This window comes from Neolamprologus brichardi, chromosome 23, assembly GCF_056152115.1.
Source record: "Neolamprologus brichardi isolate AB-2024 chromosome 23, ASM5615211v1, whole genome shotgun sequence".
Lineage (NCBI taxonomy): Eukaryota > Metazoa > Chordata > Actinopteri > Cichliformes > Cichlidae > Neolamprologus > Neolamprologus brichardi.
The window spans coordinates 14098497-14242675 of NC_142125.1; the positions used below are offsets into that span (position 1 = coordinate 14098497).

Consider the following 144179-nt stretch of genomic DNA (forward strand, 5'->3'; position numbering starts at 1 on the left):
TACTGCATCAGTGGAAAAGCAGGTTACAACGATTCAAACAGATTTAAAGATTATGATTCAGAAGATAAGATCAAGATGAAATTTTAATGATCCCCACAGGGAACAAGCATAAAAATTAAATAATGACAGCTAAATCCAAAAGTTCCAGCTCGCGGTGCCAAGACAACAAGGCAGGTAGCTGATACTGTTTCTGATAATATATCTCAGTAATGTGCAGTAAAATCACAGTTTAGGCCAGAGGAAGCGAATGAAGCAGGTTGAAGGAAGTGGACTACCTGGGATGATTATGCACACCAATCCGCCGCGCTTCTTGTTAGCACACTTGTTTTATTTTCAATAATTAAGTGCGTACAAGCCTGATGCTCAATGACGCCGATCGATACGACGCACTTTCTGTTCAGCAGCCTGACACACAAACAAAGATGCAGAGAGCAGCCGAGGAGGCTCTCCAGAGGCTGCACCCTCTCGCACATGCTTGTTACAGCCTATTGGCGGAAGTGCGGCGTGAAGCGTAAACCTTCATTCTACTGCACCGACTGAAGATGCTCCGGCCTTTGTGCTTGAGCGTGTTCTCTCAAATGTCTTTAAAATTGAGATAATTGTGTTTACTGGGCACAGAGTGGCTTTCAGTCAGCGCAGACCACAAACTACGAGGGGGTGGGGGGGAAGCAGCTCTTTTGATTCTGTCACTTTTTCAATAATTAATGCTCTCCTCTGGCAATTTTGATCCGATATGTAAATAGTTTCTCATCCCATTATGCAGAACATTGATGAATGTGACAAAAATTCCAAAAGATGACAGTCCAGCTCACACACTTGCGGGCAAACATTACAATAAACTAATGACCCGACCCTTTAATGTCATCCCATCAGAGACATTAGAGAATCTGAAATTAAAGGTACAGTTGGCTCACACGACAAAGTGGCCATCTCATCTAAGTGGAATACCCACATCAGTCAGGATGCAGCCGTGATGCGCCCGAGCTGAGCTTAAAGCTAGTTATAGCTCACATCAAAGGAACGTCATCGTGCCCAACAGCTACCCTTGCCATTTGGATCCCACTGAATCCGATCCTTTAGTTACATTTTTCAAGCTCTCTCTCCTCCAGCTTCCACGCTTAAACACCATTAAAATGGAAAATACAGTGTTTTCTGCATCAGCCCCGGCCTTCGTTATTTCACAGACTTGTCCTTGTTATCTTGATCGCAGTAAACAAGCCGCATATACTCCTCTGAATTCTCAGCTCTAGTGCGGAGTTGTCTGACAAAGTGGTCAAGAATGTAGACACAATTAGCGCTACAAAGAGATGTCTGGATATCAACGAGGTGGTGCAATGACCTTTAAAACAAAGGATTCTAAACACCGGCATCACAGAAGTGCGCTGGCTGCCGCCATAAGGCTCCAACTCATTTATTTCAGGTGGTTTTCATGTGTTCTGCTTTGAAGAATAATAAATCTAGATGCTCTAATCACGCTGCTCCAGGCTGTGACTCTTCCCTTAGATATTAATAACGCAGAAAAGTATACACAAGCATCAGATTCAGCTGAATCCATACGCAGCTTTTAGACAAAGATGAAGCATCTGATGCTGATTGTTTATTTGATGTTCGGAGAGCTACTTTCCTAATTATCCTGCCGCGGACTACATTATGAAGGAGTTTCCCCCCCCCCCTCCTTTCTCTCTCTCTTTTTTGATGCCGATTCTCTTTAAACTAGTTCAACAGAGCATGACTGTGATTAACTTTAAAAGGTCATTTAAAATAGCTTTCAGGGAGCATGTGATGAAACCTGGTTGAACGTTTGGAAATGATGTACTCTGAGATGAAGACCAGTCTCGCCCAGCGACCCCCAAAAGAATACACTTTATGCTTTAATAACCCCCTGACAGCATACAGAAGTCATCTCGAGACCTCCTGGCACATGTACCTGCAGAAAAAACAAGCCGTGTCCGCGCAATAATACATCAAGAATCCTTTAAATGAGTCTTAACATGTCTCGGGCTGCACCTCTCGTGACCTACCTCAGACACGAAAGGTTAATCCATGACAGGGTTAAAAACTTATCTGGCCTTTCTGGTCACATAACATCCCAATTACTTTAACAATCTCACAGTGAATGGAGGAAGAGGTGGTGGTGGTGGGGGGGGTTGAGGAGGGGGGGGGGGGGCCTTGGCCAAAGAGATGGGAGGGAAGAAAAATACAATAGATAAAAGTCTGTCTCAGAGTAAAAGATAAGTTCTTATCTTAATCTAATGACTCCACAGCCTTAATTTGTCAGACCTGGCTTGCCTGGAAGGGGGGGAAAAAAAGGCAAGTTTCTCGTGCGGCGCTGTGTTAATAAGAGACATCTCTCAAGTCTCGGTGAAAGAGGAGAAAGGATCAGCGGCAGAACATTCAGTGGCAACAGCAAGATGTGCTTCGCTCTGTGGATGTAGTGTTTTTTTTTTTTTCTTACTTGTGCTAACAGTTGCTAATTAGCACCTTATCACCCTCCAAGTAGCTCCATACTGCGGAGACGCCGAGCACACGAGTATTTATAACCCAGTGACTGAGGAGATAAACAGCTCTGCGTGGCCGATGGCCAGATCAAACATTCTGCTGGTGTTAAAGAATTATTTAGCTGCATTGTTCTAGACAAAGGAGACGTCGCCTTTCAGATCACTTTCACCTGAACTGTCTGCTCCAGAGGCCGCTCTGTTTGGCAAGTTTAGGCGCCATCATAATACATCTCTGAGATGACTTGGGGGGTTGTGGGAGGGGGTGTGTGTATATTACATATATATATATATATATATATATATATATATATATATTTTTTTTTTTTTTTTTTTTTTTTTTTTTTTTTTTCCAGCCAAACTGCTCCTGTGTTAGCGCCTTGCTAATGCCACGAGTGTGTTCATTTACTGCATGGATGCATCCTTTGGAATCAAACCCTTAAACCTGGCAGCGTCGTTGACATGCTTTGCTAACAGAGCTACACACAACCAGACTGACGCAAGTGAAAGGGAAAAAAAACCCATGTCTCTCGAGCTGCAGTTTCTTTGATGAGACAAAGAAAATAGAATGTGAGCTTTGTGTGAGAGCAAATCTCAATAGATTAATTTGAAGTGTTCACTGAATTGTGATTCCTTTTAATTAATGATAGAATTAACTGCTTTGTTAATGCGTTCCTGGAGGAAATGAGCTGCTGGCAAATTCTGCGGCGAACAAAAGGGGGGCACATCTCTCTTGACATTTATACAACTTTGCCAGTGTCAGGGTGCAACAGCTCATGCTGGGTAAAATTTGTCTTGAAGGAATGTTTTCCTGCACTGTTTGGAGACTGATTCAAAACTACGACTGGCTCCGACATCAGTAAAAGGCGGCTAACTGAACTCCTGGTTTCCTGGTAGATAAAAGGAGACGTGCTGAGGTTTTACACTCGAGTGTTTTATTTTGAATACTGCTAATCAGCTAACCCCGACACGACCTCTCTCATTTTTTCCCCAGTGTCGGGTGGGTCAGGTGCCCTCAATGCCACTTCAGTGAGCGGCGACGGCGTTGGGCTTATTCCTTCCTGGGCAGACGTGTTCTCCGCGACCTCTGGGAGGTTGAATCAGTTCACATGAGCTGGTTCTCTACCTGCTGTCCCTCCAGCGCAAACTGCTGGAGGGCAAAACAAGAACTACCATCACCACATGCAATCCAAGATGGTGGAATCAGAGGCTCACTGGAGAGGCAGCTTAATGATATTGAGGACAACAACAGCAACCTGCCAGCCCTGCAGGTGGAAACACCTGAGGGTCTGTTACTTCAATTAATAAAAGCACAACACATGACTATGATGACCTGGAACTTTCTTAAAACAGGATAACAAACAACAAACTGCGAGCTGCGAATGACTCGGTCCAAACTATTTGTTCTCCCAGGCGAGGCGTGTCAGTGGAGTCAGTCATGTTGTAAATATGCACATCATTAAAGCCTGATATCTTCTTACTAAGGAATTCAAAATGACTGACCACTCGTGACATCATAAAAATTTCCGCATAAAAAACTGATTTGAGAGAATTTTTGAACCTTTCTGAGTAGAAGCCCGTGGGTAGAGTTTATTACATGCTAGCACAGTGGGCCCCTTTAGAGGAAGTAAGCTTTAGAGAAGCTTACTTCTGCAATTCCAAGCAGTGTCTCTTGTAGCTTGGCTTTGACTTGACCTTTACCTCGAAACTATTTACTGCTGATTTTCAAGAAAGTAAAACTAAAACTGACAGATTTCGCAATGCCAGTAAAAGTTCAACGGTGTCTTTTACAACTAGGCTGTGTGGGTTGTGCTTGAGTTAATGAATTGCATAAAAGTTCATATATGTTATAACTTGATTTTGTGAATTTAACAACAGCCAAAGTCACGCCCCAGATTCCAGATCCTTTACTGTAATCTCGTCCCTATTTTCATCTAACAGACAAACCCTGTTTAAAATAACTTTAACGCTTCTGCCCATCCATCTACTCATCCAAGTTCACAAACCCGTGTGTACTGTACTGTAGCAGTGTAAGAAGGGCTGATCTCCCACTCAAAGTCTGTTGAGTTCCTCTGCTTGAAGCCCGGCCTTTGCTGCTCTCCTGTCTGGCGATCTGCTTCTGACATCTGACAATATCCACTTAATTACTTCCAATAAAAAAGAAAAACTCGAAACAACGCTACCTTCCACTGGATAGACCATTATGGACTACATAAGACAATTATGAATGGCTGCTACACCCAGCAGTGCGCGTATGGGAGCCAGTGACCCGGCGAGGCTAGTGAAAGAAACAATCTGCTGTATTAAAGCACCTGACAACATCCACGATGCTTATTACAGCATTTTCTTTCACCCCCTTCGCTAAAGTTTTTCCACAGCGTAGCAGCATCAATGCACCGTGTGCTTTCTGACAACAACGCCGATGCGTGCGTGGAGAAGATTTCATGTTTCAGAATATTTTCCGTTCGACGGTGTGCTTTGTGATGATTCTGTGTTCGGGCAGAGACAGAAAATCATTGAGATTTCAGGAACAGGGATATTGGAAGTGGATTTGAGTGAGTGTTACGGCTACATCTCGGCAGCAGCTCCTAACACATACTAAATTACAGCGCGTCCACGCCCATACTCGATATAAATCCATCAAAGGGAATTGTGGTGGTGGTGTGGCAGTTACATGGTTTCATTCAGCCACTGAGGGCATTTAATGAACAATTTGGGCCGTGTCTCTCCAGTGATTTCACACATGAATCCTTTAGGAAAAGCAGATTTTAAATGGATGTTTACTCAGTAAAAGCGGCGTGTTCTTCACTCCTGTACCGCCGGCTGTCAAATGACAGCACACTGTGCTCTTGAAAAGGGCAGGCGACCCGTGTAGCTCAAAATTTAATGACTTTTAACTCGTCCTGATGGATTGATAGGTACATACAAGTGTTGACATAAGATTTTAAAGAGGAGCTTCACCTATTGAGCAGAGAGTTGCACTCAAGGAGCATACATTCATGCAAATGTCACCTTGTGTGAGTAGTACTTCCCCCACCGACCCCCAACAACAGCTGCATATTCTATTCAAGAGCAGGGCAACGGGGCATCCATATGAGCATAATATCACCGAGCAGGCGATTCCCTGCATGGACCTGTCGAGCATGATGTACGTAGCAGACCGGTATCTTCCCCAGCAGAGCTCAGATTGTTTTGATATTTTTATTAACATGTCCTCAATCATAAATCACTCTGAGGGGAAGTGAGGCCGATCCCTCCTCTCCACGCGGCATCAGATTACAGGTAGAAGACAAAGCTATCGGACACCTCGCCACGTGTCCTGCGTTTAACACTCCTTCCAGCCGCTGAACACTTAAATTCAGTTTACTTTCAAACATTAGGACGCAGCGGAATACAATATACATAATATTATGTAAATCGACTCTCCAATATAGCGGCTGGGACTCAAAAGCAGCGTTCTATCCTTCATCAGTTTTTATCAAAGCTGGAGACAAAACCAGCCGGACGGGCAGTAAGCACTTCTCGCAGTGTCAGGATGTGATGTCATATCGCTTTAAATAACCTCGCAGGACATCATTTTGTGTTACTGTGCGTCTTCTGATGTTATCGTCACAAATAGGGGACAGATTAATGCATTGTTTAAGCACAATACGGTGTCCATTTGCATCACAATAAGATTCCATTTTTTTTTTTTGACTTCTCAGCGAGCGCTCCGTGCCCCTGACTCAGGCCACGTGGCAGCCGTGCTGTTCTGCAGCCACACACATTTTCATGTCATACTAACTTGCCAGTGTGCGCAAAACTGTCACACTCCCTTAGAGGCTCTGGATGCTATGCGTAATTCCTTTAACACAAGGCCGTGCAGATATCCTTATCATTGTTGTAATGGCGTGCTCATGCCACCCTGCATCCTGCGAACTTGCACGAGGCAGCTGGTAATTCATTTAATTTATTCAAGTCGACCCGCGGTGGATCAGACCGCGCTGGGCTCCTGTTGTGTTGATGGCTGGAGTACACGGACGGACACTCAGCAGCCTTCGTCCTTCAGAGGTGATCTCAGGGCCACAGAAACATCATTCAGGACTTTCTATCTGCAGCCACTTGCTCAAATGTGAAACTCTGGAGGCTCGTGGAAAGGTATAGAAGCAGTGCGTCACAACAACAAATCAAAATGTTCTACTTTAAAATGATGAAAGCACTCTCCTGTCATCATCAGAGCAGAGCCTGCCTTTGTTTGCTTAATATGTAAACACCATCTGTATTTTGTTTAATCCTCCTCAACAGGTAGCCAGCTCTAAAGCGGATCCCCTGTCACTTGCAACCTAGGACATTTGGCGCTCTGACACGCTCATTCGAATCCGTGTGTTGGCGCTTCAAAGCAAATATCTTGTTCACATGTGGTCTGAAGCGCTGCGGGTGTGTTTGACTGGATCTCAGTCAGCGAAGAGCGGGAGCTTTATCTCTCCTGATGGATCTGGCCACTCATAATGAGGTGGACTCTTCTAATGAGCTCTGATTTCACAAAGCCCTGGGCTTGAGTTCAATCTAATGAGTGAGGGGCATTAATAAGTTTGGGTTGAGTTTTGCGAATGTGCTCCGTGGAAAATTTTTATTAGGAGACTGAACGATTCGGGTTCCCCGATACGTGACAATATACACATCTTGGGTATATTATGGTCTAATTAGACATTTGTAGGTAGCGCTTTTTAACTGCAACACATATTGTATCAGTGTCATAAGGTGATTATAGAGGTGATGCACTTGTTAACAAATCAAATGCCAGTATCAAAGGCAAATCCTCCTTATATTAGTACAAATTTATTGGAGTGAAGAGTCTGTCCTTCCCACGCTGTAATTCGATTGCCTACCTATGCACAAAGGAGTCACAAGGAATGAAATGGCAGGTAATCGAGTCACTTTCTTTCCTCGCTACTGCAGTCAGTGAAAATGCAATATATAGAGTATGCAACATATGTCACACAGAGTAAGTATAACAATATATTTAAAAAAATGTATCACATGTAAAAAATCATGTAAAAAAACCCTCCAAAATACTGCAATACAACTTCTGATTAGTCAGTCTAAACCCTGAAGATGTTTGATTTGCAATACTGAAAAGCAGCAACACCAACTGTGCGTAATGTGAAAGACATCCCTTGTAATCATGAACCCACAAATACACTGCACTGCTATTCCTCTCAGTGTTGTGGAGCATTTTAGTGTCATTTGGTTTACAAGCTCAGATAAATCCAATTACACAGCAGCAAATGACACAAAGAAAATAGCAAGTGCACATAGTTGAGCATCCACAAACTAGACCTAGACACATTTTCATCCAATGGTGGAGACCAAAACTGAGCTCAGTGTAAAATGAATATTGGACACATTAGCTGTTAGCATGCTTTACAATATTTGCATTATCCCTTTGCTACTATGGTAATTCAGCAGATTTATGCAATAAATAATGGTTACATTTGTTGACTAAAATTTGGAATTGTGCAATTTACTATATTCCATAAAATCTCTCGCTGTGTGTGTGTGTGTGTGTGTGTGTGTGTGCGCGCTCTACACAAAATATATTGAGTCATTAACCATTTTAGCCTCTATGCATTGTGTCATGCTTATTTCACCACAATAACTTGTAATAATTTGTATCCACGAAGCTTCAGTTACTCATGATACATTATAACGCCAATTAGGTTGCCTGGCAACCACCTAGCAACAGGATAGAATGACCTATTTTTAAAAGATCGACGTCTACCACCTCATCTTTTTTTTAAACTTTTCTCAGGGTGATTAAGAATATGAACTCACCAACAGCTCAATAACACAATACTGTAGCATGACCACGTACAACTCATTTAATTCGATTTTAATTTTTATTAATCTACCAAATTACTGAGTTGTTATTTCAGCAGTGGATTTTCCTAATGCTACACAGCATATTGCTCACTTGCTGTTATCACATGATTTTACTATTTCCACCACTGATAAATACTGAACAATGTGATAATGTGCTGATGGTGGTGGTATGCTCCTACAGTACTATGGGCAGCTGTAGCTCAGGTGGTAGAGTAGGCAGGCCATTAATCATACGAGTGGCAGTCCATTCCCTCTCTCTTTTTGTCCATATGACAAAGTGTCCTTGAGCAAGACACTTTAACCCAAATTATTCCCACTGTGTGGATGTGGTGAAATATGTTTTGGACAAAAGCGTCAAACAGAAACAAACTAAGAAAAAAAAAAAATACACACAACCTGAAGTCACCTGGAAGCAGCAGAATGCTGATGACACACAGGAAGTTAAGGACAGAAGAGGACACCGGCCAGGATTCGGAAAGGCATTTGTCTTGCAGGATGGTCTCGTAACCTTTCAGTCTGCCATTTGCGGAGATGTCTTGTCGGTGTGTATAGATGTAAGAGAGCCCACTGGAGGTGTGCCCTCCCCATGTGCCCACCTGCCTCTCTTACTGCAGTCTGCTGTGCCATGTGGAGCCCCAGATGTAGCCTACAGAATAATCCACACTCGTACACTCATGAAGGTGTCCATCTGGTCCCACGCGCTCAAATTAAGTCCCAGAACCCGTACAGGCATGGGGACACTGTTGTTGTGGCATTTAACAGATTCGAGAGCCTGAGATACTGCTGTACTTCTTCTATTCTGTCTGTAGGAAGGCCCGAGCTGAGGCGCTGCACAGCTGAGAGTCACTTGGCTGTGACTGGGAGGTGAAACGGAAAGGGACTGAGCAGGATAAGCCTGCAGAGCTCACTGCTAGCAGAGCAGAGCGAGGAGGATCTTTTTACATTAGCTGAGCCTCAGGCACATGCAGATAACAGCAAAGCTCCTGCCTGGCAGGAGAGGCACCAACACTGCAGCCCTGCATCACAGCTGGCAATGTTTATCCAATCAAAATAAAAGAGCGCTTTTTATACTTCAAGGTTTTGTCTTCACATCTGAATAATATCTCACGTGTTTGCTTTTGACTAAATATAGACTGACCTGAAAACAACTGAATACAAACATCAGATAGAGGCCCGCCTCAGTTTATAATAACTCTCATTTACTTTATAACCCCCCCACAGTGATTTAACAAAGGACAACACTCAGTTATTTGACTGTTTAATATACAAGACAGTTTCCTATGAAACACATTTATACAGGAACACCAATTTACAGCACATTTGAGCGAATACTGAAGGAGAACTCCACTCAAAACCTGGATGATGTCATCAACGTGTCATCACTCGGGTGACAGCTTGGAGGTTAAGAGTCCTTCTGAGTGCAGGTCTAATACCCTCCTTGGAGCTTCAGTTTCTCCCCCCGTTAAAAACATGTAAATGAATCCCGGACAATCTCCCAAAATTGCACTATATTTACTTCCAGGAATAACCTTTATATAACCTTTAATTACCACCCCCCCCCCCCAAAAAAAAAAACAAAAACAAAATAGTTTCCTATTGCAGGAACTTGCCATAACACTGATGTTAATATTTTTTGTTATCAGTATGCTGATTATAAGTTATTTGATGCTATAATAAGATTATTTGTCCTCATTACAGATCGCTGTGACTGACAGCTGCTTTGAATAAAGAAGAAGCACCTGCTGATGTCTGAGTGGGTTGTTCTGATGTAAACTATTCAAAGTGAACTATTCAAAGGTTTTGTGGGAAGCTGCTATGGGAAACTTTATTTGAAAGTAATGCAAACTTACACCAAGCAAGGTAATTGTGCAATCAACATGTTAGGTCTCTCCTCCAGAAAAGCAGTTTATTCACCAGGACCCGCTGGCTGCAACCGTGGCAGATGGGAATCGGTACTATTTAATATTTTACATGATTCATCTAGCAGTTGCAAAGCTGATTGGTGACAGTCATCAGGAACAGCAGGCTAAAAAGATGCACTTGATAGATTAATGTCTGTCTTACACCATTTTCAACTGCCCACAACGTCAGTTTTGGAAGAGACCAAAGACACAACATATCGGGGGTCGGGGGTGAGCTTCAGAGCTCACCTGGTATGCAGATTTCATCAAAGCCAGGCTCTATGTTCCCAGACTTTGTGCTAAGCTAACCTAACCAGCAATAATTTTATATTTAATAAACAGATGTGTGTTTGATTATCATTCCTCTCATCCATCTCTTTTGCTGCAAATGGCCCAAAATGTTAATTCCAAGCAGTTATAGGTGAAAATAATGTGCAGACAGTGTGATGGTAATATAACATGAGAGCGACTTGTTAGCACGTTTTCTGTCTGTATAATAATGGTTTATGTTTAAAGAACTAGTGTCTCTCTGGGAAGCTTTAGTCTCATTTCTGAAGCAGCAGCGGGACAGACGTTGCTCTCGCCCCCGTCCTCGTCACCACTTCACAGGCTATTCAATTAGCAGAAGAAGCATGGGAGATGGAGCCATAATGGAGCTGATGAGATGCACAAGGACAGGTGACACTAATCAGAGCGGCGCCCCATTGTCTCTGTGTGGGCATCATTAAGGAAAGGGAGTAATTTCAGGCTTTTTTTCCCCTCTCTAAGCCTGAATACACTCATGCTGCCTGCGTGCATTCTCTTCCTTGTTATCAATTTGCAACATGTGTGAATATATCCACTGAAACGAGTGAGAGTGTAAGGAAAACAAGAATATTTGACACCTCAAAAATAGGTTTTCAAGTGTAACTTCTTATAAATGCCACACTGATATACTGATGCGATAGCTTCAATGGCTCTCAGACACATCTAATTCCCCAAGGATTTACTCTCACCCTGTAATCTGTAAACTCCTTCTGTTGTTGGTTCAGAAAAGGCTGAGGCATCCACTCTTCAACACATCCACTTTCCTCTCCTCCATGTGAGTGGGTGAGGCCGCTGATGATGCCGAGGCGGCCTCAGGCCGATCCCAGAGGCTGGGGTTGCTTCTGTCTTCCGTCGAGCCTCTGGGCTGGACTACGAAGGAGTTCTGCGCCGCCTGCCGGTACCGAGAGCTGAAGTAACTCCATAGACACCTGAGAAAATCCAGCCAAAGCACAAAGATTAGGAAAAGACTCAAGGTTTGACTGCTTCATCCCACATAATTTTGCCGAAAAAGTCCAATTAGCTACATTCGCACTTTGGCAAATCCCAAATAACTTTGTTAGTGTAATAACATAATCCTAATCTCATTACTAAGTCCCTCTCCTCCCATTAACTTAGTCGTTAGAGAGCGTGGAAGCCTGCAGCTGAATTCAGAGGGCCTCCCATACAGCCCAGTCTTAAAATATTCACGAGCTTCACCGTCTCATGCTGACATTAAAATTCTTTTGATGCATCTGTAAACACCGATGAGCCAAACTTTTACGACCACTAACCCAAATATGCTGTGGTCCTCTGCTTGCCGCTAAGCATCTGAAACCAAGCTGAGGCACGATCCCTACACGACTCATCGTTAGCAGCAGATTCCTTAAGAGCTTGAGGGGCCGCAGATCATACTTTTTTCATTATATTTCTCAACAGCTTGTGGCTGTTTGTCCCTCCTCACCCTGCGGTTGACCCACAAATTTTCCCACTTTAGAAACAATCAATCTTAGTCATCAGTCGTTATGTCTGGATTACAGGGATTAACACCTGGTTGTGTCTCCCAAATCCAACATACTGATTACACAAACCAACTGTTCACGTACCCTTTGAACATGCCATGAGCCAATCATCATTACTCACTTCCTCTGCGAGTTCTTGTAATCATTTGGCTAATTTGTGTAAATCAGAACCTGCTACACTGGAGTGAAATTACACATTTTTCTATCCAGCACCATCTCCTGCAAAAACATCTATACAAGACGTCTTTGCTTGGTCAAAAACATGTTGGAAGAAACTGCTCAGATCGTCTAAGCCAGGATGTTTAATACTCCTGCACTGCAGAGAAAAGGTATGAAAGAGGTCAGTGTGGGCAGTTAAGATTCCAAAGAACAGGACTCCACAGAGAGGTCAACAAAGCTGCAAGAGTGTAAACGATTAAATACGGTTTCTGTGAAAGTCCACAAGGAGTGTCCGGATGCTGCTCAATATTTACTGTTGTGAACGTCTTGTAAACAGGCACATGAAGATGGAAATAAGTATTAACAGAACCAAGTCTGTGTGTTTTAGAGTACATCAGGGCCATTAACTCCTTAACATTCACCCTCTTTATTAAACAGGGATAAAAACTTGGAAGCACTTTGTTTGTTGGACTCTTGCATGCAAAAAGCACATGTCACCTAATATACAGCCAAAACCTTTTTGCCCTTATATTACAAAAAACTGTTGCTGCTGAACTGAGACCAACTGAACTGTGAGGATGTTTTAAAAAAAAAAAAAAACTATGTTCTTCTTTGTGCACAGTAGCTCAAAATGTATCTGAAAAGATCTCACCAACCAATGCGCTCACCTCTTAGTTGCTATGCACAAACAATTGTTACGAGAGCATTGTTGTATTGTTGTGCGAGCATCTGGTGCCTGTGTTGTCCTGCGGGCGGATTTTGCTTACATGGTTTGAGTTTGCTTATGAACAAAATGAGACACAAGTTGAATTTTGTTAAAATAAAGGTCAGCACAATAAATACTACTCTCTTTCCTGAAGGGAGAGATCGCTTCCAGGTTGACGATCCCCTCCGCCCACAGCACAAAACTAGGATATAAAAGATGGACAGAGCTTGCGGGTCTTAAAGGTGAATCCGGTGAGGAAGTGCTTAAACTTTCATTCTTTTTAATGACCAGTGGGGACCGGGTCCTTCGCTAAAAAAGACTTCCGGTTGCATAAAAGTCTCTGGGATTTCAGCCCTCGGCGCCCCCGTTCTCTGACTTCAGTAAATATAAATTATCCTCATTATTAAAGCTAAAAAGGAGGCATGCTAACTAAGTAATAACTCAATGGCAACTCTTTAGTCAATACTCCTGCACTGCAGATTTTTGAAGAATTCCTTTGAACAACAATTAAATCCAACCCACCAAGATACTAATGAAAAATACACTCATAAGAGGTCTTCACTAATATCTCAGTGGCTATGTTCATCTTCTATAATGTCTGTGGACACAATGGGTCACCGAGTGGCTTGATGAGTATAAAAAAATGATAAAGCTTTTAGATTAACCCACTCTCAACCCAGAGATAACAGGCCAGTGCATTGGACCGTGTTCACCATCAAAACACCAAATTAAGAAATATGCTTTGGTAGAGTGGCATTTATAACTCGAATTGAATTCCAGAAACTCAACGGAGAATCAATGCCAAAGAAGCCATCAGTGGTCTTTTCTTTAATTTTTAATTAATCTGAATATAAAATGTTAATGGGTAAACCTTTGAGGAGTTGGTGATGGGAGCCAGACTAGCTCTTTCCACCTTACCTCCCACCTATACATTAAGCATACAAAGCATCAGCGACTCAGAGAATGTTTGACAAGTGAAAAACAGAGTGTCCCATGTCTGTCTTGGAGTGGATGTGGCAGGACAACAAATACATACATTCATACATACAACATACAGAAAGAAAGAAAGAGAAAAAATGCTGAAAATGTAAAATTCTACTGTGACACTGGAAAAAAGCACGTTTCAGTCTTGGGAGACCTTCCATGAGTGTGTTCTTGTAGACACAGTGCATACCAACTATCTCAGTAATCAGTTACTGATCATTGGGTTCATGTGACTGATGTAGAAGCTAATCATGATAGCTTGACTCTGACGTGGCCAGGCGGCAACACACTGTATCATTTCCTACAATCAGCAGCCACTTAATATGAAGACATTCACCTTTCAGCGCTGCCTTCAACCTGATCGAAAACCACGCGAAGACTGCTTATTTCCACCTGGATTTTTTCACCATTAAAAAAAAAACAGTTTTAATTTAGCATTTTACAAAATAATAATAGGTGGACAAAAAAATCCTTTTCCCAGTACACTGAATGCATAACCTCGGTTCACCACAGTAATTGGCTGCTGAGGCAAATCAATGCCTCAGATCAGAATTGAAGCCTTCGGCTTGTTTACAACATCTATCATTTGTTCTTATCAAGAGTGATCAGAGCAATTTTCCCTCCCTTAATATAGGTTTGATGGGACAAAGAAAAGCTCAATTCTCAGAGAATTGGAAAACACATTTCTTGTGCTTTGTGGTAACTAAACTGTCAACAGATAAGAGAGTCCATGGTATCAACTCGTGGGTAATTCATCTTACAATTGTGCTGTTGTGTTTTCCTTTGGAACGGCTTGCAAATTTGGTTTGAGGCCTTTTGCTCAAATGTCAGCGCGAATGCTTTGTCCAAACGTTCGCAAAAAAACGAGAATGTAAAGCAGAATGTACGCTCAGAGCACTCGTCTCCAAATCTGCTCAACTTACGTGCAGTGGCCACTTAAAAGCAGCACATTTGTAGCCTTGTGTGCACTTCTAAATCTGTAAAAGGGCGATGAGCTATTCGTCCTCAAGCAGCTCTGCAAACTGCTGTAGACAGTAGCGTGAGGTGAGAGAGCAGTGTAGGCCACTTTGTATCATGTCAGTGCTAGCGGTTAGACGCCATCTCCACAGTGTCCCTTGTCACCAATCACATCCTTTTAAACCACCCAGGGAGCTCGACACCCCCCCTCACACACACACATACACACTCCCTTATCTGTCAATGCTGCTTAAATAATGTAATTAATGACTTAATTAACATTTCCATAATCTATTTTAATAAATCTAACACGGCATAATGAGAGTTTCTAACCTCCAGGCAATGGCATATAAAAATTCACAGCGCAGAGCTGCATGGTCAGGGCACTGTCGCAGCGCCGCAAACTCTCACCATGACAGTAAAGGAAGGAGAGAGCGCATACTGTGTGACAGCCTTCTGAAAGGCAGTTCAAGTCTGACAAATATCATGTGACTTCGTGAATGTGTCCAATAACAGACCTGCAGCACGAGGAGGAGGCAAGAAGATTATTTTGGAGGGTCAAAACGCCGGAAGGAGGCCAGAGCATCGCTAAAAGAAGGATTGTTCGAGTTTTTATGAGATGAACAAAAGTGCGTTCTTGAACTCAACTGTGAAATAAAAATTATTATTGTCAAGTTGAGCTTACATGTGGAGCTGGACCTGCTGCGTGGTTTCGTCTAAATAAATCTTACATAACAAAAGATGCTGTAGCTGACACACAACAACGACACAGATCTGGGTGATTAATCAGATTTTAATCTCAGTTCCATTTTGCTTCCCAGTGATTATCCTGTTTTCCTTCTCTCACCCCAACCGGTCGCAGCAGATGGCCCCGCCCCTCCCTGAGCCTGGTTCTGCCGGAGGTTTCTTCCTGCTAAAAGGAAGTTTTTCCTTCCCACTGTCGCCAAAGTGCTTGCTGATAGGGGGTCATATGATTGTTGGGTTTTTCTCTGTATCTATTATTGTGCGATCTACTCTACAATATAAAGCGCCTTGAGGCAACTTTTGTTGTGATTTGGTGCTATATAAATACAATTGAATTGAATTGATTCTAAAAACTAAATAACTGGGATAAAAAGATTATTCTTTGGAATTAAGTTTTGTTATGTTATACATGAAGCGTGCCTCTTGTTCACTGTTGCTCACAGAGTCTTCGGACAGTAAATCCATTCTATGGGCAGTAAAACTTTTTGTCGATCAACATCTGGCGAGTCCGTCCGCAGCTGCCTTTGTCTCTGGATCGCCCGGGGTCTGTCACTTTTGGTAGCAGGCAACAAATGGCTTCTGCCTTTTGTTGTTCACCCTGTAGCTACTGAGTAGGACCCTCAAGATGTGCAAGTCCACTGTCCCTTGAGTCTCTCATTGGTGTCAAAATCTACCAGGGACTGACTGGTGGATTTTCTTGCAAGACGAGGTTTTATGGTCAAATACACCCCCTAATTAGCACGTAACTCCATAGAAGATGAACCTGTGTCCTGCACTTATTTTCCCCCATTAGTTTTTTGTTTAAATTAAGCAAATGAGTTCACAACAAGGATCCAACATGATGCAGACAATAAAAGGTCATTCTGAGCTGTTTGCTTGTTTATCTTCATCTTATCCCTGTCTGTCAGACTAACGGGCAGAGTCGTGGGTGGGGGTGAGTTGGGGTCGTTCCTTACTAGAGCTCCCACCCTTGGGGCTGAAGTGTGACTGAGATGCACACTGACAAGGGGCAGCAGGACACTGGCACATCCCAGGCAGCACAAGCACAATGAGACACAAGGTCTGTGTAGACCACCAATCCTAATGAGGGCTCCCATTAACCTTCTTACTGTACCAGTAATAATGTACAGTTAGGTCATTAACTATTTAGACAATAACAACTTTTGCAGTTTTACCTCTGTACACCACCACGGTGGATTTTAACTTTCACTTTTAATTCATTCAAAGGGTTTTTAAAAAGTATTTTATTAGCTTTCTTTTTTATACACAGTGCCCCATTTTCAGAGGCTCAACTGAAAACTCGATAACTGAAAAGTTGATCCATTGGGTTGAGATCCTATGACTGACTTGTCCATTGAAGAATTTTTAAATTCTTTGCTTTGAGAAGCTCTTGGGTTGTTTTTGAGGTTTGCTTTGGATTATTATCTATTTGCACTATGAGTGCCGTCCCACCAGTTTTACAGCACTGGGGTGAACGTGAGCAGAGTGCTGCCCTGTACCCCTCACAATTCATCCTGCTCCTTTTATTAGCAGTGACATCATCAATAAAAACATTACTGACCCAGTTCCACTTGCAGCCATACATGCCCATGCCATTAAATTACACCATGTTTTACAGATGATGTAGTATGCTTCAGGTCCAAAACTTTTCCTTTTCTTCTCCATGTTTTTCTCTTCCCATCATTCTGGTACATCTTTCAGTGCCAGTTTCATCTTGGCTTCTGTCCAAAGGCTGTTTTCCAGAACTGTGCAGGCACTTTTAGATGTTTTTTGTCTAATCTGACATTCTTTTTCCTGGGTGTAACAAGTTGTTTGCACATTCTTGGTTGAAGGCTTTCAATCAAAGCAGAAAAATATAACTAGTAGTTCAACTTTAATCGAACTGAGTTTTTTCACACCTGTTGGTGTTACTGAGCCGGTCAGCACAGTCCTCTTTTTAAGAAGGAACCAGATTGTCGATTTGGACACTCATGACGTTTTTACTAAATCTATGATAGTTCAAATGCCTTCCTCACTAGCACTGATATTTCTTTAGGCCTCAATTTCAACACTTAAAATCAAATACAGATTGTTTATCTGCATACTTTGTCATGAAAATACAAGGCAAGCAGACTCACTTGGATATCAAACTGCTTGTCCATCAACAGTTTAATTTGTTTTAAACCTTGGAAAATGGTTTGGCTGTGTGTAAAAATGACTATGATTGTTAAACCACTTGAGTTAAAGTTGAAAGTCTGAACTTCAGTCTTATTTTTGATTGATTTTTAATTTAACATCCACTGTAGTAGGGCTGGGCGATATGGCCTGAAATCCATATCGTGATATAATTTGAAGCATGTGCGGTAACGATATATATCGCAATATATTCTTTTCTTCTGTATAACGATTTTCCACACTATAAGGCACACTTAAAATCCTTTAATTTTCTCAAAAATCGAGTGTGCCTTATGTATGAATTCTGGTTGTGCTTACTGACCTCGAACCGATTTTGGCGTGCAGAAATCTGTTAAAAAATGTTTTGATGGATTGTCAGAGCATTACGGCTGCCGTAGTGAGGAGCTTTGCGGAGTAATCTGGGTCCAAAACTCCATCCGCTTCAGGTCCCAAAGTCAAACGAACACTGAGAGTTAAAAACAGTCTAAATTCTTTCATCTTTAATAAAATCATCAGCGTTGTTGCTTTACCAGGTGTAACAATTAAGTTTAACAACCAGGCATCCTTGAAAACAGAAGTTATTAAATTTAACGGAGTTAGAAGTTAACAGGAAGTTAGCTCGCTAGTTTCCACCTAAACATGACACACGATGTTCTGACTGAGAGATTTTTGAAACGAATTCAAACGTACAGCTCTGCTATCACTTCCAACATAAACAAAGACAGAAAACTAAACAGCAGTGGCATTTGCAGGGTTACTGAAGTTGGACTACCTGGTATATAATGTTGTGCTACATGATTGCTAGCAACACAGCTATGTTAGCATAACATTAGCACAGTAAAGCTGGAGGATGAACGCCAACTTATTTTCCACTCGATAAAAGTTAACGTGAGGGATTCGGGCCAAACTTCAGTCAGGAGAACAACTGAGATTATTCATCCACAATACAAGGTAGTTATTAATGTACTGCAACAACATGGGAATAGAACAGCTACGAGAGAATTCAACATTAATGAATCAATGTTATGGAAGTGAAGCAGAGTTTTTGGCTTTCCCCATATTTCAAAAGTGCTTCATCTCTTTGCTATGACTGTCAGCATAATTTGCAGATGATAATGGTTGTAGCCGCTGTGACGCTTTTGGCCAAAACAGGCGCAGCTTGATGACATCATCAACATGCGCTATCGCGATAGAGCGGTATAGTCAAAATCTCTATCGTTGGCCAAATTTATATCGTTTCTATCGTATATCGTTTATATCGCCCACCCCTACACTGTAGCTCTGTACAGGGGCGAGAATTACAAAAAAAGACAATGCATCACTGTCCAAATACTTATGGACACATTATGGACCTAAACAGATCATCTGTTTAACTTGTTATGTAGACACATGGAAACATGAATAGCACAAAGGAGATGCTCCAATGTGCTACTCACTGAAAACCACATGTCAGCATGAATGATTCCTGTAAGAGTGTGAGAATTTGAACTAAAACATATTTGAACCTCTTTTGACTTAATTATCAAGCAAATACCTGCAGCTGAGATCTGCTGAGAACGCAGCCCATCTGACGCTGCCAAACATGCTGTAAACAAACCAACTTCCTGTCATAAAATTACAGCTCATTACTAGTGTGGATAAGGGCTTCAACAACATAATGATGCAGAAGCACATTACCACCACTATATTTATTAATTACCAGTTGAGTAGCCACATTCCTTGCAAGGGCGGTTAATGGAGGGAGAGGAAGGGGAAAAAAAACATTAGAAGCCTTGTTGAGTTAATTACAAACAGCCTGCCTTTTTTTCTCCAAGTTAAAACAAATACTAGAGGAAGGACACATGTAGAACACAAAGTTTTAATTTTGCTACTGGCACAGAAAGCTGTTTAGGGTGATTGGAGGGTCACTTCCACTGCCACCATCATATTTTAGAAAGTTATTAAGCAGGGGAGCTTGTCTGAATCCCAGCATCCAGTTTAATTAAGCAAAGTCGGCAAAGCCACATTAAAAACATAGCTTGATTTTCAAAAATATTATTAGGAAATATAATTCTACGTAACCCATTATATATTTATCACTAATTTAGGCAATTACAGGTTACATAACCTGTATCTGTAATCTGATTACAGGACCTGCCATATGCTGCTTTCTAATCAGAGAGTAGATATTGTTTATGCCAGAAATCTAATGCATTATTTACAAGTAAGATGTTAATAAAAACAGACTGTTCATTTACTAATGGTTTACAGTACCGCAGGCATCGTTCCAATTAGCAATATAGAGATGGAAAAGGAGACTAAGTGAAAACAAGAGAGGTGGGAGGGTGCTGTGGGTCAGACAACAACATGTTTTCAGAGATGATTATTTGGATGACACAGGCACTCGCTGCTTCTTGTTTTTAAACTCACATAAAAATGAAATGTTACTTGATAATATTGTTTTATGTATTTAGCAGAACAGAATGTGGAAAGAGTGCCGAAAGAATGTTATCACCGTTTTAATCATCAATCATTCTGACCGTGTTAGACTGAGTTCAGCCCAAGGGCACTCCATGGTGGGGAAAAAACAGTACACATATGAGTTAGTTAATAAATGCAGAGTAAAACAGAACACACTCACTTGATGAGCAGGGTCTCTGTCAGTATACCGAAGAAAATTGCTGCCACTTTAAAGGTGCTGGGAGGAGGAGGGCTGGTGAAGGCCGTCATCATGCAGTAAACAGCGTAGGGCACCAGACTCATCAAAACGGTCGCCGTGATCAGCACGAGCCACGTCTGCCACTGGAAGCTCACCGACCGCCACGGGGAACTCCTCTGCAGCTGGTACTGGACGACACAAAGAAGGAAGCCTCGTGACAACGTTCATTCTACATGTAGAAACGCAATGTTTTTGATTCTGACCTCCATGATCACGTTTGGATGAACCCACTTTAAATGCTCAAAGCAGTAAAAAAAAAGCTCAAGTTGCGTAAACTTCATATTTAATGCTACAATAACGTTCATGCGACACTTTCATTTTTTAATTTAGCACCCTGATTATTTCGGAATAACTTCAACTACAGTGTGGATGAAAAGCACCACTTAAAAGTACAATTACCCTGTGCTCATTTCGACTGAATGTGAGCTTGTGTGTGTGTGTGTGTGTGTGACATCAACATATTCATGCTACTGGTGAGAGATAAAACGAAAGAATTAAAATGAGTCCTGTCAAGCTGAGAGTATTATGCAAGAAAGACAGGAGAACATGAAGTAAAAGCAAAGACCAGCCGTCAACCTGTCTGTCAGCGTCACTCTGTTTATTAATAATGTCCAGACTGGCCGCCTGGAAAGCGAAGGGTGTGCATATTATGCATGCGTTATGTCCTTCTAAGTGGTTTGGTAAATTATATTTTGTAGTCAGTAACTCAGGTTGTTTTGTTTACCTGAATATGAGCTCAGCAAATCTGTGACACGAAGAGTTAAGTGAGCTGAGCCGATGACTATCGCCACGTTAGCGCAGACAGGTAAGTGCAGAGCGCTCTGGCTCAGTGTGAAATCCTCCAAAGTCAAATTCAAGCTGTCTCTCTGAAGTTTGCAAGATTACATAAATAGAGACTCACAATTTTGAAACACAATAACATGATCTGCATTCTTATCTTATTGTTTGTAATTTAAATTTTTGTAATTTAATAATGTATACTTTATTGATCCCCGTGGGGAAATTACTTTCTCTGAGTTTACATGAAATTTTTGACTTGAGTCCATAAACTCTGGAGTGCACCTAAACAACACTGTACTTTCTTTATTCTCCAAAAGAGGAAATAAAATACCCACATTTAGCATACTTTAGACATCAATCATCATTCAAGCTAATTTCATCTACTGGTTAATTTCAAGAGCCAATAAAGGCAAAACAAACATTGCAACATGTCTTAATAAGGTGTTATAACAGCAGGAGCGCTGTGAAAGGACATGATATTAAAAAGAATATTATTAGCATAAAAAATGGCATAAAAAACAGGTTCAGGCACTCCACAGATTTGGATTAGTTTGTTTTTAATTTCTCTAGCTGACTAAAATAATGGCCTGTTACTGCTTGTCCAAACCTAACTTAAGTGCCTGGAGTGTGCTGACTGATTCACTGGAGAACATACTTCATGTTAAAACTACCAGCTGTGGTCTGTGCTCTGTATGTTAACGCATTAATATTAAAACACAAACAGAAACAGTGAAATCCCAACAAAACTAAGTGACGGACCTTTAATTGTCTGAAGATAGATATCCTTTCATTATTTCTTCTGTTTAACATGGAAAAACTGGCAGATTTTTGGCATTTCAATCTCCTCCCATTTTGTTAAACTTCATGGATTATAACAACCCAACCTTTCCTGTGCAAATTCACATTAAAAGCTCTCAGAGAAAACACTTGTATTGTGAAAAGTTTGCAGTAACTTGTGTAAAAACAAATTTAAGAAAAACTGCGCATAACATTGTTGACATCTAGCGACTGATTTATGTGTCATTTGACCACAACAGAGAATAAGTGAGAGAGCAATACCATCCCACAGGGAAAGAATGAAGGATAAATCATCATTAGACGATAGGGAATGGTCTCAAGATAGCACTGTGCGCCACTTCTGCAGCCCACATGGAAATACCTAAATGCAGCCAATGCTTACTCAGCTGTGATTGGTCAATACAACTTGGACTACAAATGGAAGTACAAAAATGTTGACCCGATCGCCACAGATCTGGTATATCCATACAAAGATCTCAGTTTATAGAGATTAATAGCTGTCCACCTCGTAGAAATTAGAGGCACTCTAGCTTGTAAATGTGTCCCCATCTTAAAGCAGTTAGCATACACTGAGCAGCAGAACAAAGTTTCTTCATATCCAAATCCTAGTACAGTAACTGCACTTTGACCCTGTAATAGAGACTAAACAAAACCTCCTAATATTGGAAGAAACTCAAACTAATGCTTTAACCTCACACCTGCTCTACACATTCAGTGCTTCATTACTTCAGGCTTGGCATGGTTGTACATAACACCTGAAAGCAGGATAAAACACACACACACACATAACAGACACATATAAGCACTAAAAAATGCATGCAGTCATTAAGTGTGCATGCAAACAGTGCCTTAAGTCCTGTCCAAATATCGCCTCGCTCTGGAGACAAACCAAACCACTTAAACAGCGTTTGATTAGTGTCTGGAATTCATCTGCAAATGCACACTTGCCTTGTCCTCTTTCATGGCTGCTATTCATTAATTAGATTCTTTGTGCAACTGAGCTATCCTCAATGTTTAAGGTTACATCAGGCCCCAGTAAGTGGCTGGCTGATAACAGAATGCATCCATCTTCATTACTCAGCCCTTTCTGTCGAGGCTTGCTCCTCCACAAGTGAGCAATGTCAGTAGGTTCTAAGAAGCTGATACATTTCATTGCATTCAAATCCTGAACTTTTGCCTCCTTTGATTTCGGTTGATCTGATTAAATTACTGGGTTATGGTTTCCACTCGTGTTCTCTCGTGGTTCTTTTGTGGTGGTTTTTTTTCCTTGTCAAGGTCGAGCAGTGTCACAGCCAAATGAAAACCAATAACCTTTTGGGGGGTTTAGACTGCAAACCTTTTTTGTCCATGTATATATCTTATTGTATATATATATATATATATATATATATATATATATATATATATTATATATATATACACACATATATATATATATAATAATGTGACATTACAATGAGATATATACATATATATATATATATATATGTATATATATAATATATTATATATATATGTAGGCGAGTGGCTCCAGCAGATCCCGGGAATAACATCGGAGATCTCTGTCCAGAAGAGCGCAGTCCTGGGAACAGCTAAGATACTGCGCAGGACCCTCAAGCTCCCAGGCCTTGAAGGATAAACCGCCCGCAGGGGCGTGCTGGGTGTTTGTTTTTTTTTTTTTTATATATATATATCCACTAGTGGATCTGAGGGCAGACCATAGCGACCTCCCTGAACAGGGTCCAGTAACCATCACAGTGGCAGATATCCATGAAAGGGTCTCCAGTATGAAGAGTTGGACAGCACCAGGGCCCGACATGGTTCACGCCTACTGGCTAAAGAAGCTGACTGCACTCCACGAGCGTCTGGCAGCACAAATGAACCAGCTGCTAGTTAACGAGGGACACCCGGAATGGCTAACCGAAGGTCGGACGGTCCTGATCCCCAAGGACCCCAAGAAGGGACCAGTCCCCTCCAACTACCGACCAATAACCTGCCTCAGTATTACTTGGAAGCTCCTGTCAGGCATCATATCGGCTAAGATGAACAGGCACATGGGTCAATACATGAGCGGGACACAGAAAGGAATTGGCAAGAATACCAGAGGTGCAAAACACCAGCTACTGGTAGACAGAACAGTCAGCCGAGACTGCAAGACCAGACTGACCAACCTGTGCACTGCCTGGATTGATTACAAGAAGGCCTATGACTCAGTGCCCCACAGCTGGATACTGGAATGCCTAGAATTGTACAAGATCAACAGGACCCTAAGAGCCTTCATCAGGAACTCAATGGGGATGTGGCGTACAACACTAGAGGCCAACTCCAAGCCCATAGCACAAGTCACCATCAAGTGCAGGATCTACCAAGGAGATGCTCTCTCCCCACTGCTGTTCTGCATAGGCCTGAACCCCCTCAGTGAGATCATTAACAAGACTGGCTACGGATACCGACTACGGAACGGAGCAGTTTCAGCCACCTCCTGTACATGGATGACATCAAGCTGTATGCCAAGAGTGAACGAGACATCGATTCACTGATCCACACCACGAGGATATACAGCAATGACATTGGAATGTCGTTCGGGCTGGAGAAGTGTAGTCGGATGGTAACAAAGAGAGGGAAGGTAGTCAGAACTGAGGGGATTGAACTACCAGAAGGCAACATTGCAGACATAGAGGACAGTTACAAGTACCTGGGGATCCCGCAGGCGAATGGGAACCATGAAGAGGCCGCTAGGAAAGCTGCAACCACCAAGTACCTGCAGAGGGTCAGGCAAGTCCTGAGGAGTCAGTTGAACGGTAAGAACAAGATCCGGGCCATCAACACGTACGCCCTGCCCGTGATCAGGTACCCTGCTGGGGTAATAGGCTGGCCAAAGGAGGAGATAGAAGCCACTGACATAAAGACAAGAAAGCTCCTTACCATGCATGGAGGGTTTCACCCCAAGTCCAGCACCCTGAGGCTGTACGCTAAGCGGAAGGAAGGGGGGCGGGGACTGGTGAGTGTCAGCACCACAGTCCAGGATGAGACAACGAACATCCAAGAATACATCACGAAGATGGCCCCAACTGACAGCGTGCTCAGTGAATACCTCAGGCAGCAGAAACCCAAGAAAGAGGAGGGAGACGAGGAACCATCATGGAAGGACAGGCCCCTGCACGGTATGTACCACCGGCAGATAGAGGAGGTGGCTGATATCCAGAAATCCTACCAGTGGCTGGACAAAGCTGGACTGAAAGATAGCACAGAGGCACTAATCATGGCTGCACAGGAACAAGCTCTGAGTACAAGATCCATAGAGGCTGGGGTCTATCACACCAGGCAAGACCCCAGGTGCAGGCTGTGTAAAGATGCCCCAGAGACAATCCAGCACATAACAGCAGGGTGCAAGATGCTAGCAGGCAAGGCATACATGGAACGCCATAACCAAGTGGCCGGCATAGTGTACAGGAACATCTGTGCCGAGTATAACCTGGAAGTCCCGAGGTCAAAATGGGAGATGCCCCCAAGGGTGGTGGAGAATGACCGAGCTAAGATCCTGTGGGACTTCCAGATACAGACGGACAAAATGGTGGTGGCTAACCAACTGGACATAGTGTGGTAGACAAACAGAAGAAGACGGCCGTAGTGATCGATGTAGCGGTTCCGAATGACAGCAATATCAGGAAGAAGGAACACGAGAAGCTGGAGAAATACCAAGGGCTCAGAGAAGAGCTCAAGAGGATGTGGAGGGTGAAGGTAACGGTGGTCCCCGTGGTAATCGGAGCACTAGGTGCGGTGACTCCCAAGCTAGGCGAATGGCTCCAGCAGATCCCGGGAATAACATCGGAGATCTCTGTCCAGAAGAGCGCAGTCCTGGGAACAGCTAAGATACTGCGCAGGACCCTCAAGCTCCCAGGCCTCTGGTAGAGGACCCGAGCTTGAAGGATAAACCGCCCGCAGGGGCGTGCTGGGTGTTTTTTTTTTATATGTATATACATATATATATATACGTATATATATATATATATATATATATACACATATATATATATATGTATATATATGTGTATATATATATATATATATATATACAGTGGGGCAAAAAAGTATTTAGTCAGCCACCGATTGTGCAAGTTCCCCCACTTAAAATGATGACAGAGGTCAGTAATTTGCACCAGAGGTACACTTCAACTGTGAGAGACAGAATTTGAAAAAAAAATCCATGAATTCACATGGTAGGATTTGTAAAGAATTTATTCGTAAATCAGGGTGGAAAATAAGTATTTGGTCAGTAACAAAAATACAACTCAATACTTTGTAACATAACCTTTGTTGGCAATAACAGAGGTCAAACGTTTACTATAGGTCTTTACCAGGTTTGCACACACAGTAGCTGGTATTTTGGCCCATTCCTCCATGCAGATCTTCTCAAGAGCAGTGATGTTTTGGGGCTGTCGCAGAGCAACACGGACTTTCAACTCAGGCGGTTAGCTCGTTAACGTGTTGGCCGTCCAGCCCCACGCACGGGGCGATCCGCGGTAGCTCGTTAACGGAGATTTGCCGTGTTGTGGCGTTAATGTCATTTCAACGAGATTAACGCTGACAGCACTAGTGGGAACACAACGAATATGACTGCACATTTACTCCGACATCATCCTAGTGCAAAGACAAGTGGAAGCAGACAAAAACAACAAGTCAGTGAATTTAGTTATTTTTAAAACAATCCAGCCAATTTAAGGACGAAAAAACTTCCAGGGTCACAATCCGGTTGCTGTATTTTAATTAATTTGCAATGTCGCAATTAGTAATTCAGAAATGACTTCTTCTGAAATTGAATTTTCTTAAATATCTGTTGGTGAAAATGTTTTTATTAATACAAATAAAAAAAGAAAATACTGCGAGCCATGGTTCTTGCCAAAGAAACTCCAGACATTGAGATAAATGTCTGCATAAACCGAGACATGACTGTACTCCCAAGGCTATCTTCTTTTATTTTGGGAACCTTATAAGGAAAGCTATTAAAAAAAAACCCCAGTTGTGGTGGTCAGTCCTTAATGTTTGCGAGACTGAAAGCATTTGAACACAATCCTAAAAAGGCAGACTGAAATGAAGCTGTTAGCGTCATATCCATCAACCGGGCTGCAGCTTTTAGTCACATCAAGGCCAAACCAGTCTTAGTGTGTTTTATTGTAAGCTCTCCGTCAAATTAATTATCTGTGAAGACGCTGAGTAAGGCGACAATAAGGAGACAGCCAGTCACATCTGTCTCGCCTCCACGTAACTCTGCTTAGAATGAAAGCAGGTTTTGAGTATTTTGGGGAGGAGAGAGAAAGGAGACGCAGCGGTGCATCGTCTTCGTGAAGGGAACTGATTACAAACACAGTACATAAAGGATATCTACCCCCAGGTCTGCCCCTTTATGGAGAGGAACGCCGTCTTGCCAGAAATTACATTTGCTCTGCAGCCAATCCCAAATTCAAATAACACGTGGTAATCCAAACACTACACTGAGAAGCAATAATTTAAAAACCCAACAAGCAATACATTAAAAAAAATCAGTCTGTTATTTACTCCTGATGTTTTATGACTATGACCTTTAAACACTATACTAATCAATCAATACATGAGGGAAGAAGCCTATTGGGAATATTTAGATTCTACAGATTGTGAAAGTAGGGCACTATTTATCCAAACACAATCATTATTAATAGCCCGACTGTCAACCCAAATACATTTTCTACATATTTTCCACATTAGCCCCTCTCCCTCCAGAAGTACTCATACACAATGTCCAGCAAAGGAGATAATTAATGAACCACAGCTGTCACGTCAGTGCTATACAAAAATATGTTAGAATCCTCATAAAGTCATGGTCAGAATGTTTGACCCATCATTTAAAGGACTGTCATGGCGACATTACATCACAGAACTCCAATAATAACATCAAAGTTTTAATATAACGTGTTGGAGATGAACAAACCGCTACAGGTGATGTAATATGGCAGAAGATAATCTGATTCAGGTCTGGTATGTTTTTCTGTTTCATCGAGGTTTTTACGCAGCGTTTACATTCAGAAAGAGGACAAGAAGCGAAATGAAGTCTTTGATTTCACTTACAAGTAGAAAAACAAACAAACTTACAGTCTTAGAGCTGCTCTAGCAATATTGAAATTTTTTTTATGTTTTCAGTAAAATCACATAAAGATTAAAAAATGTAAAGTGCACTTCTAGTTGTTAAATACTGCAGAAAATCTCATGATGTGTTGGTTAGCTGAATGCTGAAAGTACAGGAATGATATCCATAAAATAAATATCCATAAAATGCTAAATACATTATAAAGTGACAAAATGGACCAATAGTAAGTCAAGCGGAAGTATGTTTTTTATTTTATTTTATACTGTTTAAACTGTTTGTGAGGAACCAAATTTTTTCAAGTTTCTAATGCGTTTCTAAGGAATCAGAGATTTTTTGGGCAAAAATATTAGGAAACTGACTGTCGAACATGCAACTAGTTTTTTACTGGCGTCTGGAACGATACAACGAGCTACTACTGCCAGAAGGTGGTTAAAACTACAAGATGTTTGCTGACAGCCATTAGACAACAAAAATCAAACGACATGCTTTCACCTACCAGACACGGGGCTGTTAAATATGTTACACAGAGAGATGGGATGGTATTATACAGTCAGGAGTGATATGTTACAGTTATTTTGCTTGGAAAGGCCTGTGTCTAATTAACATTAAGATCCACTACTCTTGCCACAGTAGATATCTAGATTGGGTTCCCCAAGCTGCGTCAGTATTTAGTAACCTTTAACTGGCCTTTATAGGTGTATCGACAAACTCTAGTTAGATCTCCTAATTTCAGGTGTGACACAAATTAACTCTGTAACATGGAAATGCCAAGCAGCTCCTGAGACCGTCTCCCGTGTAAATGCTGCTTGTTTGCAAGCAAGAAGGATGAAGTTCTACTTAGCATGACCAAACTCGAAAGTCTATTAACTTATTGAGATTAAAAGCCTGATGCCTTCCCTCCCCACTCACCCACCCCTCCGTGGCCCCATCCCCCGGCCGGCATCACACATCCAAAGGAGAAAGGTGATTGATGAGAGCCATCAGGCTGCTTGGAATCTCTTCTCTCATTAGACTCCTTATGCATCTGAGCTGTTTCAACACACACTGGGAGAGCAGGGAAGGGGGATGGGAGCAAAGGGGGTGTAGATCCTCTGACTTTTTAGAAGATAACTACTTATACTAAAATATTTACCTTGTACATTAATCTCTGGGAAATTAATTTGCCATTATACTTTCTCTCTGGGAAAAAAAGAGACTTTTAATTGAGAAGTTTGAATCCCGACTCCCTAATCTTCATGCTTAGTGAACGCTGTCTCTTTTGACTCACTCATTGGACTGGCTGGAAATTAATGTCCCCGAGGGAGCAGTGTTTGGACAGTCGGGGTGGATCCTATCATCGACCACTGAGGTTCTCCTGAGGAGGGTTAGCTAAAGAGCCGAAAAGGGAAGCAAAGACTGTTATGTATGCATATCCCCAACAGACACAATCAATCACATTAATGCAAGTGCAGCACATTATTATGTACTTAATTTCCAATGGATAGTAACATTACTATAATGTGCTGGTGATTGCACTGCAGTAAACCAACTGGGGTCCATTCTGTCCAGACAAATAATCTCATTACATCAAAGACAATAACCAAGATAAACAATGAGAATTAGAGCCTTCAATTTAAACTGCAGCTGACTCTTTTTAACTTTTATGTTGCAGATATTTTAGGTTTATGAAGCAGCACTTGTAATGAATTAAAAAGGAGTGTAATTCTTTAAATAACATGAAAAAGTACGAATTTTACTCATTAATTTTTATTCATTTTATTTTCTGATTTTTAATCAAGTTTAGTTTTTGGTTGCTTTTTTCAATAGTTTCAGTTCTATATTAATAACAATATGTGTATTTGTGAACACAGTTTACTCACAGTCATCCCAGTACCAACAAATATATACACCAAAGCCTTCTTAGGCAGGCAGATAGATTTTTCTTAAATTTCCTAACAAAGTGGTTTTTTATTTCTACACTACAGGGTTTTAACTGGCTCAAGATTACCCTTTAGGAGGTGCACGGAAGCAGGACTGATGCACGCATAGTTTAGCCGCTGAGTCTGTGCAGACATACTTCTTTCTAGTAATTAGATAAACGAAATGCATTTTATTCCCAAGTAAATGAAACCCTACAATGTTAAAGATAATTATTATCACAGTCCTGGTGATTTTTCTTTAGCGTGAGGTCACCACCTCTTCAGTGTTAAATTAAAAGTACGGCAGTTGACAATAATGATAGAATCACTACACTTGTAGGATATTCACTCAGCTCTTTTATCTTGTAGGAAACAATTAGATCAAAGAAAACTGTTTTTGTTTTATTGATGAACACCCTGGCTTAATCTAACATTCCTGAATCAATTTAAATTATTGTAATTCAGAAATCTTTTCTAGATCACATGAAGGGAAAAAAATCGAATCTATATACCTGAACGTATAGATGATAATCTCAGAGACCTTAACATGATTTTGCACCAGACTGAAAGAGCTGTCGCTTGAAACAATGGGAAGGGTTACACAACTCCTTCAAGAAGGAAATCCAACACAAAGTGTGGCAAAAAACTTAAACTTAAAGCGACATGCCTATAAAAAACAAGCACATTTACCCGCTCATTTATGATATGGGTTGGATGTCAAGTGAAAAACCAGGAGAGATGGCAATCATTCGCTCACTCCGTTGCTATGCCAGCAATAGAAGTTGGTCTCAAGCAAAGAGTGTTAAAGCTGATAGTGATGTCTTTCTTGATGATTCCATAATTTTTCCTCTACTTAATCTGTAAAACCAATCATACCATTAATTGAAATATTATAATTGAATTTGTCTTTTGAAGTCCCAAATAGCTTTGTGTAATTTCCTATGAAGCAAAAAAAGTTGAATGAACATCCTCCAAATTCTTTGCCACGGGTTGTAGTACGATCACTGTGTGAGAGCCAGAACTGTAATGCAACCTGGTCTTTTTACCTCCTCCTGTACTTGTTACCTGAGATTCGAACCAGACTGTCTGGTTCTTTAAGCCTTTTCTCTTGTATTGTGTAAACCCGACACGTACTGTATGAGAATGTGAGCAACAATGCATAAATCTAACCATGCGGTTTGTACAGATCAGCCAAACGGCATCACGTTACAATGATCTGACATTTCTTTCCCATATTATAATAGCAGGGTTAATTAGTCCCAGCTTTCAACAAACCCACTAATGTATTTCCCTTTCTTTTACCTCAGCAGCACAGTATCGTGCATATTTAACACCCTTTCACAGACTTGGTGTGTTAAAATGAGAGAGAGACATTGTTTTCAAACAACTCATCGAACGAGCTTTAGCTTAATTATGGTATTGGCTCAGGTTGATGAAGCCTGTCTGTGATATTGGTCATATAAGTCTCCAAAAAAAAAATGATGTTGCCTGACTCTGTCTGTTTCTCATATTCATTTCAAATGCCCTTGCTAGTCTCAAACTACTGATGAGTAACTTGGCGACTGGTTGATTGTGGCTGAATGTGCGTCCTTGTGGGGAAGTGTAAGGCACCGCATGTGAGTGGGAAAACAGAGGATGCATTGTGTGGAACAGATTGTGTGTCAGAGAGACAGAAAGAGGGAGAGTTTGTCTATGAAGGGTGGGGTTTTGGTCATCTGCCATCGGATAAGATATCCTGACAAGGCAATCAGAGAGAAACAAATTCTGCAGCCACACGGGTTCAACTCTCTCGTTCTTCACCCTGATGAGCTTTTGAAAAATGGAGCTCAGTTGAAATTGGTTTTGTATGAGAGGCTTCAGATCTGTCGCTTGTCAGGATTATTGCCACCTGTCTTCATTGGCTGCAAAGGTCTGTTAATTAATCTGCCTCTCCTTCTTAGTGGCCAGAGAGGACGGGGTGAGCACTGTGCTGTCTTCCCTTCTCAGCACTGATGTGTCAGATGTGGTATTGCAAACAAGCCTGATTTAGCATAAGACTGCTGCGATGTTAAGCAGCAATCCTAATCAGTATCATTAAAGTACTGCATCATGTCGCCTTCCTCCCAATTTTATCAGTGAGGCTCGTTAATTGCATATTTAATTTAATTTGGTTAATGAAAGTCATGAGAAAATTTATTTGATCGACAGTAATATCTCTTGTGATCAATGAAGCTGCAAACAGAGCTCTTCATACATTCTCTCCTGACTGATCATGTTAAACCAAAATGAAGTGCAAAAACATCTATTTGGTGCCAAAGAAATTAACGCAATGTGCTCTGTTCTATTAAAAGTAACATCCTGATATCAGTAAATGTAAGTGGAAGCCTGCAGCTAAGAGCATCAACATGTAATCCAGCATTGATTAATTGGACATGGACAGATTAATATGCCAGTGGATACTCATGCCAAGCTTATCAGAGTAAAAGTGTTATTACACAACCATCAGCTGTGTGGCTGTAAATGAGCAGAAGAGTGGAGATGGATTCAACCAGCCAGGTTGCTGCACAAATACAGGGAAGGGTTGGGGGGGCATCAGTGGACTTGTTTCCTTTGTTACATGGGCCCCAATCACACTCCCACAGGAACTTGCCACTGGCCCCGGCCCTGCAAAGTGTCAAACTGATCAAGTGTTGGCTGTGATTGTCTGCTGCTGAGTGTCTGCACCTGTGCATTCCTCTAAGTGTTGAGATCCCAGTGATTTCTTTGAGTGAAGTTTGAACTTGGCCTGCCGTTTGCAGTCCGGGCGTACCCAGACTTGCCTGGCTGCGAGCGGTTTGTATTGTACACACACTTCTGTCACTGTCCGCCGTTCCTTTGGAATGCAAACCGCCAGTGTCACAGCAGAGCCATATATTGGGGCTGCGTGTTTTTGTTGCGGTGCAGGTGCAGTTTGGGATGCAGGGCCGAAAGGCTTTGCCAAATCACGGCGTGCAACTGATTGGAAAGAGCAACAGTTGGAGTTAACCACGTACACAATGACGTTTCTGTTTCAATAACAAGTCTGAACAAAGAAAAAAATCATTAAGTAATGTTCATTATACATTTCCCCTCTGAATACATGCCACTGTATCCATAATCAACAGTACTTTTACATATGTTTGATTAAACTAAAAATGAGCTGCTGTTTCTCCAAGGACATATTTTCACGTGAAGAATACTTTTTCATTTAGCAGATGCTTATATGCAGAACAGCGTTGTTGCCGCCCACAGGTATAATCAACCAGAAAATTAATAATCCTACTGCAGGACTACAATAAATCATTATGCTTTGGACAATTAATAACGGAGGCGAAGCTTGGGGTGTCTGATTACAATAGTTACGATGCATATCATCAAGATTTAAATTTAACATTTCACAATGGAATTTCAGACACCAGTGCACATTACTGATGTTTAAATTTGGCATTAGGGCGGGTCATGGGGGCTGAGGGATGGTGTGTGTCTTCATCCATTACTAACCAAAGTGCTGCAAAATTACAGTGCAGCACTTTTTATAGCTATAAATTTACACTTAGTGCGCAGTGATTAAAAGGAAAAGTAGGAAAAAAGTGCTCTGCATAATTGGGAATAAACAAGTTGAACACCAAATCTTTAATTTAATTCAAAGATTTAAATTTAATTTAATTCATTCATATTCCAGCAGAGTTTCAATTAATGTAATCAGTAGTTAATTGGTCAGACCTCTCTTTCTTTATTGAACTTGAGAAACTAATTATATGGAACACGACATTTAATTTGTTTGCTTTTCTGAGTGGTGTATGGTGTTCCACAGGGAAGTTGTCTGGGGCCACAGTTTTTCTCATTTTTCTTTTAGGATGAAATCCCTCTTGATGCAACATCACCTTAAAAAAACCAAAAGGATGAAAACAAAATGAGGTTACTGAGTTTTAATTCTGTAAACTTTTTTGTTTCAAGTGTTTGGACATACTAGAGCAGGGGTGGGCAATTCCAGGCCTCGAGGGCCGGTGTCCTGCAGGTTTTAGATCTCACTTTGGGTCAACACACCTGAATTAGTTCCTTTCCAGGCCTCTGGAGAACTTCAGGACATGTTGAGGAGCTAATTTAGCCATTTAAATCAGCTGTGTTGGTTCAAGGACACATCTAAAACCTGCAGGGACACTGGCCCTTGAGGCCTGGAGTTGCCCACCCCTGTAGAGCATTATTTTCTATGACCCTCCAGAGTTTCTCATGGCTCCAAATGGGCCTTTGATAGGTTACTATGCACATAAGAATATTAAGATTGGTCCATATATGGTTAAGGGGAGTGAGTCTTTGCTACCTCACATAAGAGAAGTTTGTGCATTTTACCGTTAATCCTGTTTTGTTGAACAAGAATTGATTTTATGCTCAAACAAAATGCTTTAGTCTTTATTTCAATTTAAATTCCCTTAGGGTAAAAGCTATTGTTTACAGGAAAAAGATATCTTTCTATTTTATGAAATCAAAATCTACTTTTAAAAGTACTTATTTCAAAAGAACTAGGTTTTTTAAAAACTCTGATTAAATAATTCATCAAAAAGAGGACAATTTCATATTTTCTAACCCTAACTGGCATCTGTAAATGATCCTCATCTACCAGTCCACTATTTTTTTTTCCAGTGACCTCATAATCCAGGTGTGTAGACATCTGACACTCTGGAGGCAAAGGAACACGGGCTCCTCTCAGCTTTGACATCGAGCTTTCAAGAGTCGAAGAAGAAACAGAGAGGGGAAAAAAAACACCAGGGTCCAATACCTGAGCAGGGTAGTCAGCTCATTGAGTGGACATAAACTTCCTCCACCTGACATGTGGTGGGAAGAGGATTAGTTACACACGCTCAGCCTCGGCTGACTCACAGTTTGTGGAATCACAAAGTAATCTTGAGGCACATTCACTTAAGAGGCAGCTTGATGATCCCAGGCCAGTGATTTATACATCTTAGGAACGTTGCGAGGCTGTAAGAATTTGTCAAGTTAGAATCCTAATTAAAACTGTTAATCACAGATTCCTGTTTGTTCAGCACTCGGGTGAGATGAAAAATGTGATCAAATTATTCATTGCTCCCTTTCAGACAGGTAAGCCAGCATAGCCTTGAGCTCCAGAAGTTTTTTTTTCCTTCTTTTTTTTTGCTTCTCCTGACTTTTTTCAATTAATTTGATTTACATCAAAATTAAAGGTTTACATTACCAACTTTCCCATTCGGACTTACCCGTTCATGAATATTGGCATACATTGAGAAACTCCGAAAATTCACTCAGGGCAGGTTTTCCGTTGACTGGATCAGAGGGCATATTTAAAACTCACAGCAGTATATTGCTCCTCTTAAGAGTGAAGCTTGATGCTACACTGCACTAAGTCAATGTGTTTGAGTGAATTATGTTTAATTTTCTTAGCCCTAAGATTTCATACTAATCACTATGCATTTTCATTCTATTGCAATTAAATTACAATTCGAATTTAACAATTACCTGTTGACCCACAAAATACTTAATATAAGACCCTACCATAAGGATGCTTTTAAGGGCCACTTCACCGATTTTCCTCTTGTTTCATATCAAGAAGGGACAGCTATGCATGCAAATGATAAATATACTATACCTGCACTGTAAACTGGGAATTATCTATACTGGCTGCAAATTTAAAAAAAAAGAAGCTTTTTATTATTAACAAAAACAAGTATTGTATGTGTTGTGATCAAGTAATTTAAAAAAATCAACAAAAAGTTCAAAATAAAGCCCATTTCTGACTGGCCACAGCTATAACATTTCATCCAGAAATTGTTTTGCACTTCCTGTCACTGTTATGTACTGAGAGCTGAAATCGTGGAATGGTTTATCATCACAAATTACCAAAAAATACAAACACATACCAACGCATGCTGCAGACTCTTCTATTTTTGTCTCTTCAAGTCTCAAAACCAACCACAGGTACTTTTGGTTATAGTTTTGTTACATTGTTTCCATTCATCCATCCATTCTCTTCCGTTTATCCAATTCAGGGTCACGGGTGGGCTGAAGCCAATCCCAGCTACATAAGGGTAAGAGGTAGGTACAGATATGGGTGCACCCTGGACAGGTTGTCAATCTGACCCAGTGCTAACACAGAGACAAAGGCAACCATTCCCACACACATTCACACCTATAGGTAAGAATCAAAAACTAACCCACCCCACTGATTGCATCTCTTTGAACAGTGGGACAAAGTCAAAGTGCGTGGGGATAACACGCAAACCCCACACAGAAAGGCCACGGCTAAATGGTGGCGTTGAACTCAAGACCTTCATGCTAAGATGCAGCAGGGCTAACCACCGTGCCATCATGCTGCCCATTTCAATGCTTCCTTATTGTATATTTCTGCTTTGGACTTTATCAAAACCCACATAACTATTTACTATTAACTATACAGTTTGTTTTGCTTTGATGTAACAGACATGAACAAGACTCCTGATCAAATGGACTAACGCAGCCCTCTAGTAGGAAAACCACTGTATTCTTTCAGTTTTAGTTACAGACACAGAACACAGGAAGCATCAGGGAGTCGAGGAGAAGGGCCGAGAAATACAAACGGTAGTATTGCTGCCCGCTGCGAAGAGCCTATTAAAAACAATGTGGACACCAGCAGGCAGTCAATCTAAAGACCAGTAGTGGCCCCCTTTGATGTACTCTAGCCGCTTGATAACAGCATCAGAAATGTATGAAATATTACATCAAATAGTTTGACCACAAGATACTCCTTGGTATGTGGACAGAGTGAAGATGATCTGAGACCACAGTGCTGTTTTACTGTATTCCAATTTTAAAACGGCGAGTTTCAGTTTGAAAACATATTTAATTCTCAAAGAAATGCTATACCAAGAACTGTCAATCATTATGATTTATTGTCCTGTAACAGCACAAATGGGAGCCACAGGGCAGCGAGGGCTGTACAGGGGCAGCTCTGCTTTGACTCTTAGTGAAACCTTAGAAAATGATCAAGAAATAAATCTTATCACTGTTATGAGAAGTTACAACCCGTTAACCTGGATTCCCATTCCCATTTTCTTCACATATAAAGGAATGATATGTTATGTTAACCTTGATAGTAGACTAGGAAAGACGTGACACCCTGGGTGAGTTGGGTAGTTGGTATGATGACCATATATCTATACACAGAAATATGTTGCTCTTATAAAAAAAAAGTTTCATGCACAGGCCGACGCATCTTTTCAATTTCTAATCTAAAAGAGCTAAAGGAGGTGTATCAGAGTGAGGCTTTCTACTTAACCATGTCCATTTATTCCAATCAATGAAATGGACTTAAAAGCCTGCCTCTCATACAAACCTGGTTCAAATAAAGGTCAGCTGCTTTCTGAAGTTGAGGTGAATAAAGGCCAAACTTCATGAAAAATTATCCACATAGGTCACCATTTCATAAAACATGGTACAAATACATTTAAAGTTTGCTGCATGTGTAAAGCACAGCCTAGGTGATGTTAAAGCATAATGTGTTCATAATGGGACGTATTCAGTGTAAATTACAGGTGAGACAAAAAGTGATGTCCGATGGCAAGTTCCACGTCTAAGCATCTAAAATTCATACACGACGGATGTCTAATATTTAGATGTTTATTTTATATGTTTAAATTTGGCTGGTATCATATAAACGTAAACATATATTTTTCAAACAGTGCACAGATATCGGTTTCAAGTAGCAGTGAGAAAGCAAACAAATGTTTACGCTGAGTATAATTTCAAATAGATTAAATGTACAGCCCTGGGCAAATGTAATTACTGAGATTATATCCCGAATTAGCTGGATTTTTGTTTGTGGCTGGGCTTACAATGTTTATTACGATGTAAAATAAGACCAATCTGTTACATGATACGCATATAGTGAGGATATATATATATATTCGGACCCTGAAACTGTTTGGTTGAGGGTTTGGACAGGAGACAGCACTAGAACTCATACATGCCTCAAACCAGCGCATCAGGATCCTCCCCCCAAGCAAACAGCCACTACAAACTCTCCAGGGATTCCACTTTGAGAAACTCCTGGTTAGTGGGTAACAGTGAAAAATGTGGTGGTGGGTTCTGGAGATTAATTGGCCTACTTCCTCTAGTGTGACACCCCACATCTCATACTTCCACCAATGAAACAAGGAAACTGTAAAACTGTACATGATAAGGCTTGTTGGAGGTAACACTGCCTCATCACCACAATCTGTAATGAAGCCAAACACACACAGTACAGGACACAAGGGGCCTCATGCTGTACACTAAGTGCCTACGATAAGACAGAAAACATGACATCATGCCGTGGTATATCTCTGTGCACTATCACTATGCAGGTTAATGCCTCTAAGCTAACAGCAGTTTTTGATCTCTCCCTGGATGAGCTAAAAGCCATTCCAGTGAAACGCTAAACTACAGAAAAGGATAGATTGACATAACTAGGTAAACCTATCTAGGCCATAGCATCCAGACCTATAGAGCATGGAAATATGAAACTAAATACAATGACATCAGGCCTATTGATGCTACTTGTGTCTAAAAAGCTTCTTAGATCTACTGCAGAAACAATAAAGTGCTAAAGTTATCCTGTGAATACCACTGTATATAGCAAAAAGGCATTGTTTGTTGAATTCATATGAAATACAGAAAATACATTGCTTCTAAGAACTAATGATAATGACTTGTAGTCATTCTGAATGACAACAATAGATGTTGATATACCAGCAATGACAAAGAGTGTTCAAAATGTGGATAACGCTGCACATTATCGATGGGAACGATCTGGGACACTGCTTCAGTTCACTTGCATACTAATTCTGATTCATTCACCAACGTGTTCAGTGTGTATACCACACAAGTAGAGGATAAGGTTTTTCTTTTCCCTGTCTACACGTTCTGACTTGTCTCCATTCCCAGTCTTATTCCCATATTCCTATGTTTATTCCAAGGCATAGATAGTTTAAAAGATGGGCATAGCTTCTGGGTCTGAAAGTGAAACCAAATCAGACATGCTTAAACTTGAAATTATTTAATGGTCAGTAGGGGGAGACTCTTGTGGTTGCAAAAAGACTTCAAGAGAACTCAAGGGAAAACAGCCCAAAGGGTGTCTTCCTCCATAAGCATTTTACTGATCACTTTATGGTCTCAATTATGGGCTATGCTCATCAGCCAATGGGCATGCTTTTAAAAACTCGTCAGTTCCCCCCTGCACATCATGTCTGGTTTCAAAACACATGACGACGACAGCAAAAATGCTCACGGGGTAGCAGGGAGAAGCAAAAAAGGCCAAAATCCAAATCTTTAATCATAAAATAGGTCAAGGCTATCAGGCAGTAGGGCAAACAAATCCAGTGAAAGAAAAGGGAGAAGGCAAAATCAACAAGAAGTCCGAAAAGTCAATAACAGAGAGATCAATAATATCACGAAGGAAAAACGAAAGTCTTGTACATGAACACTGCCACACATTTCAGGCAGCTTTCTGAGGCGATGATAATAATGTAGCACACAAGTGCCACAAATAGTAGAGCAACAAATGTAAAAAGTAAGAAGTGGGGGAAAAAAGGAAGTACAGCTCATTGCTAACCACAGTTCATGCCAATGCCAATTCCCATTCCCCAAAACTACAGATCATTTTTTGATACAGACAAACTAGCATGGCTTACAATGTCTCCTTTTTTATTTTTGTGGTGGTTCTACAAACACTTACAAGGTCCTGCTGCTCACCTACAAGGCTTTAAACAGTTTGGCACCTCTCTGATCTTTTGCACCCTTATGTTCCCTCCCGTGCTCTCCGATCCCAGGATTCTGGCCTTTTAAAGGTTCCTAGAGCCAGAAAAAAAAAAAAAACTATCGGGAATGTGCTTTTTCTTTTCGTACCTCCCTCAAGATATTAGGCAGGCATGCTCTGTGGAGGTTTTTAAAGCTAAGCTGAAGATCCACTTGTTCACCCTATCATACATGTCTTAATTCTTTGCCTTTTAGTTTTTTTTAATCGTTTTTATCGTTTTTGTATTGCTATGCATCACTTTTATTTATTTATCTCTTTATTTTCAAATAGCTGTACAGCACTTTGTCTGAAAGCGCTTTATAAATACATGTATTATCATTATTATTATTATTATTATTACAATGAATACGGCCCTGCATCAATGTGAATTACATATACATACAGTCTCTCTTCATGAAAACTTAGCCACGAAGAAAGAATGCAGTGAAATACAGTACAGGAGTATCTGGAGGAAATGAGTTATTGCTGGAAGTCTGGTTATTTTTCTAAACCCAGAGAAACACCAGACATTTTTAACTGCATGCACTATAGAGAGAATCAAAACCACAGTCGAAAATGGCTGCTGATTACTGCAAAAGACTGCCAGTCTTCCTTTTCATGCATGTGACTTTATGAGTCAAAACACTATGCCATCTTGGAATGATGTGGTGTTGGTCCATTATGTTCTGCTAAAACAGCTGCCAGCAGCTGAGGCATGGGCTCTACGAGACCTTTGACCTTGTGGTATCTGGCAACAAAACATCAACAGCACATCTTTTAAATTCTAATTTGTGACTTTGAGTTTAAGCCATTGTAGAACAAACCTGTTCCAGCACATGTTCAACCATACTGCCACAGGTTCATGGTTTGTCAGACTGCTGCTCACAAAATCAAGCCCACAAGCCTTGATTTTTAGTAGATTCCCAAACCTGGAGATACACATTTGGGCATTGCCAAAGTTGCTCAAGTTTAACCCCCTTCCCCCCCCACATCTGATACTCTGATGGAGAGAACTGACTGTTCATTTAATGTCCAATAATGTAGATATTCCAGGTCTTGATATGAACCACTGTTATGAGACAATCTTAATATTTTGGCTCTGGACATCTGGAAAAAGGTTTCCTTGGAGTTCAAGTATACATAAATGTCACATCTTGCTACAGGAAAGGGACATCAGATTTTAAGATGAACTCTTGTATTGTTGTTCCTTTAAATTCTGCTTATCATATTTTGATGCGACACACTTTTGCAGTGTCATTGCCGAAAAAAATAACAGTGACCCTATTGCTTACCATTTTCACTCTTTCCTGGGCCCCCTTATCAGATGATTGGATAACATACATTCTGTTCATCAATAGCAAAAAGCAATCAACAAACAAATCTGTGATTACCAGAAATGATCAGGTAAATTGCTTCTATTGCTTCCTTAGCTTTATTTATTGCATTGGTTCTGTGTTAATGTGATGTTAGTGATGCATTTCAACCTAATGAGCTGAGACAACGGTAAATTAGCAGCTAGTAAATTGATACATTGCTGTTGTTTTCAGTGAATTTCCCTGTGGGAAGCTTCTGCTAGGCCCTGGTGGGCATTTGTGTCACTTCAGTACAAAACAAATGGAGGCAGTTATTTTCTGTGGAAACTTATATGCTCTTAAAATAACTTAACAGTTTAATTAGTGTTTAGGACATTTTTTCTTATTATTTCAAGTATGCAAGTGGTTCTTGTAGTTCGTAACAGGGGTTTCGAACATATGCCCAGGGGGCCATAATGTCCCTGCCAAAGGGTCCAATCAGGCTGTTTTCCAAAGCACATGCTATTACATCATGATAGTATAAAACCTGTCTGTTTCATAATCATCTGCTTCATCATCACACTTACATGCTTCTTACTATCAAAGACGGTGCTCATGGCCTCACATGCCACACAAAAATAAGGACCAGTAGCATTTCTTCGTAATCCGAGAATGTGTGGAGCAAACCTCAGACACACTGTTCAAATTTCTCTTGTTCTTAAGACATCTCACTGTGTTCATCTGCCTCTAAATGGATGCTTCGTTAAATATGAACATTTTTACAATGTGCTGTTTACACGATTGTGTGGTGTTTAGCACGATCGCTTCACAGCAAAAAGGTCCTGGGTTTGAATCCACCAGCCTGTTTAGGCTTTTCTATGAAGAGTTTGCAAGTTCTCATCATGCCTGTGTGGGTTCTCTCCAGATACTCTGGCTTCCTCCCTCACCCCAAAGACAAGCATGTTAGCTTAATTAGTGAACCTAACTACAACTTGGCCAGAAGTGTGAACATGAGCGTGAATCACCGTGACCCTGAACTGAATAAGTGAAAGACAATGGATTGCCTAGATGTGACTTGTGAACGAATATGAGTTTGACACCCCTGGTTTACGACATTGTAAGATAAACATTGTATAATATGTGTTAATTACTGATTCTCAGTTATAGCCAGTTATAATAAAAACACATTTTTTGTTAACTAGACTATTATTTCCTGGAAAAAAATCTATCCTACTTCCTGTAATCAACTGGCTCGCCCTTTGACACTATGCTGAATAAGATGATCCATCAAACTTTATGCTGCACTTACATTTACACTAAATACTGACCAGTGGAAACTGTTTGAATGACGTATATATATTTCTTATCTCTGAAAATAGGAATTTAAAGGCAAGTAAATGAAACTGAACGGTTTGTAAAATTATTAAATATTTTTTAGATGCCAGTGAGGGTGAAAAAAACACGATTCACCAGTTGCAAAAACGCTCATGAGACAAACATCTCTCTGAACTTCACCATCCTATTAACCATACTGGGACCCCAAATATTAATCTTGGACCCCCGGAGGGGATCCCAACCCGCATGTTGGACAGCGCAGTGTAATAACTATGTCCTCTTATATGTTTAATGAGGCTGAAAAATCAGTGACATTTTAAAATAAGTATGGTAATGTTAGTCAGGTATTGTAATAAAGTTCAAGCCATATTGAAATTCTGAACAAAGTGTCTAATGGTTGGAATAATTTTTAAATGGAAGGTGTGGTTCAACATGGGGTGCGCTTATGAATTAGGCACAGCAGCTGTCACTCAAGTCCTCATCTGTTGCAAATACCCTCGTCCTCCAAGCCATCTCAAGGTGTTCATTCTACCATGTGACAGCCCCCTTTGTGAGTGGGCCCCACTCTAAAAGCCCATCCAGACATAGATGCGCAGCACTGGTGACCTTTAATTTCATTCAGACTGTGTACAAATGACTGCAGCATAGCCCACTTAGGAAAAAAAAAGCCTGTGAAAGAAAGTCTTTGCGAGATTGTAGCTACTCTGGGTTTCGGCTCACTGGCATTATCTACTCCCTTGCTTTAATGACTTCCCGCCGAGAGGAGCCACGGTGAGAGCCTTGGCAGTCAGACTAAGAATAGCATTAGACACAAGGTTATCTGGGCATTACACTCACTGTAACATGCAATTAACTCTACTCGTCCATTTTCATTATACAATTATTCATTAATGTCAATTTAATTTTATGCATTGTTCTACATGACCAAGGCCTGATTACGGGGCCCTTGCACTCCAATATCCCAAGTTAACTGGTGCCAGCCTCACTTGCAGGCCGACTAATTGCAATTTAGCCCTAGACAGCACCTCCCTCTTTAGGCCCTCCATAATGGAGCAACTGATTCACAGACAGGTAACGATTGGAAAGACAAAGTGCTTCTCTCGCTGAATGGGAAAACAAATGCACTGCTGCTAAGCTGTTTTCTTTGTGATAGCACTGAGGTCTGCCCTTTGTATTCAGAGAGGGACAAGAGGTAATATGTTTCCTTAAATCCTATTTGTCTTCCAATTCTATCTCCATATAGAAATAAGACCCTATTAAATCACACAGGAATGTCTATACTGCGACTGCAACAGAATTAAATTTCTAGACAGATAATTTGCAATCCCCATGTCAAGACTAAGAGGCCCATATGTAGGTTTTTCATTCGAAACCAGTCAAAATAGTGATGCAGAAAAGAAAGTATTTCTGAAACATTTATTGGTTCTTTGGGCTGTTTGCAACATACTGCATGCCAGAAGAACAGCCAGAGAAAACTACTGTCACCGTGTCAAAGCCCGAATCAAAGAAGCAGAAACGTACAGTAGATAGACCAAAGCAGGTAAATCTGAGGGTGAGTTTACTTCCTGTTGCTTAAAACTTGTGGCACAAAGTTAGATAAAACAGGATCAAATGCTCTGAAGATCACAGAGAGCAATGAGGGCTAATACTTTGTTGTTTGTTGTGCTACAGAACTAGAGTGCCTTCACTGCAAGAGTTTCTGTCATTATTCCAACTGTAGCTAAGTTCAGCCCAATTGTTCTTTGACAAACTGAAATCGCAGCAATTATATTTTGGGATTTCGAATTGTTTCTTCCTACGTTGAAGGAGTTGGTGTGTCAGATATTTTTGGTACAGTGTTGTTGATAACTGATTAGGGAGGCTGATTGGGGAGGTTAACCAGACCAGCGCATGCTGATTTGTTTACTTGTGTGAGCTGCAGATTTGGATTTTATACCCTGGTTACCCTAGGACTCAATTCTTATGGAGGTGGGGAAATAGTGTAAGTAGTGGGCCTGAGTTGCCAACAGTTTGGATGACTTCCCGGAAAAACTTTCTGCACTTAGCTCATTAGGTAGCTTAATAGCGTTGCTGATTCGGGATGTGCACAACAAGCTGAAAATATCTCAGAAAAGCAAGACCCCTGCAGGAGCCTGGGGTTCCCTTCCTAGGAAAAGTTGTTGAGTTCTTGTTTTGGCCAATCGCTTTACTCGATATATGACCAACAATGATTTATGTGTTGCATGGCAGTGAAACCCCAGACCCAAACACAAGTGGCTCCAATGCACATTTAGTGAGCTGTATGTGAAGCTGGACATCAAGGGAGAAGATAACACAGGTATGTCCAGATGACATGGAGAGTTATGGATATGTCCAGTTGAAAAGGCAGTGAACTTTTTACCTAGACTGTTTAACATAGTCTTAGAGAGTGAGAGGATGCCTGGAGAATGGAGAAAAAGTGTACCGGTACGGAGCTATAATGTAGTAAGTGGGATAAAGCTGTAGAGACATAGCATGAAGATATGGGAGAGAGTTGTTAAACTTGGTTAGGTAAAGAGGTGACAATCAGTGAGCAACAATATGGCTATTCATGCTGATAAAAAGCATGAAGCCATATTACTTTGAGAGTGTTAACAGAGATGTATAGAGAAGGTCAATTCAGCATGATGCACCTTTAAAGTACACTGTAAAGCAGCATTTTTATTTTTCACATGGGTGGGAGAAGGTGAAGAGTTTCAAGGACACTATAAAAAAATGGCCCTTTTGAGGCCAGAAAAGGTTTGTCAAACTTTAGCCTCAGCCGCACTCTGATTCGTTTAGCTGTGCTTTCTTTGGAAGTGCGTCAATGTTGCTGCCGTTGCTAATATTGAGCATAAATGGCCACATCTGAGTTTTGAATGTGTGTAGCATTTACCTCCTTTCTTTGCCTGGAAGATATCACCTTGCTGCTATATGTGTGTTTTTCTTCAGGTCGAGCGTTTTATTAAAAATGATCAGCACATCACTAAACAACAGTATTATCAAACTCAAAATACAAATGAGATGATGCACACTTCAACCTGCTGGAAGCTTAAGAAGAAACATCAGGAAGAAAAGAAATTAGAATTTATTCTCTGTGGACTGTGAATGCCTAAACAAATATCACAGAAATCTATCCACATTGTTGAGAGACTTTGTTGTGGACTAAAAAACTGGACTGAGAGACGGACAGACCAACATTGAAGTCCCTAGAGCTGCCTCGGTTGTGTAGCTAAAAAAGGCTATGACTGACCTTTCAGTTCCATCCATCTGATGGTAATTAGGTGCAGCGATCCCAGTGTTTATGAAGGTATTAACACAACAACTGTTTGGGCTTTTCCTCCCATCTTGTCTCTGTCCTCTTTAATGTCTTTCACAGCACGCAGAGCTTTGTGCAATAGCTAAAACCATATTTAAGGCCAGCAAATGCTTTCGCACTCGTCTGACAGGAAATTTGCCTCATGCAATAATGGTAAAAAGGAAAAATCATAAACCACGAGGGGCTTTTTTTTCTTTCCTTTTTTTCATACACCTGACATAGAACACATGATTAAAGAGTGCAAATTTGAGGGTGACCCCAGGCCAATTGGACCTGTCTTTCATGCACTGATTCACATCAAAGACTCTCAGGCAAGACTCCTCAAGGCATACAGTATGTGATCAAAGCGCTCTCCTCTTTGTAAATTCTATTTTATGCTTGTTGTTCATATTACGTTTCAGAGTGACCATACAAATCTCACGTGTAATTGAGAGGGTAAAAGACATTTTAATTCTAACAGAGCCATGTTTCAGGCACAAAACAAGAAACTGTAATGCAAGATAATGATTAATGTACTTCTTTGCTGATTGACCACTGAAAAGACTACTCTTTTATTCTTCTGTTCGGCAGACTTTGTAAGCAGTAGGGCAGCAATTATTGTTCATTTTCAGACGGGGAATAATCAAGGCCTTCAAAAGAAAATTAGATAATAAGCATATAAAATATGAAAGGAAAGAAACAGCCAACTCGAGTCTTCAGTCGGAATAAAAGAAGATGTGATTAGCGTCGCCAAAGGTTTACAACATTTTGTTTGAATATAGCTGATATAATTACTTTCATGTTGAACTGAATTCACTTCATAACAATATATCAGAATGAGGTGAAATATGTCTGGATTAAAAGAGAGATAGTTTTTTTCCCCTTCTGTCTGGATGAGGATAATGTTGCAGTCTATTCTTTTAATTTATGCAGCTATAGACGAGTCATTACAATTAGAAATTAGAAAAGACAATTTTGTGCACTTCAATTAAGTCAGTTCAATTCGATTCAATTCAGGCAATTCGGGTTTATTAATAAATATATACACATTATGTGGGCTCTGCAAAATGATTCAATATCTGTGATGCATGTAAAGACTTTCACTGACTTAACAAAAGCTGAGCACTACTGTTAAGTAGTGCTCAGCTTTTCAGCACTTTTTTGTGGCTGCAGCAAGGCAGGGAGTGTAAGCACAAGCATGCATACACACAAAAGGACCAGATCCCATGTAAAGACAGCACAGAGGCACTAATCATGGCTGCACAGGAACAAACTCTGAACACAAGATTCATAAGCCACGTCCAGGTCTACCACACCAGGCAAGACCCCAGGTGCAGGCTGTGTAAAGATGCCCCTGAGACAATCCAGAATGGTTGAGAATGATCGAGCTAAGATCCTGTGAAACTTCCAGATACAGACAGACAAAGTGGTGATGGCTAACCAACCGGACATAGTAGTGGTGGACACGCAGAAAAAGATGACCTTAACGATAGATGTAGATATACAGAGTGATGGCAACATCAGGAAAAAGGAACACGAGAAGCTTGAGAAGTACCAAGAGCTCCAAGAACTTGAAAAGATGTGGAGGGTGAAGGTAACAGTGGGCGTGAGGCTCCAGCAGATCCCAGGAACAACATTCAAGGTCTTTGTCGAGAAGACTGGAGTCCTAGGAACAGCAAAGGCACTGCGCAGGACCCTCAAGATCCCAGGCCTCTGGTAGAGATCCCGCAGGGCGAGACTGGATTTCTTAATATTCACTCGAGCACAAAGCACTATGTGACTGACACACAATTTGATAAAATCACTTTTTAAAGTAAGAACAAATTTTACACTTTAAAATATATTCATTCAGAGCCCTCTCTTTCCATAAGAATGGAATTCAGCAGCATTTCATTGGCTCTAAATCTAGTTTCAAATCTGTTTATTGAATCAGAATCGTTTGGAATCCCTCCTCCCATCTATGAGCAAAGTAACAAAGAAAAAGATTCTATATGGGATGCGGGAATGAATAAATCTGTGAATTTTACCAACTTGGAACTGAATCCAGAATGAAACCAGTAATCAGAATCCATTCCACAGTACAAGCTTACGGTAAAACAAGAATCCCAGTGGGAATTACTGCTCCACTGTCCATAATCAAGTCGATGCCAGTGATTTCCAGATGCCGGTCTTCATCACAAAATATATACAAACTCTATTTTTGATGGATGTTGCTTCAAGCTGCGAAGAGGAGTTGAAGAAGTCAAAATAAGAGTCCATGGAGACACAGTACTGTTCTTCTGAAATGATTATGGTAAAAACAACTACAGCACCAACATGGTATTCCTGCATTTATTGAACGCATCTTTTAGGAGTTCATTTTCTTTAACGTTAAATTAAAGAAAGTGAAATGAAAAACAAATACCACACAGATTTAGGAGTGGAGATCTAGGAGTGTTTCTGATTATAAACCTAATTTCTTAAGGTCCCTGCTGGCCTGTTTCCTCTGCTGATGTCTGTGGCTGCAGATGGGGTGAAGGGAGGCCCAGGTGGCGGTGGACTCCTGTGTAGAAACAGAGAGCTGAAGCCGACAGCCGACTGTCGTGCGTTGCTGAAAGCAGTCAAGTTAAGGAACATAAGATGATGTGGAGCCAAAGGAAGATGTGGCCATTTCAGCTATGCGTTTTACTTCTACATCGATCGTGTTGACCAAAGGCTCTCTTTTACTCGTCTTGGCTCGAGTGAGTTTGAGCTTCTAAGGGAATAAAAACATTTCAATCTAAAGGAAAAGCTATCACTGGAAGAAAAATGAGAGCTTTCTAGGGAAAATGAATACAAAAGAGTTTCTATTTTTCTGAGCAATCGCCCAGCAGCAACCACCAACACTCTTTTTTCTCAAATGGTGCTGGGTGAAATAGCTAGCTAAGTGAACAACCGCCCATCCAGCAGATCACACAAACCCCCTGGTGTACGAAACGTAGCTTGTTGCGCTTAGTGATTTAAAATATCAAATCCAATTTCAAACAGATGATTGTAGATCAAATATTTAACAGTTTCCTATGTTTAAAAGGCCGTTTGAATTTCAAATGAAAAGTGACAGCCCTAGTGTCCATATTAATGTCAATAAAGAAACATGTCACTCAGTGCAATGGTGTGGTTCACTGGTGTGTTTGTAATAGTTTTGGGACCACAATAGAGCTCCGCAGCACAGAGGAACAATCTCAAATACAGCAGGCTTTAGTTTTTAGAAGCAATTCAAGTGTAGTTCAAGTCCTTCACACGATTTCTTCTAAAAACAACTACAGACTATAACTGGTGCTCTCTCTTCAACTTGATGCAACTTTTAACATTTTACAAGAGCCATGTCTGTGACAGGAACATCTGTAATATAATGGGTGCAGTATATTTAGAGAAAATGCCTAATTTAGGAAAATAAAAGCTTTAATAACAGAATGCATGCAAGTAAAAAAAAAAAAACAGTTATCAATCATGATTGTGGCTGATTGGTGGGGACTGATTAGCAGCTTTTTGCACCCCCTACTTCCGTTTCTTTTTTTGTCTTTTAATTAATCCTTGTTCACTTCACCTCTGGGTGTACTGTGCATCAGTATAACAAAATCCGAATGAAGCGCAGCCCTAGGGGGGTAAGAGCAATCCTCATAAGATTATAATTGTCAAGATGAAACTATCCAAAATAAGCCGGAGAAAAACAAATGTTCAAACATGAATTAGATAGTGAGTTCCCTTGTACAGTGAATACATGCATAATATTTTTGTTATTGTTGCATTATTAATCCACGCTTTTAAATCATAAATGCCACAGTAAGTGTCTTTGGAGAATGAGACATTTTTCAGTTTTTTTCTCTCCTTCTTTCATAATTTACAGTGTTTGGCAGAAAGGAGGTCCGCCACAAAAAAAAAATCTTGCGCTAAAAATCATCTCAGATTGGTTGCTTTTTAAAACTGTGACATTTTTGAGATGGAAAGCTCTCGTAAAACCGAGCTGAGTGATTTTCTGGGTAATCATGACAATAGGATAATTACAGCTAGAAGAAAACATGCTGCATTTAATGTGCGGCATATCAGCATGTCTCAGCATACAATTAAAGGACATATGGGAATACATTAGGGTGGTAACGAGAGACCGAAGCCTCTCTGTCCTCAGCTCTCTGGTCGGGAGTGTTGAGATGGGCCCTCTGATTGTCCACTGAGAGTTGTTTACATTTCCTCAAAGGCTCCATTTAGTTTCCCCTGACAAGGTGGAATAAGTGACTTGGCCATGATGGATGGAGGCACCTGTCCTAATGGTGGCTCAAACTGTGCCCACTAGTGCACGATACATTGATAAATTGACAACAGTTGGGACATGCTCTGCTAGCAGGGAGAATGAGGCTACTAGGACATCCGACTGCTCACCATGCTTCCACGTCAGTGCAAGCGACCCTCACAATGTGGAGGTCCCCAAACAACTGCAACACAGGAATGAGTATTCAGAGTAGGGGGCTGACGATTAATGCTTGATCTTTGCCAAAAAAACATAAAAGCATTAAAAATAGTCTTGGTTACATTTTTAACTATTGCTGAATTGTTTTGTTTGAAGAACAAAAGTATTTTTGATTAAAAGTTAGAGTAGATCAGTCTTGCTTAGAGCCAATTTCACTTTTTTTTATTTGTCTTGAACCTGCTACGACCCGAACTTTTTCATAACATGCATTTTTAAATTCTCTTTGCTATTTGGGCTGTTTGGGACCTGATGAACATAAAAACAAAGAATTATTATTATTATTATTATTATTATTATTATTATTTTACCTCATTTTTGTTTCTGAGAAAAATGAGATCCACATATGACGACATTCGTTGTAAATTTTGATAGAGCAGTGGCAGTATAATGTCCTCGTAAGTGGATATCGGGCCCTTTTAGAGCAAAATTTTGTATTTTGGTCTAGACACCCCAAAATGTAATGTCCACATATGTGGACGCCAGGTCCTAGGAGGTTAAAGTGCTACTAGTATTCCTTTAACTTGAGCTTGAGCATGGATTTCTTCACAAATAAAAGTGGAGAAAAAAATATTAACAGCTGTATTACAGACATAAAATTAAGTACAGTAACCTTAATAACTCCTGATATTTACTTACACTTTCTGTCATATCAATCTTTCCAAACTACAATAATTTCTCCTTCGTCTCTTCCATCATAAACATATCAGCGTGTCTTTTCGATCCCACTGCTGCAAGTCTGTTTAAGGAACTCTCACCATTAATAAAGACAACAATTCAAAATATGATCAGTTACGTCTACCAAAAGGATATGTACCACAGGCTTTTGAGGTGGCTGTCTTTGTCTTAGCTAATTATAGACCAATCTCCAACCTTCCTCTTATTTTAAAAACACTTGAAAATAGTTGTCAAACAGCTAACTGATCATTTGAAAAGAAATGGTTTATATGAAGAGTTTCAGTCAGGATATAGTGTTCATCAGAGCACTGAAGTATCACGAGTGCAGGTTACTAATGATCTTCTTTTGACCTCTGACACTGGTCTCATCTCTGTGCCTGTCCTGTTAGACTTCAGTGCAGCATTTGATACACTGATCATAACATTTTAATAGAGACACTAGAACGCACTGGTGGTATTGAAGGACTTGCACTGCAGTTGCACTGGTTTTAATCAGATCCATCTGATGAACTCCAATTTGTGCATGCAAATGGGGACAAAAAAGTTAGTCTCACTGTTCCACAAGGTTCTGTGACAGGATCAATAATTTTTGCATTATACATGCTTTCCTTAGGTAATAGTATTAAAAAAACACTGCATGCATTCTCACTGATATATCCTGCTGTATTTATAATGGAGCCAGATGATGCAAACCAATTAGTTCAACTGCTGACATGCCTTAAAGACTTGAATTAACTCTAATTTTCTATTTCTTGGAGCAAACTAAAATGATAATACACGGCACTAAAAATCTGAGAAAATCTCAGAAACATGGTGTCTTTGTGTGGCATTACCTTGGCCGACAGCAGCACTTTTGATCAGCACATTTTTGATGCGCTTTTGATGTATCCTTCAACGTGCACAAATGACTGCTTTCTTTTATCCATGCAATATCTCTAAAATTAGAAATCTCCTGTCTCGATGTGATGCTGAAAGACTACTTCTTGCTTTTATTACTTGTAGTTTGGACCATTGCAATTAATTTTTATCAAGTTGCTCTAAAAGTCCCCTAAAAAACACAGTTAATCCAAATCACTGCAGCCAGACTACTAACAGGGATGAGAAAGAGAGATCATACTTGCTCCCATTCTGGCTTCTCTTCACTTCTACTTGTTAAATCCAGGATTCAATTAAAAATTTTCTCCTCATGCACGCAGTCTTGAATAATCAGGTTTCATCATATTTTAAATACCTCATAGTATACAATATTATCCCAACAAAGCACTTCTCTCTTTGCAGGCTATAGTTTTAAAGAGTAGAATGGGAGGCAGCGCCTTTAGCTATCAGACCCCTCTCCCATGGAACCAGCTCCCACCTAGATTCAGGAGACAGACACAGTCTCTACTTTTAAAGTTACACTCAAAACTTTCCTTTCTGATAAAGCTCATTCTTTGAGCTGGATCAGGTGACCCTGAATCCTCCCTTTATTTATGCTGCTATAGGCTCAGGCTGCTCCCGATGTTCCTCTGTTACAATGAACACTTTTCCTCCTTCTTTCTTCTACCTATGTGTTTATACACCACTGCAGCATTTCAGATTTGTATCTTCTCTACCATAGTCTTTGCTTTGCCTTATCTCCCTTTGCACTGTTTTCTTTCTTTTCCATAACTCCCTCTGGTCATGGCAGAAGGCTGTCCTTCCCTAAACCTTGTTATGAAGAAGATTTCTTCCTGTCAAAAGGGAGTTTTTCCTTCACACTGTCACACTGCTTGCTGTAAAGGATCGATTGTCAGGTTTCTTTCCAGAACAATGTAGGGTCTCTCCCTTACAGTATGAAGCGGCTTGAGGTGACTTGTGTTGTGATTTGACGCCACATAAATAAAGCTGAATTGAATTAAACTGAATTACCAAACCTAACTTTGCAGTTCATCTCAGCTTTGTACCAATTCTATAGACTCTTAAGTCAGCTAAATACATCTCTGTTGAGTTATGTTTGCTCCCCTTCTGCTTTTTATGCAACACATTACATTTTGTCTTTGAGTTCTTTTTACTGCTCTGCAGTTTTCTACATTTAATTAAAACACTGAATTGCTTTAGATCATTTCTGTGAAGCACTTTGTGACCCCTTCCTGTGAAAAGCTCTATACAAATAAATACTGCTTGTTATATGAAAGACTTTTTTTCCCCCTCTTTTAAACAGTCTCTAACTTTGCATGAGACCAATTTGCATGGTTACACAATAACATGGAAACATATTCAGTCAAAACAACCTCTACTTACATGAAAATAAGCTTATAAAGCTTTAAGGTCTGCTAGGGGAATTAGTTCCCTGAAGTATTTAGGACAAAGCAGGTAATATTAGTAATAAGTTGGTAACATAGCAGAGCACTGTCAACCATTTGTGGAATACACACTTTTGTGTAAAAATGACCAGTGTTTTTTTTTTTTTTAACTGACTGTTTTCTAGGGCTGATTGAATGGGACTTTAGCAATCTATTTCACAGCAGCTCCTAGCAACCTCCAGCAAACCAGTCAGGGAACAACAAGTGCTTGCCAGATGTTCGCCAAGGTCACCAGGTCTCTAGGCCTGTGTCACTGGGGCCTTACTTTAGTTCCACCATTTTTTACAATTTTCACTGATTTTATGCACTATTATTGTTCTCATTAACCTTTTTTACATATCAAAAGCAGCATGGAGGGAAAATTCTGTGTGGCTGACAAAGTTACAAACCATCTGCTGAAAATAATAGTGCATTTAGCAGTTAGCAAGAGATAGTGGGGGAGCAGGTCACATTGAGCATTTTAGATCCGTCCTGCAATTATTCATATGTAAATACTGTTAAATGTCTTTATGGGAAGACTGTCAAGTTTTATGCCACATTTTAAACTATATATATATACTCAGAATACTGTAAAGAATTTTAATCTGGGGACGTTCTGTCTGATCTTAAGTAGGTAGTAAGTCGCTGCTAGCATACATGGCTTAAATTACTTTGCATATGATGACTCTCTCCTGACTCACAGGAACCTCTCTGTGTTCCAGTGGCAGGAGACTTTTACCCTCCTGCTCAACAGAAAATGCACTTTGGCAGTGTGGAAAGACACTGCATGTCTCTGCATTTTGCAAGAGATTTTTTGAGGCTCATATACACAGAGGGACAGCAGGAAATGGCTGAAGATTGCGGCTCAGATTTATTTGATTATTTTTAAGTTGTATTGCAAAAACTCAAAATGTAAAGGTTTCTTACATAGCAAAATAGGTACGGCCCGGAGCTGGCCCACACAATGTCCTTACACATTGCCCACATCCCGCAAAGAATGACGGCCCTTTGGTGGCCCAGACAGAGGTGGCCCACACACGGGCCAGCAGCAGACACACTGGTGGCCCTGTGCTGGCCCAGAACAGTTTCAGCTCTGGCCCCAGATGTCAGCCTAATGTGTACCTTAATCAATCCATGTAATAACAACATATGCTGGAACATAATAGTGCAAAAGTAACTTGAGGAAACTCTGTTCAGACAGTGAATGGATTGATTCTTGTATAGCGCTTTTCTACTCTCCCAGAGTACTCAAAGTACAACATTTACCCATTCACACACTTTCTCTAAACTGAGTGCGTCCTAACTAAATTCATATACATTCACACTCTTGACATGCAGACTGGAGGAGCCAGGGATCGAACCACTAACCTTCCGATCAGTAGGTGACCTGCTCTACCTCCTGAACTACAGCCACCCAGTGGTAAACATGAGTAAACCCTCAATAGGTTTTGGATAAAGTGTACACTCACAAACCTGTCAAACCTACATGGCATTTGGGTCTTCTAACTAAAGTAGGAAAATAGGAACATAAATAGTGCCATCATTGCCAGACCTGGCCCACATCTGGTTGACATACACCCTGCCATGACACTAGTCAGTCAGAAGTGGCAACTTAATGCCGGATCCGGGCCACACCTGTTTTCTATGAGGCTGGATCACATAAACCAGACCACAATCGAGGCAGATGTGGCATGCCATCACATAAACAGTGCCACCTATGCCAGGCCTGGCCCATATCTGGATGACATACCAGTTACCATGCCAGAAGTCAGCCAGCAGTGCTGGCTGAACACTAGAACCGGGCCAGACCTGTATGCTATGTGGGTTAGTGTTATGTCTATGAAAGAAACAACAACTTTTTAAACCCACTACTGTTTAAAAGCAGTTTTATATTACATATATTAGATAAAACTTGCTTTCTTGACTTCCAACTTCTGAATGGTAGTGTGCAATTGTAATGAGCAGATGAGCTTGGGGGAGTTTAATTAATACGAGGAAAGAAAGAAGAGCAAAGTGTTTTCAACTGTGTTTCTTAACCTTCCTCTTCCTGGTTTAATTCAGAGAACAAGGAGCTGTGCCCATTGCTATTTAGTTGGCAACAAGCAGAAACGTCAGCCCAAATGATTGTTCCTACGGGATGTGTAAACAGCCAAGTGTACCTTCATGAGGTGGTATTATTTCACATTTGTGTTTACAGCTTGTTCCACTGTGCCAAAAAAGAAATGTACTGCTGCTTTAACCAGGTCAACAAACAAACCATGCTGATTTTTCCTGGAAAAGTCTTTTGATTCTGCATTCAGGGCTGCTCGCGGTTTGAGACATCACTGCGCACAAGTGTTTCCTTAGAGATATTCAATTCCACTAATACCAACTTACAAAGTGAAAATGGTTGTTTTAAAAGCTCCAGATAGTTATGTAATCTGTATGGCTCACAGAACTCATACAGTTTATAATGAGCGTCAGTTCAGCTTACCTCAAATGAGACTCATAAAGCTTCCCTTGGCATCCTCCCTGCTGTCTGTTTCGCCTTAGTGTGATATGGGGTCCATAACAATCAGCACCACCCTAATTATTTTTGGCACTCCAAACTTGTTCTGAAGGAGAAAAGACCAATTTGAGGCCTTTAAAATGCCTTAACCTTATTTTAAAGAGCCAATTAGCCAGCATATCTACCCATGAAGCCTGCCATTACACTATTTCTGTCACTTTGTTGGAGAGAAACCCATTTTACACAATTAATGAGGATTCCTTGCAGCTTGCACTTCAAAGTCCAGGCTCTATTGTTTGTGTTGTCTGAGCGAGTTTGTCTTTCAAAATCCTCTGCATGTGTGTCAGCACACATTCTCCAGCTAACAACAAAGACCCAGTTTTAAAGTGTGTTAAATTAAATTAGAACATCAACACAGAACTTTGAACATACCTTTGTGCTCTGTAACAGCACATATCCCTGCACCCCCAGCAGGTCAAGTTGCACTGAGGGGAAGGAGGGGAACGAGATGGGTCAACTGCCTATCACCGCTCGTGCTGACAGAATGACTTATGAAAATCTAAATGCAGTTATTTCGAGAGCCTGCATCTGCAATTATCTCACATCTGCAATAGTTTACTCGGGTTACTCAGGTGATTAGTCAGAGTCCTCGGGCCTTATATAGATTAAGTCCAGATGTCTGTTTGTTTGCAGCTATGTGAATTTAAACAACCCATCTATATCTTGAACTCTGCAAAAAATAAAGCAGGGAAAACATTATCTACTCATACTGATTTCTATGCTGCCTAACAGCCTAGCAGCCATGGTTTTTATAGAGTAGCACACTCACATTTCGAGGCTAAAGCTGGTGTCCAACACATGTGACTCATAAATGTTAGTCATTCATCTCGCAGACATAAATGTCTTCAGTGGTCCAAATAAAGCTGCTGTCTATTGATTATGCGCAGGAACTGAATTTCACTGAACTCAACCGCATCACACACGCGTCACTTCAGCCTGCTAAATCTTGGAGAACTTTTCAAACTTCCTACACGATAAAATAAGAGCAATCCGAAGGTGCGTATCTCCACCAAGGCTGAAGGTTTCCCCAATAGCATGCATTTATTGAGTGATCTATACAAGATTTAAGATATTTCCTTAAGAACATCATTCTTAATACCCCATTTTTTCTTCTTGCAGTTTGATGTAAAATTTGCAAAGCGGTGATGTAAAATGTACATTTCAAAATTTCCTGGACCAAGATGTGGGTTAACTTTAAAAGCTGAATACTACTAAGTTGGGCCTAAAATCACTTCTGGTAAAGTTTTCCCCACAAAATTTGACACACCAAACTGACCACATAGTGTCCTTAATTAACTGTGTGACAGAGCAAAACTGTGATAAGCGTCCCATTTCTAAGACTTTTTTGTGTTCCAACACTTTTAGTCATTTTGTCAACAGTGTATATTTAGATGACAAAGTCAGTAAAGTAAAAGATTTGCACAAAGAAACCAGGCAGAGTAGGGTGAATATGATTTGAATATAATTTAGAATAATTTTCAAAGTGGTAGATTTCAAGCTTTGATTTATTTGTCAAGCGCATTGTTCACTACTCTCTATGTTGGCAGTCCTAGAAGGTACTGGATCTACGGCTAATTGTAAGCCCGCTACTTGCTTCTACAGATCTGTGAGGGAGGTTTATTAAAAGCACTATATGCTCTGTGGACTTTCAAATGTGAGCGTTCACAGTGACCTTAGTAAATGTTATTGTGACTTTTATTATAGAACTTCATGTGCATTTATATATCAAAATGCAGGTTAAACGAGAAGCTCCTTTATATTCTATAAATTGTGACCACGTTTAACCAAAAACGTATCTTTCTCTTAAGATATATAACAAAATCAGTCAAACACTAAAGGTACTAATGTCTGTTATGGCCATTGTTTCTTGTCACTGTGCACAAGTTTCCCTAAAATGTGATGAATACTTAACAAGGACTAGTGATTCTTGTGATTTGTGGATGAACGGGTGGACACCTTGCCATGGAATGAACTCATTGGTCTTTCAGCTGAATGAGCTAATAACTGTGCTGAACAAAAATGATATTTTAACTTTAGTTAGTTTAGTGCTCATAGAATGGGTGTAAAATTGATTTGGGTGCAGTTTAAGTACATTTTTCCAGCCCAGAGAAGCTCAGATGAATATCTAAGAAATGACTGAGCTCAGGAATGACAGAAAAAAAGTCAATTTAAAAGCACCACATTTTACCTAGCTCTATGTTTTTCAAGAACTTGCAACTGAAAAGGGAAAAAAAATCATTACATGAAGGTAAAACATGGCCTTGGCTTCATGAAATATGCTACAGTGATTCTATAAAAACAGAAATCAGCTGATTCTGAGGGCACAGGTGGGATTTGATTGTTTTTATATGGAATGACTGCAATGACCCAAGTTGGCATGAATTCAAACATGAAAATTCATAGTGTAGCAGGGCTTTTTTTTCTAGAATTAAGAACAACTCTGGCTAGCATGATGTAGTGTAGTGATGTATATTCTAACCTTACTGTAATGTTACCTACACTATATCTTAGAGCAAGTCTTTAGCTTTGTGTGAATTCCAGCAAATTGTGGTGTCAGTTATGCCTAATAAGATGCAGAGAGTCATCCAAGAATAATCTGGGACTATGTTTCGCACATTGGAGCTTTTTAAGGGGAATGTGTATTCGCACTGTGACTGACATGTATCAGGACCGCCTCCCCCTCTCCCTCTGAGCCTAAAATCATTTATAGGCCTGTAAGCAGGTTGCCTTGACTTTTGTCATTTGTGTGATGTTGTCATCAGCTTAGCCTAGATGCCGGGAATTATTGGAAATTTTGAAACCGTGCGGCAAGCTTTAAAGCAGCACTAATTCATCCTACGAGCTTATCACACCTTTCACTTTTGTAAAGCAACATAACCTAGCCGATTTATTCAGCATGTCAAACTGTTTAAGCTTCGGCAATCAAACAGCAAATGCAGTGGGTATTTTACTTTACGCTGAAAAATGGGAAACAGTATGTGCGTAAGCGAGGAGTCTCGGCTTTTTAAACTAGCACTGAATCAATCAAAGAGTACAGGCAATCGGCTATTTCGCCAATAGCTGGAGGGCAAAACTTTTGCAGCACCGGGCCACACTAAAACAACACCTAAAGGCTGATCTATTTTCTTGTTTGGAAGTAATATGAGTTCCAACAAACCTTCTTGGGATTTAAATCAAGGTCATTAACTGTGATGTGCTGGAGGATGCAGAAATTGGGACATTAATCCTGAGGAAATAGTTATCTGCCTGAAGAGGTGTGATCTGAATGCAATAGGACTGGATATCAGTGGATGAAAAATGTGACAACAAGTCCATGTCACCAGACATTATCTTCCACAACTTTTGCACATAACTCCTGAACTACTCAAGATGTCACCAGGGAGGGAAATCTAGGGCCGGAGCCGTTGTTCCCATGAGCCTCATCGCCTCCACTATTTATTGTGCATTGCTCAGGGCCTACTTTTCAAGACTAAAGACATTAATAACCGGCTTTACTTACATTTTAGATAAAAGTAATGACAGCATCCCAGGCGTAAGCCTCGCAACAGTCTGGTATAACAGAGGCCATTATTTCTAATTTCCTCTGTTTTATCTCATATATTAGTAAGACAGTTCCCATGTTTCTAAGATATGGTCATATTCTGATGTGCTGTTGATGTTGGCAAACTAGACACTTTCCCTGTTATCTTGATAAATTCAATGTATTATACACTTCCATAGGCATAATTAAAATGAAATCATGTCATACTAAAAACCTCAGCAGCTCTGTTTCTCTTCTCTTCAGTTTTTCTTTCGTTTTTTAAGTGAGGTTAAGTTACCATCAAAGAATGTTTCACATTAAAAGCATTCAAACGGCTCTGAGGATAAAAATCTATGTTTGAAGGGCTTTTAATTTCAAACACCTGCACTGACGAGTTGAGTTGAAGTAATCAATTAGTGATTTAAAAATATTGTTTTATTTGAGACGGGCATTCAAACTACTATGGCGAAGACATTTTGTGGCCAAGTCAACTAATTTCATGGGAGAGTTGCACTTGGTGGGGTCACTTTTTAGGACAAAGTAAATATGTGCAGTTGGAGAAGTCAAAACACAGGATGTCGTCATGGCTCATTAAACTAGACTACACTTCGTCCACCTCTATGTTTTTACTCTTGGAGTTCTTCTACAATAATTGTCTTGCATCATTGACAATTCAAACTAATCAGTAATTCTCTTATACAGAGCCTTGCAGACGTCGAAACAATTGCCTGAAATGAGTGAGATGGAGAGTTTGGAGGAGTCTGAAGTCCAGAATTTAGTGAGTTTTAACTATAAATTAAGTTTTTTTTATTGGCTTGTACTACACAGAAACAAGGCGTTATCAGCATCGTGTATGCTATATATGGAAATTCCAGATTTCATATTAAACAGAGTGAGATGAAAGAAAAACCAGCAGTTGTCATCATCCTCTTTTTTCTTTTCTTTTCTCTTCTCTTTCCACTCTCCTCCAACCAGTCACAACAGATGGCCTACCCTCCCATAGCCTGGCCCTTTTGGAGGTTTCTTCCTATTAAAAAGGAGTTTTTCCATCCCACCATCACAATGTTTGCCGATAGACGATCATCTGACTGCTGGATCTTTCTCCCAAATACCATTAGGCCTTCACCTTATAGTATAAAGTACCTTGAGGTGACTGTTGCTGGGATTTGTTGCTAAATAACAAATAAATAAACCTAAATTGAACTGAACTGAATCATGACAGGAAGAATTTAGGCTGTTCATATTTAGCATTTGTTGCTGCAACATAGATAGAATATGAAAATTTATGATACAAAAACGACAACAGAAACTGTGCCAAGATAATGGATTTACTCTGCAAGTGGTGATGATGAAGACAGTGGCAAAGACGCATAAATATTAAAGGAGTGAGTGCTTCATCGTGCTCCTAAATGAACTAACTGAAAACTCAATATTTTTCTTATTTTCCAGTGTTGCACGGTTGACCTTTTCCAGGGCTTATCTAGTGGCACAATGCAAAATTTCATTTGAGTAGTCAAAAAAAAAACCCAGAAAGTCATCATTTACAACTGTACAACAAAACAAAAATGTAAATGTGAGCATTTTACTTTTGAATTTTTCGCCTATTCCAACTGGGATTGGGCAGCACGCAGGGTACACCATGGACAGGTTGCTATAGTCTATCACAGGGCTAACACAGAGAGACAGATAACTATCCGGTCGTTAAGTGATGACGTGACGAATTCTAAAGTAGTCTGCGTTTAATATGGTTTTTGTGTTGTTAACATGTTTAATGTTTTGTATTTTCTTCTATTTAATCTCAAAAAGCTCCTAAAACAATCAGTGATTACTGTTGACCTCCCTCGGCTTTTATTACCGCTAATCATTTATTTAAGCTCAGTTTTTAAAACCTTAGGATGTAACTACAGCCCAGCCCATGCAGCAGTATATGAATGACTAACCTCGTATTGTGGATGGATTATCTCAGTTGTTCTCCTGGCTGAAGTTTGGTCCTTTTACAGCATCCTGCCATGCGATTACATTTGATCCTGACCACCGAGAACACTCACGTTAACTTTTATCGAGTGGAAAAAAAGCTAGCTTGTTTATATTATGCTAACATAGCTGTGTCACTAGCGGTCACGTAGCACATCATTAGCTACAGCTAGCCAAACTTCAGTAACCCTACAAACGTCACTGCTGTTTAGTTTTCTGTCTTCATTTATGTTGGAAGTGATAACAGAGCTGTACATTTTAATTTGTTTCCAAAACCCCGCAGTCAGGACATGCTATATTGTATTTAGATGGAAGCTAGCGAGCTAACTTCCTGCTAACTTCTAACTCTGTTAAATGTCATAAATTCCATTTTTATGGATGCCTGGATGTTAAACTCAATTGTTACACCTGGTAGAGCAGAACGCTGATCATTTTATTAAAGACGAAAGACTTTAGACAGTTTTTCAACTCTCAGTAATGCCATAGTGATCGTTTGATATATGGTCCTGCAGCGGAGTTTAGGCCCAGACACGGCTAGTGACGTCAGACTTAACGACTGGATTCACACCTACAGTCAAATTAGAATCATCATGTCTTTGGACTGTGGGAGGAGGCCCAGAGCAAACCCCCGCAAGCACAGGGAAAGCATGCAAACTCCTAAAGTATTCTTCAATTCAACGACTGGAACAAGAAAGGAAAAGGATGGAGGAGGCAGCGGGAACAAGATGAGACTTTCACTACTGAAAGTTACTGTGTGACTGAAGTAAATTAGAGAACAATAAAACATTCATATCATCAGCTTCTTTCCAGTTCATTTTTATTGCATTATCAAAGCCAAGTATGAAACAGTATGAAAGCAAAGTACGCTGCGTAAGACATCATGTACAAAGCTGGACTATTCATCATGCACCTAATAAATACCAGAATTTGATGCTCATAGCTGGAATTATGTTTGTTTTATGTACACAGTGCCAGTGAACAATACAGTTAAGAGGTTTTAGTAGTACATATACATTTTGCAGTCTTGTACGGTCTAGGAAATTTGACTGTTTTACATATTAGGGCAAACATGTTAATGCAAATATGATATTGACAGATTGTGTGTTGACTGACAAATATTTTGTGTGGTCTGAATTAGAGATGGACCGATCCAATATTACGTATCGGTATCGGTCCGATACTGATGTAAATTACTGGATTGGATATCGGAGAGAAATAAAAAAATGTAATCCGATCCATTAAATATCACTTACACCCAAAGTTTTAATTTGATGTAAAATGTATAGAAGTCCATTACTGTATATAGTAACTGTTAAGTCTAATATACCCTAGTAAGCTATAGTACATTTTCCTTTGGGAAGGTACCATCTGTGCAGTCTGCAATTCTGTTGAAGAAAGATGTTGAATCTATTTAATTATTCTTGAAAAATAATTTATTTCCGTGCATTTTTTTCACACTGCATCAAATTAAAGTTGATTACGTTGATTAAGCATCATGAAGTGGGGGGTGGGGGGTGGTTCCCTATTTTTTTTTTGCTGGGAGTTTGCAACCCTATTAGTTAGGTTGCTTAATATTTATGCTAAGTACTCTTTAAAATACCAGAATAGGAAGGATTGAGTAGGTTTAAGTTTATTCGATTGATCAGTATGAACTATGAAATATATGAAATTAATCAAGTGCATGGATTTCAAAAACTTCTATTCTAATGATAGTATGAAAGTAACCTCTAGGCAAAAGCACAGTTCATCTAATGGCTACTTGAAGCAGGCTCCAATCCCCAAAGACTCCCATGTTAAAACACCCAACTTTGCAGGAGTAATAACAATGTTTACAGCCTGTTTCAAAAACATTCATGTCTACAGCCATTTTCATCCACTCAGGATGAATGAACTAGCATGACTTTTAAACAACTCACCTTTTTAAATAGTACTTCAAGCCTTCAATTATGCAGGTGTGTACTAAAGGACACTCTGAAGAGTCTTTTTCTGTAAGTACTTTTTGTTTTATGCCTCTTTTTCAACATGTAAAAATTTCTATCCCATTTAAAATTACAGTAAAAAGATCTAAGCTAGCTAGTGAATCCTAACATTAGTGGAATACTCCGGTTTGAAAGCACGGTCACACTCTCACAATGGGAAGTTATGAGGGCAGGGGAAATGGGAAAAAAGCTGCTTCACATATCACAACACCACTGTGCCCCCTTAGCCTCTGTGAAGCAGTCATGGAATAAAAAAATAAGGGGAAAATGAAGGCCGTAGACCACATGAATACACATACCTATAGTGATTTCACACTGATGACACATTTGTGGTATTTTTTGGTCCAGAAGTGACCATATTTGGATGACAGAGTGAGACACCAAGTTATCAGCTAAAGCTAGTTTGGTTAGAACTTTCATTTGTAAACTGTATGGGTGCAACTGCTTAATTGATGCTAAATAACGTCCAAAAAAACATTCTAATTTTCAGACATCGACACTGATGCACTGACTTCTTGTCTGGTAATTGCTCATCAAGTCATATTGGGAGTCAGGTATTTTGATTAAAATATTCCAAAAGTCCAGATAGCAAAAAAGGCTACAAGCTACATCTGAGAAACCATGCCCTTAACTTTAAGGTTAATCAGTAACCTTTAAAAAAATTCATAGCAAAATTAGGATGATTAAGACTGACTCACTTTTGGAATTCAGCATCAAGTGGTCAGTAGAGGAAGTGGAGTTTCTGGAACATTTCCGTCGCTGCCTGATAAAGGCATGCTTTAGGAATCTCTTCTTCAAGTAAGAGCACGCTACTTGACAACAAACACTATAATCTGACGGCCCTGATGCAGATTCCTTTCGCTCAGTGACTCAAAAGTACCGCTGAGCTCAAACCATTTAAATTCAGAGTACACCGAGGGGTACATGAGGCCTCCCGATAAGCAATTTTCAGACACAAGTGGTTAATCAAATTAAATCTGCTTTTATTTCTTCTTTTTTATCTACCTACTGCTTTCCAAAATCTCTTGATCTTATGTGTTGGATCACATGCACGTCTTCTTTTGTTGCTCTGTTAAAGGGAGATTTCAGTATTCTGATCATGATTAATTAGGCTGGTGCATTTGTAGCAGGTGGCAAAGGTAAATCCCTTTGTTTGGAAGTGGCAGGTGGGTAAAATGTCTGAGAGCTCCTGCCCATGCGCTAACATCTTACTGTACACATTTTATTTTATGGTCTTTCCATTTCCTGCCAGTGGATTCTATACTGTAGGTTGGAGAGTGAGATTAGATCAGTGTGTATAAAATAAGATTTATTTCAACATTAGAGCTAAATTGTGACCAAAGAAGATTAGTTAAGCTAAACCCAATCTAATTTCAGCTTTGCTCTCGACAGTAATTTGCATATTCTGTGGCTATAAGATAGGATGATTCATCTTTTACACGTTCACAGATGGGATCATCGGGGATCAACTGATGCATCAGTGTATTTTGATTTTCCTTTTTTCCGGCATTAAGTAGCTTTTGATAAAGTCTTAATTTCCTTACTACATCATTATTAGCTTTTGATACCAACGTGCCATCTGGCAAATGTTAAAGCACCAGCAGATAAGAATTCATAATGAATATGGTTGACTCTATGACAGATTGTAATAAAAGAGCGGGGCTGTGACAATTATCGCAGAGACGGAGCATGAGGGCATTTGACAATGTGGCAGGCCTGCACTTGCTAATTGCAAAGCTGCTTGTACATTTCCACTCTCCCACCGACCATCAGAATTCAGTTATGTGCAATCACATCATCGTTTTTTGTTGTGTTTCCACCTCTGAAATCCCACTCTCCTACGTAAGTCAGATTGTGTATTTAAATGGATTTTATTTGGCAGTTAAATTGAATGCAGCGATATATAACAGAAGACCTATAACACTTTCCCACCTACACATGGTGAGAATGAATCCAAATCGTTCTATTTCGCAGCCGTGTCAACTCCTCCCCAGCACCACCTGTCATCAGGATATTTTGCAGCAATATCAGAGGAAACACTTTGGAGTTTGTGTGAGCTGTGTGCTTTCATCAGTGTCCCTTAATTAAATCTACCTTTCCCCAGGCTCTTCCATGATCTCTGCAAATAAAATACAGAGTAAACACACCTAATTAAAGAAGTTAAAACAGCCCAACCTGGTTCTGCCTCAATGTCAGCAGCTGGCATATCTGCAGAGGCTCTGCACTGCACTGTAATTCCTCCCCGGCTTGCAGTCAGCGCAGGGCTAAAATCATGTGTCATTAGTAAATTACACAGGTGCCAGAATGAGTTTATCATCTTGAGTATGAAAAGCTTCATAATAACCTAAGGAGGTGCTTCTAAAACGGTCCTATCTTCTAAGCTAAATGAACACGCCACACTGATATGAGATTATCCAGCTTTAGAGCAGACACTGTTGCCCTGAGGCCTGCAGCCAGTTTATGATGCACTATTTTCCCCTAATCTTTTTTTTTTCCAAACCATTCTCAACAAGCACAAGTGCAAGAAGAGAAGAGAGAAGCATGTGCAATATAGGTGATTTTTTTATTTTATTTTTTAAAGTGCTCCTATTTTTGTTTCCCAGAAGAAAAAATTCAAATCTTGGAGACTAGTTGAGCGCAGTGAGGCAGCGGGGCTGTGCACCCCTCAGTCAGACGCCTTTAGAGGCTTCTGGGTTTAGGGTCCAAGTTACAAAGTTAATGTCCCCACCACAAATAAACTGATTTTAATGGTAGAAGCAAATAAAAACACAAAGGAAGTTGTATTCACTGAAATAATAAAGGATTATTATCCCAATGACAGCAAACTCCACTAAATAACTAATAATTATACATAATAATTAATATTGATTCTCTTTACTTTCCCCCTGGTCATCCAAGCCTGTCCCCTGTATAGGTACGGCTCCTCTGAACAGACAAACTGCTGCCCGTGAGACACACGAGAGAGGAACAGCAGGGGGTTTATTAACCACCTCCCTCACTAACAGGAAGCAAGACTATTATAGAGAGCTAAAATTAAACCTAAAAATAAGGCAAAGTGTGAAAACATGCTAGTTAACTAAAATGAAAAAGAAAAAGTAGAGTTAAAAAAAAAAAGAAAAGTAACAGAAACTAATAAACACTAAACTGAAACAAGCAAAGCTACTGTGGAAACTAACTGATACTAAACAGAAAAGGATAATAACCCTGAGAGGAGGTATAGTGCAGGGGTGGAAGAAAACTAACAGTTGATATCACCGGCACAGTTTTTAGGGGGGTTTTGATCTTGAATTCTGAATTAATCTATTTAAGTTTAGGTCATATTGTTATTCTTGCTTCTAAAGTTTGCTTTTCATGTTTGTTGGGCTTTGGATTTCTGTCTTGTCGCCTTCATCAGTCTTGTAAATGCTGAGCTTTTGTTTGGCTCCTCTTTTATGGCTTTACTGTTCCAGTGTTCATTTTGAAAACTTCCCATTTTAAGTTTTTTATTTCTCATTTATTTAGTTCCCTCAGTGTTTCTGATCCCCGTCTCCTCTTTCTACATTCATGTTTTTTCCCCTCAGTTCTTCTTTGCCGCTAGTTCTTCTTTTCTTTTCTTGTCCGTGTTAGTTTTACTTCCTTTTCCCATCTTTTCCTGATTGTTTTTCACTTGTGATCTGCTTTCTTTGTTGATTAATCTATCCTCAGTTTATCTATCTATCTATCTATATATATATATATATATATATATATATATATATATATATATATATATATATATATATATCTATATCTATATCTATATATATATATCTATATATATATATCTATATCTATATATCTATCTATATCTATATATCTATCTATATCTATATATCTATCTATCTATCTATCTATATATATATATATATATATATCTCTATCTATCTATCTATCTATCTATCTATATATATATATATATATATATATATCTCTATCTATCTATCTATCTATCTATCTATCTATATATATATATATATATATATATATATATATATATATATATATATCTATCTATCTATCTATCTATCTATCTATATATATATATATATATATATATATATATATATATATATATATATATGTTTGTGTGGTCCTGTTTTCTTATGTTTCTACTGCCTTGTTTTTGATTTTGAACTCAGCTATTAAAGTTCATTTTTGCTGAATTAGTCTGCCATTTGTGTCCTTGTCTCTACACTCCACCCTTTATAACACCCTTTATGCATTACTTTGCTGATGGTGATTGAACATAATGGATATTAACTGAGCTGGTTTTAAACATGTTTACAGTTTTCAATCTTAATCTTATGTGTCAAAATAGCAAACGTGAACTACAGGCGAACAGAAAATTTGCTTTGAAAAGGGCGGAAAAGTATCCCGGGATTATAACATGCTTCAGAAAATCTCGATGTATGATATGTTAAGACATTACACATTTTAATCATCCTTTCTTTCAATCAAAACTTGAAATTTCTGGTTGTGAATATTGTTCAATCAACCATCCAAAATATGGAGCTCACAATGCTAAATGCTCGCTTTTTCCCACTGAAAATCCCCACAGTGTCTAATCAAGCTAAATGGCTGCTTCCTCTGTGGTGACAAAAAAGTGACAAACTGTGCATTTCTACTTGTAATGGTTCATATAATGCAATTATCAACATTCTAAATGGACGTGTAGATTTTATGTGCTTTAATCTTGAGAATATATCGGTCTTATGATGAATCATTGTTGATTTTAGTGTCATTGTTTTTTTCATTTTTTTCCCCAACTGAGAGCACTGAGTGCTTTAAATGTTAGAATTATGGACTGTTTATTTTAAAAGACCAATTGTTCATAACCTTTTGTTTTGTTATGTTTTCCTGAGCTGTGGCATTTTACTCTTGTTAGCACTCATTATCATCTTTAGGAACAATTCAATTCAGGAAATAAAAACACAGATTGCACAAATAGAATGTAACTTAACTCCAGTCATTTGAGTTCCCCCCTCTACAGTACAATTTATTAGGTATACCCTCAGTGCAAAATACATGGATCTCAGGGGTTCTCGGGCTCCTCAATTAACATGTAGAACCTCTAAAATTGGAAATTTGCAGTCTTAAAAAATGACAGTTATTTTCAACTTTACAGTTGCAGTATAATGCAAACAGTATAACACCACCACCGCAAATTACCGCGTCGAATTCTACAAATTCTTAACGCCTCTCAGCCAAAACTTTAACAAACTTGTGACGTTTTCATCTTTATTAAAATGTAATTTAATGTATTATGTCAACTGAATTGGCAGTTACGGCGTTTAAACTTCATGATGTCTAAATGGAGGACAAATATGACCATATCCTAATTAATAGATGATGGTGGCATACATGGGACCTCTGAAGGCAATGCTATGATTTCTGCCAGAAATGTAAATGGATGTGTCTCAATTATTAATAACAATATTAGCAATGAATCAGCGAAAATGACTCTGAAACTATTGGTCGATTTCTAATGTATAGTTATAAAAATGTAAATATATCTCATTGTAAAATGTAAAGTCTTAATAAAATAGAGGGATGAATGGTTTAAAAATTGGATTAAACAAATTTTAATGTGTTGCTTTTTAACTTAATGCTGCACACATCTTGGTTTATTGACTGGCATCTTGATCAAACTTATGCTGACAGCTGTGTCTACTCTATAGATCTGAGCTATCTGCATAGTGAACATGACTTTAACTTGGCATCCAGATGAATATCTAATATAGAAGAAACTTTGAATAAATCTTCGTACGATAGCGGCTTAGCAGTATATAATTCACTCAACAGTCCTGACGGTCCAACGGCTCAAACATTGTCAAACAAAAAAGATATTTAATCAAGATTAAAGAAGAAAAGAGTGTATGAGGTGACAGTGAAAGTACCCAGGACAAGATCTGGTCCTCATGACACCTCATTAAAATAACCGTCTTATAGCGAACAGTTGAAACTAAAGATCTGCATTTTTAAGTCTAGACTGTTGCTGTTTTTAAGTTAGGAATCTTACGTAGACGTAAATAAGGGAGCTTTCAGTTAGACTGTTAGCAATACAGACCACATTTTATTGGGGTTTTGCCATGACTAATACAATGATGAAAATGCAAGAATAAATATAAGAGATGTTATCATACTGTAGTAACTGGAAACACAAAATTAATAAACAAAAAGATGAAATATTTGGAGAAAGAGGTCTGAGTTAATGTACAAAATTTTCAAAGGAATCTAGGATTTCTGAACCTAAGTGCCTCACACCAAGCTGCCACACAGTTTCAGGTCTCCAGTTTACAAGAACACCACAAAATGTAAGAACGGAGAGCAAGTTCCACTCCCTTATTACAGCACCTTAGTAAAAGGAATAAAAATACAACCACCTCCTACGCCCCACACCAACACTGTAAAGAAGCTGCAGCAGCAATAACAATTAGGAATTTATCAGTTGAATTCTGTTCTTTCTAAATGTAGCACATCAGCTGTTAGCATGAGAGCTAACATAGCATGGAGGAAGCTAACAGCAAAAGTATAGCAATTTAGAAACAATTCAAACCGCTTGCCATATTTAGAGTTTTTGACTAAACTACAAACCTTTCTCATTTCTTCTGTGTCTTGTCCACTCTACTCCATGTGTGAAGACATATCGTCACAATAGCGAAGAAAGGAGAAACTAATCAGAGTACAAAAAACAGTAGCACATAGTAAAGACTCCCACACTAAGCTAAAATGAGACCAGGGCAAATAAATGAGATAATTATTATTATTATTTTGTTTAGTTTGTTCTTTTTGTCATTAATATAATACCAATTCAGTAAATTTATACTGGATGCATTTTACATAGCTACATTTTTTCCTACAGAGAAAAGAAAGCAAAAGTGTATTTACCCAAAGCTAAGGAACGTTATTATTATTATCACATTTCTTCTACTTTAATTAATATATCACATTTCTCAAATACAACAAAATATTATAGTATAAAATATTTTACTTAATATAATATTATATGATTTAAGCAAGATGTATTATGATAGACACATGACAGCCTTAATTTTTAGTCATATTTCACTCACAGCAACTCAGCTTGCACTAGAGTATTTCTAGCACCTCGACAATTAACTGAATAATTAATTAGTGAATTAGGATTAGATCAATTAAAAGAAGCTTCATTTTAGTCGGTTTCTTAACAAAACCCTGCTGCTTTCAGTGTCTCCACCATGAGGGTTTCATATTTGTTTTGTTTTTTGTATCTCGACAGTAAACTGAATATTTTGGGCCCTGTGACAATATCAACTTGGCCTGTGGGAAAATATAATGATAGATTTACGGCATATTTAATTGGCTGAACAGTAGCTATGCTGCATAATAAAGCAGTTAGGAATAAATTACAAAATGCTTGTTGGAACAGCACTTCATGGGTAAAAAGTTGCCTCCAACACACAACTATAAGTTGCTCGTGTCCTTTAGCCTGTAAACGTGTTTGTCAGTCCGTTGCACTTCCACTTGTAAGGCCTCCAGTGTGTGACTGTCTGACGCTTATCTCTCCAGGAGTTATAGGAGTTAATGAGAGCAGCTTGACAATGTGAGACTACCTGGAGCCCGAGGGCATGTCGGGGAGTGAGTAAACCATTAGCCATAGCCCGGGGGTAAACGACTCCTAAAAAGTAGAGAGTTCTGCAACACCATTTTCCTACTTAGTCTCAATGCAAAGGCTAAACTGTGCTGGTGTTTACTGCCACTGCAGATATCTAATGCCATTTACTGTCCTGAACCTGAAGTCCAAGCTGGTCAAAACAAGCCAGAGATACAGAATATTACTGACATACAGTAATCCCTGCAACCAACTCACATGCGCCGGGCTTTTTACAAAGGCACTGAGAGCTGATACAGACAGGAGTAATGGGTTTCTCCGCCTGTAACATGATTCTGCCTTTAGAACGAGGCCTGAGGACGGCTGGGTGTGCCCACCCTCAGTCCTCCCAGTTGGACACCACTATTCTACAGCTCATTGTCTTTGTGTGATGGGTCAAGAAGATAAATCCTCTTAGCTCTCGGCTTTCGCAAACAGGCACAGAAAAATGATAGTCCTGGGAGCATATTTTTGGCATCATATAAATAAGAAATGAAAAAAAAAAGTGCTCCTGAAAGGAATATCGAGCCTTGCGGGGATCCACAATCACACACCACAGACACAACTTATTTTAGCCTCCTTATTATGAGCAATGTACATGTAATTAATAAATAATAACACACATCTGAAAACAGAAAAGTTGTGTTTTTAGTGTTTTTAATCCCAAAGCACCAGAAGTTGTTGTATTAGTTATAATAATATCTGTTATCTTAAAAAGACCTATAGTGTGAACCTGCAATACATATATATGTTTATGAAATACTCCTATGAGAAAATTTACTATCAGAGGTATTTTAAATTTTGTATAGCTTTCTCTTTCAACATATTATGTCTTGCCAATGCTTTATATACAGATTAGTTAGATATTTATTGTCTTGAAACGGAGACTAGAGCAAAGTCGGTAATTTAAGTAATTCAATAATAATCCTCACACATCTTTTTAATAGCAGTGCTTAGTACTTGCAAATTGACAAAGACAAAAAAAACACACATTTTTTTGTCTTGAACGCTAATTGTGTTTCTAAAATGTTAAAAATTGTTTTAATTTGTGACAAAAACATTTTGTGTAGTTGCCTGCTTCAAACTTTTCGTCAAACCGATTCACAGTGGAGGGAGACTTGAGAGTTAACAACAGAAGGGTGAAGCGCTGGAAACTTAAACAATTAAACCCGAATGTGGAAACATTTCCCCAAATATAAATAGACACAGACATGTAATATCTGCTGTTAAAGAAACAAAAAAAGTAAAGCTGAGGATTTTAACTGGAGAGCTCCACATTTGAATTTAAACCAATGAAAATAAATGAAAGATATAAAAGAGATAATGTGCTCTGTGGAAAGAAGGAGAACAGCATTTGTATGAAATCTTAGAAAGATGACGCCAGACACTGCCTCAAAAGTTTATGCTTAACGGACCATAGAGGTTTGTAGATTTTTGTTTCCCATTAAGTCAACCCAATCTCATTTTCCATTGGAATGTGTCCCCTTATGCAGACTATACAAATCTCTAAATTTGGAAGTCAAACAGTGCACGGATCAGAAGAAATGAGATGCAAAACTTAAGGATAAAATAAAAGAGAGACACTTTTCCTTATTATCAGTCAAGAGAGAAATTTGAATATGTTACAAGTGTACTTGCACAAAATTAAAATGTAGAAACGATAATGTGGCACCTGTTTTAAAAAATTCTGCAACTTCACCCAAATTTTTGCGATATAGAAAATAAATCCAACATTCATTTCGGGGTAACAGGAGCAGCTGTAGCAGTCTCTTCAGTCAATGTGCTGCGCCACGTACCAAATGGTAAAGGCTGGTTAATTCAGATTAAATTACAGTTTAACTATTTAAAAACTATTGTATGTTTAAAGTGAAACTCTTCTATATTTAATTAAGCACATTTGGGAAGTTATGCCAAAACTAAAACTCTTTATTAGTCATTAAGTCTTTTCAAACTGTGTGTGTGTGTGTGTGTGTGTGTGTGTGTGTGTGTGTGTGTGTGTGTGTGTGTGTGTGTGTGTGTGTGTGTGTGTAGAGAACGCATGGATGGTCGCACATGCGTGGGTGTGTTTTTAAAATCCCACACAGCCATAGTGCAGTGCCTCAGCAAAGCCCTTGATTAGTTGCGGTTTTATGTTTGGATGGTCCATTTAATTAGGTTATGTATGAGATAAAGGCCAGCCAAAAGTAATCACAAGGATTATTTACTCTTGTTAATTGAGGTTCCATCTTAACACCACAACTAAAGGTTAATGTTGTCTCGGTATATTATTTACTGTCCACACTGTCTGCTGAGGCTGGCTCCCACCACGCACAGCAGGGGGAGGACGGGAGAAGCCACAGGTACAAGTGATTTGTGGCGTGATATTGACAGTAGTTGAACTTTGTAAGTCTTCTGAAACACTCTCCGTGCTTCATTTTCATAATCTCACTTTGGCTGAAGGTGTGATGCTCAAGTTTCCTAGAGGTGGGTGCAGCCCGACGTCACTCCTAATCTCTCCTTTAACTAACTGCAGATAATTCTCCATGCACATGTAAATCACAGAGCGAGCTTTAAAGAGAACTGAAAGGTAGATTTGAAGTGACAATGTGTGATTAATTCAGCTGCTCTCTAAATGACCCTTAGTTCTGTCTTCATAGGAAAGACGTTCTAATAGTCTTTCCAATAGTGATTAAAATTACAAAAATATGAACCTGTAGGTTAATAAAAATGGTAATTTAACTAGTATCTGATTTAATTGACTCTGAAGAAGTACTTAAACGTGTTTGCACTCTGGAAAATCTACATGGCTCAGCGGCAAAGAAATTGGAATATCCAGCTGTCAAGATAATAAATTTGACTATTTCATCACTGTAATCTTCATACAATCTCCCTTTGTGCTGGTCTCCACCACTCGCCGCTAATGTAATAAATCACCTCCGTGTTTGGAATAGTTTCATGTGATTTAGAGTAATTGTAATATACTCAAAAGACCCCGAGTGCTGTGATCCGCTTGTGTTCTTAACCTCTGTAGATTGAAATTTTTGAAAAGTTTAACTTAACCTTCCACCTCCGTCAAACTTCTCGAGTGTTTGGCAGGTTTGATTGCATCGATCATAACCACTCGTAGATAGCATTTACGAGCTCTTCCTGTCTCAAACTTACCTTTGTGAGTCCAGGATTAATTAAACTAATGATTAAAAATGTAGAAGTTTCATTTTTATAAATTCTATGAACATCAGAATGACCTTTGGTGCTCTGTGATTTTTAAAAAAAGAAAGTAGAATCATTGATTTTGGCCTTCAAAATAATTGAAAAATCAGGGGAGTAGATACACAAAGACCACAGGAAATTTGTAGCCTATGCTTATAATTTGGAGAAGTACTTCTGTGTAATATACGGACACTATACAGGCTTTTTGAGTAAAAAAAAACCCCAACTAATTTTTTCACGTTGTCATGGTATCATCCTTTTCCAAGTGGTGCTTAGAGATGTCCTCAAAGAAAAATACAGTCTACATCCACTCGCATGCAGCCTGTTAAACCCCCAAAAAGGATGTTTAATATTTAAACATATTACAAAATACGTCAGAAGCTTTAATTGTAATTAAACTGGTGTGAGAAGTTCTATAAAATGTAACACAAATTTACACAATTGAGCCATGTATAACGGAGAAGCTTTACTTTATTAGGAATAATATTCTCCCTTCCACTGTGCTTCATTTCTCTCAGCGTTTTGCTTCCACGGCCTTACTTGGTCTGGTATGACCAGCAGCTTCTGGTGGTTTGAGTTAGCTAACGTCAGAAAACTGCAGTAGCCAATCTATAAGACTTGTCATTTGTTTTATTTTCAAACAGCTCTAAAGTTCAACCTATAAGCGATAAAACATCCTTATTTTTAAAAAACAGCACTGTCTAATAATTACCTTCCAAAAATGAGCTGCTTCACATGGATTCTTCCGATAAAGTTATCAGTATGTATTTTATTCTACGTGAGCTTTTTTTGTATATCATTAAAATAACAAGATAAAGCTCATTAAAGTTGTTTGGCAGACGTCAACTAATTGCTAATTGTTTAATATAAAATTATAAACATGGAAAAAGCTACAGTGAAAATGTTGTAATAAGAGACAAAGTCTTAGCCTAGTTTAGATTTCACCTTCACCCACTTCCATGCAGTAGCGAAGAAAGCTCCCAGCCTTCCTGCTGTGGTTAGAAAGTTCTGTTCAGTATGAGCATCAAGGGCCATCTAAGGCTCTGGACTTCCTCCGTGGTGACAACATGGAAGCCCTTGAGCTTTTGGGGGAAGAACACAAAGCCACAGGAAGCCAAATTTAGGCGAGTGGTGGACAGCAACAGCTGTTTCGGTGCAGCCAGCTCTTCTATGGCAAAAAGTTTGCCGTTTGGACTCCAAACTCTTTGCTATGAAGGTTGGATCATCCCTAGGCTGTAAATGTGCACAAAAATGCTTGTAACACAACTCCTGATGTTCCTTGCGCAATATCATGCTGAGTTGTGCAACATCTACCGCTGCCAGATGTTGCACTTGTTCCAACTCAGAACTTTTTCTGATTTTACCTTGTAGATAACTTATCAGTAGTTTGCTCACTCTGTGGATGAGTACTTCAAATTTTAACCAAGCAGTGTTTGATTAGTCCAGAAAACAATTAAAACACATTCTATCGCACATGTAATTAGATCAGGGCTGTCAAGAGGAGAGGAAATAAAATGCAGAGAAATGAAGACATGAGACATAAAGGACTTAGACTTCATTTTAGCAATTACCTGACAGCTAAAGTTAAAGGTCCTTTAAAAAATGCAGCTGTTTGAATAAACAATTAAATGCTGGTACTTGTATTTTAAATCTAGTCAGGTGAGTTTTCTTTTTTGTAGGATTCCTGACTGCTTCGGATCGGAAGCTGTGGACACAGATGCTTTAGACAGGTACCAAGATTCTTGTTTTTTTATTATTTGTGAAATAAAATGACTCAAATGAAGATTTATTTTACATTTCTAAACTAAGATTATCTCATCAATGTGGAAAAAGATGACTACATGAACATGTTTTAATGCATAAACTCATAACTTGTTAAAACCTGAAGCCTGTGCGCGTTAGATAACAGCGTGAAAATGATTAAAGGAAAGTAGGAAAACAATACCACGCTGTGCCTGGAATAAAGGTAATTACCGTGTTAACAAATGGGAGCTGTTATGTAAGAAAAATGCTGTCTTTTTGAGTTATATTAAATTTCAACTTCCACTGCATTATTTGACTAAATCATTTTCACTTTGGTTTGCATTTCCATGTGTCTAACATTACCTTCCAGTGTTTGCTATGCACATTGTCAGCCAGAAATGTTTCTCAACTGTTTCTCAGTGGACAGTTGAACTTATTTGAGGTCTTAGTTCAGTAATATTGGATTTGGTTTCATTATGTTTGCAGGTTGGATTTGGTTTAAATAGGCCATAGGAAATTGACTCTATTTAATCTGAGCATTGAAATGTAGACCGTGTAATCAGTTCTCGTTCACATGTGGGCCAAGATAAGACTGGTTTTATTTGTGTGTAAATCTATCCTGAGAGGCCTCATTCTTGGCTGTGGCTATAGTAAGCCATGCCTCCGAGCAATAGCAGTGTGTGTGTGTGTGTGTGTGCGCGCGTGTGTGTGAGAGAGAGAGTGAACAAGAGTGTGTGTGGACATAACTGGTCCTTCGCTTGGGTCCCCACCCTCTGCCTCGGGATCCTTGTGTAATTGAGAGATGATCTGGGCATCGCACACAAAGCGTGGCCACACCGCCTCAGGAAGTGAGCACAATAATCTTTGTAACAAGGCGAGGACACTTCTCTTTCTCTCTCACTCCCTCTCCCGTGATGAAAATAAGGAAACTCAAGGGGGAATAATTTAATTATTTCAGCGTATCGTTCGATCAGAAGTTCAGCAGAGGTTACCTTTAAGCAAAGTAAAATCTGACATGAATTATGCATCCCCGACACCTCCAAAGTACAGTAATAGGAGTGCATGTGAACAGCGAACTCTTTGTTTCAGCAAAAGATGCGGTGTAATCCAATACGTGTGTGTATTCCTAATCATTTGCATCCGTATCCGTTACCTCAGCTCCGTAGTGGCACAACACATTACGGAGAAAACTTGATTGCGAGTTGTCACCTGAGCCACATTCCCTTTAATTACAGCCTCTACATGGACATATATGCATACAAATGGCTTATTTGAAGAGTGCATGAAAAGGAGTTCATTTGAAAAACTACAACAAAACCATTTGTTTCCACCAAAACAGCACTCGCTGTATGACAAATGATGCTTTAGTCTTATGAATAATTCTCAAATTCTAAGCAATCAAGTTTTAAAGATATCGTAAATCCTGTCTAAATGGCCTCATTCATTACACGGCGGAGATGGGAGGGATACTAATAAAGTGTTACGTCTGAAATTGTCACTGACTTCATGCGTCTCTGGGAGATGTTCGGCGCTGAGCTGATGTATGGTGCGACTGACTGTATGGTGATGGAAATGTCGCCGTGGCCTCGTTAGCATTCTGCTGTAACCCTCGGGCAGGGGTGTCAGATTCTCTCAAAATTTACAGCTCAGTTTGGAACCAAAAGATTCGGTGCATAATGGCTGTGGGGACCCTCATAATGAATATACTGATCCTCACTAGCAAGGTCCGCTGTGAGGAAAATGTTAATGAACAAGTACATATGTGAAAGGTTAGCGTTGGTCAAAAGCGGCACAAAAATAATGCTGAAATAGTTCAATTAACTGCAGTTTTCTTTCGATCGCTTTTAGTTGCTAAGGTAACTGCTCTCTCTTATATAGGCTTTGGGCCTTCTGCCCAAGTGTCAGCTTCAGTTATAAGGAGGTGTTATGTGTGAGTTTTTAATGCCAGCAAATCACAGTAATGAGGCCACCGCCAAATGGTCTCATATTGTCTGACTCCAAGTTGAAAGAAAACACAAAGGAAAGGAAACTGATGCCATATTTACTATATTATATTTATGATTAACACACGCGCGCGCGCACACGCACACATAACCAGGACACAACAATCTGACCGAGTCCTCGGTGTCTTTATCCACAGCCAAGCTGAGTAATTGCAGCTGCAACTACAGTGCCCTGATTTGGTAGTACTAAAGATTACATCAGCTGTCGAGTCCATGACTGCTTTTTTTTTGTATTCTTTTTCTTGTTGTAATTTGCTAATTTAATGGTCAGCTTCACTGAGAAAACAGCACAATGAAAAGTGCGCCCCAACAGAAACTGGCAGTTGGATTTGGGACATATTAGTAGTTTGGTTAATGTGTTCATGGCAGCGGTGAATCGCTCTGGTCATCGTTCCTCCGATGGCCAGAGCAATAAACATATTTAGAGCTTGTTTCATTTGAAAACTTAATTGAAAGGCTTCTAACTTTGATTTTGTAAAGGCCAACAGCAGTCTTGCAGGTCTACACTTATCAGAGTCAATGACAGGACTTCTTGAACCTTCTTTGTGTCTCTAAGGCTACGTTCACACTGCAAATCCGATTTTTTTGTCTGCTTGTTCACACTACAAATAAAATGCAACAGCAAACGCGCTCTAGTGTGAGCCCTCAAAGCGGCCCGCATGCGCAAAAGAAGATGTCACACATGACGCGCTCTTTTTAGACTCAGAGCAAACAATACTGTTTGACTGACGGCCCTTAATATAAAGACTTCGGACTTAACGTTTCCCAATTTTGGCTTTAAGTTATTTTGTTATTTACATAATAATGTCAATAACCTAATAATTATCCTTATTGCTGTTTAAGAGAGGAGCGGTGCTTCAAAGCATAGTTGCAGATTTCTGTCTGAATCTGCAGATTATACAGTACAAATAACATGCTCACGTTTCTCCAACGTTGTCTTCCCAACAGTTTCCCTGACATCTACACTGGATGGCCAGGAAGCGTTCGCGATGTCTTCTCGGGCGCTGATAATTGGCGTCTGTCTTGTGACGTAAAAGACGGATTTAATGCAACATGACCGTTAAAACAGCAGTCGCTTTCTAAAACATCGGATATGTATCGGATTCAGTACCACATACGAAAGTGACCCAGATCGGATTTGAAAATATCAGATTTGTGCCGTTCACACTGTCATACCATGAACGGATATGGGTCGCATAGGGTCAAAAAAAACGGATTTGATCCGCTTTCGCCTGCAGTGTGAACGTAGCCTTAAAGTATTTTAATATCTGACAAATGAAATTCCTGTATTAAACTTCTGCGCTAACAAGCCATTTTGGCTACACACCTGGACACACCCTCTCATTGGTTACTGGTTTTTCTGTACATGTGCGAGAAAAATGTAAGTCAGCCCTACGTTCCCGGCCTTTCATCGACCAAAGATGAAAGTACACGGTGTGCTTTTAAAGACTTCAACAGGAACTGTCAGACAAGGTAGGAGAGTCAGAAAGCCCTCAGAGAGGGAGCAATGAGTTTTATCCTGAGCTAAATCATTAGTGCTGCAATTAAAGATTTTCATTCCTGATGAAAGAATTTGTTTTCTCAAGTCATCTAACGAGAACACGAAACTAGTTGATTTGAATCAGAGGAATCTGAATATTTTGCTATTTTTGCTTTGACAATTACTTCAGCGATTAATCTTTTATCAAAAGCGTCGCCAATTAATTTTACATTTACACAGGCTATAATTGCTCCAACGGAAAACTACATGAAAGATTTGAAAGCTGCAAGCTGATGTTGACATTACGGGATAGGAATGATTCCAGATCTGGATTTATGTTAAAATTGTTAAAATTAGATACCAGAGTTAAACAGAGAGACTGCAGAATGTTTTTTGTTGCCTCCCAAATGTCACTGAATTTTCTCATGTATTTTAGACAGTACTTAAATGAATGAAGGCTTTAAAATGTTCCTTCATGCGGTGCTCCCATGTCCTGCTTTAGACGTCTCATTCCTTGAGCACTCTGCTAAGACGGGTAGGAAATGTGAATTACAACTAAGCTACTTAACCACAATGAATTAAAGCCTAACATTTGAAAATTTGATACTGAAATTACTGTCATTATGGTGCATTATGTCTGAGCATAATGATTGCTTTGGCGCTGTTTGAAGACAAAGGCAGACTCTGGGGGAAGAGTACATTCAGAGGAAAAAGTTGATTTCATGGACGTTAATGACATGTGAACTTCAAACCTTCATTTTAGCAGCCATCATTTCCTGCCATTTCACAAGTCTTCTTTTGTTAGCTACCTAAATAGTAACGCATCTGCGAGTGATTTCTCTTTCTTTGGACTCCAAAGAGAGCCGTACCCACGGAGAGGCAGAAATATCGCTGCTTTTCAATCTTGTGTTTGCTGTGTACAACACGTGCTTAAATGAATAACAAATAGGAGAGAACGTACAGCGAAGGCTTAAGAGGAATGCAGAGATTTTTTTTTTTTCCGTCTCACGTCGCTAACCGACTGATTTGGAGAGAAGTAAATGTTTTCAAACCACATGCATCTTTTAGGTCAGGGAGGAAAAATAAGATACACTATACTTACGCTGAGCTTTCTTTGGCATCTGCTTTGTTTTTATGGGTACAAAGTTTGCACCAAACGTCTAGGGTGTTGACAAAGAGACAAAGTGCATACCGAGAGCGAGGACCACACAGCAACTGTGACCACGTTTTTGCAGCTGCATTATCAAACGTCCAAAACAGACACATGGAAAATGGGACCAACTCAGGCTCTCAGAATGTTTCCAGGGTTGCAAACAGTTTGGAGACCTAGTGGAGCTGTTATTAATTCCCCATCAGTTTCAGTTTAGATGCCTGAAAGCCAATTAAAGGAGAACATAATTGAATCACCCTCCTGAACAGGAACTCAAATGAATTGTGCTTGGCGACGGATGGCAGGAGAGAGGAGGAGGAGGGCACGGAGGTTAAATAAGGAGGGTAAAATTACCAAGAGTCCCAGTCTTTGCTCAGAATAATGGTTAGAATCTGACCCTGCTATGATGTAAATTAAATTGCATTTGCAACTTCATCCTGCCAAACCACATGCTGTAGCTGTCGACAGACAGGGTCTACAAAAAAAATTCCAAACTCGTATTAGGCTTGGAGTGACCGCACCCTCTATTAGTTTGTTACCTGTAGTAGCTTTAGTATACAAGCGTAAACCTCAACAATGATCTAGGCGATATTGAAAATGTCCACCTTAAAGTCCTCTCTGTTCCTCATGTGAGCAAATCTGGAGAAAATAGTTATTGACAGCCAGGGAGAATGAGAAACACAAGTTGCATTTCAGAGCGAGAAGTGACAAAATGCTTCACTTTATTTGCTAATGAGTAAAAACTAAATGAAAAAGTAATTACAGCCCCAAAAATGAAAATTCCCCACTGCTGCCTCTGTGTGAGAGATTATTCTGAATTTTTAAATGCTGACATACCGCTTCAGATTTTCCATTTAACAAATATGATTGACACCATAAAAAATCGAACTTTTTAATTTTAAATTTCTGTTCACATTACAATATGTGTTATTTATTTTAACTTTTGAGATACTGCACTGAGCTTTTATTGGTAAAATGCACTGACATTGAACTGCAGTATAATCACCTCTTTTCCCCATGCCTGCATCACGCTTTAAGTCTTTTATTTTACACAGCTGGAGATGGAGCTAATAAATGCTGAACAATGGGGTTTGTGTATATAGCATATTTGTTCCAAGCGGACCAATAATAGTTTCCATTGCAGCAATAAGCATCTATACATTTGTAGAGATGTGTATGTCAGGCTGCAGTGCAGGCCAATCTGAGGCTGACTAGCAGGTCACCTGTCAGCATGGTTAACCAGCTGTTAACCTGCTGACTGGACTGGGAATGTCTAAAAACATGATCTCATGTTAGTAGAATATCTGTTTGATCTGCTGTATTGATGTTATCAGGAGCAATTTACTTGGCACAATGATTATAAAAAATTCATATATGAACTAAATCTGCAACTTTTATGAAATTATATTTAAAAAATTACATCAAAATTCTGTCTATTCAAATTGACCATAAATTGGAAAAATAGCCACAGTCCTCCAAACCTACTATATGACAGGCTTTAAACACGTTTTTGTGAATGCCATGCTGAAGGTTTATGGTTTTGGTTAAAACACTTTTTAAAATTATTTGTTTTGACCTGTTTTTGCTGCCATTAATAAGAAGCACACAGATGCAGCGAGTATTTTAAAGATGGTTCTGGTCTCTTTTACCTATGATTCATGTTCCAAAAGTAAGTAATCTCATTATTAGGTTTTTTCATGCACAAAGCAGTTAATAAACACTAAAATGACACTTATTTTGACTGCCTTTTCTGTTACTTCTAACAAAACAATTTATTTTGTTAAGTAATCGCAGAAAAACAATTTCATTTCGAAATGTAAGATATGTTTCTGGGAACAGGTTTTACAGACTCTAATATATTGATCAATGAAGTCGTAGTGGGACATCTGGTTTGTAGTAATCTTTAAATACTTTGTGGAGAAACCCTTAACGGCAGTAAGTCTTGCTACTTTTGGTTTAGTACAATGTACCGACTACAAGTGGAAAATTACAATGAAATCAAACCCTATAATGTTTTTTTTAAAAACCCAGTATATTTCCACACAGCTTTCCATTATCATTGCTACACCAAAGGGCCAGTTCCAGTGAAAAACTATGAAAAGCTGCAGGAAAAATACATTGGCGAATTCACGGTTGGAAAGATTTTTATGATTAAGAAATCGTAACTGTGCACATGAATACAAGGGTGGGGTCTTAAATGACTCCCATTGGTCACTTGAAGGTTAAATAGATTTATGAACTGAACTACATTCCAATCCATACTTATTAAAGCAATTATCAAAATTAAAGAAAAAAAAGAAAGTGTCTGAAGAGATTTACAAAGAAATGCTGCTGTGTGCTTATTCTTGGCAGCTAAGCATGGTGAGTGTGTGTGTGTGTTCACATGCACACGCGTTTTACCTCAAGGCCATACTCCATTGTCCTGGGAGAGCCACAAGGAGGAATTCCTTTCATGTGTCATCTCCTGTCACAGTACTGTCCTGACAGAGGCTTAGTGACATACGAGAGGCCTCGGCACAATGTCCTGCTTTTAGTCAAATGAAGTGTCTGGCAGCTGCTGCATTCATCAAAATCAAAGGATAATCTGCTTTCCATATAAAATCAAGTGATGATTAACTTTTTCCCCCCCAGAGGGGGAGGGTGGGAGCGTAAATGCTAGCACCTTTAAGGAGACACTTGAGAGACAAGAGGCGGGGACGGTTCGCTAAAAGTGCAGAGTGGCGCTGGAAGATTTGAGGCTCTCAGGTTAGAGAGCTGCTCTGTTTAGGCTCACTTCAGAATTGGGAATTTCATTTTATCGTAATCAGGATTAATTTCAAACAAAACACCAATCACACAATAGGCTCCTGTACAGGATTCAAACTGAGTGCTACCATTACCCACCTTTGCACATGTGAAAAGCATAGATAATGACAAAGAAGCAGAAGCAGAGAAATGTGTAATGTCAGCATTATACACAGAGGGAACGTAAAAACGTATTTACACTGAAGTCATTATTTCATATATATAAATGAAGGACAACCACAGCAGAGCAGCTTTTTTATATCAGGGTGTAAAAACCAAACTAGAAAATTTAGTATGGCTGGAGGAGCTCTTACAATCTGCTACAGCTTAGAGCTTAGCAGGTTATAGTTTGGCCTGTCCTTGGTTGATGATAATTACTGTTAAAGCAATGGAAAAATCTAATTTTATGAAGGACACAAGCTCAGTATATGACAAAATTGCTCTATATACTAGAAATGTTGCTGGAGAATCTAATTTCACAACATTTCTTAAGTCCCACAATGTTCATGCTGATTTAGCCCTATTTTGGAAAACAAAACTTTTTTCCCACAAAAAAATGTAATGTCCATTTAAGCTTATGCTATACTAATCAGTTGTAATGAAAAGCAGGATATGATAGTCAATCTGGGACAGGAGATGGAAGCAAGCTTCTTCCGAAGGGCGCCTGGGCTCTTCCTTAGAGAGAAGCGTAAACAGCTGCTCCTCCACATCGAAAGGAGGCAGCTGAGGTGATTCAAGCATCTGAACAGGTTCCCTCCTGGGCAGGTGAGGCGTTTCGAATGAACACGGAGGAGGCACGATAGAAAAATTATGTCTCTTGGGTGGCTAGGGAACATCTACACCACCAGAAGAGCTGGAGGAGGTGGGTGGGGTTTCTGCTGATTTATGCTTGAGCTGGGTTAGTGCAGACGCAGTCCAACTGCAGAGAGTGTTTGCTGTCAATGGAGTGGACAAAATATGCAGTAAATATTATACTCTAGCTTGTGCTGTTGGTCCATCAGCCCGCCGTGGAATAGAGTGAAGTTATAGCATACAAAGAGCTGAAGTCACACTGAGTGCTAAAACAATAAAAAGTATTCACTGCATTCACTGTCTGTGATTTTCATGGTGTAAAAATATTTGATTATGTTTTGCATTTCTCCCATTCCTGGTGAACTCTGTTGCTCCCTTCCTTATTCCAAACCACTTGTCAACCAATAAGCATTTGACCGACGCGTAGGTCATCCACATCCAGCACTGTGCAGCTCGGATTTTGGAGGACTGCGCTGGAGCTGTCCAAATAGCAACGCGGACCATAAATTTAGTATTTGAATACTGCTTCCGTGACCCAGATCGAGATAAGCGTCCAAAAACTGCTGGACATAAAAAATGTGGCATTTTAAGTTTCGAAGAGGATTCCTTAAGTTATTAGCCTGCACATATTTGATTAATATGCACTGTATACCTCGTGCATTTTTAAAACCTCTGAGTCACCCTGCATTTATGTGGCATCGTGGCCTCAGAGAGCATTCAGCTAGAGACTCCAGTGTTTGTTGAATGACTTAAAACCACTTTTCTAAATGGTCCAATCCTTGTCATCATGTACTGTGCATTAGTTGCCATGGAAAAACCCAACTCTTGTTCCAAGTATAAAGCCACAGCATCTCACAAAGCATGCTCTGTATCTTTATTTCTAGTTTTCTGGGGTATTAATATGCTTAAGCAGCAAGTAATTTGACAGATATTTCAAACACATGCATCATATTTAAATAAAATTGATTGACATAAAATATAAATAAAGATATCAAACAGTTATATTGGATCCATGCAATGAATTAAAATCATTCCTGTTATAATCAACACAATCAAAGCTATTAAGACATCCACATAAACAGAAATATTATTTGCTTTTCTTACCCCGTATTATTCACATGCTGTAATAAAGCTGTTATACTTTACTGTTACAAAGCCTTGTAACACCCCAACAGATCATTACTGTCACAGTGAAGCTGCAAATATATATTCCTGATCCAATTAAGACCCAACGAAGTGAGCTGTGAATCTGTTCATCACAAGTCATGACCAATATCTTCTACACTGGACTGCAATCTGACGGAGCAGGGGCCATTAGACGGCCTGGAACTACCGGACCTCCTTTTCTTTATAATTACACCCTCCTGGATTGACCAAGCACCAGCTAACCCTCTGCTATTTGTGGTAATTAGTCCAGAATGTGAGCTGTCAACATGCAAAAAAATCGTGCCAGTAGGCCCACAATGTCGCAGACACCCCCACTGTGTTCAACAACAAGCAGCTAGCCTCGGCCACTGGAATGCATTAACTTTCTCCTCTCTTTTTTTTTTCCCTCGGCGACTCATGTCAAATTCAGGTCCCTCAGAACAAAATCTTAATAATTAACTGGCAAATTTTAACATGATTGCTTCTGACACACCTACTCTGGTAATTATTGCTTTGAGGCCATGTGCTAATGAAATTAATGCATTCATTGCCCCAACAAATTAGCATAACTCATACAAATGGCCCACATTTGAGACCCCGTTGCAATAAGGGGGAAACAACATACAGGAAAAAGAAGCTTGAAGAATAAAAATAAAGATGCAAAATGAAATGGCTGGCGCATTGAATCGGAGACTATGATGAGCACTGCTCGCTCAAAGTCGTAATGGCTAAAGCCTCTTAATGTTAACCAAGGGTGATTGCAGTAATGCATTATAGAGCAATAGCTGCGCAGGACAAAATGATTATCACCATCATTAGAGTCATTGCAGATCTACATATACATCTCTCTGGACAAATATTAAATGCCCATGCCACTGCAGACATTAAAATGTTATTATACTGATGCATTAACTTACTGTAGCAGAGTTCATATCAATATATAGTAGGAGCTTCCCAACAATCACTCTCTAAATGGTACAGCTGCCACTCGCAGCACTCCCTGGTCCTGCCACTAACCCCTGTTCGTGGCTGTTTGGTCTCTCAGTGGGATGTCTCTCAGACACTTACTCCTCGGCATTAATAATTGACGATGATGCCATCGGTACAATAGGCGAGGACAAATGCAACAGTCAGTTGGAGATGCTGCAGAAGTGCGAGAAATGTCCCCTCGTAGCTAAAAGAAGGGGAGGGATGGTTGTAACACCTAAAAAAATGTGTTTGCCCGCAGCCAGATACTGTCAGGGAAGAAGGAAAGTAATGAAAATGGCCTCAACACTGGATTACATTATTACAGTCAGGTGATAGTCTGCAGGGTAGTGTGACAGCTCGCAGTAGTGTTTCCATAACTTCTCTTTATATATCATGGCGACTTCATTTTATACAGCAAATCGGTAACTCACAGCCCCACAGTCAGGTGCATGATTATATCTGTAGGACAACAGAGCAGCAGGATTTGTGCTAAAGGATAAACTGAAATGAAAATGTAATTGAAAGTGTATGAATCAGCATGTTTAAAAAGGTCAGAAAGGAGAAGTCCCCCTGTTGTTGGTGCCACGGCAACACTGACAAGTCGGAAAATAAGGACACTTGGTCTTTAAGTGGCGTGTTTCTTTGACCAGTGAGTGAAAGTCAGAGTAAACAGTGAGTGAAAAACGCAGAGCTCCCAAATGGGACTTAAACAGCCATCGCCTGGTTAATAGTCATAGAATTTATGGCACTGCCACCTTGCCAATCTCCAGATACACACTGCAAAAAGTGTACAGTTTGCTCCCGGCATGCAATACTGCTGATGGCAAAGGACACCTTTTGTAAAAAGAAATGGCAGAATTCGACCCTTTGAAAGCTAAAATTATTTGGACAAATATGGTTTCTGTGATACTGAGTACTTTTATGTTTGTTCTAATGTTCATTTTCCTCAAGTCAGTCTTGTGTTTGATTAGTTATTTGATGCCAAAAACTGCAACATTGCTGACTGAATGAAGTACACCTGGAGGCATCTGCAGACCTTTGAAATTAGACATAAGAACATAAAGGACGGCTCCTTTTTTGGCACCTTGTGATTTGTCACCTCTCTCCAACCTCCAAGAAAGTTGCTCTGCAGCAAACTGCACTAACTGAGACTCTGAGGGAGTTTTGGGGGGTTTTTTTCTGCTTTTTTCTTCTGTTCAGAAAGTTAGTTTGACTTTTGAAGGCCAGCTGAACTGACAAGATAATTTTGCTTTAGCTGGTGAGTCAGGAGCACAACACCTAAAATGAGAAACATTAGCAGTTACTCTAAGAGTTCTTCATTCAAGGGACTTTCCAACAAAAATAGGACCTCAATACCACAACTGCAGTTTGTTAGAAATCGCTTTACCAGAGTAGGGTGACAGCCCGTCGACATCGACCATCTTCGTATACAATCTCAGCTCGAAAAAGCTTCAATGAGAATTCCTCGCTCAGAAGCAAGAAATGCTCATTTTTAAGGAGAAAAACAAAAGAAATAAGAACACAATTCTTAAACCAGCATTATTAGATTATCATCTTCTTTTACGTGAAACCCATGAAAAGACCTTAAAAACATACTCATCACCCCGCTGCCAAAAAACAACATCTCACTCTTTTTTTAGCCCCACAGTGGCAACGACACACACTCGAGACTTCCACCCCAAGCTAAATGTTTCATTTAATTTGCTCAGAGTGAGACTGTGGATGTGCACTCGCACGATTTCATGTTTAAAATATCTTCGACACCTGAAAGGTCGTCGTCAAAGTTACTGTGACATTTTCTCCCACAGAGTGGATCCTTCCCATACATACGCACAGGACCAGACAGCGAAGCCGACACCGGAGAGCAAACAATGAATAAAACACTCAAGAGCCAGCTTGTGATGCTTTGACCCACGACACAAGCATGAATACATACAACACATCAACGGCATACTTCCTAATCTGAGATGGTTAGTAATGCGGCCACCCTCTCCAGCATGCAGGCCCATCTGTGATGACACATCAGCTCCGCCGTTTCAAACGAATAAACTCACAAACACGAGACACAATGTGTTGACAGAAAATTTGCATTAGGAATGTAACACAGGAAAGCATGATTAATTTCTGCTCACGAAATGAATACAGATTTTGTCATTACATGGCTTGTATCCTCTGCCAAATATTATAATGTTTCGCCCTCCTTTTCCGCAGCGAGTGTTCGACTGCAATAATAAGGAATAAAAGACAGCTTACAGCTCATAAGCAACACAACTGCTGGCAAATCAGCTAAATCACAGAGCAAAACAAAGACCTGATTGCTCATTAGTATTATAGATCTGCTCTCTTTAAATCTGCTTGTGAGATGCAGACACTGTTTAATGGCTTAACTGGGGTTTGTTTAAATGTGCACCATCTACATTTCACACAGTAAAGATTAAAAGAATGAGACATAATCAGACATCTCACTGAATTTGATATCGCGGCCCCCTTCTCAAAACACACATGCTCGTCGATACACTTACCTTGGCCTTGCAGATGATGCATCGCGCTCTGTCTTCACTCCCACATCCCTGTAAGGAAAGGATATTTAAAAGTAATTTAGTGACAATGAGCCGTGAAAACAGCGGCTCCAAAGTTCCTGAATGACACGCATGAACAACGAATCATTTGTTTGTTGTTTTGATCAATAAACTAATTAAGTTTGTTGGGGAAATGGTGCACTATTTTAAACCCAAAGGTGCTCTATGCATAACAATGCTAATTTAATTAAATTGCTTAAAAGCCTTTATAGTATGGTGGCCTTGAGGAGCAAAAACACAATTTTTTTTTTTAAATAAGCATTACCCAAAAAAAAAAAAAAATCATACAGAAAACCAACACTGTATAAAAAAAACCCCACAAATCGTAAAAATAACACTAACAAAAGCATTTCACAAGACACAAGGACAAAGGAGAGAACACAATTCAAAAAATGCATTAAAAATACAAAGGATCAGAAAACAACCTTTGACAAAACAACACAATATGAAATATCAATATTTCACAAAACTCAAAAAACACATCAAACCGAAAGCAACATTTCAGACACCGCACTCTTGTTGTTTTACTGATTGTGTTTTTTTTGGCTGGTTTGCACACGAGGCCTCCTCTAACTACAATAAATAGCATGAACACGTGCGCGTATTTAACGCTTAGACTAAATGCATCACTTCATGTGACAGAAGCACGCATCCAGTAACATGTTTAACAATCTTTAAGCTGGTGCTCGCTCGCTAAACACGCTAATAACAAGAAAAGCATTTGTGCGTACACAAACCGCTAACATGCATGGCATGCAGGAGCACATTTTGATAGATGTTAATGGCATATAATTATAGAACACTGCTATTAGGCAATGTGATTTTATAAAGAGGACCATTGCCCCTGGCACTGTGGCCTGATTGCTGCAAGTGTTGGTTTGATGAATGTAGACCAGGTCTGTTTGCAGAGATGTCAGCCAATGAGAGAGAAAGGGAGAGAAGAGGGTTAGACGCTTAACTCGCAATTAAAAGGAGACATAGTCATGCACCCAAACAAATTTATCACAAATGAGAAACATATCTAACGTACGTCGGAAACTAAACTCATTTTCTGCACATCTCATTATGTTTTTCATCACTTCACACATTCTCCATTGAATCGGTTCTATATTTAACTCTTCAGCGTGACTTCTTTTTTCTTCTGTGTTTTTTCAAACGGTTGGAATTACAAATTCTAAACAGCATTTTTTTCTGATTAACCTCAATATAATGAAACCAGATGGATAAAAAAAATAAGAATTTATCTGTAGAGATCCTAGTCAAGTACTCAAGCTGTCAGTGAGTAGGCAGGCAGTGCTCACACCAGTCCACACTCAGCTGGTGCTATACAGTCTACTCATGCCCTTGTACTTCGTGCTTTGAGGGGTTTCACCCCTCTAGGAATGCACTCCCTATAATGAGGGTCAGAGGTCAAAGTGCTGCCGTGCCTGGAGGCCGGGATCTCCCAGGCACACTCAGTCACTGACTCTGTCCCTATATTTAAATCCTGCCTCAGGACATGTTTTTCAAAGGGCATCTCCTAACTAGTTCCTGGTTACTAATTAGTTCTGTGCCATGCTATTTGTCTTTAGGAACCTGAGTGAAGAGGAGGAGGAGGAGGAGGAGGAGGAGAAGGGGGAGGGAGCCAAATGAGGCAGCCCTAAAAAAAAGATAGCGTATGTTTTGCCTCAGTGGAGACGATAATCACTCAGACAGTCCTCTGCTGCAAACATGCTGAAGTATGTATCAACAGCTGAAACGAATGCCAGTGGTGTTTCGCCGTGTTTGAATTCTGCGTGCCCACTCTTTAGTGACAACATCTGTGTGATACTGTTGTGGCTGAAATTAAATAAGGACGTGGATTCCCCCCCCCCCTCCCCGTACAAGCTGCTTTTAGAGGAGTGGTAACTGTGCATGCTATCACTCCCAGCTGGCTAGCTCTGTCTCTCTCAAGTCAAATCATTATTGGATTACATTTTCTGGCTTCATAAAATGCGGTTAAGAGGCACTTTAGACATATGTGCATGACCTGCTTTCCAGAGATGGCTATCAGAGCAAAAGTGACAGGTCAATTGCTGATTTCTGTTCCGTAAAAAGGGAAAGGGGCTCCCAACCCTGAGCACTCTAAATGGATGCATGTTCCCCCCTCTCTCTGTCTGCTTCTCTCTCTCTCACACACACACACACACTCACGTTAAAAGTACTCTGGTAGCATCGGCACACACACTCATCCCAGAGCGTGTAGCATGCCCGTTTCATAAGCCTGTGTGTATGTCTGTATATAATTGTATAGTGGGAAGACACACACTTAATGGAAGAGGCTCTTCACTCTGACAGCTGGGTGGTGCAGATGAAAGGTCTGCTGTAGCATGTTGTCTACCACTTGTGGAGTATCCAAAGAGACCCAAAGCTCTCTGGAGTGGACGACACAACAAGCTTACGCACATTTTTCTTTGATTAATCTACAAGCATCAGTGTGCTGTGAAGTGCATACATTATGATGCAGAATTAGATCTCGATGCATTTATATACAGCTGGAATTTGTTTATACCTCAAATGGAATCAAGCACTATCCAGACGTGCATTAGTGACACAGATGAAATTACTTTTCAGTTTATTTGCTCTTTGGCTCTACAGTCAAATCCGAAATCAGATGGTTGAAATTTGTGCCGACACATCCTCACATTTAAATCTCTAGAAGGCGTAAACGCCACACAGACTGAAGCCTACTACATTTCCCACCATGCAACTGTGTAGTCTTTATAGTCGTCCGTGTGTGTATTTATTCAGCTTGAGAATAGATTTTATTTGAAAAAGCAGAAAACGTGGAACATTTTAGGAAGATTTTTTCCACCGTTTGACTTTCTAATTTATTGAAATTATCTTCTGCTTTTTTCGTTGTTGTTGTTTTTGGGAGCATCCCTAATGGTGACAGAACTTCATGACAAGGTTAAACTTACATATTTAACTTAAGTTTAGTTATTAAAAACGGTCCGCGTCATTGTGCTCATGGTTGCCATGGTGATGCCATCCCTACACAAAATATACTTTTTACTGAAATGCATCACTCATCAACTTGTGTGCATCAGATTATTTTGTGTGGCTAACGTTAGCTGTTAGTTGCCTTGCCTTACTGCAGACTAGCATCCACACGCCTGCGCAGGATGTAGTTTATGGAATGTTTCAGTCAAATGGTTATGTTCACTTTTGAACTGCAGCACTGCACCGATTTGCACAGCTGTCTGCTTACTTTCCACCGCGCTCATTTACAACTTCCCATTAAAGCCGTCTGTGGGAGCTGCAGACCCTGTTAATGGTGCGTGGCATCATACCATCTTAATAAAGTAAGAATACTTTGTTTAACTGATTAGCTGACTAGCAAAAGCGGCCCCTAGTTGCCACCCACAGTTTAGGAAAATGTGGCTCTTTAACTGCTAAATGCTTAAACATATTTACCAGCTTTTTCCTAAAGCTGTCAGTCTGCACGTTGGTGACGTTCAGTGGGTTTATCAGAGCTACCTGCTGCTACAAGGTTGGTAAGACAGCTAAACGGAAGCGCTAAAGATGCTAGATTATAAAACCACAGCTCCTAGCCTAAGAGAGAGTCATTACACACAACACATAGCCATTCAATCTGTTTTTCACTTCAAACATTAAATTAGAGCTTTAACTTTCACAGTGCCGTCTGCTACGATTCTCAGAGCTAACAACCAGTACTTTTAGAGTCATATTGTGATTACTGCTGTATGACGCCCTTTAAGGCAGTTGTACAGTGATCACATTATGTAAAACTGAACAGCGCATCAGTGCATCTGTCCAAGCAAAGTAACAAGCTCGTAAAGTGCACTTTCATGTCCTGTGACATAAAAACTCATTTGCATACAGAGAAGGTTTTTTTTTACTTCTGTGAAAGACTGCAGCTGAGGTGTTAAAGTCCGCTGCTGAATTTACATTTTCACATCAACACACCTCTTCACTCGCTTTTTAGCTTTTATCTTTTATTTCTGGGAAAATACTTGGTACACAGCGGTAATTATACATTCTGGCAATCCAATTTCTGGCAGCGACAGCAGCAGCAGTTTGTTGGGAATTAATGGTGGAAGAGTAATTAGCATGAGCAGAAAGAAGCTCCATGACTGAACAGAAAGAGAAATGTATGCCACCTACGGAACCTTAGATTTTATCAACTGAGAAGAGTGTAAAGTGAGCTTTTGGGAGGTGCAGTCCAAAAGCACCGGCTCCCCGACCAATGTGTTAGTACAACTGCTGGTTCAAGAAGGACTACAGATGTTAATGAGCTCCTCTGTGGTAGGTGACCTGTGCTGGGCACTTGATAGCTTCCTGGATTTCAGCCAGTCCATTAAGAGGTACTTCTCACTGTCTTGGCCTCCGTGTTTCAACTGTATAACGATGACGTGTCACCATTGTTAGCAACCCTCATTAAAACTAATTGGTATTTCTATTTGAAAGGTAGCTCATTAGGCAAGCAATGTTTTGTCTCAATAAGGCGAGACGGCAAATACATTTAGTCAATTTTGGAAAACCAGCACAGACGTTTCACCGCTTACACTTTAACAAACAGCTGATGGCAATTTGAAAATATCACAGTTCCCTACATGGAAAGCCTTTCTTACCCTCTGGATCCATGTGGACAGACACACGTGATGGGCAAGTAAATTCTTGCAGTCGCAGAAATTCCTCAGCGGGTCACTGGCTTTAAGTTCACCATCCCTGCATATAAAGCACTCTGATGTCTCTGTGGAAGACGAGCAGAAGATGGAGATTATGAATGGTTTCACATTGGATCAAAGGCTAATCCCTGATTCGCGTTAAGATTCATATCAAATATTCATCCATGTATAGCGATACTTATTTCCTATTACAGTGTTCAACACACACAGTACGGTTCCACAGAGCATTAGACATTCATGTTATTCCCAGTGGGAACGCAGAGAAGGGAATGTGGGCTTATGATGCTTTTTCATTATTTTCTGCCACATATAAACTATTAAAATAGTGCATGCTCACATTAAATATGGCCACAGTTTCAGATAATGAGGTCCGAATATTTACAAGTCATCCCTGTTAGTTAAAAGTTCAGGATTCGGACTGCTATAAATATGAAGTTTCAGAGAGTTTTTTGCATGATGTCAGTGCCAGCAGATGTTCTAATATGGTCAGACACAACTGTCTGCTTTCGAGGGGCAGCCAATAAGGAGTAAGAGTTAACTGTGAACTTTAAAAAGCTTCGACCGTATAGTTGGTAGAAAAACGGCAGCTTCTTTCTAAAACAATAAAAGCTTTACAAAGTTATTCTACAGATTGGTTGCCCCACAGTCGGCAGTCAAAAGCAGTCTGGACGTTTTCAACTTTGAGAATTGTCAGGACATAAAACATTGTCATACCAATGTGTGCATGTTAGGTGGTAGAAGAGTCAACTGACAGGCCTGTATCAAATGTCCTGGTGGCTTACCACTGAACTTTGGATTATTTTTGATAAGCTAGAGGCAATATAGAAAGTACAGAAGATACATCAAATCCAACTCAATAAAGAGATGAAAAACAACAACAATGTTGTTTTCTATTTAGTTATTAAGGCAACATTAAAGGGACAATCTATTTAAACCTGTATTTCTACACAGTAAACTGGACTTTAAGCATGAACTCAGATTTCATGGGTTCACTGGGTTTACCATGATGACACTGCAGTGTTTATTCAGTTAGAGGAGCTTCTACAAAGTTCAACTAGTGCGTGCAAATAACAAAAACAAAAGGTAAGAGTAATTCTCATTCAAAAGTCAGTTTGAAAGTTTTCACATTGCATTAAAGCCACATTTAGCCTAAAAAAATCCATTTAAAAAAACTGAATTAGCTTAAAAGTATACACAAGATGATAGTGATGGGTCGTTCGCGAACGAAATGGCTCTTAGAGCCGAATCTTTGAAGTGAACAACGCGAGCCGGCTCCTTATTGGGAGCCGTGAGGTTTTTTTTTTTTTTTTTCTTTCTCTCACCCTCTCTCTCGCCCTTTTTTCCGCTAAACTCCGCATGCGCGGCCTGTACTTTGCGCTGGGCAGAGGGGGGAGGGGCGTTAGTTACACTCGCAGTAGCACAGGAACAGAGCCAGAGAGAAAGACAGCAAGGGACAACAACGTCACATTAGAAAGGTATAGTAATCATCCGCTATTTTCAGTTGCAGATGATAAAGGATTCAGAAATCATGCAGGCCCATATGACAGAGAATGTGCATCTTCTTTTTGTTTTAATATTTTAATTTATATTTAATTGTGTTGTGGTTTGCAGTGTTTTGTGTTGTTTCACGTTAAATTTGTTTAAAAGGAAAAAGCTGAAAATTTAAATAGTTAAATATTTAAAATGTAAATAGTTGTTTTTTGTATTATATGATTTATTTATTACATTTTATGTGGAGTGAATAAAAAAAGTATATTTATGGTGGCCCTTAGAGACAAAGCACGTGCAAACTCCAAAACACGTACAAACTCAGAATCACGTACAAAAGACAACAGAAGTGCTCCAGGATGCTAGGGGGCAGTGTTGAGCTTTTGTTTCCTAGTGGCTACACAAGCCAGGAAGTATCAACAACCGGATTTGGTGTGTGGTAGTAACAGGTAAATGAACTTTTTTTTTTTAAATTATTTGAATAAATATGAGTGTTTGTGTATAAATACACAAACAATACACACATGCTTTCAATTGTGTAATTTAAGTGATCTGGGTAGCTCTGTTTTGGAAGTTCAGTAAACGCTAGAAATGTGTTTTGGAGTTTGTACGTGCTTTTTGGAGTTTTTATATGCTTTAGAGTTTGTACGTGCTTTGTCTCTAGGGGCCATATATAAACATATATAAATAAAACCCATTTTTTTTTAACATTAGTAATTCCTTTTCTGCATAATTTTATATTATTGTTAATGATTAAATAATTAAAGCAACAAAACAACCTGAAGAGCCGGTTCGGAGCCGAAAGAGCCGGCTCTTTTTAGTGAGCCGAGTCGAAAGAGCCGGATCTCTAAAAAGAGCCGGAAATCCCATCACTACAAGATGAACACTGGCCACTTTCAGAACTAACAATGTTAGCACTGCTGGAAAACCGGGCTGAAGTTGAAAAAAGAATACACTCACCTTGAAGAACTACTGAAAGAAATATCTGGAGAAACATTTCCGTTTTTAAATGTTCTACAAAATTCACCAGCTAGCTGCTAAATCTGTCTGCAGTTTGGGGCTGGGCAGTTAGCATACAGGTTTTTTTTCCACTATTTTCCTATTGGCAGCAATGTGCATGAGAGCACTGAGGCATAAAACCAAAATAATGAGCTCACACATGCTAAAAACTCCATTAATTGCAGTCAGGTGACAACTCTGTGAGTCTGGCATCTTTTGCATAACCTCCTGTCACTATAAAAATCCCGATGCAGAAGTGTGATTATACCACGTAAAACATTCATGGGTCATTTCATGAAAACCCGATCCCTCCCACCTGACCCCATCAGAATCAGCTGATGTTGTCTTTGTGTAGTAACTCAAGTATAATAAATGAAGCCATGCGTAATATTCCTTTCATACTGCAAATATGTTTCAAGTTACATGTCCCCAAGGTACATAGGGGTGGGTCAAAATGTAGCATTTCTTTCTGCATCGTAACTCATGACATGAAATTTTCAGGGCTTCTAAGACCAGATCGATTTTACACCAAGCGTCACATTTGTTTTGTTTTGTTTCTTGCATTTTTCTTTCTGACCAACCCTGAGCATCACTGTCATGGAATACCTCATACCTTTAATAGCAAAACTGCACCAGTTTAATCTCTATGACGTAGAGGAACAGAAACAAGCATTGCTACCCTGATTGTTTCATCTGTGTTCTCACAACTCACTGGAGAAAACTTGAAAAAATGTATTTTAGGTAAACTTTCAGGGTTTGTATCATCATGTGGAATAGGCAGGATATGGAAGGACTCCTTTTACCCTATATTTCGATAGCAGGCGCATCTTCTAACTTTGATTCCATCTTGGTGAAAAATAATTCTTTCATTTGTGAATGTATCTTAACTGCTATGTTCACATGTTCTATATATATGTTTGCAACAACCACGGGTCCTTACAATCTGAAATCTGAACTGACCCTTATATAGAATAGAATAGCCCTTTATTGTCATTGTACATATACAACAAAGTTGTGGAAATATACGTTAATCTAAGCTAAGGTGGTGTTTTGCCCCCTGTAGTGCCGAGGTTAGTACCACACATTCTAAAACCCCAAATTTCCATTGCTTTGGTCCTCACAAGACTGTGTTTAGCAACAGGGTGTAAAGAAAGGTCAGGAGCTGCTAATTGTTAACAACAACACTTCATCTGCTGCCATCAAAACTCCTAACAGCTGCTTTGAGCTCACAGCTGAAGCAAAGCCTAAAGTCTCGCAGTAAAATGATCCGTCCTGGTTCAATTAGGGGTGGGCATAAAAGTAGAGAAGAATACATCATGTGCGAGCTGCCAGACATGCGGTCCTGGCCCTAGGCTGGGGTTAGCCACAACATCCATCCAGCGCTTTAGGCCCCATTGTGCTGCAACCAGCACCTCTGATTTAACAGCACACTTCGCCAGGACCGTCCGTCAGTGATAATTCCCAAGCAGCAGCTTTGAAGCTAAATATTGGACAGTAGCTAGAAGCCAGGTCCGCTGGTTTCATCCCAGAAAAACACTGAGAGACGGCAGCGAGGGCTAGCTGTCATCTGTGCACTCGCCTGATAGGAGGATGAACTGCTGCCTCAGAAGCTCCTGTCTCTTTTGGGCCTCTCGCTGATCTGCATTGCTTCAGGTGAAAATCTATCCTCAGATGAAAAATCTTTTAATCAAAGGAAGAGTCTTTAATGCAACCCATCACGATCTGCGTAAGCAGATTTTATTACTGACCGTGCATATATTTCACTTTGCATTAAGATCTCTGAGACAGGCTGTGTAAAGGAGGAAACCCTAAACTTTTATTTTTGATTCAGTCCCAAAGCTGGCACTTTGAGATAAATGTCTGGTGTTTAGCTGCTTGCTTTATCTTGCTGTTATTGACAGCAAGCAACTGGCCTTCTGCTTCCACTGACACACTTTCCACATACTAGTATGTCAAAATTCATCCGTTTGCTCGCCTTTAGTCTGCCTTGCTAACAGTATAGCAAGTTTAGTTGGTTTTCAGTCACTGTCAAAATAAGTTTGTATGTGCTGAAGAGTTTGCAGAAAATAATGGAGCCATGTACAGACATACCTATAGAGAATGACAATCTAGCTAACAGGCAGTCTGAGTGATTCAACAGCCTGACCAAAAATATTGCCAAAGTTACTGTGATGGCAGGTTCACCAATTATACGCACAAGTCCTTTTTAACATTTCACTCCCCCGAATCTGTGCTGCTTTTACGATCATTATGGCAAGCCCTGGGGCACTTCTGGAGCTAAATAACAGCACTACTGCTGGGAAAATAACTAGAAAACAACATTACAACAGAGATGTAAACATGCAGTGTGTCAATCGTAGTCGAGCTGGCACGTCTGCGTGATCTGTGACTCCCATAATTAACTGTCAGTGGTGTCAGCGTTCAGCAGAGTTTCACATGAAGGTGGGTGCTCCACTAACTGGCTGAAGTCCTCCTCTCTGCACGATTTAACAGCCAACAAAACTTGCTCTGTACAGCAGCAGCAGCTCTCAGCTGTGCGCTTCCATACAGGGTGATGATCTTATCACAAAGCAGAACGTACCAACACTCTGTCAAAAGCTCTGTTTATGCTACTTGACTGTGAAACCAGCTTCAGTTGCAAGGCATGTCAGTGATGTTTTAATTCACCGCTGCTCAGCATCACACATGAAACCTGAGAGAAAACGACAGAAGGATGGAAACCATAATGTCAACAGAGGCAAACTGAGCAGTGTTACTCGAGGTTGAAACACTGTACAGTGCACTACAAAGTAAACAAATGAGGAAAATGCCAGATTGGGATAATTTAATTGTCCACTGCATTGCTAACGACCTCATTAACAAAAGAATGATGGGAAATCAGCATGGTCTGGGCGAGGAACCGCCTGTGTGACAGCCATCTGGCTACAATGGTTAGGGGGGGTTGCGATGGGGGTTGGGGAACTTGTAAGCTAACACCATGACCATCGCAACTTCCAAGTGCAGACCTAGAGCACCTCTAGATGGAAGTTAGTGGTGTTTTACTAAACAAGTGTAAATTCAACATTTTTCTCTTTAATTACTGAAAATGTGACCAAAGTCTGAAAATGAGAGAAAATATTACTAATACTGGACAAGAGCTCAATGACTTTTCTCAGCATTTAGGTCTATTTGTAGTTAATTGCAATATACAGTATAATATCCATTATGCATCAAAGACAAAGTGCATTTATGCACACCTAAAAACGCTGTATCGTCCTTAAACACCTGACATTGTAGTGTTTTATGACTGGCCTAAGACAGGTAAAACCAAATCTTTGCAATGGGAAGACAACACCACCTCACATAGTGTAATAATTCCCAAACTTATCCATTTTGTTAAGGTTATAATTATTGGCTGATGGACTCTGGTAATAAAAATTCAGTGATAAATTCATTTTGCAGTGTCGTTTCCAACACTGCTAAATAGGTGCAAACTGGGTGTGGCCATAGTTAAGTTAAACTAAACCAAACTAAACCAAAAACTAAAATTAGGTGGGAAAAAGCATTTTGGTTAAGATTTATATTTACGTTTTTAAATTTAGACAAAGTCCTCAACAAACCAGTGCAAGGAGGCTTTGTTCAGTGAGGTGGGATGTCTACATGACTGAGTCAAATGCTGTGCTTGAAATATATTATAGGTTCTGAATTTTAAAAGTAAAAGTGAAACCAATGACAGCTCGCCATTTTCAAACAGTAAAAACTTACCGATACAAGCAAAAGTGAAACCAAATCAGTATCAAAACTAAAACTCAAAAGAAAACTAAAAAAAAAATATCACAACAGTAGTCAATAACCACTGACGCTTCAAGGTATGTAAAATTTAAAAAACAGCCATAAAACTTTGGCTCTGCTGTTGTTCAAATACATTTTCTCAACTGCAACTCCTCCAAATTTGGTAAAAGAGAAATCAAGCACAACATCCTTTCAGCCTTTCAGTGAATTTGCCCACTACACCTCTGCCATATAAATGCTAACTGACGTAGACTTTTGAGCAATCAAATCGATGTGAAGGACCTGATTTAAATCTCCTCACTGTGACCTTAAGAAGCTGCCCACTGTTTACTTACAGCCCTCTGTGCCAATAGCTTATTATTAAATGTCAATGATATTTAAGCTCTTTATTTGTTTTTCATTTGCTTTTTCTGGCAAATTAGAAAACTTATCTCCAAAAGTCTGATAACAGAAGAATGAAATTCATGTTCTTGCTGCTTCAAACATTTGAATCTGATGTCAGAGCAGGACAGAGACAAAGGCAGATCCTGACTTTGTTTCACACACTTATATGCAAACAGCACATCATATATGTGTGTATCATACATATATAAAGCTTAGAGAATTGCATTGGTTAGTCACTGTCAGTTAGTTATAAAAAATGAATCTGCACTTTATTTTTGTGTTTAACTTAGGACAAAGTGATGATAGATTTCTTATAATGTTTAAACCAAGAAAACAAGCTTTACATGCTACATGCTCACTTACCACTGGTCCCTTGACCATATTGATAGTGTATTTCCTTGTTATTTTACAGTCAGCCATAATGCTTTAATTTAGACATTGCTGGTGTAACTTTGCTTAACACACTATCCCGGGTTTGTTTGTGGTAGCAGCAGTTACATCCATTACATCCATGCACATGTTTTTTAAAGCAAACACTACTAACCATCAGGTCACTTGAATTTTCTTCTGTTCACAGGCAAATGTCTGGTAAATTATGTTTCTTCATGTTGCTTTGGTTATACTTACCATGTTTGTCCATTTGTTCAGGTCCTATATTTAAGACAGGTATATGGGAAGTGCCGCCCCAGTACTTCCTGTTTATATAGGGTCATGAGGTCATTGATCGCATCACTGGGCGGAACCAAATGAAGGGTTTTTCATTTTGTATAGTATTGTTTATTTTCTTTAAAGTAGCCTTTTGAGTTGTATTGTATGTAGTGTTTTACTTTTCAAACCATTTAGCTGAGTACATGCATAATCTTATTCCTGTTCTTTGTTTAGAATTGTATTGTTTGGTCTGACCTATTTCTTTCAATGGTAGAGACTAACGAGGTTCAGGTGTGGGTAAAGTCCTGTATAAAGCAAGTGGGATTTTTTCCTACCAGGTTGATTGTTTTGTGGTAGAATGGAGATGCCAGAAATAAAGTATACTTAGTCTGCTGATGCTGTTTACGTTATACTACCTCACACAGTGATGCAGACTGAGACCCATTGTTTTTTTTAAACAGCCTGAACTTATTATTTTTTAAAGGTAACTTTGATAACTTGGTTATAAAAACTTGTATGAATGTGTTCAAATATGCGCTAAGTGCCAGCAGGCTTTGACAACAGCACATACCCATATGGAAAAGATATATATAAATCTTATAAAGTTTGTATCTGTCTTGTGTGAAACTTGTATGAAAAGCATACAAGAGTGAAAACAGATATAAGATCCCTTGAAAAATTATATAATGAAACTTGTATGTTTTGGATACTTACTAAAACAATATATGAAAGTAATGAGAAAGTGGCCACTTTCATGAGTAAATCATATAAGTTTTTACTATTTCTTTTCCATATGGGTAGACTCCCTCTCCAGAAGAAACAGCCCAATGACACAGGCTGTGGTTTCTGTTCTGGAACATCTGGCTGTCAGAAATGGACAGCCAGCTGTTTCATTTCATTTCCAAGAAAAAAAGACAATCTATCATTTCTTTTTGAACAAATAAACTGAAAATTGTAACATATCATCAAACGTCAAGCACATACCTATAAACAAGCTTCTACATGACTCTGCCGGAGACAGAGGTCGGTACTCGGAGCCCATGTCTCACTCTGTGTTGAGAAACAACTCCTTCCACCCTCCTCTGACTGTTTTCAGATACCAGTAAGTTGCTCTACCTTCTGTTGGCATTCCTCTTTTTTCCCTCGCTGAAGACGGATGAACATTTAGAGACGAATTGACATGTCAGAACAGAAATTTACCACAGCATAGCTCCACTTTCTGCTGCTGCACTCGGTCAGCTGATAAGCTGTGTTTTTGTTTGAACGGAAGTTGTGAAAGTGCGTAGCCAATTGCAGCCGTGGGCTGCAGCACGTCACGACAGGAAGCCACATGAAAGAAAAAAAGGGGAGAGAGAAAGCGGAAGAGAGAGAGAGTTGGAGAGGGGGGCTCTCTGCTGGATTTCATTGTGTTGCTTTCAAGAAGGTCTAAAAAACAGATGCTGCTGGCCATAAAGTGATGACTCACACAGCACAAAGGTGCTTGTCTGTTTGCTTGTTTAGACTAAAATGATTTACAGTGAGCATTGTTTCATGGTGAGGGAGGAGCATGAAGTGGATGAGACTTTTTCCAAAAAACAACAGAGTTGCAACAAACCGTCGTGTACAGTCCCTGCTGGGAAATGATTAACAGGTTCTGGAATTTCCCCACACGTCTTTCTGCATTGTGTCGGAACACATTCATCGATGGAAAGTTCCTCACCAGCAGTTTGTGACATTTACTTGTCCCTTTACTGCTGCATTTTGATAGATCTCCTGCAGTTTCCTTTTTGAAAGTGAGGCCAGGCCATGAAACACACACAAAATGTTACAGCTATCACAGACACAAGGGAATAAAGATTTTCAGTTTATCTGTCAGTGTCTCTGGTTAGAAGCAAGTAAATGCAGGGTTATAACATTTCAAGTTAAGAAGCACATCAAATGAATGAGAAGCAAAAACTCATTATAAAATGAGCTAGTTGTTGTCAGCGTGTTTTATACGCTGACAACAGCGTATAAAGGTTTTATAACTGCTTATTTCATAATGTATGAATGAAAGGTCAGCAGGACTTGCAGACTCAAACGAGTACCAGACAAAGCACGACGTGATACAGAACATCCAAATATTCACTGCAAGATGCAGACATGATTCAACTCTTCCCAACTTGAATCAAGAAGAAATAATAAAACTTTAATTGTTTATAGCTCACCTTTTCTTATTTCTACTTTCACCAGTGTAAACCTGGTAGAAAACAAGTAATCCGGGGTGTTGTCAGATGACGTTAATGCATTCTTGGCTCCTAAATGTCTGGAATATGTTTGGCAAAAACACGATTTTGCTTACCAGCGTTTATATAGTTTAAATCGTGCAGCCGTGTTTTAAAACACCAGATCACACAGTTCATTTCTTTATACAGAAATCTGAAGAGTCTCATACCTGTTACAACGAAACACTCAGCTTCAGAAATAGTAATAAAAATATATATATGGAAAAAATAAAACACATTGGAGAAGTTGTGAGGATGAGCTAGGTCTACACTCTGCCTAATTAAATGGCACGTCTCCTACTATTCGCGAAGAGCACTTATTAAAACAAGCATTCACATCCAATCCACTAGATAAATGACTTTACACCAAGTGCCATGAAGCCCATTAAATTGCTTCTTTAGAGATGGATCTGGTCCAAACACACAATCAAAGGATTTGACTGGGATTATCTCAGATTAGAAACACTCAGGGACAAATGAGGAGATGACAGGATATCATACATTGAAAGGATAAATTAGCAGTCACATACCAGACCAAATTTGCGATGGGTGTTAGGGAATAAAGAGCGTGGAGGGGGAGACTGAGTGCTAAAAAGCAAAGCAGCTCTTTAGTTTTTAGTAAGCCCAATGATACATGGCCAACGTAAACCACAGTAAAAGCTTTTCCCTCTCCCTCTAAAACCCCCTGCCATGTAAATAAAGACCACATCAGGGGAAGAATCAAACACCAAAGTCTAAGAAATGAACGCTAAGTAACTTTTGAGAAATTAATATGTTCATTTGTTATGTTTCTCACGCAGCTCTCTTACCTAACATACACTTTGAAGTGGATTTGAAGCCCAAGTGCCCAAAGTGGAACATAATTTTAAAAATGCAGCCTTGGTTTCATGAAGTAATGTTGGAGTCCAAATATTTCACAAAAATGATCATTAAAGACATTTTTACTGTGTGACTTCGTTTCAGCTCCACTTCAGTCTAAAGTCAAACTTTAACTTTGTGAAAAACGTGAACAGTTGTCAGTACTTGACTGTATTTCACAGGGAAAACTATTGATTATTGTGGAGAGCTGAGCCTTCGGCAATTCCTTTAATAACTGCGGTGCTACAGAATTTGCAATACACCAAACTGTATTTTAACCAAATATATGAGAATTGTGAGCTTAATTTTCAAATCCAGTGTTAAAAAGCGCTGATTTTTGCAAGGTGGATGTTTTAGTTGCGCTCTAATTTGAATATTTTAAAGTGAAGTAAAGCAGGCCTAGTGCTGATAAAACACTTTTCAGGAGGATAAATAATGTAGGCACTGGTTAATGTTAGCATATACTGCTTTGCATATTTTAACACTGATGAGGACCTCAGTTCTGTCGCATTAAACCGAGGCTTTCTCTTTCTCCCAGACAGCAATAAAAAGGCATTCTGGAGGGTTTGCGCATTAAAGAACTGTGACCTATGAACTCCACATAATCTTCTCTGCCTTATGCTCAGTTGTCAGGCTCGTTTCCCCATTGTGCTAGGATTGGGTGCCACGGACAGTGGGAAGTAATACCCTACCTGCTCTGCTTGTTAAAAGTTGAAAAGCTCGATTCATCTACTCTTTGATCTGTGTTATCTGTCTTTAATGATGAATAACGTGACTTACAGGTTGTCTTTGTGTAAGATTTTGTTTGAATTTCTCCACCGGAGACAAAAAGTTCACTCTCGGTTAAACTTTAGCTCTGGATCTGCAAATTGAACCTTTCAAGAATTTTGACAAGAAACTGATCGGTGCAGTTGATACACATTTATGCTATTATGTTACACTACAGCTCAACTGAAATCTTAATTCTCCTCATTTTTAATTATTTTTTTTAAATGAAGGACAGTATTTCATCTAATGTGCGTAAGTTCCAACTTCCACTGACCAACATTTCGCAAAAACATGCTATACAAAATATATACTATACATAACGGTCACTAAATATACATGAAAAAATAAATATAGACTAAAAAGTATTGAATAAATAGAGTAACTATGACTGTGTTTGCAAAATAAAACCATTTCAAAATCGATGACAAATTAAAGGAAAAACATTGAATTTTTGGATTCCAGTGATCCAATGAGAGAGAGGCCTCACAGCAAATCAGTGCGTAATTGTTCTTCATGATCACATTTATCTTATGACAGTTCTGAAAGCACTGATAAACGTCTGAAGCAAATGTCCCCAACTCTAGCCACCTTAGCAAGCCTTCTCAACATTGGAGCACAATAAAAACAACTATTATTACTAATGTTACTATTTTAAAGGAGTTTGCACTGAAACTCTGGTTTCACTCTCCTAGCTATACCCTACATCACAATAAAATGCCGACGAGCCCTACAGTACACAGCATGACTGCTGCTTTTTCGGAGTAGTACAAGAAACTTTCATAACAAAATGGCACTCCACATTCAACATGACAATAAAATAACATGTGAAATAAAGAAAATGTTATCTTGATGAAGGTTTATGAAAATCAAACAGCTAAAAAATGACGCCTACGTCAAAAGTAAAAACTGCAGTTCCTCCGATGACCACATGACAAAGCATCTGACAGTGATCCAAAATGCACGGTATGTGTGTAGAAGCTCTCAGCTCTTATTTGCAGTTTATGTGTCAGAAACTATTTAATAAACTACATTTTAGAAAAGAATAATTACTGGGAATATGACACAGTCCAATTGGTTTTTGTAGGTCTAATAGAGCATACAATGTCACCCTTTATATGGTTTATATAAAATTTTGTGATATTTTATTTATTCTGCGGCGATATCTTCCTATAAATAAAGAAATACAGTGTATGGTAGCATATAAATTGTGTTTTCCAACATGCTCTCATTAATATTAAGAAGTATGCTCATCAGTGAGTGATATAAGGACTGGGAGCTGCGAAATAAGTCTAATTAGCTGTCTGTCAGTTCAAGCTGTTGTCACGGGTGATTGGCAAAAGTTCAAAGTTGAACAAATTCTAATACTGCTGCATTGTTGTCACACACTCCATATACGATAATTAGGAAAGGTGCATACATTAAAAAAAATCAAATCAATACTCTAACACAAAGAGTGCTCATATCACAGATGGGACTAAGCAGCTGCTAACAACATCACCCCTCGAGCTGATTAACAGCCTGTGTGCTCTTGAAATTGCTGTCAAACTATTTTTAGTGCTTGCCCACACAGACATTGCATCAATAAAACTACCAATTACCAGTACCAACATTGTCAGATGAACTGTAAATTCAAGCAGAAGTGACAAATACATTCAGAATTCCTCTTTATGGCAGTCACAGTTTTGACCACGAGTGCGCAAACACGACGAGTTTGTATGAAACGAGTAGAAAGTCTCGGTCTGACATTAAATAAACCTCCTGACACCGTCACCCCGTTCTCACGCTCACACACACGCAGTACCTCTAAATGCAGTACTGAATGCCTTTGATCATTCCACTTGATCACAGCTCTAAGATGTCAGCTGTGTTTGAGATAGGGAGAATTTGTCATTGGCTGCAGCCAGCCTTCTCTCCGTCATCCAATTTCACTGCCTTGATTTACAGCAGACGCCAGCAATTTAAGTGTGAATGAGGGTGTTTCGCAGACACATAACTCCACATCTAACACCTTCTCATAAACAATAAATTGCCGAAGTTATTTTGTTCTTGTCTCATCCTTCTCTATTAACGAGGCGTTATTAACAAGCGCAGCAGGGAACAAATTCTAATCTTTCGGATTGCTCACAGAGGCTTTTGCTTGCCGCTGAAAAACAAAAAAAAGCATTTTATTGTCACAAAGTTCTAAAGCAAGGTCACACGTTCAAGGTTGCCGCACGGTTTTAATATTCAGACTTGACCATGTAAAGCTTCAGGAGGTAGAGCATTTTCACTCCATTAGAGAAGGGACAAGCATAATTATGAAAATGAGATAAGGGAGAATCAAAATGACCTGATTGAAAAAAAGAGAAAAAAGTCCTCCAGTGCAGAACTTAGTTTGATTGATTCAGAGCAGATGAGCCCAGGGCTCCACTGTTGGCAGCCCAGGGTTCATGCTGTAATGATAGCTTTATAATTAAGATTAAAGACCACAGAGCACAGACAAGACACTCGAGTGGTGTTGGGGGCTTCTCTGATGATACTGGGAATAATTGGAGAGAAGTATCTACAATCCCTACCTCCCTAAAGAGCAGGCGAATGTGGGTATCACTATATGCAAACACTGGGTGTGACTGACAATCGAAATGAGCTTGAAATACCACAATCGCTGACGTCTTTCAGAAAGCGTGATAACTCACGATCTCTGTGTCGCTTCAGGATGTTAAAAAAAAGGGGGGAGAGCTTGATTTATGTATTACTGTACTAGTTCAGTTCAAAAAAATGAAGCAAAAGGCATGTGTTAAACAGAAGATTATGTATTATTATGACTATTCGCTCTTTACACAGGGCAGATTGGAGAGCCATCTGGGCAGCAGTTACGACTGAGACAGACTGACTTCTGTTGCTAATGAGTTGGCCAGCATGAAATGAACAACCACATTTTCAACAACTTTCTCCTTTTGTGATATTTGAGGAGGTGGCGACACTTTCTGCTCAACTTTTTAACAACATTTTTTTTTTAATAACGTCAGCACGGACGGGTCGGAAGCCCTCCCCCCTCCGCCCACATGACCGTCCTTTGTTAAATAACGTCTTCAGTCGCTCGTCTGATTTTCACCATTTTTTCCGCAGCTCATCAAGGTTCGTGTTCAAAGTGGCCATCATTTCTCACCTTTGCTGACACCTTCTATCTGATGAGGGTGAAGTCAAGTCGCTTAGATGACTAATAATCATATCAAAGGTGCCATGTCATGCAGCAGATTTAAATAAGAGGGTTTGAGGGAGCATTTGCATGCATCTGTATGCCTGGGCTAAGAGGCTAATGTCATAAAGTACGGCGCAGACATGATTTAATGTAATCTGTCATGTCATATGCTAATCTTCAGTCCTCTCGGTAACATGCAGCATGTTAGCACGGGGAGCTTTCAAGGAGCACCTCAGTAAGTCAGAGGTGTGCTATGAGACGGCCTACAGCGTGTGTTTGCGTTCTCCTACAACTCAGACTGCCTACAGTTCGGGCTGTCATAACATTACATGACTGAAATCATAAGAAAAACATAACAATGACAATATTTTTACATCTATGAGAAAATAATACGAAAACACAAAATAATATTTTTTTTAAAAAGCCGATGAAATGAATTGCACCCAAAATAATAAACAGCACAGGGAAAACCATATCTGTATAATATGATGTGTATTATACACATGCTTTGTTGGAATTTCACATCAGTGTATTGGTACATTAGTTCTGTGTTTATTTCCCAGTCGGACAGACGTTATTAGCAGGGATGCACAGATTGTGAAATTTGTTGCCGATGTTTAAAATAACAATTTAGCTGATAACCAACACCATTTTTTCCCCCAGTATTTAGATTTTTTTTTAATTTATTTCACTTTTTGTCCCCAGGAAACGAGCAAATTGTCACTGTAAAAAACAAAAAAACAAAAAACAACAATTCTGTGCCCCTGGTCCAGATCCAGATCGGGGGATGGGTCGGGGCAAAGATGCCCAGACCTCCCTGTCTGGAGACACCTCCTCCAGCTATAATTTTGGGGTGGGGGTAGGGATGTGGGAGGCATTCCCAAAACAGCTGAGAGAGATCATCTTTCCAGCATCCCCTGGGTCTGTTCGACAGTTTCCTTCCAGTTAGACGAGTCCAAAACACCTCACCTAGGAAGCATCCTGGCCAAATGCTGATCCACCTCTATCACCTCATTCTAATGTGGAGGAGTATCAGCTCTACTCTGACCTTCTTCTGAATCATCAAGCTCCTCATCTGATTTGTAAGACCGACCCCAGACACCCTTTCGATGAAGCTCATCTATGCAGCTTGTACATTATCTTCAGTCTTATTCTTTTGGTCATGAGCAGCAGCTCGTGGTTCGTTGCTTTAGTGCTAAACTCTATCTTTACCACAACAGAACGGTACATTAGAGTGGTACAACGGGCTGGTCTAGAAGTTCTTCTTCACACATCTGTCAATCATTTAGCCAGCACAAAATTAGTGGGACAAATCATATAAATATTACACATTCACATCGCCAGTGACATCAACAGGACCAACACTAATTCATACCAATGTATTGGTACAGCTTAAGTTACTGTTAAAGCCTCAGATTGACTAAAAAACCTACAATAAAGTCACTTCTGTTATCCAGATATTTACATATTCTAGTCTCCATACAGGCAAATTATTTGATTAGATTTAGTCTCTGTGCTTTTGTATCTACTTTCTGAGCATTTGCGTCCAACCCTGACCTCCTCCAACACTGAAAGTTTTCATTCTAGTTCCAAGTTGATCCCTAAGCTGGTGACAGGGAAGCCAAAGGCCAAACCAAAGCAACAGATAAGACCCATAGTTAAAACAAAATCATCGTCAACTAACTAAACAAAAGAAAAACTGCAACTAAACCTCCTAGCAACTCAAAGAAAAGAGAAGAGGGGAAAATGGCAGCGCTCCTTTCAAGATTCCTCTGGCAAGGTTAACACGAAAAGACGAAAACAAAGGATGAATTAGCATAAGAAAAGCAAACAAAATAATACGGTAAAGTGGAACCTAAACTAGACAATAGCATAACACAGTTGCACAGCCTCACAAAAGCACTCTGACAGATACAAAAATAACCAAAGCTCTTCTATCCAGTTTGCTGTTCTTTGCTGCTCTAGATTTTTGCATGTGGAGGTGGATGCTAGTGACTCAGGTGTATGATCCAGCCTTCTTCAGGATGATCCCAAGGGATTGAGTTCAACAAAACTAAAAACAGCATATCTGCATTTAGTATCACTGTTATCGTTTGCCTTTTAAAGACAGGTAATTGTCTGTTATGATGGTTAGAGGTTGGGATGTGTGTCGTGGACAATGCCTTCTTTTATAACCAAGGCACACTTGATGCAACGACAGCTGAAGAGACAACACATTGTACACGTCCTTCGTGGTTTTGGTTGTTTACATTAAAAGGGCTTTGTGGGAAATTTGATTTTCTTCAAACCACAGTGTTTATAATTTTATGCCCATTTCTATCTTGGATAAAATACACACACACACACACACACACACACATCTAAAGTGATGAATTACAATCTCATACAACACTGGTGCATTTGGCCGCTCATCAGTTACACGATGTGACCTTTTCTTGATGAGGGTAATGCTCTCTTTCCATAAAAAGTGCAATTTTCACACATAGTTTTATCACTGGCTCACAGTGCACATGGTGAAGAGGGGAAAAAGGAGCTAAATTTGGTCACAAGTGGCACAACTGCAAAAATACCAGAGAATGAAAAATAAATTCTTTGGAGGAAAATGTCAGGTACGAAGCTGTGAGAGCGACTCTGGAGGTCTGACAAGACACAATTACAGACCAGCCCCCTGCTGAGAACTGGGATGTGGTATTTTCATGTTGGTAGTCTCTCAAGTAAGCACCACAGCAGCACGGCACACCCCACTTTGATCTGTGTGGAAGGGGTGGCTGCTGCATCCCACTTTTGTTGCTGATATAGTGTGAGAATGAACGTGGACAAAGTCAGCAAAGGGTCAGCCTCTTCCAAACACAGAGCCAATGAAGGACTATATAAAAGATATATAAGAGCATGAAGCCATAACCTATTACCTGCCCATCTGTAATGCATTTTATACCATAAATATAAAAAACAACATACATTGTATCTCCTTAAAGTGTACCATATATTCTTCTGCATACATATGCAGCTTACTTTGATATATCCAGTATATATTCTCATCTAATAATATTTCCAATTATTCATGCCCTGAAGACAGCCTGATAAATTGCCTGTGGTAATTAAAATGATTAAGTGAGAAGTGCAAAATGGTAATTTATCCTTGCATGACAGAGTTAAGTAAACCTGGTTATAAAACCAGCCTAATTAGCTGTCGTAAAACAGAGCTGAACGGTAAACCAGCGAGCAGGTAGTTACAAAGAATTAAGGATTTTATTTCTCACTCTCCAGATGGCCTCCTATTTTTCACTTTTATTAACTAAAGATCTTTATGTGTTACATTTATTTGATATAATGCTCAACTGTGCAGCAAAAAAAAAAAAAATGTTTTAAATTATAATATTCAAAGATTTTATTTTTTTCCCTATTTTGAATTAGAAAATTCAGTCATCAATTATTTAAAAAATTCTAATGAATTGTACCGAATTATTTTTAAAAAAATCAAGTATCCAGAATTACTTGGGTTTTTTAGTGAATTATAATAACAATAATAATTCATGTCACCAATAATTTATTGGTCACATGATCCTAGCATATTTGAAATCCCTTTCTAATGCTAAGGTCATACTAGGGAACAGTTGCTGGAGACTGTGGCACCGTCAAAATTACTTTGACCATGTGGAATGTGATCTTCTTACTTTTGAAATGGTTTTATTAAAAGATGTGAACCAGGCCTACGACCAGTTGCAGTTAATTGTCGTCTTCAAATCAACTTTAAAGCAACTTTGTCTCAAAACATCAATAAAAGAGCAATAACACAGAGTCAGTTTAACTCATAATAATCTGCAAAAAATTGACATCATTCAAAATTTCCTTTGACTGACTTCAACGTGTTGGCAATCTGTGGGCTTTTATAAATTAAACAGAAATTATTTGCAAACCACTGCCAATCTGTCAGAGTGATAGCAGTGATAGTCAGTCCAAGTTGGACCTCGATTCTTTAAAGATTGTTTGTCTCCCGTGACCAGACCTGTGCAATTGTCTTGCAATCAAAAGCGGTCACGGTAACTACTTGCAATTGGTCACCAAATACAAAAAACATCATTGCAATCACCAGAGAACAACCGATTGCACAATCGTAAAGAGGGTTTCGTCCTGTTTCTATTCTAGTGTGACAGAGCCATAAAAAAGAGACGCCAGTTACCATCTTCCAAATGTACAACGTCTCCAATTAGTCGTGCCACTGTTTTTAACTGATAATAACCTAACCTTCATCCTCTGTTTTCCACAAGCTAAAGAGTTTATATTGACCATAGTACATCATTACACCCAACAAACTTTGTTAGTATTTAGTTTTTTGTCTTATTTTACGTCCCGAGTTTTAGCGGTGCTTTTCATTTGTCCAAATGCAACAAGGTTCAAGAGTTTTATGACTGTTTTTGGAAGTGTTACAAATATGTCAAGGCATTCATGAAAACTTTACTTCCTATAGTAAGATAATTTAAAAAGACTAAACTAACAGTAACACTATTAAAAGCTGAACATAACCTTTTTAAACAATAAAAACTACACGAAAAAGGGCCAACAAACTCAAAAATGATAAAAAAACATTTTTTTATAATAATCTGCTACTTCTACAATAAAAGAACAATGCTGTGCCAAAGTAGACTCAACTTCTAAAAAATATTTCTGGTTGCTTTAGCCAGTCTTTATCCACATATTTTTTTTTACCATGGCAGAGCTTTATGATAGATGATGGAGCCTGAACAGATGATTGAGTCTATTTAGGCTCTGTCTGCTAAATTATTTCTTCAATTGCATTTTAGTCTCTTAATTTGACCTTATTTATCTTTTAAAATCGATGTGAATTTTTGCTTTTTAAATTTGAACATGAATCAGTGGCTGTATGTTAGAAGTTAGAAGTTCACTGTTTGTACTCAATTTGGAAGTTTTATATGAGCAAAGGATAAAGACTCATAAGCACATGTATGTAAATGTGTTTGGCAAGGTAATGTTCTTTTAGGCATAAATGTTTATGGCCTATGCTTTCATCCACGGCAGGTGTTGTAGTGAGCTTTTAAAGGCAAATCAATCTAAATCGTTAATTAGATGACTGTTTAAAACTTGCAGTCATTCTTAATGCTACTCTTAATACATCAACTGCCAAATTTACTTGTGGTGTGTGAGAAAAAAATTTAATAAATTCAGCAGGCTGTAAGTATTTCTCTTTTCATTTATGTCCTTTGATATCTTCTGTCTCAATTTGGCAGGCCTGTTCTCAGTTAAGGTTAGTCTCTCTTGTCCCATCCTGTCTTTGATATGAAGTTACACTGGATCTCCGACAAACAACATGTCGCAACCAATGCACAGTCCGCAGAGACACGCACAATAACCTTTCCCAACATCGCCTATCTCAGCACAAGTCTGTCACATGCTCAATGGCATTGCATGTGACACTACACTCGGGGGCAGATTTCTCCCAAATATGATTTGAGATGATTGAAAGCTTTTTGATTTAGAAGTGTATTCTCTTAAGCTAAGTGCTCTCAGAGACCATCAAGGAAATTTAATTGCCTCACTTAGAGAAAAAAGCAGGTTTTCTGACCCAAATGATATCAGATCTTAACATCTCAATAGAAACACATGGAATTGGATGGTCAACTGGGCGCCTAATGTCATTGGGAAATGCAATTTTCTGATGGCATTTCCTAAGTCTGTCTCACCGAAAGCACAAGATTGATCAAAATCTTAATGAGCCATTTTCAGAAGTGGACTTTGGCTTTGGCTTTATGGTAGATTATGGAGCCAAACAATCATAAATGTTGACCTTATAAAAGGAAAGTTTCTATATTTGAAAAGCAGGCAGCCTGACATGACTACCCAGTAACAGGGCCAAGAAGAAAGGCAAAGCTTCACAAGGAACGCTGGTAAGATAGTAACTGTGTATAGAGCCCACAACCTGTATAGAAAAAAAAAACAAAAACAGACAAACACATCAATGCACAGCAGAGGAGTATTTTGTTGTGATTGTGATGCAGATCTGTGCTGATTTGTCCTGTTCTTTTCTCTAATATTATGTTATATAATATCTATCTAAACAGAGCATCTAAATTTCCCACAGCGATCTCAGCTGGCCAGCAGCCTTTTGCTGGATAGCCTCAATCTGTTAAAGCCAAGCGCAAGTGGATCATCCCAACCTCTTCAAACAAGGTGGAGATAATGTCTGAGTTGAGAGGGTAACACATTTCAAAGTGAGAAGGAGAGCCATGAAAGATTTTTGTATAAACAAGGATGAGATTTGTTTTACTAAGCTAAAATCAAAGAAAGTTCATAACTAGGCATTCAACGTGTGCAGTGCCATACTCAACTAGCCTTTGAAGACAAAAATAGTTAATAATAATAAATATTTCCCACAGAACTGAAAGAAAGAGATACACTGTCCAGGACAAAGCCTGCACTTGTACACTAGAGTGTGCGCCTGTGAAACAGATGGCTGTAGTCATGGTGACATGCATGAGCCATTTCGACGCCTTGAGCTAAGCATTTTCATCGTTGCCATCTTGGCGTTTAGAAACCAGTGACAAGCAAGGTTTGGATCTGACTCTAAAAATGAATGCTTATTAGTTAACAGCTTATGATTGACAAGTCACCAGCCAATGACAATATCCTGGATAATTTTCCCAACTCTTGGAATAAGCCCATAAAATCATCAGGGAAGTTTTTAGTAAGGTCACAAAGCGATGGAGCAGAAGACTGCCTTACTATCCGGTCGTTAAGTGATGACATGACGAATCCTACTTCCGGGCCTAAAGTAGTCTGCGTTTAATATGGCTTTTGTGTTCATGTTTAATGTTTTGTATTTTCTTCTATTTAATCTCAAAAAGCTCCTAAAACAATCAGTGATTACTGTTGACCTCCCTCGGCTTTTATTACCACTAATCATTTATTTAAGCTCAGTTTTTAAAACCTTAGGATGTAACTACAGCCCAGCCCATGCAGCAGTATATGAATGACTAACCTCGTATTGTGGATGGATTATCTCAGTTGTTCTCCTGGCTGAAGTTTGGTCCTTTTACAGCATCCTGCCATGCGATTACATTTGTTCCTGACCACCGAGAACACTCACGTTAACTTTTATTGAGTGGAAAAAAAGTTAGCTTGTTTATATTATGCTAACATAGCTGTGTCGCTAGCGGTCACGTAGCACATCATTATATACCAGCTAGCCAAACTTCAGAAACCCTACAAACGTCACTGCTGTTTAGTTTTCTGTCTTCATTTATGTTGGAAGTGATAACAGAGCTGTACGTTTGAATTTGTTTCCAAAACCCCGCAGTCAGGACATGCTATATTGTATTTAGATAGAAGCTAGCGAGCTAACTTCCTGCTAACTTCTAACTCCGTTAAATGTCATAAATTCCATTTTCATGGATGCCTGGATGTTAAATTCAATTGTTACACCTGGTAGAGCAGAACGCTGATCATTTTATTAAAGACGAAAGACTTTAGACAGTTTTTCAACTCTCAGTAATGCCATAGTGATCGTTTGATATATGGACCTGCAGCAGAGTTTAGGCCCAGGCACGGCTAGTGATGTCAGACTTAACGACCGGATAGACTTCCACACAACCAGAGGTCTTTCTGCAGCTGTAGGAGTCATCACCCATGTCTATCTTTAAATATTGTCCAAGGCATGAAAGGAAGTTCCATCATACTTCATTTTATGTTACATGTTGGACAACAATGTTTCTGTTCTTCAGCCTTGGTGAAGTAAAGCTCTGGTGGTCTTCACCTCCTTCACGTTCTGGTTGGAGTATCGCCCACTGCAGTCCCAAATGTCCTCTCTGAGGACTGCCACTACAGTGACCAAACCAGAGTGCTAGTAAGGAAACACAGGACAGGAAAGACAGGAGCTCGCTTGCTAACAGCAACTAAACTTTCAAAATAAGAGGGAGGGGATTGTCCAGTAGTAAACCACTCATATTGTTTTGTCAAACTGAGTAAAACGTTAAAATAAATATCTACAACATGCTTCTGCAGCACTACCAAGTACATGTACACACGCATACGCCATTTATCTTCATCGATTGTATTTTCTCTTAAACAGTCACCCTACTGCAATTACAGGGAAACTTGAAGGTTCTCGGTTCATATCATGTCTTCATTCTTATAATGTTGGTAGTTGAGAGCCCCTCTTAGTCTATAACAGTTAAACACCCACCTATAAAATGTGGGTGGTCAGTGTTCATCCTGGCAGGCACACACTTTATGTGAGGGACCATTATTGCTAATTGTGCAGCCACTAGTAAAGGCTGGCAGTGAGCTGAGGAAGAACTAGGCTTTTAGCTCCGTATTATGAGCATTTGTACTCTTTTCCAGCTTTTCCACTCAGCTTTCTGGCACCGAGTGAAAATTGTTATACAGACAGAGCAGAGTGAGACTGACCAGTGAAAACAGCACTTTGAAGCATTTCTGTGCATAACTGATGAGGTCAAAGGTAACATGCAGCCATACAGCAGCTCTAGACTCCTGCGTGCTGGCATGTTCAGCAAACTGTATAATCAAAGACAAAACTGTTACTACAACAAAACATCAACACTTTAAACTTTCTTTAACCATTTTCAGAAGTTGCTAAATAAAGCGACTGCACATTTTAAGAGTTCCGCACGTCTTTTTTTTTGTTTCGTTTTGGATCTTTTTTAGCCATTCATTCAGGCTCCTTGTCCCTGCTGTTCTAAAGCTCCATTTGGATAAGATTTTATGGGGTGATTTTAATATTGCCTGCCCTGGTCAGTGATTGTAATCTCGTATGGGGTGTGAATGCAGGTAATTTTTCACTCCCTCCCCAGCAATAATTACAAGCGAAATTGCCTACTGTTTTTCAGCGTGTTCCTCCTGTAATTTGAAAACGGTGTGGAGCTACGTCTTTGTGTGTTAAAGTGAGGCGTTCCTGTAGGAAGAGCTTTTTTCCATCTCCTCATTTTATCACCTCAGTGTGATGTTTTTTTGGCCTTTGTGTGAAAACGGAAGACATCATTTTCACACAATTTTTTGCCAATCTAATGTAAACGTTCAAACTAGAACATACAGACCTGTTTGGTAGGCAAGATGACCACAGAAAGATATCAGGAACTACAGCCTACGAGCCCATTAATGGGTAGATGTAACAGCAATTAAGGAAGGTACAGCTTTATATTTGTCATAAAGCTGCCGTTAAAGTGCGCTGAATGAGCCAAATTGTTTTTGTCGCTTTGCAGCTTCACTGTTTGTCACTGGAAAGCAGTTTTCATAAGCCCAAACTGAGGAGGCCACATCTGAGGCAGAATTTCTTTAATAACTCCACAGACAAATTGAAACAGTTATACGTGATTCAATATCTCATATGGACTGTGGATGTTTCCTTGGTAATATATTTGAATAATCTTTGAATTTCTTGAGAATCATTTTGTGCCACACAACATTTTTTTGATCTCTGCATTATGTTGTTTACAGACATCTGTGTAGATGAAGATAAGGGGGAAAGTGCAATCTAGTCAAGCTCATCTCAGACTGTCCTTGAGGCTTTGAAACAAGATCCATTTAGATTGTATGGCAGAGTAAGGAATATGACCTATAATATCTACACTGGCTTTGTAGATAATAATCAAGTGAAGAGGTCTTAGGAAAATAGATTGAACCCCAATTCTAATTAGGATCCAATTATAGGGTGGGAAAAAAATCTAATTAATTTTAGAATGGCCTGTAGTTCCCATTGTTTTGTGATTTGATCTGGTTTGGAGGAGAAAGGCAGGGATTTTTCTTAGATTCTTTTTATTTTATTCGGAGAAACCTGATTAGGGCTAACTGCTGAAAATACTATTTTAAATGCATACGTTATTTTTTCCACATTACTTAAATGCATTGTTTTTCTCATTCACTTGAGAAGATAGAAAATTCTGTCCAAAGAAAGAGAGACAGAGAAACTGAGAAAGACTTGGATACTTAAGATGTACAAAAAGTAATGGTGAGACCAATATGAAGAACTACAGATGAAAAGAATTATAGAAACTCAGCAAAAAAAGTAAAGAAATAGCAGAGTCAATAGAGAGTGTTTTTCATGGGCACAACCCACATAGTCAAGCTTATTTTTAAAATGCAGGCTTAATATAATGCAATAACATAATAAGTAATATAGAAATGATATATAATATATATGAAAATATTATTTATTCTTGGAATTTTTAATTAAAAAAAAGAAAATATTTTTTTTACGTCAAAAGTATTTACATCAAATGTTGGAAAAAGTTACATTTATGCATCCCTGTATTTATTTATTTAAAGAAGCGACTTTTAAAAGTGTTCTATTTCTACAGTTTCCTATTTTATAACACCGCTTAAAGAAAGTTTTTCAGCAGACATTTGCTCTTTTAGGAAAAAAGTAAAATGAATAATGACAACAAAACAGGAACAGATACATAAACTATTCCGCATACTTTGATTGTAAAAATAAGACAGATTTGATAATTTGCAAAGACTTAAAAATTAAATGTCAAATGCTTCAGATTTACATTAAACTGAATTTTTGTCCGTATCGAATTTTATAACGCTATATTCAGTGTTAGTCCCAGTGGATTTTTGTCCACGTTCACATGACAGCGTTACACAGTTGCTGCAGATTTGTTGGTTGTATATCCATGAAGTGGTTTATCAAGGTGCTCTATTGGATTGAGATCTGGTGACTGTGGAAGCTATTTCAGTACAGTGTTTACACGTTCAACAAACCAGTTTGAGATTATCTGACTTTTATGGCATGGTACACGTGTGCTTACATTCTTGTATTTGCATAAAAGTGTTTAGAAACTATGATTTTGGAATAGAATATCTTCTTTAGATAAAATATAATGGATTTATAAACAATCTCAGTCACTTGGTTGCTTGACGGTAAATAAGATTTGATTGTCAGCAAAACTGACCTTGCCATAAATATTTCCTAATAACCACTCAGGTATCAGGACAATCTCACCTTACAGTACTATACCATACAGCTGACAAAAGTTATCAGCTCTTAAAAAGAGCTAAATTGCACAAAAACAGTTTCCACATGGTTAATATCATATCAAAGTGTAACAAATAGGACAGAGTTAACACCAGCGTGTTCCTTTAGAGTCATCCTGGGACTGTACGACCTACTATGGTGTTTGTTTGCCATGTAGTAATGAACTTGCGCGATTCACTAAAACCGAGCCGCTGCCATCACACTGTGACGGCAGAGCTCACAGCTGCCTGGGAAATAAGATAAACTATTAGCAGATGAAACTGAGCTATCAGTTCCATCTCACATGAATCAGGAACTTGTTTGCCTCTGCACAACCTTCAGGAAATACGCAGGGCCTCGGCTGGTACCACGAAATGACGGCCAGACACCGCGCGCAATTAAGCCCAATGTGGCACGGGCAGCCATTATGCATGAAATCAAATTACCTTCATTAACCTGCCAAGTTGGCTGAAGGCGTCACTACCCACCAGTTCTTTCTCCGCCCTCGCGGAAGAAGATGAATGACAAACCGAAAGAGGTGTAGCATGCTGATATCCCTGTGGAGTTCTAATACAACATCCCCTCCCAAAATTTTCTAATGCATTCATACTCATGGAAACCATTTCTGCTGCCTCTACCACGTGTGTTTTAATGTTGCAAAATGAAATGCATGGCTTGAAAACAATATCACACGGTATGAGATAATTAGTTCTCCTGGCTTGACAAATGGGCCAATACCTATGTGCATACATGCTTTTGAGCGCTGCATATGTTGCCTTCATGAATAGGCATTGTGCCGCATCCCCGGTCGTAATACATATATTTATTGCCTTAACGCCTGAACAATGGCGGCGCAGAAAAACAACCATGCTAAATTACAGCAGACTGCAGTGAATAAAGATATCGGACCACAGATAGGGATTTTGGCCACAGCGTTTTTCTGCCTCTGCTTTTACAAAGTATCCTGCCTTTCTACCACTGACCTCATTTTCCACCATGGAGGATGTCAAACAGTGTTGAATTTACACTCTTAAAAGAGAAAAAATCTCTCCCACAAATGGTTATTTCTCACAGGAAAACAGGAATCAAGTTAACAACAAAATGCAATCCTGTCTGGTTTCACATATAATCATTTGGCCTTATGTAAAACTGCCGGCAGAGGCACCAGGGGAACTGATATTTGTGGTGACTGGCTATCAGAGGCAGCATCAGAGGTAAGTGATTCTATTTAGATAGATAATAAATATGCGGTCATGGGGAACCTATACCCAAAACCCACATAATGACTTTCTGCTGTGGCTGGAAGAGGAGGTTGCCGATCAGTCTTTACAATATTTACATCAATTTGCTCCCCTTCATCCTTTCCAGTGCTAATTCTATTTCCTCTTCATTACGAACACCATATTTTTAATGAGAGGGGCCTTTTCCCAGTCAAAATGTCTCCTCAATTCTCTTTTTTATCAGTCACACAGAGGCTTTTAGGCTGGAGGCACACGGGTATCACATGGTGAAATCAGTCTTGAATTCCACTTAGCCGGTGCTCTGACTGATTGAGGAATTAGCTTGAATGCTATTTTGAATGATGGCACTGCAACAGCCAAGACAGCTATACGAACAAAACTAAAACTGGATACTATTTATAAATTAAAGTGTGTACTGTATATTTACATTTTACCCCTGGCCACTGAAAAGGCAGACATTACCTGCATGCTTTTCAACGCAAAATTTTCCCAAATTTTTTGATCCCTCAATAACTAATAAATTATGTATGAAAGCCAGTGATGCTTTGTCTTAATAGAGTTATTGCTATAATTTTTTTGTGCTCATGCCACCTGGAGCCTTGCGACTTAGTAATATAATAGCCTAAAATGAAAGTAGATATTATCAGGGATTTTGGCTGTTGTAATATTGCGATGTATCCTAAATGTTGCCTTTTCCTGGTACTAAAGGCTGCATTACAGTTAATGGAACAATTTTCCTTATTAGACTCCTCTAGCTGAGTGAAATGAAACACGAATCCCTCCACCTGCTTGGCCATCATTTCAATTCCATTTTCCTAACGATCAGTTCAAAACCTTTAATATCTTACAAAAGCAATAACATCTGTCCTCAAAACACAGTCGCATTAATTATGCGAAGGTGGGAATATTGTATTTTGATCAGAAAGTCTCTGTTTGGGCATAAAGCCACAAACATACAGACAGAAATGCAGAATATCATTCTGACCAGAAACCAGTGATGCCTGCACTGAGGGCTTTGTGTAAAAAAAAATCATTATACCTACAAATGTTCATTGTCTGTGCATACTCTTACATAAAGCAGAAATATGTCTTTTTTTAAATTAACATTGTTAACACTGTAGTTAATATTGCTTTTATGTTGTCGATATTGGTCTACAGCCAAAATGCTTCTGAAATGAACATAATCCCAGTTCTGGGTCACTGAAACTGAGAAACTTAATAAGGATGAAAACTATTGGTTAGCTTCAGTTTCCGTGATATCGTAATAGGTCAGTTTTAGAACCACAAGTTTTATAACTGAAATCCAAATAAATAAAATATATTTTTAGCCCTGAAATTTGGCAAATAGGTGTGGGGGCTCATTTTCAGATTGTCATTCTCCCTAAACTATTTCTCTCATTTTTATTTTTTTTTAAAAAAGGGCTTATATTAATTGGAATTCAAACCAAACAGGAAATGCAAGTGTGAAATTTTAAACCTATACTATATCTACTTGAACTTTTGGACTCTATTTCAACATAGATTTGTTCTTTCTAGAAGGTCAAACATGTTTTCAAAAACTGTGTTAATATATCCATTTATATTATATTATTTTTCTTTCACAACATGCTGGTACTGTGACTTATAAAAGCTCTTGCATTCTTTCAACTGGTGCCCTTCGTTGTTAAATAATTAAATAATATTATGTTAGTGGTGACAGCCAGAGGCAGACATGTAGCCAAGTGATGAAACCAACATATTCAGATGTCATAATGTGAAATGAATGAAATGAAACCAGTGTTTGTCCATGTCACAGTGTATGTTTGGACTGAACGTGATTGATAAATACTACACTGTATTTCCAAAGTAGACGACTTTTGAAAAATTGTAAACCAGCGTTATATCAAATTAGCTTTGTGTAGCTCAATGCCACCATCTCAGCATGTTTTATAAGCCTGTTAAAGCCACAGTTTTAAACTGAATCTGCATCAGATTTTGGGAGGAAGAGTGATGCTAAATACAGGACTGTCCAAAAATCTTGAGCAAACCTATTTGCACCACTTGTGGCCAATTCCTTCAGAAGAATATTGATAAGACCAATATTATTGTAAAGAACCAACTGTTTAGCTTTTCAACTACAGACTTTTACAAAGTGCCTTCTTGCATATTGTGGTTTAGTGACTGTTTTCAAAATGCCTTATAATCAGGTATGTCCTAAATTTGGGACAGTACAACTCAGCAATACCACTCTGAAGATGGGCTTTGTAAAAGCATAACATTTAAATGCATCACTGAAGTAATAAACTTACTTCCTGTTTGAGAAACAGTAGAGGAAATCTCAGCTGGGAGACTAAGAAATTTTAATTTTGTGTAAAGAAAAAAAAGAAAGGTTCTGGAAATTTTTGTCAAATGCCCTTGTTTAACAGTCAAAAAGCAAAAGGAACATGACTTTGGAGTTGGTGGTCCTGGCCACCTAAAAAAGTACAGGATTCACATTCTTAACTCTCCTTGGGTCTCCACCTCCTTAAAACCAAAGAAGTCCTGGAGGAAGAATCTGGCTTTTCAGCAGCTAAATGCCAAAAAAACAAGCTGTCTGAAACAAAAAGTTGAATAACTCTTCAATGCTGCATGGACAGCTGAGGTAACATTCAATAGAGGGTATGTGCCAGTAAGAGGTAACAGTCCAGAGTTCAGAGGAGCTCTGTCTCCTTTACCTTTCAGCCTGGCATGATGCACAGCCAGCAGGCCCTGATTACATGACCTCAGGGACCTGCTGGGACTATATGGATGTAATACTTCACTGACACATTAAGCAAGTTTTCTTATATACAGTATCTTGAGATGCAAGACCAGCTATGATGGCAAAGTGTAAATTACAAAAATAAAGTTTTATCAAGTAACCAAAATACAAAAATCAACAATTACAGGTTTAATTTTAAAATAGTAAAACTAATAAAAAAAAATTGTAAAACTAATCCAATATTAAAAGTCAGGAGGAGATAGAGCGCTTAACTCCAGGAGGCCCCGGCCCCTGTCGGCATCCCTGGGGTTGTGGTTAAAGCCTCTGAGGATCCTCACCAGGCTGTTCCACTTCTCCCTGACTCGTGCCACCGTTCCCACCTGTCTGAAGGCCACCATCATCATTCCCATCCCTAAAACGACTGGAATAGACAGCCTCAGTGACTACAGACCTATAGCCCTCACATCTGTAGTCATGAAGTGTTTCATGTGGATAGTGTCTCAGCACATCAGAGACTCTTTAGCCCCTTCCCTCAACCCCCACCTGTGATAGAGCAAAGTGCTGAGCCATCTGGAGAACAGGAAGAGCTACGTGAGGATGCTCTTCGTGGACTACAACTCAGTGTTCAACACCATAATCCCAGACATCTTGGCCAACAAACTGGACCACCTTCAGATCCCCCCAGTCACCTGTTCCTGGATCAAAGACTTCCTCACAAACCGACCTCAATCAGTCAGACTTGGCTCCCACCTCTGTCCCCCCACTGTCACTCATCACCGGATCCCCAAAGGGCTGGACACCCACATCGCCGCTGATCTTACCTGGGCCCACAACACCAACACCCTGGTAAAGAAGGCCCAACAGCGAACTTCCTCTATGTCCTGAGAAAGAATAACCTGGACCAGAAGCTGCTGGTGGCCTTTTACCGCGTGCTCTCCTACTGCCTGGGTGTTTGGTACACAGGTGCCACTACTGAGAACAGGAATGTTCTGGAGGACATCACCAGAACCTCAGGAAAACCAGGGCCCTCCATAGGTGACCCCTTGCACCCCGCCCACCATCTGTTTGACCCGCCGCCCTCTGGTAAATCAGGTCCCACAACTTCAGACTCACAAACAGCTTCCTCCCCTGGGCCATTTAAACTGTTAACAAACACGATCACCCCACACTTCACCCCTGCCCACCTCAACAATCTGAGCCACGGTCTGAGTAACCACCATCACTCAGGGCACTCACACAGACTGTATTCAGACTGTTCAAAAGTCACCCAGTCCAATAGTATGTGAGAGTCGTGATACACATGGCAATGGAAACTTGCATGTCTGTGAAGACACCATTAAAGCTAAATGATACATATTTGGAGGGACATATCCTATGGCCAGAAAACCTTGCTTATGCCAAACCACACTCAGAAGAGCACTGCTTTCTAGCAAACACTCAGACTAAAACAGTCAAGAGTTTTAAAACATTTGGAGCAATACGGATTAAAAAATACAATAAAACAGTCAAACAGTCTTGATGCATGCTCAGTGCTGACGAAGTCACTTGGATGAGTGCTAACACTCCACATAATGGAGTCAAATCTTTGGGAGAAGAGGCTGATACAACAGTTCAAACTTACAGTATCAAATCTGACTAGGTGTCCTTGTATCATTTAATATATATATATATATATATATATATATATATATATATACATATACATATACATATATATATATACATATATATATATATATATATATATATATACATATATATATATATATATATATATATATATATACATATATATATATATATATATATATATATATATACATATATATATATATATATATATATAAAAAAAAATCTAGTTGCTATATATATATATATATATATATATATATAGCAACTAGATTTTTTTTTTATTTATTTAACTTTATGACAACAACTGTAACATTTGGGAGGGCAGGGTGATTTTTCTGAACTACTTCCAATGTAAATAAATGTGTTTTTTAATTAAAGATCACTTGGCAAATATAGACTGTATGTAAGTATAAAAAGAGCTCAATAATATTTTTTTCATTTAGGTAAAAGAAAAGAAATTATATAAATAATCTTTGAGTGTTTTTGTGGGGTTGTGTGGAAACAATATACATAATACACCATTTCTACCATCTCATCACAGTTCATTTCACTCCTAAAATGAACTTCTTCAGAATTTCAGCTGACATGCAGCATTAGGGTAACTAAAAGAATCCTGGGTGGTATGTCACTGATTGACTCTAATAGGTTACGGTAAATCACGTTTTTTCCCCCTCATCAATTACTCTCATTTATTTAGTGGACCATAACTCTATTTGTGAATGAAAACCTTATTCAAAAGACGAGAAAAAAATAGCTCACGGGTGCTGGATTGTTGGAAAAGGAAGAAAATGAGGTGTCTAACCCAAAGTGACATTTACAAATTACCTGTTAATTTCAACTGGGTTGAGGGATGATAGGAGTGAATTACACTGACAGGAGGGTAACCGGGTAATGAAAGTCGAGTCTGTAGTGGCCAAATAAGTAACCTGCACTTAGAGAGAAACTGGGTTTATTCCATGTGAGCACCTGAAGTATTTCCAGCTCTTATCTGAACTGTATTCTGTCCACACCCACCTGAGAGACTCATGGCGCCCTACATGCAATCTACTTTTGGTCCAATTAAGCAGGGGCTGGATGATGAATAGTTACAATCAGCCTTGTTTTAGGCCTGTGCTCAGGAGGATACTAACAATGCAGGGAGAGACCGTCCAGGTGTCAGAGTGCAAGGTGAAGTGGCGGGACTTACAACAGTGTCACCTTGCATCTTTTCCCTGCTAATGTCTGTGAAAAGTCCTTCCCAAGTGCTGAGAGAACACTGAAAAACCAGTGCCCCTCCTCCCTCCCACATGCCCCGAGCAAACATTAGGGAAGAGAAAACAGTGCCAAGTGGAAACGGGTGACATTTGAATTGAATACCTCAATAATGGATGCCATCTTCCTGCAACCTCCATTTAGCTGGCAGAGCCGTAGCGGCACAAAATCAAGACAGGATCCCTCAGGTCAATGGAAACAGAGGACGCTGGTTAATGATGCCTGTACTGGTCTGAAAGCGCCATTCGAGATGCAACAGGGAAGATAAAAGCCTTGTAACTATTAGCAGTGAGGACAGTGCACATTTCCCAGAATCTAGATTTAAACATAAGTATAATAACCATGTTTGTGCTGTCATGTTTATTGAGTTTTCTCATAGGTCAGTTCCTGCATGTGTGAGAGAAAGAGAAAAGAGATATGGCTGCGTGTGCGATTGCCCTTAAAAAGGTCGCCCGAGTCTTCACAGCAATCTTCCCATTGTAGCATACTGGCTGAAAACTCCTTAACAATCTCTACTGTGGCTGCACAAGACTCCACCCTGACCTCTTTAGAGAGGCCTTCCCAGCTTCTCCCTCACTCTCGTCTGACCGGAGAAAACTAATGAGTGCGAGGCTGTGGGTAAAACCTAATGGGGCTCAGTAGTTTTTCGCTCCGGGCTGACTGCTGAAAATGAACATTTAACCACAGCTCGAGTAATTGAAAAAATGACAAGCAGTACATACAGGCCATCGCCCCACACAAACACACACAGAGTCCAAATTATTCTGATTATTTGCCACCTCCGGATTAGAAGTGCCTTTCCACGCTGTCACTTACACTACCAACCAGCAGCAGCAGCAGCAGCATCGGAGTACACAGGAAGAAGCAGAGATGTGGAAGTAACATCAATTAGAATGAGACTATTAGCCTCTAGTTATAATAGATATGGGCTAAGTGTGGAGAGTGGAGGTCTTGATGTTACACAGACTTATCTATGTGGAAGAAGGCTGCGCAGTAATAATCTCTCTCTGAGGAACCTTCTCAGGAATAAAGCACCAACACGTCCCTCTTAGGAAGAGGGAAAAAAAACCTAAAAGTAATGTTGCCGGAGGTTTTCTGAGCTTTACTTTGCTCACAGCTCCACCTGCTTGTCATTTATCGACACTGACATCTTTTGAAAGTCAAACTGCAATGGTGTATGTCTGTATGTGTAACTTTTGACACCCTATTATATATACCACGCACAGTGCATTATGTTTCCTGTGACAAAGAAGTCAAAGAGGGAAATACGAGCACTGACGCAAAAGAAGAAAATGCAAAGAGGTAAATGATGGATTTATGTATACTATGAGGTTTGATGCCTTAAAGGAAAGTGTGTTTCACTGCTCAGCTTTGAAATTTAACATATAAATCAGACAGAAGAACTGAGACGCTCAGAGCTCCATCAAATACACACTAAATCAGTAGTCGCTAGTGCTTTTCCCCCTAAAAGTAGGCATTGATCCTTCACATGAATACAAATCTTACACTTTAACATATACAACACAGCTTCATTGCAAGTAAACAAACAAATGTGTGTTTTATTGTTTTTATTTTACTGTGATTTTTAAGAAATAATCTACTGAAAGTGGAAAGTTTCTATATGTGCTCTGTAGTATTTATTCAAAAACTGGAGGAAAAAAATTGTAGTTGATTAATACTTTGTGATGAGAATGATTTTTTTTAACACAAACCAAAAGTTTAAGGTGAATGAATTGACATTAAGGCAATTCAGAGGGACTTACAGCATGCATGGAAGTAATTTCTTCTGCTTACCCACTTATCAGAAGCATCCTACACTCAGAAGTATTCTCTCTATAAAACTGACTGATGTCACTGGGTCTTGAATTGTATCATTCATTTCAGGTTTTGTAACTAAACCTACAAGTAGTACTATCACCCAGGGCCCAACAATTCTTCTTGTCTTTTTTGAAGCATAAATGTTATGCTTTTTTAAATTTTATTTTGAGTAACATGAGAGTTGTCATTATAAAATAAATGTCCTTTTCATTCACATATGGAGAAAAAAATAACAAAGATCAAACTATCCGGAATGCCTGAAACTTCTGTGAAGCTGCTGAATATCAGTATCTCAGGTTCATTTTAAACGAGATGCACTCTTGTGAGCGTGTATAGAACTTTTATACATTCATTCGTTATGCCACATGGTGCTGCCACCATGAGGTGAAAAGACAAATTACACTTTATTAATTGTTTTTGTGATAACGGGCAATAAAAGAAAAAAAAAACATTTTAAGATAGGACCAAAGGGGCCATATAAGATCTGACCTAAGCCTGTGATTGACTTTGGACAAGCCTGCTGTAAGTAGTAGGCTGGCAATCAACCCGGCCTCAGCAAGCCAACTCTGCCTTTAGGCTGTGGCATATAATATCCCTGGCCTGCACAGAAAGACAGAAAATATCACTTCAAAAGTTATTATTTTACAGATTTAGATTATTAACAGAAAATATCCCAACAGCAGATAGGACTTTACTTAACCAGAAGTGAATCAATTTCATTAATCAATGAGTTACACCTCCTCAGTGGAGAGAATAGGTAACTGTGATAATCCTATTTCTAATGCTAGCTGACCAAGATGGACACCAAGCATGATAACGGTATGAGGGACTCGCAGCACAGCAGAAAGACATGGACACCGAGACATTTCTACTAACTATGCAAAACGCTAACTGACGATGAAAAATAATGTCATGTGCTAACTGAAATAAACGTTTAGAGAAAAAATACATTTAAGACAACTGGATAAGGAAAGCCAGACAAAACCAAGCTTTTTTGTGTAAAATGTAAGTAAAATCACTCGACTACGAACTTAAATGACTTTGCCAAATTCTTCACAGAAAAAAATCCAAAAGATTAGACAAGCAATTGGTACATCAACAGCAGACTCAGGATATGTACTGTGTCCACTGTTTAAACACCATCAAACAGTTTCACCCTATTAACAGCAAAGACCTGGAGGACATCTTAGGTCAACTGAACTCCTCCTCTTGCTGTTTAGATGTCCTGCCAACAAGTTTTTTCAAAAAGGTCTCAAAGACTTTGGAGTCAGACCTGTTACAGATCATTAACTTTTCTTTAATATCAGGTGTGTTTCCAGAACCACTAAAAACTGCTGTCATTAAACCTATACTGAAAAAGGACAATCTTGACAAGACACAAATTAACAACTACAGGCTGATCTCAAATCTCCCATTTTTAAGTGAGATCATTGAAAAAGCAGTTTCTCAGCAGCTCAATTACTTCTTAAAACAGGATAACTGCTATGATGCCTTCCAGTCAGGTTTTAGACAGAACCACAGCACTGAAACCGTGTTAAAAAAGTGTTTAATGACATATGTCTGAATACAGACAGTGGAAAAATGTCAGTCTTAGTTTTACTGGATCTCAGTGCAGCATTTGATACAGTTGACCACAACATATTACTCAAACAACTAGAGAACTGGGCAGGTCTTTCAGGAACTGTACTAAACTGGTTCAAAACATACTTAGAAAACAGGAAATACTTTGTATCAATAGGTAACTTCACAACTGAGCAGACAAGTATCACATGTGGAGTTCCCCAAGGTTCCATCTTGGGACCCCTTCTGTTTAACATTTACATGCTCCCACTGGCACAGATTATAAAGAACAACAAAATAAACTATCACAGCTATGCAGATGACACACAAATATATATCACAATGTCACCAGGAGACCGAGGCCCTGTACAGGCTCTTGGTAAATGCATTGAGGAAATTAATGACTGGTTGTGACACAATTTTCTCCAGCTAAACAAAAACAAAACTGAAGTAATAGTCTTTGGTGCCAAAGAAAAACAATTACAGGTCACCAGAGAACTTCAATCTATACACCTAAAAACCACAAACCAGGCGAGAAATGTGGGTGTAGTGATGGATGCAGACCTAAACTTAGAAAAACACATTAAGACAATAACAAAATCAGCTTACTATCACCTCAAGAATATTTCAAGGATAAAAGATCTGATGTCTCAACAGGACCTGGAAAAACTAGTCCATGCATTCATCTTTAGTAGGCTTGACTACTATAACAGCATCTTTACAGGTCTACCTAAAAAAAATCAGTCAGACATCTACAGCTCATTCAGAACTCTGCTGCTCGAGTCCTCACTAAGACCAAAAAAGTGGACCACATCAGTCCAGTGCTGAGGTCTTTACACTGGCTGCCTGTCCGTCAGAGGATAGACTGTAAAGTTCTGATGCTGGTCTATAAAGCTCTGAATGGTTTAGGACCAAAATACATCAGTGACCTCCTGACCCAGTATGAACGTTCCAGATCCCTCAGGTCATCTAGATCTGGTTTTTTATCAGTTCCCAGTCAGAACCAGACACGGAGAAGCTGCATTCAACTTTTATGCTCCATATATCTGGAACAAACTCCCAGAAAGCCTCAGATCAGCTGAAACACTCAGTTTATTTAATTCTCAGCTGCATTTGAATAAAACACCAAATCCACACTTTTAAGCTTAAAATTCAAAACTTACATTTTAACTACTGATTTTATCTACTGTTTTTTTAATCAATTTTAAATCATGCTTTTTATTGTTTTTGTTTTTTAATGTCTCTGTAAAGCACTTAGACCAGCATAATGTGGAAAACTAAAGAACCCATATACTAAGAATTAATCAGTGAGGTAAACACGTGCATCCAGTGTTTGAAATAAACAATTTTTGCATATTGGACTATAAGATTTTTCCAGGGAGGAACAAGTAGTACTTGTAATTAAATGTGGAAAAAGCTCAAATACAAATTATATTAAAACCTGTTTGGAGGGGATCCTTTGCACATATTTAAGTGTATATATTCTCACTATAAAGGCAAACTGACCCTGTGTACTGTGTTCAACACTATCTACTGCATTGTCATTTGAGATGTATTAACAAATATTATTATTTATCATATCAGGCTGTGGGGGAGCAAATTTTTACAGCAAATACCAAAGTCCATTATGTGCGCTTTAAGCCATTGCGTTATTAGTGGTGGACCACAACTGTGCCTCAGGAGGTGGTGGGGATTTCAAATATACAAAATGAGACTGATTAAAGCCAAATGATTATCTCAGACATTAACCAGATTGAACACGAGCACTGAAACTGTGATCCATCATAATAGTTGAGCATTATCTTAAATGTCCAATGGCTATTCCATTTATGAATGTTATACTTGATGGATGATGGCAATTAACAAAATTTAATCTCCAAAGAGTTCTCTGAATTCTCCCCCCACATTTAAACATGCGCTCATGGAAAAGGTAATACCTTGTTTGGTGTGCTGTCCTTCAGTGCTTATCATTTCACTGATGCTTTGATAGTTATAAAAGAATTACTGTGCTTTAAGAGTCATTTTTAAATATTGCCTGAACCCAGTTTGTTTGCTCTAGCAAAGCAGATATTTGTACAAGCCAAAGTTAGAAACGACCAAGCCTACAGTTAATGAAGCAGTCTCACGTTTTGCACCTTGTGCCAGTGAAAACAGCTTTTCTGCTAGTTTCCATCTCAGTCATATAAGCCCCTTCATCTTGCAGTATGTGTCCAGAGACACTAATGGTGTACAGTCATTAATCAACACTCACTATACAAAAACAGTAAATTATGTTCAATACTAAAGGTGCAGACTGTAACATAGTGTATATGCATATGTTTTTGTTAAAGATTAATGGCATGATCCATTCATCCATCCATTTTCTTTGCCACACCAGTGCATGGCAGCATGCTCCCTGGATAGGTCACCAGTCCATCACATTCTTTATGGGATTTTATACCTACAGAAACCAAGAATGGAGACACCATCAGAGTAAACAAAAGTATTTTAAAACAGGCAGCAGGACGTCGTCGCAGCAGAAATCATTCACAGGGTTAAAATGAGTTGTTCTGCATTGCAAATGCATATTTGAGAAAAACATCAGTTCTGATCTCTTAGGACTAATAATCAAACTTTTCATGCAGATTACTTCAGTTCAGTGTGCCTTATACATCAGTGACAAGCTGATGTGACAAATTTAAAACAATTTGAACCTATTAATAAATAAAAAGTTACATACCAACAAAACAAAAAAGTTTAGGAAAAGTAAATAATAAAGCTATAACACAAAAACACAATATGCATAAAACAAAGTGCTGAGAGATTAAAAATAAAGAGAAACCATTAACAAAACACTGTCTTATTTATCAAATAAAAAATGCACATGTGCCTCTGGGTAAAGAAAAAACAACCAAATGACTGGGTATACTTTAAACAGTTGGGGCTAATTATGAACTTGAGTCTTAACACTGTGATTTCAAAAATATGTTTTATTCTCTCTTTAATAGATTATAAAAAGTTTAAATGCTGCAAACTTTCTTTGTTATATGATTCTAGAGCTGCCACAAATAACACCGTTGCTACGTTAAACGTTAATGTATCCTGCCCAATTACAGTTCCACTATCCGGTTGTTAAGTCTGACGTCACTAGCCGTGTCTGGGCCTAAACTCCGCTGCAGGTCCATATATCAAACGATCACTATGGCATTACTGAGAGTTGAAAAACTGTCTAAAGTCTTTCATCTTTAATAAAATGATCAGCGTTCTGCTCTACCAGGTGTAACAATTGAGATTAACATCCAGTCATCCATGAAAACAGAATTTATGACATTTAACGGAGTTAGAAGTTAGCAGGAAGTTAGCTCGCTAGCTTCTATCTAAATACAATATAGCATGTCCTGACTGCGGGGTTTTGGAAACAAATTAAAACGTACAGCTCTGCTATCACTTCCAACATAAATGAAGACAGAAAACTAAACAGCAGTGACGTTTGTAGGGTTACTGAAGTTTGGCTAGCTGGTATATAATGATGTGTTACGTGACCGCTAGCGACACAGCTATGTTAGCATAATATAAACAAGCTAACTTTTTTTCCACTCAATAAAAGTTAACGTGAGTGTTCTCGGTGGTCAGGAACAAATGTAATCGCATGGCAGGATGCTGTAAAAGGACCAAACTTCAGCCAGGAGAACAACTGAGATAATCCATCCACAATACGAGGTTAGTCATTCATATACTGCTGCATGGGCTGGGCTGTAGTTACATCCTAAGGTTTTAAAAACTGAGCTTAAATAAATGATTAGCGGTAATAAAAGCCGAGGGAGGTCAACAGTGATCACTTACTGTTTTAGGAGCTTTTTGAGATTAAATAGAAGAAAATACAAAACATTAAACATGTTAACAACACAAAAGCCATATTAAACGCAGACTACTTTAGGCCCGGAAGTAGGATTCGTCACGTCATCACTTAACGACCGGATAATCAATGAAGGGTGCTAGAGCAGCGCACATGTCCGTCTTGCATAGCCTTATCACTGCTGATGTACACAGGCCACATTTATGAACAATGATGGAAGAACATGAAGGTTGAACACCATTTTGACAGATTAGAACAAGGACAGTTTAATTACTATAACAATAAATTCACATTCAGTACTGGTAAGCATTGTTGGGTTAGAAGTAGGATGAGAAAGTCACCAATTCAAAGACTTTTTATGACTTCTGATCATATTGCAGGAGCAATTTTCCCAAGTCTGAAACTCTGGCTGAAATATTGTGGGAATAAAATGCAATCATAATCAAAAATAATCTGTTTTGACCAAAAACATACATTACCTAATATATAAATATCTTTGGCTGTTGTAGCTTGATTGGACAGGTGGTGTCTTGTTTGGTCAAGCTTTGTTGAGCATACAGTCGTGTTTTTGGTCATCTTTTCTCTCCATGTCCTCATGAATTCATTTTTTCCTCTGTATTAGTTATTAAGAAACATTTTTTGGAAATGTAATGCCATTAAATGTCACTATCATTAAAAAAGGAAAATGAAACAACATTGTTTGTCAAAGTAAAAGACACCACTAAAAAGTAAATGCTATGTGTCTGATATACAAACGATTTGCATTTACTGCACATTTTCCGTGGCCACGGTGTAAGAAGCAGCTCAATCGTCAGTGCCCAGCTTCAAATTATGTCCTTTGTTCTTTGATACCAGCCTCTTATTTCTGAGGGTTTAAGATTTTTTTAGTTTTATGTGATTGCAAATAGAATATTTGGGGGGTTTGCCCAGTTTGGTCCAACAAAACAAGACATTTTCAGACAATTATTGAAAGATTAATCATTGACAAAACTACCCCTTAATTATGAATCTACTGTACACACAACATTTTCTGTCTCAATACTTTTTGATTTCATGCAAAATCGGAGTATTCTTTTATCAAAACTAATATCAGCATACTGTGGTGCTGAAGAGCCAATCCTAAAGGAGTTTCACTTGTCAGGAACTCGTCTTTGGAAGACTGGCTGAAGTGTAAAACTAATTAATTGCCCATGAACCACAGGATCCTGCCAAATGTGGTAAGTCTGCACCCAATGCTAACAACTGCAATTTACAGCTATAGATTGGAGCTTTCAGCTTAATCTTATTTGAAGAAATACAAGTTATCTTAGCCAGATGATTGGCTAGGCACTGATAATAACTCACACAGATGCATACTGATGTTCAGGGTAATGCCCAGGGTACTTTAAAAGGCCCCAGCAGTCACTGTGTATTTGAAACTGTTCAGCAGATGTTATTTAATAACACTGATGTTAGTTCTTTTCATTATTCCACTTCAAGTATTGACCTTGTTCTCCCAGCACTCCACCTGTTTTTCCTCTCCTCCTGCTCTTCTGTAGCCTCATCCCCTGGCCTCCGTGCGGTCATTTAGATGCTGCTGCCCTCACTGCCTGCCGTAATGGGAGAGAAGCTTTTTACGTCGACAACAGCTCAGTGGGAAATGTTTTAAACGAATGCCTCCATCTATAGTGACGAAGGTAACCCGGGATCAAGTGACTGGGTGTTGAGCCCATAACACAGATGACGGAGACTCATTCCAGTGCTCTTTGAAACCTGCAATTGCTCCTCCTTCTGTCATCGCCTTAATGCAGCAAGGTCCTCATTCATAGCTGTCAAGAAGCTACTCATCTGTACCCCCGGCTTATTTGGGGGAAAATCACACATAAAATGTATTTTTCCACCACAGAGAGGAAAGACGCAGGAACTAATCTCATTTCTTTGACACTTCCATATATGTTTTTTCTTTTTTTTCTTTTTTTTTTGGAAGGAAGACAGTGGAGGATAATCCTTGGATGGATATGAGCCTATCCCGTGTCGGCAAGTCTAGTAAAAGCAGGAGATGCAAGCTGACTTTCAGATGTACCCTCCAGTTTCTGCAGCTGATGAGGTTGGAGGGGGTGGTGCAGAGGGGAAAAGAAGACACTAACAAGATCATGCAATATTAATGAGGCGTTGAGACGTAGGACATGCAAGGCAAATTGGCCACTGCATGTAGACCAAAATCATATTTTAATCAAGAATTTTGATTTCACAAAAATATGCGAGGGTTTGTGTCTCCTGTTCTTGTCCAGCTTGCAAAAGAGGGGGGATTATTTTTGTGTCTGGACCTAGAGAAACTAGGAATGATGAGGTAAACTATTAAGCTTTAAGCCATTTCTGAAATGAGGTGTGTAAAGGTGCATTTGCAACAAACATGAAGCAAAATTTCACCTAGTGTTACTAACATAATTTCAGTCACACCGGAAACACAAATATTTGCCCTTGATGGCCATCAGCCCGAGGAGGAGCACAACCAATCCGGTCGTTAAGTGATGACGTGAGTGAATCCTACTTCCGGGCCTAAAGTAGTCTGCGTTTAATATGGCTTTTGTGTTGTTAACATGTTTAATGTTTTGTATTTTCTTCTATTTAATCTCAAAAAGCTCCTAAGACAGTCAGTGATCACTGTTGACCTCCCTCGGCTTTTATTACCGCTAATCATTTATTTAAGCTCAGTTTTTAAAACCTTAGGATGTAACTACAGCCCAGCCCATGCAGCAGTATATGAATGACTAACCTGGATGGATTATCTCAGTTGTTCTCTTGGCTGAAGTTTGGTCCTTTTACAGTATCCTGCCATGCAATTGCATTTGTTCCTGATTACCGAGAACACTCACGTTAACTTTTATCGAGTGGAAAAAAAAGTTAGCTTGTTTATATTATGCTAACATAGCTGTGTCGCTAGCGGTCACGTAACACATCATTATATACCAGCTAGCCAAACTTCAGTAACCCTACAAACATCACTGCTGTTTAGTTTTCTGTCTTCATTTATGTTGGAAGTGATAACAGAGCTGTATGTTTGAATTTGTTTCCAAAACCCCGCAGTCAGGACATGCTATATTGTATTTAGATAGAAGCTAGCGAGCTAACTTCCTGCTAACTTCTAACTCCGTTAAATGTCATAAATTCCGTTTTCATGGATGCCTGGATGTTAATCTCAATTGTTACACCTGGTAGAGCAGAACGCTGATCATTTTATTAAAGATGAAAGACTTTAGACTGTGTTTCAACTCTCAGTAATGCTACAGTGATCGTTTGATATATGGACCTGCAGCGGAGTTTAGGCCCAGACACGGCTAGTGACATCAGACTTAACAACCGGATAGCTAAAATCAAGTTACAGAAACAGATTTTGAAAACTTGCAATTAAGTCCTTTAGTTTTGCACACTTTTCTCCAAGACATCTCCTTTCATCTGTCCCATTCTAAAAATTCAGTTCAACAATTCCAGCCGCCCTCAAACAGCTGTTTCTTCTTTATTTCTGACTGTTGGTAGCTTTAGGAAATAATTCCATCTGATGGGTTTTCACTGCAGAACAAGAAGGAATTTTTTTACTAGTTGAAATATCTAAACATAGATTCACCTCCATTTAAATCATATTATGTGAATTTAATTCAAACATCAATTCGCTTACTTTAAAGAGTTTGTGTATAATCACACCACGCAAAATGGTGTGAATCTGATTATTCAAACTTTTCTTTTCCTTTAAACTTTACTATTCTACTTATTTGTTTTGTTGTTGGTACCATGCACAATACAAATAAATGTTGCCCACTTGAAATTAAAAAAAGGGAGACTTTAAGCAAGTCTTTTAACTCATATGAAGGTGGTGTCATAACCACTGAATTTCCCCAAAACATAAAATAATTATTACAATTAACACAGCACTGTGGCATGATGGTTAATCACTGTGGCCTCACAGCAAGAAGATCCTGTGTTTAAATCCACAGTCTGGTTTCTGTGTGGAGTTTGTATGTTCTCCCCATATCTATGTGGGTTTTTTAAGCTACTTCCTTGCACAGTCCAAAGACATGCAGTTAGTGGGATTAGGTTAACTGCTGATTCTAACGTTGCTGTAGTTGAGAATGTGAGTATTATCTGTAGCAACAGCATCTTCATTTATGTCGGAAGCAATAGCAGAGCTACACATTTAATTTTTTTCAGAAATCCCTTAGTCAGAACATGGTATATTATGTTTGTTTAGAAACTAGTGAGCTAACTCCCTGCTAACTTCAAACTCCATTAAATGTTCGTGGATGCCTGGATGTTAAACTTAACTGTTACACCTGGTACAGCAGCCACACTGATCATTTTATTAAAGATGAAAGAATTTAGACAGTTTTGAACTCCGCAGTGTTCATTTGACTTTGGGACCTGAAGCGGAGTTTGGACCTGGAAATGGCTAATGACGTCAGACTTAGAACCGGATAGCAACTAGGATAGACTCCAGCCCCACCATGAAACCAGGATTGGATAAGCAGAAGAAAATGAGTGAATGAACTTATTAGGGTTAAAATTTTATTTTGCTCAGGTCAAAAATCAAGATAAATTTATATCAATGTGTTTTTTTTCTTTGAAAGGATGAATGCAAAAGAGATGTGAAAACATTCATGAGGAAAGAAGCTATGGCAGAAATATTAACACACTAAACACTGGGAAACACACAAACGACAATTAACAGTTGTGGGCATGAGTGACCCGGTCAGAGTAAAATGAGCTGGTCCCAGGCCAGTCCACAACACTGTAACAGTGGTTAGTGTTTGTAAAAAACAAAATAACAATAAATCTCCGCACTTCACTGTATGTTAAATTATTAAAGCAATGCAATTCTAAATCAAATACAAGCATAAAGAGGTCACAGGCAACAAATACCAACCTAATAAAACAAATACCGGGGTGCAGACAGGAAGCTGAAAAACAATATCACAGCAGAGTGCTTCTTTACTGCTGGGGAACATACGCTCTCTCTGAGATGGATATACTTGCAGGTCATGTTGCTGGCATGCAGTATTTTTTGCGACATACCTACAACATTAGCTGACTTGACCAACAGCCTATTTTTTATGCTTGCCAAAATAGGTCAACCCTTGCACCAACTGCTTCCAAGTCCATTTTCACAGGTGATACACAGTCCAGGGAATCCATCAAAACTGTAAGTTAAATTATTTGTTCTAAGCAATATTTCGCAAAAGAAAGCACTGCAACACTGCCGCACGTGAGAGAGACCATCCCAGTGGGAGAAATGAGACCATCTGCCCCTCTGCAGGTGACTGTCCCCAGATAGAGGATGGAGTTGAGCTGAGACAGCAAAAGAGAGCTGCAGGGTAAACTGCCCTGATACGAAGCTGCTGTAGCAAGCAAAGCACTGTAATCAGCACGCTATTAGCAACCTTACAGCTGGCACCAGTTTCCTCAAGCCTGTTTATAAACTGTTAGAGTGATACATTTCACTTAGAAGCAACGCATGCTTAACCACAAAGACGATGCCTTGAGAGCTGAATGGCATTCCTGCCCGGTATTTCACCAGGGATGACACTGTGGCCATGGAGTTTTAATACAAAGGCCAAGGATTAATTAATAAACACAAACTACTGTCTGATTCATGGTTTTCACTCATGAGAAGGACTCCCATCTGAAAGTGGTCAGACATCATGGGGTGGCTGTAGCTCAGGTAAGAAGAAGGTCGGGGTCTGTTGGCGATTCCATCCCTGAGCCTCCAGTCTGCATGGCAAAGCATCCTCGGGTAAGATAGTGAACCCCGAGCTGCTCTCTAATGCGCGTGTATGAACTGGTGTGAATGGGTAAACAAGGCTTTTGTATAAAGTGCTTTGGGTGCTTGAGTAGAGTGGACAAGTGCTATATTTACATCCCACTTACATCAGTCTGTCATTCCTGATTCAACTCTGATTCTTTCCTTCATTTGTTTGTTTCTGCCTGCCTCCCACAATCTTTCTTAGATTATATTAACACAGCACAACAGTAAAGGTTTGCAGCTAACGAGCGAGGCTTCTGAAGATCCTTAAGGTTCATTTAACTTCCGAGCAATAACTGGAGTACCATTGCAACCCTATAAAACACTGCAAACAAAAATGTATTTCTCCTTTAATTTTTTTCATTTGTTTGTTTATGCATTTAAAAATTGTTAAAGTGAAATAAACTGTTAGTCTACTTGGTGGCCTAAAGATTATGTTGACCTGCATGGAATGAGTAATTGAATCATCATAGTGAAAGGCCAAACCTAATTTAGTTGTCCCTAATTAAGTGGAAATTTAATTAGCAAAAACAGAATGAGCAACTACTTCAATAAAAAATGTTTTGTTGTTTTCTTTCATGCCAGAAGATCTTAAAAATGTAGTCTGTGAAACAAAACCAGGAGATTATGTTCCCTATTTGTGCTCTTTTGAGTGCCCCCCTCTTTTAAAAATGATATCCAAGGAGGGCACCGTACAGTTCATCAGGTTGAGGAAGTGACCTATATGCTGCCAGGCTATTGCCTTCTCTCCACTGTCCTATCTCAACAAAAGCCTTACAAAAGCGATGTTGGCCTCACCTCTGTGCACTTCACTCAACAATGCAACACTCCAACTCCAAATGCTCATTATGCAAATATGTAGCCTGAGGTAATGCAAAGCCAACAGCCAGAGCAAATTAGACGATACAATTCTGTGGAGACGCGACAACATCCTACTAAACCCCGTTACTGTATTTTGGATTAAAGGAGTGAAGGTTGAGATAACCTCGCTTTGCTTTCATGCTTAGATATGCTGCTTGGACACATAACATGTAATTTGCCCAGAGGAAAATAACTTGCGTAGCATCGGAGTTGCAGCAAACGTTGCTGATAAGGAAAACTTATAGCAATTTGGCATGCTTGTGTTGTCGCCAAAGATAATCATAAACTAGGAAAAACCTGGGCCAATACTAAATAAATTCCAGGTATCTGTCCAAAGTAAGGCTTCTTGATCTTGATAATTATTAGGAAAATATTGAGATTATTTAACATGAATACTTATGGACCTGGAGAAAATCATGGATTTGGTTTTAACTCTTGTTGACTAAAGGTTGCCAAACTAAGCCCAACATCCACAGCATGACAAGCACAACATATTTCTATACAGGAACATGACCTTTCTCCTTTTTATTATGGCCACATAAGTAGCCTGATTGAAACATGCTGTGCGAATCAACATGCACACAAAGCACAAGTAATTTCTGAAGAAGTAGTACAGGCTACTACAAGACTTCACTGATGCACTGCCTAAAAATGTTGTTATGCAATGAGATCAAACGGTGCAAAAGTACCATATCTGTATATGGACATGTTTTAAATGGTAAATGGCCTGTATTTGTATAGCGCTTTACTAGTCCCTAAGGACCCCAGCCTCCGGCGAGGCTGCCGGACACTGGCGCCACCGGGCCCTCTGACCACCACCAGTAGGTAACGGGTGAAGTGTCTTGCCCAAGGACACAACAACTGGGACTGTCCGAGCCGTGACTCGAACCGGCAACCTTCCGATTACAAGGCGAACTCCCAACTCTTGAGCCACGATCGCCATCAAAACATAGTTTGCAATAGTATAGTTTGGCAAAGAAGATCAGATGTGTTTTTTTCTGTGCAGCTGTAAAAAAGTTTGTTTTTTTTAAATTAACATATTTCTTAAAAAAGGTGGGGGGGGGGGGTGCGGGGGGTGCATACAGAACTGAATCTACTATTGTACAGACTAAATATCCTTTACCTTTTTGCAGGCTGATGTCCTGACTCAAAGTCACTCTACTCACTCTACTAATGGACCTCAGGAAGCTGGGTAAAAAGGTTTGGGAATCCAATATTTGTATGTACTGGATATTACTATTGGCAAACTATGGATTTAATAATGGTGTGTCTTTTTATTTCTCACTCTTCCCCTTTGTGATGCTTTTATGCCCATCTCTCTATTAAAAGCACAACTCCATTAGCTAAAAGCATGGTTTTCTGCACTTGTTATAACTTAATGTTCCCTATTTGACTATTATTAGCTCCAATCCATCAACACTAATATTACTCTAATATGATAGCTTTTACAAAAGTCATCCCAGACATCTCTGATGACAAGTGATGCATTTTTCCCAAACAGAAATCATCAAATAATGTCTTGATTGCATTATAATGCTATAAGGAGATGAGCGTGTATTGGGTAAACGGAACACGAATGCACAAAACAACAAACCAAAAGCATATCATCCATTGATGGAAACATCTGTGAATCATTATGCAAACTTAGGCTAATTCTTTAGAGTTCGATTCATTAAGGAGTATTGTTAGTTTCAGTGGCTGAGCCCTTATTATCATGCATTTAGGAAATGAGGCAAATAGAAAAGGCATAAGAGCCCAATCAATAGCTCTTTTCATTTTGCCTTAATGGCCTCGTCTTTTTTTCCCCCCCTCACGGACTAAAAAGAACACAGGGGAGGTTGGTGTTACAGCCATAAAATGTAATTTCTCTCCAGGAGAAAACACAATAATGCTTCCTATCCCTTTCTGCATATTCCTATAACATTCTGCAAAATTGAGTATGGATTTAACATCAAAAGGTTACAGGAATTTTTCAAATGAGATATTAAAGTCAATATTTCAAGCAGAGGATATTTCAATTCGGGGGCTTACATGATAGAGTCTGCGTGCTAAGACGAGCTGGCTTGCAGGCATGGCTACAGATGTGCCACAAAATTAACTCACTAGGAAAAGTCAAACCCATGGATTTTAATGTCAAACATGGCAGGAAATACAGACATGCTCAAAGCTGCTCCCCTCAGAGAGGACGGCTAGCCAGCTAAATACAAATTGGTATATTAACACACTGCAGCACAGCTTTTATTGTCTGCTTTACTTACTTTGCTAAATGTCCTACTTAATTAAAATATGTAAACTAATCAGTACACAAACAAAAGGCCGGTGGACTGCAAACATTATCGTCTTGATCTTGGTTTTGTTCTGCAAATGGTAATGAGCCTTCTGACTGTACTAATAAGGCTGTACAATGAAGTATGCTTAACACAGTGCTTGGAGCTTTTGCTCATGGCTCTAAAAGACACTTAAAGGAAAAGTGGCCATTGATGTTCTCCTTCCTAACCTGATTCGTAAGCTTTGGCGCTCAAATGCCACAGGGTACTTCTTGCCTTTTCTAACAGAGAAAAAAATAGTTATTTCTTCGATTAGATTAGGACACATAAACCTGAGCAACAATTAGCCGGCTCCATCGAGATAATGCCGTTGTAAAATTTTAATAACACATGTTGCAATTGAGAATGCAATTAGTGCCAAGCACACGGTGACTATTAACAGTATCCACTTTTATGTGATTAATAGTGTTAAATAGCATCCACTTTAAAACATTTGATTAGGAACATGACGGGTGGTGTTGATGGAAGTCTGTAATGGGGTAACCACTGCTGTTTGGGATCATTATCCTAAAAGAGTGTGTATACAGCAAAATCTATCAAAGTTCAAGCCTAATTAAGTGCTATAAGCTTTTGTAAAATATGCACTTCTCTTAACAATTCATATCACTGGACAATGAGATGAATTTCTGCCACTTTATTAGGTATGAACTGCTCACTAACACAAATATTAGCCAATCACATCAGCAACTCAGTGCAGTTAGACATGTACACATGATCAAAGTTAAAGTTCAAACCGGACATCAGAATGGGGAACGTGAACGTGACATGGAGTATTTTGGAAACCGCTGATTTTTCCACACAACTTTGTCCAGGATTTATAGAGAACAGTCTGTAAATCCAGTGACGTTGTAACCTGCTCCGGAGCATGATATTATGTTCGAGATTAGAGATCAGTAAGTATGAAATGACTGCCTACTGACAAATCAAGCCTTTGGAAAATAGCTTCAGTTTTCCTGGAAAATCCCTCAGACCTCTTTGCACAGATAGTAGGAGGGTCTAAAGTTCTGTTTAGCTTTTTTTTCTGTTTCATAAATGAGTATCGGTAATAATTATAGATTCTTAGCAGCTTAACTCTATTCATCCATCCATCCATTCTCTTCCACTACTTCTTTTCAGGGTCTCGGGGGGGCTGGAGCCTATCCCAGCTGTCTTAGGGTGAGAGGCAGGCAACACCTTTAAATAGGCAACATTTAATTATTATAGAAGCTCTTTTATAGTTTTACTGTTTAAAGTGTTTAAATATATCACACATTCATAAAGCACTTTTAACACTAAACTACAATACAGAACTTTTCCTCTCACAGCACAGATTTATCTGCAGCAGCTGTGTTATTATTATTGTTGATGACTATATCCCTTTATTACCACAGTGACCGCATCGTCTCATGGCTGTTTCGTGCAGGATAATTCACCATGCTGCAAAGCTCTGCTTTGGACCAAAATTTCTGATTCCAGCACCAGTTGAATCTATGTCATGAAGAACTGAGGCAAAAGGCTGCCCAAAACACTATCCCCAAGGTATATGTAATGAAGTGAGTGATCCCAGAGTGTACCTGAAGCAGTTTAAGCTGAAAGCTTCAATACAAAGAGGGTGGTGGAATTTGTTTTATTAACTTATTCTGCCCTAGTTTGTGGAATGCACCCGATCAGCTAGCTTTGCTAGCATAAACAAAATGTCAAGACATAAAAAACGGTACTCTAATCATATTAAATTACTTTAAACATGCTAATTTGTTTGCCTGCTTTGACAAGAGGCTGATTCACATCCATCTCGGCAGGCGGAGTTGCACCTTTTGACTTTTGGCAAGGCATTATAAAAGATGGTTGTAGTTTCTGGGTCTGAAAAAGAAACTGAACACCGAAGTTTTTTATGGCAAGCAAGGGGCAATAACTGTGGTTGTAGAAAGATTTCCAATGCTACAGAAGTCTTTAGGAAAACGACATGTAAACACTTTCCTGGGCTCAGAATTTATGGGCTCGGTCATTCATTTTGGCTCAAACTGAATAAAACATGAAACCCATTTTTTGATTTTGGTTATTCTAAGAGCCAGACAGGAGGGCTGCTCAGAGCATGTTCACTGACTAGAGACTTGTGACTAGCAAGTTGTTAGCCAATGAGTGTGCGGTTTCATTGTCTGATTGGTTTCACTAAGATTGCAATGGCAAAAATGCTCATCAAGGCTTTTTTGCAAGGCTATCAGGGCCATACTGTTTGAGTGCATCAGCTAGCTTTTTTTTTTTTTGCCTGAATGAGTTATTAAGAGACTGTCAGGTACACAATTTTTAAATCAAGCAATGAAGATGTCTTTGAATTGCAGACTTTCAGCTTCAATTCAAACAGTGCAACAAAAACATCACATTAACTGTTCAGGAATTACAGCCATTTTTGTACACACTTCCAGCTCGTACTACAACGTTCTCATATTGGGCACCATGAG

The 144179-nt window shown here is 39.3% G+C and overlaps 1 protein-coding gene across 2 annotated transcripts; it reads right to left on the minus strand.

Annotated features, from left to right (window-relative positions):
* Nucleotides 1-9928: 9928 nt before the first annotated feature.
* Nucleotides 9929-101928, minus strand: LOC102776192 (uncharacterized). Of its 2 annotated transcripts, none has more exons than XM_035907545.2 (5): nt 101801-101928; nt 93338-93459; nt 88668-88715; nt 20388-20593; nt 9929-11493 (listed from the first exon to the last, which is right to left on the minus strand). In XM_035907545.2, exons 1-5 carry the CDS (start codon nt 101811-101813, stop codon nt 11286-11288), a joined length of 597 nt encoding a protein of 198 aa, XP_035763438.2. In that variant the 5' UTR covers nt 101814-101928; the 3' UTR covers nt 9929-11285. The 2 variants fall into 2 exon arrangements, with proteins under 2 accessions (XP_035763438.2, XP_006790527.2); XM_006790464.3 differs by having other exon boundaries at nt 101669-101928.
* Between the last annotated feature and the right edge of the window lie 42251 nt (nt 101929-144179).

Coding starts and splice junctions, on each gene's coding strand:
- LOC102776192 (XM_006790464.3), bottom strand. CDS start 101,726: ATGGGCTCCGAGTACCGACCTCTGTCTCCGGCAGAGTCATGTAGAAGC. Junction 93,460..101,668: donor ATGTAGAAGCTTGTTTATAG/GTATGTGCTTGA, acceptor CGTCTTCCACAG/AGACATCAGAGTGCTTTATA. Junction 88,716..93,337: donor TGTCCACATGGATCCAGAGG/GTAAGAAAGGCT, acceptor CTTTCCTTACAG/GGATGTGGGAGTGAAGACAG.